This window comes from Gobius niger, assembly GCF_951799975.1.
Source record: "Gobius niger genome assembly, chromosome: 12".
NCBI lineage: Eukaryota > Metazoa > Chordata > Actinopteri > Gobiiformes > Gobiidae > Gobius > Gobius niger.
In genome coordinates, this window is record NC_136863.1 from 2,955,266 (window position 1) to 3,099,444 (window position 144,179).

A 144,179-nucleotide genomic window follows, 5' to 3' on the forward strand; every position below is an offset into this window, starting at 1 on the left:
ACAACAAATGTTTATGACCCTCCAGGGTTTTAATAAAGTCTCCATCGCGTCTTCAAAGCACGTCCAGCTGCTCCGTGTGCAGGTCAGTCCCACGCCTCAAAATAACTCCTCCCATCAGCGAGAGCGTCTCGTCTTCTCTCGGGTCAGTCTCATGATCGATCACAAACACAAACGCTCCGTCTAAACTCGCCTTTTACACAAGATAACAACAAATAATCCGGTCCAGTAAAATTAAACAGAAACCTGCAGTGACACTGATGTCAAAGCTCCGCTAACAGCAACGAAAACACTTCCTGTTGTCCCGACAAAATAAAAGGCGTCAATGTTCCAGCCGCCGGGAGAGGGTTTGAAATGTTAATTAATAAATTAACCTAATATTTTAGGTGCAAATGGACACAAATCTCGTTTTTCTTCATTTTCCTGGTCGTCCGTTTTGCTCAAATAGAAATAAAGGCTTGTCTCTAATTGTGGCCTGGTTCCAATAAAGGCCTGGTCCTCGATGCCCTTGAGTAAATAAAGGCCCCGGCCTATATTAGAGCATTTACGGTATGTGTTTTTGAGAGAGCGGTGTGTGCTGCTCTGATGTGAAGCAATGACAAATGTGTTCAATAGTTTTAAATCTGAGATGTTGAGCTGAATGTGTGAGTCCTGTAGTTCATGTGAAGGGTGAGACCTGTCCGTTGTGGCCCAGGGCGTCTTGGAGTTTGTGGATCTGGGACGTCTTTGAGTCCAGTTCCTTTTGGAGCAGCTCCAGCCGAGTCCTGAAGTCCTGCTCCCTCTGAACCAGGTCCAGCTCCAACTGCTGCACCCGCGACCTGCCGCACAGATCCACATCAGGACGAGCTTTACTTCAGGGAAACCTTTCTAAACTCACTGAGCTGATCCACAGACACACGTCAGAGATCTGTTACTCAGTGAGAACATGGCTGATGCAGAGTGAGCGCTCACTTTATCCACAAACAATCTGTGATCTGGAGTTTAGCAGCAACAGCAGTAACTTCAGGCCAGGGGCGGGACTGGGACTGAAAAACAGCCCTGGACTCAGGTCAGCCTGGCCCAAAAGAGCGTAAATGTGACACTTACCCCCCGCCTTAACGGAGCGCAATTTCTCCAGTTTGGCTTTACCCAAATCTAAAAGCTTCTCGACTGGAGAGCAACAATGCAACGCCTCATTCGAAAGCTGAGACCTACAAGAGTGATTGTAACTTTTTGTCAAGTCGCCACAATTATTATCCTCTTTTTTGTTTGTTTTTTCATTACTTTTTTGTGTTTTTTTGTTGTGTTTTTGTCACGTTTTTGTTGTGTTTTTGTCACGTTTTTTCTTGTGCTTTTGTCACATTTTTTCTATCACTTTTTGTCGTGTTTTTGTCGTGTTTTTGTCATGTTTTTTCTATCATTTTTTGTCATGTTTTTGTCATGTTTTTTCTATCATTTTTTGTCGTGTTTTTGTCGTGTTTTTGTCATGTTTTTTCTATCATTTTTTGTCGTGTTTTTGTCGTGTTTTTTCTATCATTTTTTGTTGTGATTTTGTGGCCTTTTCGTTGCTTTGTTGTCGTGTTTTTGTCGACTTTTCGTCACATTTTTCGTCACTTTTTGTGTTGCTTTTCCGGCACATTTTTGTTTTCTTTTCATCCTCTTTTTGTCGCTAATTTGATACTTTCCTTTTTAGCTTTTAGATTTGGGTAAAGCTCGGTTGCCCCTGCTTCAGGCTCTGTGAGGCTAAAGCTAAAGGTAAAGCTTTTCTCTGTGTCTCAGAGTCTAGTTTCTTATTCAGTCCTGGTTTAGTCCTGGCTCTGCCGTCTCTGATAATGACTCAAGTGTTAGTAAGTTTTGCTTCGCTTTAAAGAGGGGGTATTCTGCTTTTTTCAGTCCCACAGCACCAGTTTATATCACACTACAATGATGACAAACCTTCTGTTGGTCTGTAAATGCAGTAAATTAGAATAACTGCCTTGTATAAAATGTCTCTCTCAAAATGGCTGTAGTGAATGTCTTGAAATAGGCCTCTGTCTCTTTAAGAACCTCTGACCCTTTCCGACACGCCCCCTCCACACCCATTAAAGGGGGGGTGTTATGCAAAATTGACTTTTTCAAGCTTCACATCATGTTATTCTGTCACTCCCTCATTAAAAACATGGCTGAAGTGTTGCCTTGGCACATTCACGTATTTCTGAGTCATCTGTAAAAACTCTGATGGCGGCCATTTTAGGGATAGGTTTGCCTGAGTCCTCCTAGGAACGCCCCCACCTCCTGGAGACGCCTCCGAGCTTTGGTCACCAGCCGAGTAACCAACCACTGCTCCTCAGCAGAACCCCCTCCCCACTGATGCCACAGACAGCGTGTGGAGGGGGCGTGTCTAAAGGCTCAGAGGTTCTTAAAGAGACAGAGGCCGATTTCAAGACATTCACTACAGCCATTTTGAGAGAGACATTTTATACAAGGCAGTTATTCTAATTTACTGCATTTACAGAAGGTTTGGTCATCATTGTAGTCTATCTATCTATCTATCTATCTATCTATCTATCTATCTATCTATCTATCTATCTATCTATCTATCTATCTATCTATCTATCTATCTATCTATCTATCTATCTATCTATCTATCTATCTATCTCGTCTTGCCTGTTTGAAATAAACGACAGCTCGGACTGACCTCTGATCCTGGGTCTTGGGGTCTTCGTTTCTCGGGGCTTTGATCGATCCGTTCCCCATGGTCCGGAGTCCAGGGGCCACCATGGACCTGCTCCACCTCAGACCAAACCGAGACTCGAACACTGGAGCACCAATCCAACGGAGGAATGGAAACGGAGGAGCTGGAGGAGAGGACTGAGCCGAGACCGAGGCAGGTCCAACAAAGCCCTCCCCACAAGAGCAGCTCATTTCCATCACATTAACATGAGAGAGAGCTGAGGCTGTGGCGCCCCCTGCTGGACTCCACACACACACTCAGAGAAACAGCAGCAAAACGACAGGGCTGGGATACGTATTTGTCGTCCAGAACCAGAGAAAACAGAATAATGTTTTAAAACTTCTGCACGTTTACACGATCAGGTTCATCTCCAGTGTCAAGACATGTGTGGACCAGGTCACTTTCTTTAACCTCTTAACCTCTTACCTCCCGCCTAAACCGAATGCCTTCTGTCCTCTTTGGATATTATATAGGCCTGTGTAGCGCCTCATTTGAATTTTTTTTTTTTTTTCAATTTTTGTCACATTTTTGTTGAGTTTTTGTCACTTTTTTGTTGAGTTTTTGTAATTTTTTTGTTGAGTTTTTGTCACATTTTTGTTGAATTTTTGTCACTTTTTTGTTGAGTTTTTGTCACTTTTTTGTTGAGTTTTTGTCACTTTTTTGTTGAGTTTTTGTCACTTTTTTGTTGAGTTTTTGTCACTTTTTTGTTGAGTTTTTGTCACTTTTTTGTTGAGTTTTTGTAATTTTTTTGTTGAGTTTTTGTCACATTTTTGTTGAGTTTTTGTCACATTTTTGTTGAGTTTTTGTCACTTTTTTGTTGAGTTTTTGTCACTTTTTTGTTGAGTTTTTGTCACTTTTTTGTTGAGTTTTTGTAATTTTTTTGTTGAGTTTTTGTCACATTTTTGTTGAGTTTTTGTCACTTTTTGGTTGAGTTTTTGTAAATTTTTTGTTGAATTTTTGTCACATTTTTGTTCAGTTTTTGTCACATTTTTGTTGAGTTTTTGTCACATTTTTGTTGAATTTTTGTCACTTTTTTGTTGAGTTTTTATAATTTTTTTATTGAGTTTTTGTCATATTTTTGTTGAATTTTTGTCACTTTTTTGTTGAGTTTTTGTCACATTTTTGTTGCGTTTTTGTCACATTTTTGTTGAATTTTTGTCACATTTTTTTTGAGTTTTTGTCACATTTTTGTTGAGTTTTTGTCACATTTTTGTTGAGTTTTTGTCACTTTTTTGTTGAGTTTTTGTCACATTTTTGTTGAGTTTTTGTCACTTTTTTGTTGAGTTTTTGTCACATTTTTGTTGAGTTTTTGTCACTTTTTTGTTGAGTTTTTGTCACATTTTTGTTGAGTTTTTGTCACATTTTTGTTGAGTTTTTGTCACATTTTTGTTGAGTTTTTGTCACTTTTTTGTTGAGTTTTTGTCACATTTTTGTTGAATTTTTGTCACTTTTTTGTTGCGTTTACATCCTTGTTTTCTTCTCATTTTTTGTGGCTGTTTTGGTGTTATTTCCCAAGAAGCTTTTTGATTTGGGTAAAGCTGAACTGGAGAAAATGGAATCCGTTCAGGCGGGAGTTAAGAGGTTAACGGCGCCCAGTCTTAACCCATCACTTGGAAATGTCCATATCTTCACAATAACGGGTTTAAACATCGCTCTGAATCGTGTTACTCCGTATATTGATCTGGAAATGTCATTTAAAACGCCATATTCTCTCGTTAACATCACCTACAGACACTAAACTCACCATCCAGGAATCGTTAAAGCAGAACTAAGTAACTCCTGCCCCTAGAGGCTGTAAGCGCCACTGCAGGTGTCGTACATGTTGTGTTTTTTTACTCATTAACCCCTTTACTCCCACCTGAACCGAGCACATTTTCTCCAGTTTGGCTTTACCCCAATCCAAAAGCTTCTGGAAAAAAAAGGTGAGAAAATAGCGACAAAACTGAGACAAAAACAATGATGGAAATGTGTCAAAAAAGTGAGAAAACTTAGACAAAAATTTGACAAAAAATCACGAAAAAGTGGCAAAAAATTGACAAAAAATGACCTTTTTTCCCCCCCAAAAAATGACAAAAAATGACCAAAAAAAATGAAAGAAAGTGACAAAAAAGTGAAGAAAAAGTGAAGAAAAAGTGAAGAAAAATTGACAAAAAATAAAAAATGACAAAAAGTTGACAAAAAAATGACGAAAAAGGACAATAAAATGACAGAAAGTGACAAAAAAATGAAGAAAAATTGACAAAAAATTGACAAAAAAATGACAAAAAATTGATGAAAAAGTGGCAAAAAATTGATAAAAATTTGACAAAAAAAGGACAAATGTGACATAAAGTGACACAAAATTTACAAAAATGTTACAAAAATGATGGAAAAAAATCTGATGACGTGAGGAAAAAGATCCATTCAGATGAGTTTGGTAGATCTTAGCTTTCAAATGAGGCGTTACACTGGAAAATGCTCTCGGTTCAGGCGGGAGTTAAGAGGTTAATTGTCCGTGAGAGTAAATCCTACGCTGTAAATACTGGTGAAGTAGCGCTAGCCGCAGTTAGCTTTACCCGCTAGCCTGTTAGCTTCTTCTTCGTGATCCCATTAGTGTGCTTTGGCGAGTTTTCATACTAAATAATCTATTCCCCCCGTCTTTAGCCGCCGCTGTCTCCCACAAAAGGAAATGACCATATTAGGATTACGGCGTCATCTCGGTCACAGCCTTTCCTGCTACACGTGGATACCAAACGTGTCCGTGTTTGTGAATGAATAAGCGATTTGACCAAAGACAACGGGGAGAACAGTGAAGGACCCAAGATGTGTCCCTGGGGTACGCCTACTTTCAGAGACAAGAGAAAAGAGGAGAAATCGACTTCATTTTCAGGAGTTCTTTATTGAGAATCAGGCACATTTCTGTAATAATAATAATAATAATAATAATAATAATAATATATTCATAACAATGGTAATAACAGTCTCTGATTCTGGTTTTGGCGACAGCTGCCTTCGTGGATTATAAAAAGTTCATAAAAACTCTGGGAAACTTTACACCTGGGTCAGAATCCAAACGAATGTACAGTCCTTATCAATAACCTCAAATACACAGAATATATGCTTTTCATAATAATAATAATAAAGATAATGATAGTAAGAGCATGCAGCGCAGGATAATGCCCCAAAACAGATTTAAATATATGCGTTAAAAAAGATAAAAACAGCAGGAAGTCGACGGTGAAAACACGTGGAGGATCTGAGGCCGAACACAAGAACATCTGCGTTTGGAGACGGTTTATGGATCAGTTTCTCTGTAAAGCCCAACTGGAGAAAATGTGCTCGGTTCAGGTTGGGGTGAAGGACCTGGAGACTAGAGGGAGGCTCCGAGACGTCCCCTGGAGATAAGTCTGCAGGAAGTCTTGGTGAAAACAAACAGGTTTCAGCAAAGTCTCTGCGTGGTCTCCGAGAGGTCTCCCAGAGGTCTCCGAGAGGGATCCGAGAGGTCCCTGAGGACGGGGCCTTTCTGTGTGGAGCATGTTCTCCCCGTGTCTGCGTAGGTTTCCCCCGGGTACTCTGGTTTCCCCTACCACTAAAAACATGTACAATAGGCCCGGATGAATGAGAGTGTGGGGGAAAGGCCAAACGATTTCACCGAGCACAAAGACAACAGCGAGAACAGTGAAGAACCCAAGATGTCTTTGTAGAAGGTTCATACTGTCTTCTTAGGTTAAGGCTATTACAGTTTTGTTTCTTATAGTAAGACAGAAGGTTTAGTTTACCTGCTTGACTAGTTTCGATCACTTCCTGTAGGGAGAGCTTACGCCCCCTACTGACTGGCGCCTTCTCCAGGACGGCGTCCCAAGTGTGGGATAAGGTGTACGCTCCCTCGTCCCGGTTCATAGATGTTGATGCACGTTTCCTGATCTCGATGGCTTCTCTGATCCAGCGGTGGTACTTGTTACTTTCGGCACGGATGACCCTGGCATTGTCCCAGTTCATGATGTGGTTTTCCGTCTTGCAGTGGTCTGATATGGCTGATATGAGATTTGAGCCATCGAGATCAGGAAACGTGCATCAACATCTATGAACCGGGACGAGGGAGCGTACACCTTATCCCACACTTGGGACGCCGTCCTGGAGACGGCGCCAGTCAGTAGGGGGCGTAAGCTCTCCCTACTGACTGGAACATCCATGTAAGCTGCCTACGACACGACACCTCCACCACCAGGTGTGGCTTCTGAGGAAGATCACAGGAAGTGATCGAAACTAGTCAAGCAGGTAAACTAAACCTTCTGTCCTACTATAAGAAACAAAACTATAATAGACCCAAGATGTGTCCCTGGGGTACGCCTACTTTCAGAGACAAGTTTATTTTTTTTTCGAAAGGACTAGAATTGTATAGAAGCGGAAAAAAGGAGAAAAGAGAAGAAACAATCCAGTGTGGCTCGTTTACATGCGTGAGACCCATGTACGTTCATTAACTGTCCCGACCAAATACACCAATAAATAAATAAAATAACTAACAGGTCTCACTCTGTTCTGAGCGGACCATTTAACTCCGCCCCTTTCCCTCGAGTCTCCATGGAGACGGTTGTCAATCACAGCAGAGGCATGAAGACGATAAAAGAGACGAGTCCACGTGGAGTCTGGACAGTTTTTCATGTGTCCACACACAGTCTCCAACTAGTCTCCTACTAGTCTCCAACTAGTCTCCAACTAGTCTCCAACTAGTCTCCAACTAGTCTCCAGGCCGGTGAGGTCGGCCCCAAAAATATAGTGTAATAAATATACTAATGATTCATTCAGGAGTGTGAGGGGAGAGTCTCACTAAGTTTCAGATCCTCTTTTTCGATGGGGTCCTGGAACAGTGGGACCCTATTGTAGATGTTTTTAGTGGTTGGGAAACACCAGAGAACAGAACCTGTCCGGGATGTCGTCTCCTCTTTTGGACGGTCATGTGACTCGTCTGTGCTGAGGGAGAAGACGCTGGACTTCGGGTCAGTTTTTGCTCCATGTGGAAAAGTCCAGCTGTTCCGGAGACTTTGACCATAAACCACCATTTTGTATCACAGGCCAGATGTTCCTGTTTCGCCCCAGAGTCCGGACGAGACGCCGACACTGCGGAGTCTGGACTCACTTCCAACAAACAAAAGCCTAAGAACAATAAGAACAATAAAAACAATAAAAACAATAATAATAATAATGCGTTGGTGTGACGTCATCTGCATAACCAGCTCCACAGTGTCCGACCAATGCCCTTCGCTCAGTTCTGGTGCGTCACGGTTAAAGCCGAGCTCGGGAACTTTAAAGGGAAGAGTCGTAACTGAAACACCTCATAAAAGACACTGGACCCTTCAACATTCTTACTTTCTTCACAGCAAATTGGTTTGTAATGAGTTAATTTACTCATTTACATTTCCTTAAGTTAAGTAGGCGACACATTCAAGAGCAGTTATATTAGAATTGTGCTGATGCCATTTATTTATTTATTTTATTTTCAATATAATCTTTAATTTTTATGTCTCTGTCCATCATAGACAGAAAAGCCCATGTCCTAAAGCTCCCAATGCCTGAGCTTTATTCATTTATGTATTTATATTTAACAATAGTATTTAGATGTTTCTTAAATGGTCTCTTTTCGTCTTTACTTCAGCTCCTGTAGATTTTCTCGTGTGTTTGTAGTAACTTAGCGAGTAGCTACAGCGTTTTCATTGTTCTGCTGCAGCTCATTTTCCCTCAATATAAACATGCTGTATGTCTTTCATTTGGATTTTCTGAGGACTTTTTAGTCGCTGGGTTAGTTTTTCAGATGAATAAACCCCTGGGCATAAAACGGCGTCAGAATGGCCCAAACTGTTAGCCGCGAGTTAGCATCGTTAGCCTGTATGTTGTAAACACTGCAGACGCTGCAGCGCGAACAACATTTAGCTCTGGTTAAATCCAGCTCAGACTCTGGTTTAGAGAGCGCAGTCTGTAATAAAGTCAGCTCTATGTGAGACTCGACAGGTCTCACTCTCGCTGCTAAAATCCAACCTGTTGTTTTCACCGAGACTAACCAGAGACTCGCCTTAACTCCAGGAGACGTCTCCGTGACCGGCGGCAACTTGAGTCTCCACCTAGTCTCCAGTCCAGGCCGGTGAGACTGGCCCTTAAAGGAACAGGCCACCGTGTTTACATACTGAGATATGTTCTTACCTGCACTACAAAAAGTAAATATCAAGCATTGGCTTAAATGACTTGAATTGAGGAAATGTATCTTGTTTTGAGCGGTTTTCACTCATTTAGACACTTTTCCTGATCGGACCAAGTTTACTTTGCTTGTTTGAGGACATTTCAGACCAGTTCTAGGGTAAATCTCGCTTGAAATAAGAAAGTAAAATTGCCAATGAGACAAGACCAATTTTCTTTCCCCATTGGCAAAGAAAATGACCTGAAATAAGGACGAAATGTATCGAAACGAGTCAGAAACATCTCAGAACAAGTGAAATAATCTGGGACAAATGCCCAAGAACTTCTTAACCAGTCAAAACAACTAAAATTTTGATTATTATGCTCAAATTGAGATGTTAATGCTGATCTAGTTAAATGCTTTTTGCAGTGTGAGCTTTGACGAGTTCTTTAGGACCTGTCTGATCTTCAGTCACGTAAACACAGCGCAGACGGCGTTAGCATTTAGCCTCTCCCTCTCTCCACTATAGCTCCAAAACAGGTCAAGATAGAAGCTACCAAGCTCTTCCACGTTTTCCCTATTTAAATATGGTTACGTGAAGTGTTCCACTACAAAGTATAATTACACAAAATTAAACAATGTGGATTTTCTAAGCGGATAAAAGGGGAACTATATTGTAAGGCGTAATAATACCAGGAGTAGTTCGAAATCCGCGCAGTAATCTTCACTTTACTGTGCGGATGCCAAACTACTCCTGGTATTATTACGCCTTACAATATAGTTCCCCCTTTTATCCGCTTAGAAAATCCACATTGTTTAATTTTGTGTAATTATACTTTGTAGTGGAACACTTCACGTAACCATATTTAAATAGGGAAAACGTGGAAGAGCTTGGTAGCTTCTATCTTGACCTGTTTTGGAGCTATAGAGGAGAGAGGGAGAGGCTAAATGCTAACGCCGTCTGCGCTGTGTTTACGTGACTGAAGACCAGACAGGTCCTAAAGAACTCGTCAAAGCTCAGGTAAGAACATATCTCAGTGTGGAAAAACGGTGGCCTGTTCCTTTAAGGATATAAGTGAACTTTCCCCCCGAGGTCGGTGTAATCCAGTGTGAGCAGAGTCTAGAAGTTCCCGAGCTGGGCCTGAACGTGACGGGATGAAAAGCGTTTGTTTCTGTAGCTGCGAAAACGGATCAAATCTTCTAAATAAGTAACAAATAAAAACATCTCAAATACGTTCAAACAGAAAAGCAAAAAACCAGCTTCACAATAAAATGTTTTTTGTGCAAAAAGAGAAAAATCTGAAAACTGCCGCCTGCAGCCGAGGCGCCCCCCGCTGGCTCCGCCCCTTCGTTACACGCAGACTTCGGTAAAAAACGGGGCCGGGGGAACGTCCTCGCCGCCGGCGTCAGGTGCAAAATCAGAGCACAAAGTCACAATCGCTGGAGACGAGAAAAGAAAAACAAACTCACGCCGCGAAAACGTCTGAAATGAAAGGTTCGAGAGCGGGAATGATTCTGTCCGAGAAACGGGAATAACAACAACTGTGGATTCAACGGAAAATTCACTGGATTCATCAAAGACAATCACAAAAGTCTGTCAGCGCCCCCTGCTGGACATTAACCCCTGCGCACTGCGGATGTTTCGGTTTCTAAGAAGTAAAACCCTGACCCGCACGTGAGCTGGTGAAGACCTGGAGCTCCCTCTGGTGGCAGCCGTGGGAATTACTGTGTCAAAAACATACTTTCAGTTTGGATTTACGCTGTGGTTTACAGCTTCAGCTCAGAACTCGGATTTTAACTCTTAAAGGGGCGAGATGCAAGTTAGCCATTTTATATTTCACATCATTTTTTCATTTTATTTATTTGTTTCATTCAAAAGTTTTGCAATCACAATAAAACCGCCAGCACAGTGTGAAGGAAACGGAGCAGAAGAGAAGAACAAGTCTTATAATATCTGCCCCTTTTGTTACTTCACACTGTTGTCCTTTGGAAACTGGTATGTATTTATGTCTACATACATATATTTACAGTCTTATGTATATATATATATATTTACAGTATTAACAGATGTTTTTGTTTCTATATTCAGTGTTTCAATATATAAAATACAGAACCTTTGAGGACTTTCTTATGCATGTATCTTTAAAATAGTATAATCTGTTCTTCTAGCTGGACGTGTGAGAACAACTGTATGGTTTATAAAGTTAGACCCCAGGTATTTGACCTCCTGTTGACCTAAGTTGGCCTTTTTCCTGCTGACCTGAGTGACCATGAAATAAAGTTAGACTGCAGTTGTCCACTTCTTGTATGCATGGCATCTGTTTAAGGACATCGATGTTTGTGTCCTGGTTAGTATGTTCTGTTTTAGACCAAATAAGGCAGCTTTGTGTGGTATATAAGCTAGCTGCTTTGTTAAACCTACAGACTCTCCTGCGACTGTCTCCATGCTGTCCTCGTGTGCTAATAAAAGCTCTAAGAACTACTTCGCGTTCTAGCATTTTTCCTTAGCACTTTTGTTAGCCACAACATCGACACCTTCGTATTCTTGAATGTTTACAAATGGTCAAAAAGAAACAAACCGTCGTATTCATGTTTGTTCAAATCAAATATTCCACATTATTCACGTCCAAGTACTTCATACTTTCTTAACATTGTAGCTTTTATGTGTATTTTTAAGCTCCAGGAGAGTTTCTGACTTTTTCACTTCTTTTTGGAGTTTATTCCATAAACTGATTCCTGTTACTGCAACAGTTCGTTCCTTTGCTTTAGAATTGATCCTGGGTTTGTTAAAGCAGTCTTAAGAAACGTGTTTACCTTAATAAACCCTCCCCGTCGTCCCTGTGGGGGTGATACAAGTGTTTATGGGAGGATTGGAGGGTCTTTCATCGCCCCCTGGTGTCTCTGGCCAGAAAACCATGTTTGCAACTTGACTGCCACCGGTGCGGAGCCACCAACACACACTAATGGAATCACGAAGAAGAAGCTAACATGCTAACGGGCAAAGCTAACTGCGGGCTAACGTCACTTTAAAGTATTTTAAGTATTTTAAGTATTTACAGCCAAGTTTGAGTGAAAAAAAATATTTCCATTGTATAATTGGATGCACAGTAACTCTCTCTCCCTTCGCCTTTCCTGTCAGCGTAGTATTTACTCTCCAAGACAATTAATAAGTTAAAAAATCGTAACTTGCTACGACACCTGCAGTTGCGCTTATGGCCTCCAGAGGGAAGAGTTACTTAGTACTGCTTTAAAGACGTCTGTTCCTTTCAGATTATAGTGACTTTCTCTTTTCTCAAACATTTCTTGGATGTTCACTGGCAATATTTTTCTATTTGCTTTATACAAAACCTGGAGGATATTATAGTCGACTGTATCCTCAAATTTTAGTAACTTACATTTAATAAAGAGTGGATTCGATGGATCTATATCTAACTTTATGTATTGTTTTCAGAGCCCGTTTTTGTAGAATGAACAGCGGCTGTTTATAAGTTTTACAGGTTGAGCTCCAAATTTCCACACAGTAAGTTAAATATGGTATAATCATTGTGTTGTATAAAGTGAGTAAAGCAGATTGATTTAGAGCAGGGGTGTCCAAAGTGCGGCCTGAGGGCCAAATCCGGCCCTCAGACCAATTTATGGTGGCCCTCGGCCTCTTGCTGTATCGGGACACATCACCAGAGATGGACCTTTTTATCTGAAATGTAATAATTCTACACAATTCTAGTCGAACAACTAACATTTTATTGTGAGGCAGAGCTGGCATGAAGGTTCTAAGCTTAAATAGAGGTGTGGGGCACAATTTAAACCTCTGCTAGTCGAAGGTTTTGCGGCACTAACTACTGATCTACGGCCCTTCACCCCTGATTTAGAGAGTATTTGACTATTTTTCCTCTTGTGTCGTTTATATGTGACGTCCACTTGAGGTCTTCTACACATTAGGACATGGAGGAACATGGAGGGGGAGGAAAATACTTAATTTTCACATATTTAAACTCTGTGTAGTCCCTTTAAAGCAGAACTAAGTAACTCCTGCCCCTAGAGGCCATAAGCGCCACTGCAGCTGTCGTACATGTTGTGTTTTTTTACTCATTAATCGTCCGTGAGAGTAAACACTGACAGAAAACACAAAGGGACAGAGGGATGTTGTTCGTTGTGCCACAACTAAATTAAACTTTACATTTTTTTTCAAACAAACTTGGCTGTAAATACTGCTTAAGTGGCATTAGCCCGAGGTTAGCTTTGCCTGTTAGCTAGAGCTGAGATCGGGCCCAAAAATCTCGAAGGCCGACCCGACCCAAACCGTCATGCTCGGGCTCGGGCCTAAAATCGTACCTCTACTGTTAGCCTGTTAGCTTCTTCTTTGTGATTCTACTAGTGTGTATTGGTGACTCCGGTTCGGTGCAGGGAGAGTTGCAAGGGTAAAGAAGTCACTTAGTTCTGTTGGTCAGGGATAATGCCTAATTTTGAAAGCTAAGACCTGCAAAACTGATCTGAGATTTTTCATCACTTTTTGTCGCCTGCATTTACATTTTGTTTTTGTCACGATTTTGATGCTTCTTTTTTTTCAGGAAACTTTAAGATTTGGATCAAACTGGAGAAACTGTGCTCGATAAAGGCAGGGATTAAAAGGAGAGGAGCCGACAGCAGCCCGGGCCAAAACCGGGCCAAAACCGGGCCGAGTCCGGGCAAAAAACGGGCCGAATCAGGGCCAAAACCGGGCCAAAAAACGGGCTGAATCCGGGCCACATACGGATCAAATACAGGCCAAATCAGGGCCAAAACCAGGCCAAAACCGGGCCAAATCCGGGCCATAGACGGGCCGAATCCGGGCCAAAAACGCGCCGAATCCGGGCCACATCCGGACCAAAACCAGGCCAAATCAGGGCCAAAACCAGGCCAAAACCGGGCCACATCCGGGCATAAAACGGGCCGAATCCGGGCAAAAACCGGGCCAAATCCGGGCCATAGATGGGCCTAATCCGGGCCAAAAACGCGCCGAATCCGGGCCACATCCGGACCAAAACCAGGCCAAATCAGGGCCAAAACCGGGCCACATCCGGGCAGAATGCAGGAGTTAATGTCCAGCTTTCGACATGGTGATAAAAGTACCTTCAGTTTGTACACTTTACTGACCACAAAAATACCTCAAATACTGAAGTACTGACCACGCAAATATATAAAATACTGCTGCACTGACCACATAAATACTTCAAATACTTCAAATACTTCAAATACGTGTTACTGAAGGGACACATTCTGCCCCAAAAAAACTAAACAGAAGATAATTTACAAAACAAAGTTCAGGTCAAAGTGAAAACACAGGGAAGGTTTTCGTCCAGATTATTGTCAGATATTTCTACATCTTCAGCTTCAGCTTCTTTATTTACACATAAATAACATCCTCGGTATAAACGGCAGAACATCGGAAAAACTCCAGACTCAAATCTTCTGAAGAATTTTGGTTTCCGGGACGATTCTTAAACGACTTCACTCGGAGCCTGAGCCGCTGAAGCAGGGTTGCCAGGTTTGTGGAAATCAGAGCCAAAATGTCCACGAGGGTTAACAGTGACCCAGGGAAAACCGAAACAGAGGAGATTTTAACATTTAAATTAAGTTAAAATCGGTCCCAGGGCGACTGAGAAACATCCTGTTAAAGTCTTCAATCCAGAACCAGGATGTTTAAATGCACACGTGAGAGGAGAGGAGAGAGAGAGAAGAGAAAAGAGGAGGGGAGAGAGGAGGAGGAAAGAGAGGAGAGAGAGGAGAGAGAAGAGAGAAGAGAGAGGAGAGGAGGAGAGAGAGGAGAGGAGAGAGAGGAGAGAGAAGAGGAAAGAGGAGGGGAGAGAGGACGAGAGAGAAGAGGAGAGAGAGAGAAGAGAGAGAAGAGAGAGAAGAGGAGAGAGAGGAGAAGGAGAGGAGAAGAGAGAGGAGAGAGAGGAGAGGAGAGAGAGTAGAGAAGAGAAGAGGAGAGAGAGAAAGAGGAGAGAATGAGGAGAGAGAGTAGAGAAGAGAAGAGGAGAGAGAGAAAGAGGAGGAGAGAGAGGAGAGAGAGTAGAGAGAGGAGAGAGAGAAAGAGGAGAGAGAGAAAGAGGAGGAGAGAGAGGAGAGAGAGTAGAGAGAGGAGAGAGAGAAAGAGGAGAGAATGAGGAGAGAGAGAAAGAGGAGGAGAGAGAGATGAGGAGGAGGAGTTAACAGAAAGGACAGTGTTTCATAAAACATTGTTTTCTCTGAATCTAGAAAAAAACAGTGATTTCGATCCAAACTAGCCTCTGTTTAGCTTAGGATTTCTCAGGAACCGATACACGTAGAATTAAACTGTTTTCACCTACAGAGAGCGGAGAGTCTCAGCTTTCAAATGAGCCACAGTCCGTGTCCACAGCTGTGACACAGAATACGCTGCGGTGCTACAAACATCCAGAAAAGCGGTCTGGATTGTTGGCCCGTATGAGCTAAACACTAACGTCTATAAGAAAAAGAGTAAATAAAGACCACGGAGGGTTTTGTGAGACTTTTGCACTGAAACCTGGCAACCCCGGAGCTAAAACTACAGCCAAAGCTACGGCCAGAGCGTGAGATATTTACACGGGATCGATACGAAAAATAAAGTCTGTCACTAAACGTGGTCTGTACAGGATCTATTTACACGCGGAGAGTCGGTCTGTGGAGCTCTGTTCAGCTTCATCATCAGCTTCATCACCAGGGCAGTCACAGGGAGGAGGAGCTGCCCCGCCCTCGGCCCCAAGCGGCAGACCCGGCCCCGGACCAGGGCTCCAAACTCAAGAGTCGCACCCAGGAGCGGCGCGTCGATCCCGGGGAGGGAGTCGGCTACTTCCGGGCCAGCTGGAACGGATGCTGGCCCTGAGGGGGGGGGAGGGGGGGAGAGGGAGAGAGAGGGGGGGAGAGAGGGAGTGAGGGAGGGAGAGAGGGAGTGAGGGAGGGGGGGAGAGAGGGGGGAGAGAGGGAGGGGGGGAGAGAGGGAGGGGGGGGGGGGGGGGAAGAGGGGGGAGGGGGAGTGAGGGGGGAGAGGGGGAGGGGAGGGAGAAAGGGGGAGTGAGGGAGGAAAAACGGAGGAGAGAGATGAGAGAGTGAGGCAACAGGAGAGTTAGAAGAAAAGAAAAGTGCAAACAAAATGTTTCTTCTGTGATTTTCCTGAATAAGAACAATCTGTGTCTGACACAAACGTGCTCCCACTAAAGACGGATCATCGTTCCTGGCGACCATTTTCAAAAAGAACAAAGTCTTTTCTGTCAGTACGAGTCTCGCCGTCTGAGGAGGTTTAGGAATTTGAATCTAAAAGTCAGAAAAAGTCTGGTAGGGACCAAAAACCAACGAGAACTGTCATAAAGTAGACTGACCTGTGTCTCAGACTGACCTGGTCTCAGACTGACCTGGTCTCAGACTGACCTGTGTCTCAGACTGACCTGGTCTCAGACTGACCTGGTCCCAGACTGACCTGGTCTCAGACTGACCTGGTCCCAGACTGACCTGGTCCCAGACTGACCTGGTCTCAGACTGACCCGGTCCCAGACTGACCTGGTCTCAGACTGACCCGGTCCCAGACTGACCTGGTCTCAGACTGACCCGGTCCCAGACTGACCCGGTCTCAGACTGACCTGGTCTCAGACTGACCCGGTCTCAGACTGACCCGGTCTCAGACTGACCCGGTCTCAGACTGACCTGGTCTCAGACTGACCTGGTCTCAGACTGACCTGGTCTCAGACTGACCCGGTCTCAGACTGACCCGGTCTCAGACTGACCTGGTCTCAGACTGACCTGGTCTCAGACTGACCCGGTCTCAGACTGACCTGGTCTCAGACTGACCCGGTCTCAGACTGACCTGGTCTCAGACTGACCCGGTCCCAGACTGACCTGGTCTCAGACTGACCCGGTCCCAGACTGACCTGGTCTCAGACTGACCCGGTCTCAGACTGACCCGGACCCAGACTGACCCGGTCTCAGACTGACCCGGTCTCAGACTGACCCGGACCCAGACTGACCCGGTCTCAGACTGACCTGGTCTCAGACTGACCTGGTCTCAGACTGACCTGGTCTCAGACTGACCTGGTCCCAGACTGACCCGGTCCCAGACAGACCTGGTCCCAGACTGACCTCTCTCAGTATAAGAACATACAGAGGGAGGTCAGTCTGGTCTGGCGACCAAGTCATGAGGTCAAGTCAAACTTCTGGTTAAAAATATGCAAATGTTCCAGAGCTTTTTGAATTTTTGGACTTTTGAAAATGTAGGTTAAAATCAAACTTAAATATAAATATTCGAGTCACATGACTCGAGTCATGTGACTTGGAGGAAATGGTCGCCAAAAAAGAGGATTCAGCCTGAAAAACGTTTCTGCAAAAGGACAAATAATGGAGACATTGTGAGCGATGAGGTTTTTAATAAAAGTCAGAACAGCACACGACACAGCTCCAGTATGACATTAATAAAACATTAATAAAACATTAATAAAACAATATAACATTAATATAACATTAATAAAACATTAATATAACATTAATAAAACATTAATCCGTTAATACAGGTCAGTAACAGCAGCACAAACACAACAATAATCTGCCACAACAACCACGGGTCAAACCAGACATACATTAGCCACATTAGCTCGTTAGCTTGTGGTTAGCTGGTTTCCCATTAGCCTCAGGGCGCTAACGTTTGTAGCTTAAACGCAGGCAGCAGCAGCGGGACGCGGCGTGACCGTACGTCTGGGTAAAGCGTGACGAGTCTTAAAGAGCCGCTCATATCTGGGAACAGGATAGTAAATGTGCAGAAGTACGGTCGCCCCGCGGCGGGACGACTCTGGAGGCGGCGGGACGACTCTGGAGGCGCCGGAGGGTTCACCGGGTCAGATTCTAAAGTCAGACTTCACGGACTGGAGTGATCGTCGTAAACCAGCTGTGGTTTTGGCCAATGGGGTCCGAGGTTTTCCTTCTTTCCGTACTTTCTTCACTTAAACAACGTTTCGAACGACGGACGTTTGTCTCACACACTGGACCGGCAGAAATAATGAGCCCGGGACTTTTGGGTCAAGACCGGCCCGTGAACTAAGTAAGAAATAACGCTGGTCATTATCGGGACTATAAGAACCTTCAGGGCGAACCTCGTCCTGAAGGTTCTAAACATTATCCAACTGAACACACACACATGAACTTCACACACTTTTATGAAGGCTTCGCACCGTTTGGCTAGGCTAGCAGCAGCAACGCTAGTAGCTAGCCTAGCTGCTTAGCTGAAGGTGCAGTGGGAGGTGGTGAATCTCTGGGTAAGTTGAAAGTCGGACTCCCGTTAACTTCACGAGCGATTCCCCCAAACGTGTCTCACAGGGACAGAGTGTCCTCGACCACTGGGCTGATATAAATAATATATATATACCTGTGTCACAAGCACAGACTCTGGTCATTCTTTTCTCAGAGGTCAATTATCAGAAAATAATGACTGGGAGAACGTTGGAAAATCCCATTCAAGTCATTGAAGCTTCTACTGGCATGAAGAGCCGTATAATGAATATCGTACTATTGCGGCACGGTGGCACAGCAGTTAGTTCCTCCGCTTCACAGCTAGAAGGTCCCGGGTTCGATTCCCATCTGGACGGGGCCTTTCTGTGTGGAGCATGTTCTCCCCATGTCTGTGTAACCTGGTTCACACCAGACTGCTGTGCGAATCATTTGGAACTGCACAGCAGCCTGGGGACCATGGCCCAAATGTTCGCATGGATTTGGGACCAATCACAGAACGAGGAGGGACGGCGCGATGATGACGAGCTCTTCGATATACGGAAGCTTGTAGTTTATTTACGGATCCAAAATGAGCAGCAGCAGACGCGACGCTATTTTTCGATCAAGCTTTAGACCTTGTTCTAAATAGTTTAGCTCAAAAGTTTACAGCGGGTACGTCATACGTGATCAGATACGATGATACGATTGGCTGTGGCTCGTGCAGACGCATGAGAGACATTCAGCACAATAAACGACTATGGACGATCGTAAACCACACCTCTCCTACCAGAAAATGAATTGGTTTCCCCAGACTAAATATCACTTGTGATTTTAGTCTGTCGTTAGCCAGGCTAGCGTCTGCGTAGGTTTCCTCCGGGTACTCCGGTTTCCTCCGGGTACTCCGGTTTCCCCTAGCACTAAAAACATGTACAATAGGTGAATCCTCCAGCCAGGTGATTCTGACCATCAGCCTGGCTCCACATCATGGAGACGGGTCCCCGAGCGCGGCTCTGCTGTCGACCACTGCTCCTCACGGGTCGCCCCAGCGGCATCGAAGGACGGGTCAAATGCAGAGGACACATTCCTTACAGGGACAATAAATGAAACAAACTAAATATGTCCTACATTTGTGGCTGATGTGAGCATGTGTGAGACAGACGTCTGTCCCGGGTCTCAGCACTTTTTAAGGCTAATGCACATGTGACGCGTCGGTGACGCTGTAAATAAATAAGTTTCTGCCTCAGCCCGTCCTCTTCCTCTTCTCGATCTGCTGAAGAGCGCCTGATGTTTACTCTCCGACGACAGTGACCCACAGGGCATCTGCCTCTCCTTTATCGTCACCTCATCTGTACTTGGGAAAGTGACGGAGATGTTCCTCACTGTGCTGGAGTTGTAGCTCTCTGGACGCTGTTAGCTCGTTAGCCATAAACATTTGCTACATTCGACTCCGATCTTTGTGGCAATAAAAGGAAAGAAACTCGATCTTTTTTCTTAAACTGAACCAGAACGAACTCCAGAGTCGTCCAAAAAAAACAAACCAGCATCGAAATTCCATTCGGCCCAAAAGCGGCTTCTGTTTCCTTCAAAAACGCTAAATTAAGACAAAGGTTTCTGAGGCAGACAGTATTTACACAGGACAGACACTAGAGGTCGCTGTGGAACGCAACAGTTCTCACAATAAAAATAAAAACATTTAGGATTCAAAACTTCATCTGGAATTCTGGGACGGGACGTTTTTCAAAGTGGACACTTTAGATCAGGCCGAGTCTGGACAGGCTGCGCTCACCACGGCCACCAGAGAGTCTGAGACCGACAGACCGAGAGACCGAGAGACAGAGAGACCGAGAGACCGAGAGAGACCGAGAGACCGAGAGAGACCGAGAGACCGAGAGAGACCGAGCTGAGACCGAGAGACAAGTCTGAGACCGAGAGAGACCGAGAGACCGAGAGACCGAGAGAGACCGAGAGAGACCGAGCTGAGACCGAGAGAGACCGAGAGACCGAGAGACCGAGAGAGACCGAGAGACCGAGAGAGACCGAGAGAGACCGAGAGAGACTGAGAGACCGAGAGACCGAGAGACCGAGAGAGACCGAGAGAGACCGAGAGAGACCGAGCTGAGACCGAGAGACCGAGAGACGACAAGTCTGAGACCGAGAGAGACCGAGAGAGACCGAGAGACCGAGAGAGACCGAGAGAGACCGAGAGACGACAAGTCTGAGACCGAGATGACAAGTCTGAAACCGAGAGACCGAGCTGAGACCGAGAGAGACCGAGCTGAGACCGAGAGACCGAGAGAGACCGAGAGACGACAAGTCTGAGACCGAGATGACAAGTCTGAAACCGAGAGACCGAGCTGAGACCGAGAGAGACCGAGAGAGACCGAGCTGAGACCGAGAGACCGAGAGAGACCGAGAGACAAGTCTGAGACCGAGAGACCGAGAGAGACCGAGAGAGACCGAGAGAGACCGAGAGAGACCGAGAGACCAAGAGACCAAGAGAGACCGAGAGACCGAGAGAGACCGAGCTGAGACCGAGAGAGACCGAGAGAGACCGAGAGAGACCGAGAGAGACCGAGAGACCGAGAGACCAAGAGACCAAGAGAGACCGAGAGACCGAGAGAGACCGAGCTGAGACCGAGAGAGACCGAGAGACCGAGAGACCGAGAGAGACCGAGAGACCGAGAGAGACCAAGAGAGACCGAGAGACCGAGAGACCGAGAGAGACCGAGAGACCGAGAGAGACCAAGAGAGACCGAGAGACCGAGAGACCGAGAGAGACCGAGAGACCGAGAGAGACCAAGAGAGACCGAGAGACCGAGCTGAGACCGAGAGAGACCGAGAGACAAGTCTGAGACCGAGAGACCGAGAGAGACCGAGAGAGACCGAGCTGAGACCGAGAGAGACCGAGAGACGACAAGTCTGAGACCGAGAGACGACAAGTCTGAGACCGAGAGACGACAAGTCTGAGACCGAGAGAGACCGAGGAGCTTTCTCACCACCTCTGGGACTTCAGCCCCGGTGATGGACGAGCCCACCTCCGAGTCCCCAGCCTCTGCTTCCCCATCGGAAGACGTGACGGTGGGATTGAGAGGCTGAGTAAAGGTACAAACTAAAACCTTCGACTAAAAACGCAGACTATAGCGTAACATTTATCACTAAGGAGGAGCGTTTGCACTTTGTGCATTTGTTTTGTTTCGCGTTCACGGCCAGCGGGTCGATCGGCGTCACAGCGGACGCTGTAGCTCTGTGTCTCTCGAGTCGTGAACATGGTTCAGCTCACGATGGGTAAATAAAGTTCTTAGTTTGTGAAAGCCAAAGGCAGTGCCGTGTGAACGAGGACATGATGGCGCTCCATCATTGTCACCTCCTCTCGTGACCCCGCCCACACAGCGCTTAGCTCCGCCCCTCATATACTTGGAGCCTGCGCCCTCTGTGCAGCACAAGATCTGGCCCTTCGAGTTTCCGTCGACTAAAACCTGTTTGAGTCCGTGTTAATTTTGACGAACATTTTATTTAATTTTAGTTGAGAAGAAAAATCTTCAATTTTAGTCTAGTTTTAGTAAAGTAAATTTAGTCGACTTTGCATTTATAATATTCATTATAATCATCCTGAGACTCTTTCAGACGTCAATAGAAGTTTGGATGATTTTAGTCTCTTCATTTATATTTAGTCTTATTTTAGTCGAGAAAAATATCACTTTGACTAATATTAAGACTAAATATTTTAGTTGATGAATTAACACTGCTTTGAGTTTACGTTGAGTAAATCCTTTTTGAGTTCTGTCGTCTAAAGCTGGAGCTACACTTTCATATTTAATGAGTCTGTTCATCCATAACCAGAGTGAGGAACCTCTGAGCTTCTCCACAAACATCTCCCTGACGCCGCGTGAGCACAGCCTGTCCAAGGTAAAAAAGGTGATGCAGATACAAAATAACGACTTATTCCCTTAACGTGACGACGGGTCACAATGAAAGCTGCCAGCAGCCGTTTCAGGCCCGCGGACCCGTCTGAGGTCGCTCAGTGCAAACAAACACACGTGTGGAGGAGACGGATTTACTCCAGTCAAACTCGGGAGGGATTTTCACTCAAATTAAATATTAAACATTCCTCGTCCACTTTGAGAAGATCCCGAGCTTCCAGATCTTTCCAGAACTTTCCAGCCCCACGTCTCAGTGCAGCATGGTCCATAATAATCTCCAGTAAAATAAGTTAATAAGGATTCCACTCGGCTGTAGCTGCATAGATATGACTCAATACACTTCATAGATATTAAAATAGACTGTACAAATCTGCCATATACTCATATAAGCTTTGGACTGAATACTTTTGGTGGATATCTGAAGTACAAAAATAAATATCCTATGTACACGACCACACAAGCCATTCGGGAGTTAGCGTCAAAGGTCACTGCAACGACAAGAGCAGAGCGGGTTAGGCACCAGGGGGCGCTAGGGGGCGCTGTGGGGCGGCGCTGCGCAGTGGCACACTTACTTTGTTCCAACAGCCGGGCACCGGTAAACCGTCGTCGCCCTGGAAACAAACAAACAGGAAGTGCGTGAGAAGCGAAAGGACGAGAGCGAGAGCGAGAGGTTCACGTTCAGCGTGTGCTCAGTTTGTCTGAAGGATCAGGCTGTGGGCGAAACGCCGCGAAACGCCGCGAAACGCCGCGAAACGCCGCGAAACGCAGGGAAACGAGATTGGATTCACTTTTATGTGTTAGAGTGTGTGTTACCGTTTGTTACCGTGTGTTAGCGTGTGTGTGTTAGCATATGTGCTAGTGTGTGTTAGCATGCGTGCTAGCGTGTGTGTTAGCATATGTGCTAGTGTGTGTTAGCATATGTGCTAGTGTGTGTTAGCATGCGTGCTAGCGTGTGTGTTAGCGTGTGTGTGCTAGCGTGTGTGTGCTAGCGTGTGTGTTAGCATGCGTGCTAGCGTGTGTGCTAGCGTGTGTGTTAGCATGTGTGTGTTGGCATGTGTGTGTTAGCGTGTGTGTTAGCATGTGTGTTAGCATGCGTGCTAGCGTGTGTGTGTTAGCGTGTGTGTTAGCGTGTGTGTGTTAGCATGTGTGTGTTAGCGTGCGTGTGCTAGCGTGTGTGTTAGCATGTGTGTGTTAGCATGCGTGTGCTAGCGTGTGTGTTAGCGTGTGTGTGTTGGCATGTGTGTGTTAGCGTGCGTGTGCTAGCGTGTGTGTTAGCGTGTGTGCTAGCGTATGTGTTAGCATGTGTGCTAGCGTGTGTGTTAGCGTGTGTGTGTTAGCCATTCATGAAGCTGTGTTGCAGATCAAATTCACTTTATTTATCCGTTAGGAACTTCATTTGCAGGAGAAGTGCCAGTACGGGCCCGATAAAAGATGTCGACTCTTTATAACTGCATCAGAAATTAACTTCACTTTTTGCTGTATTTATATTTCTACTGTAGTAAAGTTGTATGAGTGGAGAGAGGGGGCGGAGTTAACTGAATCCAAGTGTTTTGTCTTCCAGGTTTGAAAAATGAGTACTCCATAGTGGTAATGGTACAGTATATCAGTATCTCACATAAGTGCCTGTGCTTTACTTTGGGACGGCCAAACTCACAGATCCAGATCCTTTAAGACCAGGACCGGGTCTGGGTCTGGGTCTGGGTCTGGGTCTGGTCTGGTCTGGTCTGGTCTGGTCTGGTCTGGGTCTGGGTCTGGGTCTGGTCTTGGTCTGGTCTGGGTCTGGTCTCTTTGGCCCGTGCTGTTGTTTAGAATCAGCCACAGACTCTCCTTCAGACAAACACAAAACCAACAGTCTTGTCCTCAAACACCTGGACTCACGACTTACCTGGAATAAGTGGAGTTCGTATCATGTTCAAAGTAAAGTGGGTCAGTCCATCTCAGATCACCCAAAAAACAGCATTTTCAAACCTCACCCTCTCCAATTTTTGTGAAATTTACTATATATGTAATTCATGGGCAGAAAAGCCAGAATTTCATATTTTAAACTAATCAGACCGTTTTCATTTTTTCACTTTTTCCCGAAAAAGGGCGTGGCCGCCTACTTTCAAATCGCTGTAACTCAGCCACCACTGGTCCGATTTTCAAAAAACAGGTTTGTCTGTGAAGGGGAGACCACGAGGAATATAAATGTGTTCGTGTATTTGGGTATTTTAGGTTTAGTGGGACTAAACCAGGACTAAACCAGGACTAAACCAGGAGTAAACTGGGCTGAAGTGGGACTAAAAAGGGGCTGAAGTGGGACTAAACCAGGACTAAACCAGGACTAAAGTGGGACTAAAACGGGGCTGAAGTGGGACTAAACCAGGGCTAAACCAGTAGTAAACCTGGGCTAAAGCGGGACTAAAGTGGGACTAAAGTGGGACTAAAAAGGGGCTGAAGTGAGACTAAACCAGGACTAAACCAGGACTAAACCAGGACTAAACCAGGACTAAACCAGGACTAAAGCGGGACTAAAGTGGGACTAAAGTGGGACTAAAAAGGGGCTGAAGTGAGACTAAACCAGGACTAAACCAGGACTAAACCAGGACTAAACCAGGACTAAACCAGGACTAAACCAGGACTAAACCAGGACTAAAGCGGGACTAAAGTGGGACTAAAAAGGGGCTGAAGTGGGACTAAACCAGGGCTAAACCAGGACTAAAGTGGGACTAAAAAGGGGCTGAAGTGGGACTAAACCAGGGCTAAACCAGGACTAAAGTGGGACTAAAAAGGGGCTGAAGTGGGACTAAACCAGGGCTAAACCAGGACTAAAGTGGGACTAAAAAGGGGCTGAAGTGGGACTAAACCAGGGCTAAACCAGAAGTAAACCTGGGCTGAAGTGGGACTAAACCAGGGCTAAACCAGGACTAAAGTGGGACTAAAAAGGGGCTGAAGTGGGACTAAACCAGGGCTAAACCAGAAGTAAACCTGGGCTGAAGTGGGACTAAACCAGGGCTAAACCAGGACTAAAGTGGGACTAAAAAGGGGCTGAAGTGGGACTAAACCAGGGCCAAACCAGGACTATAGTGGGACTAAACAGGGGCTAAACCAGGGCTAAACCAGGAGTAAAGTGGGACTAAAAATGGGCGGAAGTGGGACTAAACCAGGGCTAAACCAGGAGTAAACCGTGTATTTGGGTATTTTTTAGGTGGATGACCTTTGTATCTATATTTTGACCTTGAAATTGACCCTGAGGGACACGCCCAAACTCAATTGGAGAGGGTTAGGTTTAACTCATCGGGTGAACTGAGCTGGACTGACCCAAGCGTGTTTCGTTTAAACTGTGTGGTTCAAACTCTGACCGTGTGACTGAGCGGGTGAGTAAATGTGGGACAGTTTGGTGAGCGGGTGAGTAAATGTGGGACAGTTTGGTGAGTGGGTGAGTAAATGTGGGACAGTTTGGTGAGCAGGTGAGTAAATGTGGGACAGTTTGGTGAGCGGGTGAGTAAATGTGGGACAGTTTGGTGAGCGGGTGAGTAAATGTGGGACAGTTTGGTGAACAGGTGAGTAAATGTGGGACAGTTTGGTGAGCGGGTGAGTAAATGTGGGACAGTTTGGTGAGTAAATGTGGGACAGTTTGGTGAGTAAATGTGGGTCAGTTTGGTGAGAACAGGCTCGGACAGCGAGGGGTTATTTATCATCATGTGGTAGAAATGACCTTCACAAACTCAGGCTTCAGAGATATTAGTTTGAAAATCTGTGAGTCTCGTCTTGTTTCTGCAGATTTCTGTGATTTCTGTGATTTCTGCAGGTTTCTGACGGTCCATATTTGGGGCTGGGCACCGTTATATTTTTTCTATACTTGTACTAACACTTGGTTTACGATTTTTTTTCCCCAATACCTAAACTATAATATTTATCATCTCGAATAAAAAAATATTGTCAGCTTAGTCCATAAAATTGTATTATTTATTTGAGCTGAAAACCAAGTCACTTCTACTTAATCCTGTCCCTGGACCAACAGCATCAAAACTTTACTTTAGTACAAATATAAACTTCTTTTTTCTTTCTGTGTCACATTTTCAGCCTGAAAAACTCACGACATAAACGTGAGAGATGGAAATACGTGACTTTCTGTTGCACTTTTGGCAAAGCTGGTTTTCATTTGCATTCTGAGGCGAGGGAGGTGATGAATGTAACTAATAACGTAACTTGTAATCTTACTTAGTTACTTTACTGATTACTTGACTTCAAAAGTAATGGAGTATTCAGGAATCTGATTACAATTTCAAATCTGTGGCAACACTGGCCATCGTTTAACGGTTCTCAGCCCTAAATATGGACCTGGACCTGGTCCTGGACCTGGACCTGGTCCTGGTCCTGGACCTGGACCTGGACCTGGACCTGGTCCTGGACCTGGACCTGGACCTGGACCTGGACCTGGACCTGGACCTGGACCTGGTCCTGGACCTGGACCTGGTCCTGGTCCTGGACCTGGTCCTGGACCTGGACCTGGACCTGGGCCGAGTGGAACAAAGACGACGACGTCATAAACATTTCACTCGTGCCGTGTTTGGAGCTCGTGTCATAAAGTGAAACGGATCAAAACGTTCATGCACAGTTTGGTTCTAATGCTGTGGTGTTGGACAGGTGCATGCTGGGAGGTGTAGTGTTGGACAGGTGCATGCTGGGAGTTGGATAAGTGCATGCTGGGAGGTGTAGTGTTGGACAGGTGCATGCTGGGAGTTGGACAAGTGCATGCTGGGAGGTGTAGTGTTGGACAGGTGCATGCTGGGAGGTGTAGTGTTGTTCAGGTGCATGCTGGGAGGTGTAGTGTTGGACAGGTGCATGCTGGGAGCTGTAGTGTTGGACAGGTGCATGTTGGGAGGTGTAGTGTTGGACAGGTGCATGCTGGGAGGTGTAGTGTTGGACAGGTGCATGCTGGGAGGTGTAGTGTTGGACAGGTGCATGTTGGGAGGTGTAGTGTTGTTCAGGTGCATGTTGGGAGGTGTAGTGTTGGACAGGTGCATGCTGGGAGCTGTAGTGTTGTTCAGGTGCATGCTGGGAGCTGTGGTGTTGGACAGGTGCATGCTGGGAGGTGTAGTGCGTACCACGGCGCAGGGGGCGTCGAGCCCGTCCAGGCCTGGCAGACCCGGCTCTCCCTTCTCTCCTTTAAATCCTCTGAACCCCTGAAACACCACCAGAGTCTGAGCCACTGTGAGGCGCTCTGACCTCCTCACTGTGAGGCGCTCTGACCTCCACACTGTGAGGCGCTCTGACCTCCACAGGGGCCTCCTCACTGTGAGGCGCTCTGACCTCCTCACTGTGAGGCGCTCTGACCTCCACAGGGGCCTCCTCACTGTGAGGCGTCTCCAGAACGAAGCAGTTCAGACTAAACATGCAGCTGAACCGGGACTGACAGGAACCGAGTCTCTGCAGAGCCAGCAGCGGCAGACTGAACCCAGACTAAACCAGGACTAAACCAGGACTAAACCAGGACTAAACTGGGACTAAACTGGGACTAAACCAGGAGTAAACCAGGACTAAACTGGGACTAAACCAGGAGTAAACCAGGACTAAACTGGGACTAAACCAGGAGTAAACCAGGACTAAAGTGGGACTAAACCAGGACTAAAGTGGGACTAAAAAGGGGCTGAAGTGGGACTAAAAAGGGGCAGAAGTGGGACTAAACCAGGGCTAAACCAGGACTAAAGCGGGACTAAAAAGGGACTAAAGTGGGACTAAAAAGGGGCGGAAGTACGACTAAACCAGGGCTAAACCTGGGCTAAAACATGCTTTTATTGTGGTGCTTGTGCCATTGTCTTCACTGTGATTCTTGATATAGTGTTGAAACGTGTGAGGGATCTGACTGTGGCGGACAAAGGATCTGTTTAAAAACCTGGCCAGCGCTCACAGACGTCAGGTAAACTACATGCTCCGTGACTAAAGCCCGGCCATCCCGCGGTGAGTGTCCCTCAGCTCCGTGACTAAAGCCCGGCCCCCCCGCGGTGAGTGTCCCTCAGCTCCGTGACGAAAGCCCGGCCCCCCCCGCGGTGAGTGTCCCTCAGCTCCGTGACTAAAGCCCGGCCCCCCCGCGGTGAGTGTCCCTCTGCTGCTGTGACTAAAGCCCGGCCCCCCCCGCGGTGAGCGTCCCTCTGCTGCTGTGACTAAAGCCCGGCCCTCCCGCGGTGAGTGTCCCTCAGCTCCGTGACGAAAGCCCGGCCCCCCCGCGGTGAGTGTCCCTCTGCTGCTGTGTCCCAGAGGTGCTCGGTTCTCGTCAGTCTCTGTCCTGAAAGAGAAAAGTCTCGGAGCTCCGGCCTCAAGTCTGTCTTAGTCCCAGAATTGTAAAACAGTGTGTTTGGAAAGAGCAGAAGAACTGACTCTGACTCTCCAGTTTGGCTTTACCCCAATCCAAAAGCTTCTGGGGAAAAAGGTGGGAAAATAGCGACAGAACTGAGACGACAAAATGACAAAAATGTGACAAAAAAGTGAGAAAACTTTGACAAAAAATGACAAAAATGGACAAAAAATAACAGAAAAACAAAAAAAAATACAAAAAATGACAAAAAATGACAAAAAATGACAAAAAAAATTGACAAAAATGACAAAAAAATGACAAAAAAATGACACAAAATGTGACAAAAAATGTGACAAAAAATGTGACAAAAAATTACAAAAAAATGTCAAAAAATGTGACAAAAAATAACAGAAAAACAACAACAAAAAATACAAAAAATTACAAAAAATTACAAAAAAATTACTAAAATTTGACAAAAAAATTACAAAAAAATGTCAAAAAATGTGACAAAAAATAACAGAAAAACAAAAAAAAAAAACCTAAAATTACAAAAAAATGACAAAAAAATGGACAAAAATGTGACAAAAAAATGACCAAAAATTAAAAAAAAAATACTAAAATTTGACTAAGAAATTACTAAAAAAATGACAAAAAAGTTACAAAATGAGTTGAATACCCTCCAAAAAAAAGATGGAAAAAAATGTGATGACTTGAGGAAAAAGATCCATTTAGATGAGTTTTGTAGATCTTAGCTTTCAAATGAGGCGTTACACTGGCCTACAGGATTTAGGTGAAGCTGAACTGGAGAACTGGCTCTCGGTTCAGGCGGGAGTTAAGAGGTTAACATCTTTATAATCTCCTGGACTTGATCAGACTTGGACCAGACCCTCCTGACTGGTGTTAAAGCCGGCTGGAGGCACGGGGAGCGTCGATGCCGTAACGATGGGGTTTGACATCCGTGTTTCCCGGCGTGTGCTCCCCGTGCCTCCGCGCTCCCCCCCCCTCACATACCAACGGGCAGGGTGCGTCCAGGCCTGGCGCTCCTTGGTCTCCCTTCTCCCCTTTCGCCCCCCTGTTGCCCTTCTTCCCTCTCTCTCCCTGCAACAACAGCCAGCAACAGCTTTTAGTCCTCCTCCGCCAACGCTCCTCCGCTTTTTATATTCAACAAAAGATCACGGTTCATTCAGTGAAGTCAGTACGAGTGTGTTAAGGGGAAGGTTCAGCCAGTGCGAGTGGAGAGTGAGATCAAACCTGGCGCTCTTCTTTGTTTGTTGGTTCGGTTGTTTGACATGAATCTATGACTCACTGTCCACTCTTCAGAAAACATTATTATTGAAAAACTTCTGAGCTAATCTCCACAGGGAACGAATTAGGACAGGACGTACTGGCTTCAGGTCAGCTGGTCAGGTAAGGGGAGACACTACAGGCAAAACTAAATTTTTTCAGTTTTCAGGTTTTGGGCCAAATCTGTCTCTGAACATATAAGCTTTCACCCGGAAACAGAAAATATGCCTGATCTTCACAATAACATGTTTAAATATTGCACTGATTCAATGTTCCCCCATAGACTTATATGGGAGAATGCAATTTCAAGGGCCTTTTTCTCAAAACACATTTTTCTGTCATTGTGGCGACTCTATGTCCACGTCAGTCGGACCTAAAGACTTCACATTTTCCAGCCTTGGACTGAACAATATTTGGAAGATTTTTTCAGAGGGATTTTTTGTTATCTCATCCCTTAAGCCCCGTTTATTGAGTTTTGAATGTCAAAAAATGAGGCGAAAATTAAATTTTTACACATTTTTCCACTAAAAAACAACTTATTTTAAAACTAAACAAGAAATCCTAAACCCCCTCTGAGAAAGTCTTGGTAACTCATTCATCAATAAAATGAAACAATAAGTTTGAATGTAGCTCTATCCGTTATTCAGATTTCGTCGCCAAAAAGATGTGAAATTTGGGGCATTTTTAGGCATAAAACACCTTGTTCTTATATGAAAAGATAAAATGACAGAAAACTTGCCATGTGTTTTTTTCTCACATTTATGCCAGTGATCGACAGCAAAAGTTTCAAATTGATATCTGTAAATATACATCTTTTCACCTGCAGTGTCTCGCCTTAAGTGATGAAAAGTGTTTGACAGGCCGTCCGAAAAGGGGCAAGACTGAAGCCGAAATGAGATTCCTTTGCAGGGCTGGCTGAGCAGGTCTGGAGACTCTGAGCTCTGCAGACTTTGGTTTGATCAATGAGTCTGGACTTTCGGTCCTCGGCCTCCTTTCAGTCAGGACCCAGATCTCATGACCGCAGGTGAGGGCGGGAACGTAGATGGACTCAGCTCCCTCTTCACCACGACAGAGCGATGCAGCGACCGCATCACTGCTGACGCCGCCCCGATCCGTCCGCCCGCCTCACGCTCCATCTTGAGGCAGATCGTGAGACAAGATGGCGGATACAAGCGGCCGGAATGAGTTTCCTTCGCAGGGCGGCTGGCGCACCCTTCGAGATCGGGTGAGGAGCTCAGTTACCCGGGAGGAGCTCGGAGTAGAGTCGCTGCTCCTTCACGTCGAAAGGAGCAGCTGAGGTGGCTCGGGCATCTGGTCCTCGTGGAAGGCCCAGGACACGCTGGTGGGACTATGGGCCTTTCCGAAACCATTCCCTCCTCCCTTCCCCTTCACCAGGGGGGCCCAAACTTTTTGTCTCCGAGGCCAAAATGAAAAAGCGCCTAAAGGTCGCGGGTCAATCACGGCGATGTCAGCGTGAGACACATAACTGCAAATAATAATAATTATTATTATTTTATTTTCTGGTTTACATTTGCATTTAAGTCTATCTATGCAAACAACACCACCTGTACCTGCACGACCCACAGTGACTTTACCTCATTCACTTCTTTAAGTCAAAGAAAATGCCACATTAGACCCATTTGAAAGTGTCAGTTCAGTATAAATTCTTTTATAAGTCATAGATGTCAACGACCTTTGCAATAAAATGTGGAAAAAGTTGGGAAGTTGATGCTACGACGTTCTATGACTGATAAATACCAAGACACCAGAACAGTGTTTACTTAACTTTGCGAAAGGAGTGAAACAGCGCCCCCAAATTGACGCTGGTGGCCAAAAAACTGCATCTATATTTGCCATTGAGAATGAATGGGAGAGAGCGAGTATTAACCAGATGCTGCGCAAAAGTAGGTCACTCTCTGGCGGGCCAACAGAATAGTTCCGGCCCGCGAGCCCCACTTTGGGCACCCCTGGCCTACACCCTCCCACTCAGGCCTCAGTGAGGGACCTCCAGAGGTTCACTCAACAGAGGAGTTTGAGCTGTGACTCTCACTCCCCCCCCCCCCCCGTCCTCACAGCCCATAATGTGGAAAAAAGTTCAACTGATCACACTTTTAAATAAACAAAAGGTTCTTATGAGTTTACAAAGTAATTCTGATTCAAATATGTCGTATTTACATGATATAATTTAGCTTCTTCAAACTCACAAGGGAGAACTTTTCCTCCCCCAATAAAATCATATCAAGTCTCACTGTCGCTTTCTGTTTCATTAATAAACGTCTATATCAGTGGTTCTCAACCTTTTGGAGCCACGACCCCCATTATAACAGTTAAGGCGAGACACGGCAGGTGAAAGTATTGATTTTTACATCTTTACATCTTAGTTTTCATGTCAGATATAAAAATGATGATGTTTATTTGATGATGTTTTGTCTGCGAGGTGGGGGCGACCCGGAAGTAGAAAGGCCGTCTTTCCCGCGGGTTTTCATTCATAAATATTGACAGATTTGACATCCACGTGTCCTGCTAAGGGGCCCCGTGATGACGCTTTCGCCCAAATATGGTGTTTTTCCTCCTACGAGACGCTGGAGCGGAAAAGTGGAAGAACGGGCCGAGCATGCGCACTCGCTACAAAACTTCAGGGCTGGTTTTCTCTGAATGAGAGAAGCCGCACTCGGGCAGAGCCTGAGCCCTTATAGAAGCTCCCACAGACTCCAAACTTTACAGGCTGAGACACAACAACATTTTGAAGGTTTTTTCAGAGGGACTTTTTAATATCTAATTCGTAGCCTGATTTATTCAGCTTTGAAACAAAAAAAAACAGGCGGAATTTGAGTTTTTACAGATTTTTTCACTGATGATTAGTTTATGGAAAAACTAAACAAAATATCCAAAATCCCCTCTGAAAAAATCTTAGTTACTAATATGTCAATAAAATATAACCATAACATTTTAATCTGGCTCAATTCATTATTTTGATTTCGTTGCCCAAAATTTAGGCAATTTTGGCCATTTTAATGCTCAAAATGCCTTATTTTTTTGTGAAAACATAAAATGACAGAAAAAATGCAACACATTTTTTTTCAAATTGACATCTCTACATTTATTTTTTTCATTTTTTCCCCTATTCACCTGCAGTGTCTCGCCTTAAAGGGGTTCGTGACCCCCCGACCTGGTCACACCGTGAGAAATAGGCACATAATTCTTAAAAAACAAAGAAAAAAAACAAATGGCTAACGTTAAAATTCATCAAATTACGTTCAAGTAATGTCACTCTGGTAAAATAGCACTCACATGCTACAATAAAATATTAGATTATATGCTAATAAAAATATGTATATTTTATCTATAGATTCTGGTGACCCCCAGGTTGAGAACCACTGGTCTATAAGACGAGAGAGTTGTTAAAATGAACCCTTAGGTCCTGAGTAAACGCGGAACTGTAGTTGTTTGGTGTGTTGCTCGTGGGACGGCTCTCAGTGTAACACACACCTGTTAAGTGTGGTGTCGATGCAGAAGGAGCGCAGACTGAGTGTTAGGGGGGAGGGAGGAGGGAGCGGTTTCGGAAAGGCCCCTGTGAGCTGGCCTGGTGTGGCCTCGGGGTCAGAACAGCTGGAGGAGGTGTGGCCTCGGGGTCAGAACAGCTGGAGGAGGTGTGGCCTCGGGGTCAGAACAGCTGGAGGAGGTGTGGCCTCGGGGTCAGAACAGCTGGAGCAGGTGTGTGTGGATCAGGCCCCGGACACAGAAGAAGAAAATGGATGGATGATGCAAGTCTGACGGTTCACACACGTCTTTAAAGCCCCTCCTGCACTTTGTCCAGTTGTGTCTCTTGTTCTTGTTCTGAGCAGAGCAGCCGCTGGATCGGTCGTCCAGGCTCTGCTGCCGCCCGTGGACCTGAAGCCCAACAGAGTCTGAAATGAATCACTGTTTTTGTTTCCCTCCAGTCCAGAAGTGCAGGGAAACAACCAGACTCTGGCGATCGCTCTGGTTCCTTCATTCAAAGCGACCTGAGGACTCGGACCTGCCGGGATCGAGAACATTCCGGAACGATACCTGCGTGTGACGCGTCTGAGCGGAGAGCACTGGCTGAAAGGTTTAGGATGGTGTAAGGAGGAAGGAGATTATGGGAGAGTTTAGTTGAGGAGGAGGACTACAGATTACAGCAGGCAGTGAGAGGGACAGAGGGCAACCCCCGGCAAGGAGAGGAGACAAGGAGAGAGGAGAGGAAACGAGGAGAGGCCGGGCCCGAGCAGAGGGAGGGGGGAGGGGAGAGGAGGAGACCTGCGGAAACAAAGGAACAGAGTCAAACCAAGACACGTCAGAGCTGCCAACTCCCAGACGAGGAGTCAAAGTCCCCACAGGCGCGAGGCGAGGCGGACATCGCTCGTGAAGACGGGACGATCCCAACACCACAACGGGACAACGGGACGATCCAACACCACAACGGGACAACGGGACGAGCTGAAGCTACAGCCCTTAAAACACATCGACAGCAGTGACCCTGTGTGAATATCAAAGCAGAACGACATCACACGTATGTTCGGCTCCAGACTCAGTCGCTGACACAGCCGTGAGTCCAGGAGTCGCCAACGTCACATAATACGACCATATAAGTCCATATTAGTCCAGTGCTCCGGCCTCTGCACTGGCTTCAGGCGCTCAGAGAATACAATTTAAAATCTTTCATGGTTTAGCATAACAAGTCCAGACACGTTAGAGCCGCATGAACCGTCTCAGGGCAGGATCGAAACACGCTGAGGCTAAATCTAGTCTCATGAGGATGTGAGACAGTGAACGACTTCTCTCGGGTCAGTCTCATGATCGATCACAAACACAAACGCTCCGTCTAAACTCGCCTTTTACACAAGATAACAACAAATAATCCGGTCCGCGGTAAAAACGAAACAGAAACCTGCAGTGACACTGATGTCAAAGCTCCGCTAACAGCAACGAAACACTTCCTGTTGTCCCGACAAAATAAAAGGCATCAATGTTCCAGCCGCTGAGAGAGGGTTTGAAATGTTCATTAATAAATGAACCTAATATTTTAGGTGCAAATGGACACAAATCTCGTTTCTCTTCATTTTCCTGGTCGTCCATTTTTCTCAAATAGAAATAAAGGCCTGTCTCTAATTGTGGCCTGGTTCCAATAAAGGCCTGGTACTGATGCCCTCGAGTAAATAAAGGCCCCGGCCTATATTAGAGCATTTACGGTATATATATATTTTAAACCAACAAACTAACGTTAGCTTATGAGAGGCTAACAACACATTTAAATGATCAGCTCAGCTAAGCACTAATCAACGATAAAAGATCGTTTTTATTTGACGACTTCAAAATCCCCACTTTCCCATAAAAACCACACGAACACAAACTGGGGACGATGACGTCACATCTCAGGAAAACGAGCTCCACATGAACGTAAGCCTTTAGTTTGATCATCCTGGAGCCACATGGAGACTCAAGGGGAAGAGAGAAGACGCGGCAAACTTGTTTTAGCAAAGAAAACTCCATCGTGCACAACAGAAACACAGAAACGCCTTTGTGAAGCTGCAGAGCACGTTAGAAAGTCTCTGGTTCCACTGTCATTTTCAAAAACTGTCCCCACGGAGCTGAACCGTCAGCACGGCTTCCGTCAGGCGGACACGAGTTTACATTTAGCCAGTTTCCACATCGTCTGTTTTTAAAAGCATGAATTCATTGAATTCGATTCATCTCTAAGCCCGACTTCAGTCATTATTTAGGCTTCATCCTTTATAATCTGTCTCAGGACAAACTATAACCTTAACACTGCAAAAAGTAAATATCAAGCATTGGCTTAAATGACTTGAATTCAGGAAATGTTTCCTGTTTTTGTCGGTTTTGACTCATTTAGACACTTTTCCTGATCGGACCGAGTTTACTTTGCTTGTTTGAGGACATTTCAGACCAGTTCTAAGGTAAATCTCGCTTGAAATAAGAAAGTAAAATCGCCAATGAGATAAGACCAATGTTCTTTCCCCATTGGCAAAGTAAATGACCTGAAATAAGGACGAAATGTATTGAAACGAGTCAGAAACATCTCAGAACAAGTGAAATAAACTAGGACAAATGCCCAAGAACTTCTTAACCTCTTACCACCCGCCTAAAGCAAATGCATTCTCTCCTCTTTGGCTTTTACATAGGCCTGTGTAACGCCTCATTTTGGTCACATTTTTGTTGAATTTTTGTCATTTTTTTGTTGAATTTTTGTCATTTTTTGGTTGAATTTTTGTTGAATTTTTGTCACTTTTTGGTTGAATTTTTGTCACATTTTGGTTGAATTTTTGTCATTTTTTGGTTGAATTTTTGTTGAATTTTTGTCACATTTTTGTTGAATTTTTGTCACATTTTTGTTGCGTTTACATCCTTGTTTTCTTTTCATATTTTGTCGCTGTTTTGGTGCTTTTTTCCGGAGAAGCTTTTTGATTAGGGTAAAGCCAAACTGGATAAAATGGGTTCCGTTCAGGCGGGAGTTAAGAGGTTAACTCGTCAAAACAACAAACATTTGGATTATTATGCTCAAATCGAGATGTTTATACTGATCCAGTTCATTACTTTTTGCAGCGTGTTCCCACCGTGAGTTAAACACTGTCCATGTCCCGAGAGGAAGACAACATATCGATGATGCTGAAGAGCGTGGCAGAAACTGAAGCCTCGAGACCAGGCCCAGGATGAACTGGAATCACCGAAGAACCAACAACAAACCCGACTCGGACAATCCCGGCTCGTAAAACCAGACGAAGGAGAATCGACTGGAGCCTAAACCGGACACGAACCGCGGGCGGAGTTGGCAGCACTGACAGGAAATGGGTCTGATTCCAGCACGTCCGTCACATGACCTGCCGCCAGCCAATCACAGAGCAGCCTGTTTGTTTTGTGGGTGTGTGTCGGGCGAGGCTTGGACGTGCTGGAGACAGGAGAAGGTGAATGCAGAGATGGAGTTACTCAGAGGTTAGGGTGAGCCGGAGGAGGAGGAGGAGAAGATCACTCAGAACAAAACACATGTGCGTTTGGAAACTCCGGGTTTCGCAGCAACATCTCAGCTCAGACAGGAGAGTCTCGGGTTCAGCTCGCGAGAGGGAACGAACGCATGGATCAACGCCGCAGACCACACACGCCAAAGGTGTATCCACGGAAACGGAGTCGGTGCGGCTTCAGTGGTAACCATAGTGACCATGGTAAATGCAAAAAATGTCGATTTATGGTTTATGTCTCGGTAATGGCCCCTTTCTCTCTCAGCCCCAGTGTTGGGAAAGTGACTTTAAAATTGTAACATGTTCTATATTCACTCTTTTCGAAATGTAGCTGAGTTACTTTGAGTTACTTTGAGTTACTTTTGGCAAAATATAATCAGTCAAAGTCTTCCTCTCTCTGTTAACAACACGTAACTGCAGATCTTATTCACCAGTGTCTAACTGGATCTGAGTTTCCTGTTCGTCCATCAATACAAACCATTTAAATGCAATTTACTTACATTGTAACGACTAATATGTTCCCGTATTTTGTTATGGAAAAAAGTCATTTCTGTAACTTGTTTCTTTTATAATACGTCACAGCCTACGCCGCTCAGCACAAATGAACTGAGGTCACCCCTGCTGGATGTTGGTCGGATGAAAGGACTGATGGTGTCAGGTTTGTGAATCCAGCCTTTTATGGCCAAACATTGAGGACATGAGGATAACATGGCTGGTGTCATTAAAACATTATGTAGAAATGAGCCAGACTTTGGAAAGTAATAAACATGTGTGAACATGTTTCCTGTAGAAGAGGCCGGTGTGAACTTCACACTCTCACTCGTTCATCACACGCTGGTTTGAAAATGCCCTCAGACTCCAGAGAGGCTGAAACTCTCAGAGAGGCTGAAACTCTCAGAGAGACTGAAACTCTCAGAGCGAGACTGAAACTCTCAGAGAGACTGAAACTCTCAGAGCGAGACTGAAACTCTCAGAGAGACTGAAACTCTCAGAGCGAGACTGAAACTCTCAGAGAGACTGAAACTCTCAGAGCGAGACTGAAACTCTCAGAGAGACTGAAACTCTCAGAGCGAGACTGAAACTCTCAGAGCGGCTGAAACTCTCAGAGCGAGACTGAAACTCTCAGAGAGACTGAAACTCTCAGAGCGAGACTGAAACTCTCAGAGAGACTGAAACTCTCAGAGCGAGACTGAAACTCTCAGAGAGACTGAAACTCTCAGTGCGAGGCTGAAATCACTGAGAAAATCAGAGGAAGATGTTGCTGCGAAACTCCAGGTGGACTGATTAAGTTTGTGAAGATTAAAGGAGAGGCACTCACCCGGTTCCCCTTGAGGCCCTGTGGTCCGACTAAACCCTGCAGGAGCAGACCACACGTTTATACTTCACATGTTCAGGGAGACTTTTACTACAACTACTGCCATCATGGACAGAAGCTAAAGTACTGGGAATTCAGTTCCCTCATTTGTTCTAATATTTCTCAGAATTTCCCCCCAATTTATTTTCCCTATAAATAAATATATATCAAATACAACACTATATATAAATGTTTTTTACCATTATTTTTGGTAATTTTGAATTACTCATATTTTAACTATTTTCACACATTTTTTCCTCAATTTTTCCCCCAATTTCTTTGCTTATTCTTGCATTGACGATATTGTAAATGTGCAGATCTACCAGACATAATTGTTCTGTTTTCTGGTTCGAGACGACTAATATTTCAGTATCGAAAACCAAGTATCATTAAAGGGGCGAGACGTTGTTATTTTATACTCACTACTGCCGCCTCAGGCCTTATGCGTAACTGCAGGTTCTATATTAAAGGGATATTTCAGGATTTTTGACATAGGGCCTCATTTCCTCATTATCCAGAGTGTTGCTGATTTCTGGACATATTTTTTTTTGTAGTTCATGCAGTTCTTATGTCTGAAGAGTTTTGTGGCGCTAGGCTAGTGCTAGGCTAGTGCATGTCTATGGTATCAGCGAGCCTGCATTAAAAACAGTGTGACCCGCTCCACAGAGCACCTGAGGCAAATCACTTATAACACCAGACTAACCATATACATGTCTGTCCATAGAATCATGTTTGGAATATACCTGACCTGCATCACATGAATGATGCATTTTGAGGGACTATTTTCTAGCAGATCACTCCGCCGCCGCGTAGCTTATACAACCACGAAGCTGATGCTGCTCAAATATAAGGTATTTTAAATGATTCTATAGACACAGACATTTATATGGTTAGTCTCTGGATAACTAGGAAATGAGGCCCTATGTCAAAAATCCTGAAATATCCCTTTAAGCTCGTGCATGACGGCACTTCAGACCCGAAGTAACACGTTTCTGAGTGACAGTGCAGGATTTTAGAGGCAGTTGTGGTGAGCAGGTCATTAGGACATGGAGGAACATGTGGGGGGAGGAAAGTACTTAATCTCAACATTCTAAACTCTGTGTAGTCCCTTTAACCCCTTAACTCCCACCTGAACCGAGCACATTTTCTCCAGTTTGGCTTTACCCCAATCCAAAAGCTTCTGGGAAAAAACTGTGAAAAAAGCAACAAAACTGAGACGAAAACAATGATGGAAATGTGACAAAAAAACGAGAAAAAATGACCAAAAAAAATGACAAAAAAATGGATAAAAAATCAACAAAAAAATAACAAAAATGTGACAAAAAATGACAAAAACGTGACAAAAAAATGACGAAAAAATGACGAAAAAATGACGAAAAAATGATGAAAAAATAACAAAAATGTGACAAAAAAATGACAAAAATGTGACAAAAAAATGACGAAAAAATGACAAAATGTGACAAAAATTGATAAAAAATTGATAAAAAATTAACGAAAAAATGACGAAAAATGTGACAAAAAATGACCAAAAAAATGACTAAAGTGTCATAAAAAATGGATGAAAAAATGGACGAAAAAATTACAAAAAAAATAACAAAAAAGTTACAAAAATGAGCTGAACACCCAACAAAAAAATGATGACGTGAGGAAAAAGATCCTCTCGGTTCAGGCGGGAGTTAAGAGGTTAAAGTACTGGTACGGTACCCGGCTCTACTTATGACGAGTAACCAATCAGAGGCCGAGCGACAGACTCAAACATGGTCCAACGCAAGAACAAACTCTACAGAATGAGTCTGAAGCCCCTCCCACCACCACCACGCCCACATCCTGTGACCGCGTAAGCGCTGATGTGGCTGAGGTGTGCTCTGCAGGGCGGGCTCTTACAGGGATGCCTTGAGGCCCGGTTGGTCCTGGTAAACCAGTGTCTCCCTTTTCTCCCTGAAACAGAACAGACCCGTGTTACGATCAGACACCAGGGGGCAGCAACGAGCCTGTGCACTCCAGACACTCACCCGCTCTCCCTTTGGTCCCGCGGGTCCTGAGCTCCCCGCCGGCCCCATCAGCCCCTTGAGGACAAAAGAAACAACACGGGACAGTCAGACGCGCTCAACACGGCGCCCCCGCCTGGACACAATGCACCGTGACAGGCTCAAACGCAGCCTCCGCAAACCCAGGTCTGAGAGAGGCCTTAAGGCGGGGCTCTGGTCTGAGAGAGACCTTAAGGCGGGACTCTGGTCTGAGAGAGGCCTTAAGGGCGGGGCTCTGGTCTGAGAGAGGCCTTAAGGGCGGGACTCTGGTCTTAGAGAGGCCTTAAGGCGGGACTCTGGTCTGAGAGAGGCCTGAAGGCGGGACTCTGGTCTGAGAGAGGCCTTAAGGGCGGGACTCTGGTCTGAGAGAGGCCTTAAGGGCGGGACTCTGGTCTGAGAGAGGCCTTAAGGGCGGGACTCTGGTCTGAGAGAGGCCTTAAGGGCGGGACTCTGGTCTGAGAGAGGCCTTAAGGCGGGGCTCTGGTCTGAGAGAGGCCTTAAGGGCGGGACTCTGGTCTGAGAGAGGCCTTAAGGCGGGACTCTGGTCTGAGAGAGGCCTTAAGGGCGGGACTCTGGTCTGAGAGAGGCCTTAAGGGCGGGACTCTGGTCTGAGAGAGGCCTTAAGGGCGGGACTCTGGTCTGAGAGAGGCCTTAAGGCGGGACTCTGGTCTGAGAGAGGCCTTAAGGGCGGGACTCTGGTCTGAGAGAGGCCTTAGGGCGGGACTCAGAGAGAGGCCTTAAGGCGGGACTCTGGTCTGAGAGAGGCCTTAAGGCGGGACTCTGGTCTGAGAGAGGCCTTAAGGGCGGGACTCTGGTCTGAGAGAGGCCTTAAGGCGGGGCTCTGGTCTGAGAGAGGCCTTTAGGGCGGGACTCTGGTCTGAGAGAGGCCTTAAGGGCGGGACTCTGGTCTGAGAGAGGCCTTAAGGGCGGGACTCTGGTCTGAGAGAGGCCTTAAGGGCGGGGCTCTGGTCTGAGAGAGGCCTTAAGGGCGGGACTCTGGTCTGTGAGAGGCCTTAAGGCGGGACTCTGGTCTGAGAGAGGCCTTAAGGCGGGACTCTGGTCTGAGAGAGGCCTTAAGGGCGGGACTCTGGTCTGAGAGAGGCCTTAAGGGCGGGACTCTGGTCTGAGAGAGGCCTTAAGGGCGGGACTCTGGTCTGAGAGAGGCCTTAAGGGCGGGACTCTGGTCTGAGAGAGGGCGGGACTCTGGTCTGAGAGAGGCCTTAAGGCGGGACTCTGGTCTGAGAGAGGCCTTAAGGGCGGGACTCTGGTCTGAGAGAGGCCTTAAGGGCGGGACTCTGGTCTGAGAGAGGCCTTAAGGGCGGGACTCTGGTCTGAGAGAGGCTTTAAGGGCGGGACTCTGGTCTGAGAGAGGCCTTAAGGCGGGACTCTGGTCTGAGAGAGGCCTTAAGGCGGGACTCTGGTCTGAGAGAGGCCTTAAGGCGGGACTCTGGTCTGAGAGAGGCCTTAAGGTGGGACTCTGGTCTGAGAGAGGCCTTAAGGCGGGACTCTGGTCTGAGAGAGGCCTTAAGGCGGGGCTCTGGTCTGAGAGAGGCCTTAAGGGCGGGGCTCTGGTCTGAGAGAGGCCTTAAGGGCGGGACTCTGGTCTGAGAGAGGCCTTAAGGCGGGACTCTGGTCTGAGAGAGGCCTTAAGGGCGGGGCTCTGGTCTGAGAGAGGCCTTAAGGGCGGGACTCTGGTCTGAGAGAGGCCTTAAGGGCGGGACTCTGGTCTGAGAGAGGGCGGGACTCTGGTCTGAGAGAGGCCTTAAGGGCGGGACTCTGGTCTGAGAGAGGCCTTAAGGGCGGGGCTCTGGTCTGAGAGAGGCCTTAAGGCGGGACTCTGGTCTGAGAGAGGCCTTAAGGGCGGGGCTCTGGTCTGAGAGAGGCCTTAAGGCGGGACTCTGGTCTGAGAGAGGCCTTAAGGGCGGGACTCTGGTCTGAGAGAGGCCTTAAGGCGGGACTCTGGTCTGAGAGAGGCCTTAAGGGCGGGACTCTGGTCTGAGAGAGGCCTTAAGGCGGGACTCTGGTCTGAGAGAGGCCTTTAGGGCGGGACTCTGGTCTGAGAGAGGCCTTAAGGGGCGGGACTCTGGTCTGAGAGAGGGCGGGACTCTGGTCTGAGAGAGGCCTTAAGGGCGGGGCTCTGGTCTGGGCCTGGCTTTGGGGAGGGCTTTGGAAAGAGTCAACATGCGACGGACTGAGCATGCTCCGTGTGGAAGAGACGGCAGCTTCAGCGCCACCTACTGGACACAAGGAGAAGAGGTGAGGCAGGACTGGGCCAGAGGAGAACCTGAGCATGTCCATTTGACTTCTACTACTACAATTACTGCTACTATAACTACTACTATTACTGCTATTCGTTACACATAGTTTGTTAGGGCTAGAGCTGTTGCTATTACTCAAGGCTGGGTCACAAACAATGTGTGAGGAAGGCCCTTCTCTTTGGTCCTCATGGAGCTGACATTGCTGTAATACCAGAAGAAACAGGATTGTAACCTGCACGAGGACGTAAACTTTCCACCTCGATATTCTACTTTGTGTTGCCTTCGCGGGTCATTTTGACCCACTGTCATGTTCCGGGCATTTGGATGCAGGTGACACAAGGGGGCGCCTTCCAACCTTCTCAGTGTAAATGTGAGTTGACTTTCTTCAGAGTGAGACTTTAGGTCAGACATGAGTGACAGTAACATGAGGCTAAACACAGTGAGCTCTTTGTTTCCAGTAAAAAGGCTGAGGCCTCATTGCTCTTCAGTCACAGACTGAGAAGTGAAGAAGGAAGTCATGGAGCTTCTGCTTTAGACAGAACTTCAGACTTCTGCTGCAGGTAAGAGTCATATCATATTCTCAAACTCAAATATGTAGTAAAAACATAATATATGGAAAATTATCATTACAAAAAGAAAAATCTCCACTTTGAACGATCACAAACCGTAGTCCTGCTGTTCATTATTGTTATGTTGATTTTAAATGTGCCTGTGTTTTTATGGAAGTGTGTGTGCATGTTTGAGCCTGTCAAAGACGAATTTCTGTCGCCTTTGGGGACAGACAATAAAGTTCTTCTTATCTTATCTTATCTTAAAATATTTGAAAATCCTGTATCTAATCCAATTTTTTTATTTTATTTTATTTTATTTACTCTCATTCTAAAAAACAAAAAACAAACCCAGGCCATTTGTTCATGTGTATCTGCTGTAGAGTCATGTTTGTCCCAGTTCCTCTGAGTCGTGGTGCAGCAGGACTGATGTGGACAGATGTTACAGAAGAAGCTCGTGAGGTTCATTTCTTCAACAGTTACTATAGTAACTATTTTCTCCAAAGTAAAAGTAGATCTACCACAGTCCTGTCCACATCTGTCACGGTCCACCAGGACCCACCACGAGTCAGAGGAACTGGGACAAACATGACTTTACAGCAGATACAAATGGTTAGGGTTTGTTTTTGTTTTTTTTTAGAATGAGAGTAAATACAAATAAAAATAAAAATTTTGATTAGAAACATGATTTTCAAATAATTTTCCATATATTATGTTTTTACTACATATTTGAGTTTGAGAATATGATATGACTCTTACCTGCAGCAGAAGTCTGAAGTTCTGTCTAAAGCAGAAGCTCCATGACTTCCTTCTTCACTTCTCAGTCTGTGACTGAAGAACAATGAGGCCTCAGCCTTTTTACTGCAAACAAAGAGCTCACTGTGTTTAGCCTCATGTTACTGTCACTCATGTCTGACCTAAAGTCAACTCACATTTACACTGAGAAGGTTGGAAGAGCGCCCCCTTGTGTCACCTGCATCCAAATGCCCGGAGCATGACAGTGGGTCAAAATGACCCGCGAAGGCGACACAAGGGTAATAATCTGTTGTAATTCTCATACTATTTTTATTTATTTGTATTTCCTTATTGTTATAATTCTGCCCTTTAAGATTTGTGCTTATACTTATTGTGCACTCATTTAGCTCTGCTGGTCGAGCGCCCGGCACATCAGCACAAGTTCGTGAGATCGAGTCTGACCCACTGGGAAAATCACAAATCTGCGCTGCTGATTGTGCATAAGACACCGTTTTAACTGTTTTCACATTTCCTGTTTGTTTTGCACATCCTGAGTGATCTAAACGGCGAATGGAACAAGTGAATTTCTCCGTTGTGAGATCAATGAAGGATTGTCTTATCTTTAGCTTTGGGCCAGATCTGGGTCACAGCCCTTCTCTGCTTTGACCCATGTGACAGGGCCGGGCTGGTTCACATTCATAACCACTGTTTATTATTCATTAGTAATAAAAAGTGGACTGAGGCTCTGGAGCTCTGTGGAGGCTCAGAGCCGGACCTTCCTAAACAACGTGTAGAGATCCTTGTTAAATGTTTTTCTATTAGTTATTTGATAGATTTAACTGATCATTGATCTCAAAATGGAGAAAAGATGAACATTCAATGCACCAACATTCATAATATCGCCAATACTCAAACCAGTGTTAACTTTGACGACATTTTTTAATTTAATCTTAGTCTTTTGAGGAAAATGTAATTCGATTTTAGTCTAGTTTTAGTCGACTAAATTTGCAAGTAAATTTAGTTGACTTTGCATTGATAATATTAATTATATTTAATCTTGAAAAAGCTCAGAGCTGATCCTTTGGCAGTGGATTTACATCTGAGGCTCTTTCAGACGCTCAATAGAAGTTTGGATGATTTTAGTCTCTCCTTTTCATTTTTATTTAGTCTTATTTTAGTCGACTAAAATATCTGGACATTTTAGTCATAGTTTTAGTCTCATGAGAAACTTTTAATTTAGTTTTAGTCCAATTTTAGTCGGAAAAAATATCCCTTTGACTAAAATTAAGACTAAATATTTTAGTCGACGAAACTACAATGGGCGCTGGCTGCTCTGCTTTATGACCACGACACTGGGGGCCGCCATTGCTGTAGCACCTCCATATCGCCGCTAGTCTCCCATTGAAAAGCATTGGAGTTTAGACGCCTTAAAAACAACTTTAACGCCTGGTTTCTATTTTTTCAACACTAGACTAGGCTCGATCTTCCTCCTGAGATAACGCTGGGTTAGTCACAGTTTATGAAGCCAGGCTCGAATTTTAGAAACCTCGTACTTAATGAGGGTCGGACTGTTAGCATTGGAGCAGCGCGAGCTACACGTCACGCAAGGGCGGAGTCTACGGAGAAGATCCCGCCCTTATGCCCTTTTTAGGAACATGCTTCATCAGAGCTGGGGAGGGAGAGTCTACAGTCTATGCTCAAACCCCATGGTCGGTATCAGAAGCAAAACCACTGGATCCGGTTTGGCCTAAAATGGACCTTCTCCTGTTCTGGATTCTCCTCTGCCCTCAGTCCCAGAGGCACCAGGACACAGACAGGCACATGGCAGGAGCGTGTGGGCAGACGTGTCTCAGAGAAATCCATTTTAAACTTTCGCTGAACATTACTGACATTAATATGAGGAAAAAATGTGTTGCAAGTTTTCTGTCATTTTAGGGATTCATATAAATATAAGACATTTTACGCATAAAAGGCCAAAATTGCAGATATTTCCAGTGACGAAAACTTTGCATTGATCACATTTCTGTGACACATCTGCCCTCACGGATGGAGCAGAGCCGGATCAGAGCCGGAGCAGAGCCGGATCAGAGCCGGATCAGAGCCGGATCAGAGCCGGATCAGAGCCGGATCAGAGCCCGATCAGAGCCGGATCAGAGCCGGATCAGAGCCGGAGCAGAGCCGGATCAGAGCCGGAGCTGAACCGGATCAGAGCCGGATCAGAGCCGGATCAGAGCCGGATCAGAGCCGGATCAGAGCCGGATCAGAGCCGGATCAGAGCCGGAGCAGAGCCGGATCAGAGCCGGATCAGAGCCGGATCAGAGCCGGATCAGAGCCGGATCAGAGCCGGAGCAGAGCCGGATCAGAGCCGGATCAGAGCCGGAGCAGAGCCGGATCAGAGCCGGATCAGAGCCGGAGCAGAGCCGGATCAGAGCCGGAGCAGACGGGGCGGATGCGTTTCAGGCTTTGGGGGGGGGTGGAGCATACACATGACGAGGGGAGGGGGGACACTCACCACTGGACCGGGGCGGCCGTCTAACCCGTGCGCCCCCTGGTGGACAGCGTTAGAACAACATGGAGAGGTGAGGGGTGAGTGAAGCCGTGACACAGTGAACAATGGACACATGAACGTGGACAGTGACACAGTGAACGACGCTGTAACTCCTCCCAAACACAAAGCTGACGCCGTTTGTTCACACTTTGATTCAGAAATAAAGAAATGATAAAATGTGTGTGTTTTTAACCGCTTAACTCCCGCCTGAACCGAGGGGATCTTTTTCCGCACGTCATCAGATTTTTTTTCCATAATTTTTTTGTTGGGTATTCAACTAATTTTTGTAACTTTTTTGTCATTTTTTGTCACATTTTTGTAATGTTTTCGTCAATTTTAAAAATCACATTATTGTCACATTTTTTGTAATTTTTTTGTCAATTTTTTGTAATTTTTTTGTCAAATTTTGTCAATTTTTTGTAATTTTTTCGTCAATTTTTTGTAATTTTTTTGTCAAATTTGTATCATATTGTTGTAATTTTTCTGTCACATTTTGTCACATTTCTGTCATTTTTTTGTCAATTTTTCATCCATTTTTGTAATTTTTTTGTCATATTTTTGTAATTTTTTCGTAAATTTTTTATCACATTTTTTGTCATTTTTTTGTCAATTTTTTAATTTTTTTTGTCAAATTTTTATCATATTTTTGTCATTTTTCGTCCATTTTTTATTACTTTTTTGTCATTTTTTCATCCATTTTTTGTAATTTTTTACTACATTTTGGTCATTTTTTTGTCATATTTTTGTCATTTTTTCGGCAATTTTGTATCAATTTTTTGTCATTTTTTGCTACATTTTGGTCATTTTTTGTCATATTTTTGTGATTTTTTGTCACATTTTGTCTCATTTTTGTAATTTTTTCCTCAATTTTTTTATCACATTTTTTTTGAATTTCTTGAATTTTTTTTGTCAAATTTTTATCACATTTTTGTCATTTTTTTGTCATTTTTTGCTACATTTTTCTACGTTTCTCCATTGTATTTTTGTTTAAATTTGATTTTGACGTAAAGTTTATTATGCCTTGTTTGTATTTGTATTCGTAGTTTTTATCATCTGTTTGTGTTGTGAAGCACTTTGGGCAGCCGTGGTTGTTGTATATGTGCTATAGAAATAAACTTGACCTTGACCTACATTTTGGTCATTTTTTTGTCTCATTTTTGTCATTTTTTCCGTCAATTTCTTGTGACATTTTTGTGACATTTTTGCCACTTTTTCATCAATCTTTCGTCACTTTTTTTTCGTCACTTTTTTGTCACATTTCCATCATTGTTTTCGTCTCAGTTCTGTTGCTATTTTCACAGCTTTTTTCCAGAAGCTTTTGGATTGGGGTAAAGCCAAACTGGAGAAAATGTGCTCGGTTCAGGTGGGAGTTAAGGGGTTGAAGAAGCCAAATGTGGGCCTAAGAGCGTGGAGGAGTTACTGCGGATTTATCTGACATGAGCCACTCCGATGAAAAGGTTTACGGTGAGTGTTTTCATCAGAGCGGCCGTCGTTCGGGATAAACAGTTTGAGGCGGTGCTGCTGCAGACACAGAGACAACGGTTCGAAATGATTCAAACATGCACAACTTTATAAACTGTTTCTGCACAACTTCACAAACGGCACTGCCTGACCAAAAAGAAAGTCACCCGCTTTGATATGTGGTTACTCCATCTTGAATCGCTCCCATCTTCACCGATCGGAACAAAACCAAACTTGGTTCGGGCAGATCTTAATTACAAACGTGACAAAAACACTTCTCCCTGAACGATTCCAGTCTGGCTCTTGCTGCTCACTGTTAGCTTTAACTACAGCTCATTCGCTAGCCTGATAAACCACACCCACTTCTTTCTGAGCGATAGAAGGTGGGTGTGGCCATACACGGTAAACAAGTTGCTGATTGGCGGCTAAGGCCAAACCAATCACGACCGACAAGGTGATGTCACTCGCTGTGTTGTTAGTTACATTAGCATTAGCATTAACATTAGCATTCGCATTCGCATTAACATTAGCATTTGCATTAACATTAGCATTAACATTAACATTAACATTAGCATTCGCATTAACATTAACATTAGCATTCGCATTAACATTAGCATTAGCATTAACATTCGCATTGACATTAGCATTAGCATTAGCATTAACATTCGCATTCGCATTAACATTAGCATTTGCATTAACATTAGCATTCGCGCTAACATTAGCATTAGCATTAACATTAGCATTAACATTAGCATTAGCATTAGCACTAACATTAGCATTCACATTAGCATTAACATTCGCATTAACATTAGCATTAGCATCAACATTAGCATTCGCATTAACATTTTCATTAACATTAGCATTCGCATTAACATTAGCATTAACATTAGCATTCGCATTAACATTAGCATTAACATTCGCATTAGCATTAACATTCGCATTAGCATTAACATTAGCATTAACATTAGCATTCGCATTAACATTAGCATTCGCACTAACATTAGCATTAGCATTAACATTAGCATTCGCATTAACGTTAGCACTAGCACTAACATAAGCATTAACATTAGCATTCGCATAAACATTAGCATTAGCATTAACATTAGCATTAACGTTAGCACTAGCATTAACATAAGCACTAACATTAGCATTAGCATTAACATTAGCATTCGCATTAGCATTAACGTAAGCATTAACATTAGCATTCGCATTAACATTATCATTAGCATTAACATTAGCATTAGCACTAGCATAAACATTAACATTAGCATTAACATTAGCATTAGCACTAGCATAAACATTAACATTAGCATTAGCATTCGCATTAACATTAGCATTCACATTCACATTAACATTAGCACTAGCATTCGCATTAACAATAACATTAGCATGAACATTAGCATTAGCACTAGCATAAACATTAAAATTAGCATTTGCATTAACATTAGCATTCGCATTAACAATAACAATAACATTAGAATAAACATTAGCATTAGCATTAGCATTAGCATTAGCATTAACATTAGACAAAACTAATCATGGATGAAGTGGTCGAGGATTTTGCCTCCGTGAGTTAATATTCAGTTGATATTTTGTGAGTTGGGCACCGCTGTCGTCACGTCAGCTCGTTGCTGATTTGGTTTCTGAGCCGAGACCTGATCAGATCAGTTTCCTCCATCTGAAGGACACTTTCCTTTGGTCAGGCAGTGCATTTCTGTACATTTACATAAAGTATTTCTGTCCTGCAGATGTACAAAAGTTTCACAGAGAGTTGATCGTGATGTTTGGCAAAGTGAAGGTGTGAACGTTAATATTGTTTGTTTTTTGTTAAGTGAAGCAAACAAACTCTGGGACCTGTGGCGATGGGATCACAGCAGGAGGTGCTTCACACGGTTTTTAGTGTGATGTGAAAGTGTGATGGTTTGGTGCAGGTTTAGAGATGTTGTGGTGTGACGGTCATGTGATGGTCATGTCTCTCCTGACTCTCCTGACTCCCCTCTCTCTCCTGACTCCCCTCTCTCCCCTGACTCCCCTCCCTCTCCTGACTCCCCTGACTCCCCTCTCTCTCCTGACTCCCCTCTCTCTCCTGACTCTCCTCTCTCTCCTGACTCTCCTGACTCCCCTCTCTCTCCCGACTCATCTCTCTTCCTGACTCCCCTCCCTCCCCCCTCTCCCCTCTCTCTCCTGACTCCCCTCTCTCTCCGGACTCTCCTCTCTCTCCTGACTCCCCTCTCTCTCCTGACTCCCCTCTCTCTCCTGACTCCCCTCTCTCTCCTGACTCCCCTCTCTCTCCTGCCGCCCCTCTTTCTCCTGACTCCCCTCTCTCTCCTGACTCCCCTCTCTCTCCTGACTCCCCTCTCTCTCCTGACTCCCCTCTCTCTCCTGACTCTCCTGACTCCCCTCTCTCTCCTGACTCCCCTCTCTCTCCTGACTCCCCTCTCTCTCCTGCCTCCCCTCTCTCTCCTGACTCCCCTCTCTCTCCTGACTCCCCTCTCTCTCCTGACTCCCCTCTCTCTCCTGACTCCCCTCTCTCTCCTGACTCCCCTCCCTCTCCTGACTCCCCTCCCTCTCCTGACTCCCCTCTCTCTCCTGACTCCCCTCTCTCTCCTGACTCCCCTCCCTCTCCTGACTCCCCTCTCTCTCCTGACTCCCCTCTCTCTCCTGACTCCCCTCCCTCTCCTGACTCCCCTCTCTCTCCTGACTCCTCTCTCTCCCCTCTCTCTCCTGACTCTCCTGACTCCCCTCTCTCTCCGGACTCCCCTCTCTCTCCTGACTCCCCTCCCTCTCCTCTCTCTCTGGACTCCCCTCCTTCTCCTGACTCCCCTCTCTCTCCTGACTCCCCTCTCTCTCCTGACTCCCCTCTCTCTCCGGACTCTCCTGACTCTCCTCTCTCTCCGGACTCTCCTCTCTCTCCTGACTCCCCTCTCTCTCCTGACTCTCCTCTCTCTCCTGACTCCCCTCTCTCTCCTGACTCCCCTCCCTCTCCTGACTCCTCTCCCTCTCCTGACTCCCCTCTCTCTCCTGACTCCCCTCTCTCTCCTGACTCCCCTCTCTCTCCTGACTCCCCTCTCTCTCCTGACTCCCCTCCCTCTCCTGACTCCCCTCCCTCTCCTGACTCCCCTCTCTCTCCTGACTCTCCTCTCTCTCCTGACTCCCCTCTCTCTCCGGACTCTCCTCTCTCTCCTGACTCCCCTCTCTCTCCTGACTCCCCTCTCTCTCCTGACTCCCCTCTCTCTCCTGACTCCCCTCTCTCTCCTGCCTCCCCTCTCTCTCCTGACTCCCCTCTCTCTCCTGACTCCCCTCTCTCTCCTGACTCCCCTCTCTCTCCTGACTCCCCTCTCTCTCCTGACTCTCCTGACTCCCCTCTCTCTCCTGACTCCCCTCTCTCTCCTGACTCCCCTCTCTCTCCTGCCTCCCCTCTCTCTCCTGACTCCCCTCTCTCTCCTGACTCCCCTCTCTCTCCTGACTCTCCTGACTCCCCTCCCTCTCCTGACTCCCCTCCCTCTCCTGACTCCCCTCTCTCTCCTGACTCCCCTCTCTCTCCTGACTCCCCTCCCTCTCCTGACTCCCCTCTCTCTCCTGACTCCCCTCTCTCTCCTGACTCCCCTCCCTCTCCTGACTCCCCTCTCTCTCCTGCCTCCCCTCTCTCTCCTGACTCCCCTCTCTCTCCTGACTCCCCTCTCTCTCCTGACTCTCCTGACTCCCCTCCCTCTCCTGACTCCCCTCCCTCTCCTGACTCCCCTCTCTCTCCTGACTCCCCTCTCTCTCCTGACTCCCCTCCCTCTCCTGACTCCCCTCTCTCTCCTGACTCCCCTCTCTCTCCTGACTCCTCTCTCTCCCCTCTCTCTCCTGACTCTCCTGACTCCCCTCTCTCTCCGGACTCCCCTCTCTCTCCTGACTCCCCTCCCTCTCCTCTCTCTCTGGACTCCCCTCCTTCTCCTGACTCCCCTCTCTCTCCTGACTCCCCTCTCTCTCCTGACTCCCCTCTCTCTCCGGACTCTCCTGACTCTCCTCTCTCTCCGGACTCTCCTCTCTCTCCTGACTCCCCTCTCTCTCCTGACTCTCCTCTCTCTCCTGACTCCCCTCTCTCTCCTGACTCCCCTCCCTCTCCTGACTCCTCTCCCTCTCCTGACTCCCCTCTCTCTCCTGACTCCCCTCTCTCTCCTGACTCCCCTCTCTCTCCTGACTCCCCTCTCTCTCCTGACTCCCCTCCCTCTCCTGACTCCCCTCCCTCTCCTGACTCCCCTCTCTCTCCTGACTCTCCTCTCTCTCCTGACTCCCCTCTCTCTCCGGACTCTCCTCTCTCTCCTGACTCCCCTCTCTCTCCTGACTCCCCTCTCTCTCCTGACTCTCCTCTCTCTCCTGACTCCCTTCTCTCTCCTGACTCTCCTCTCTCTCCTGACTCTCCTCTCTCTCCTGACTCCCCTCCCTCTCCTGACTCCCCTCTCTCTCCGGACTCTCCTGACTCCCCTCTCTCTCCTGACTCCCCTCTCTCCCCTGACTCCTCTCTCTCTCCTGACTCTCCTCTCTCTCCTGACTCCCCTCTCTCCCCTCTCTCTCCTTACTCCCCTCTCTCTCCTGACTCCTGACTCCCCTCTCTCCCCTGACTCCCCTCTCTCTCCTGACTCCCCTCTCTCTCCGGACTCTCCTCTCTCTCCTGACTCTCCTCTCTCTCCTGACTCCCCTCTCTCCCCTGACTCCCCTCTCTCTCCTGACTCCCCTCTCTCTCCTGACTCCCCTCTCTCTCCTGACTCCCCTCTCTCCCCTGACTCCCCTCTCTCTCCTGACTCCCCTCTCTCTCCTGACTCCCCTCTCTCTCCTGACTCCCCTCTCTCTCCTGACACCCCTCTCTCTCCTGACTCCCCTCTCTCCCCTGACTCCCCTCTCTCTCCTGACTCCCCTCTCTCTCCTGACTCCCCTCTCTCTCCTGACTCTCCTCTCTCTCCTGACTCCCCTCTCTCTCCTGACTCTCCTCTCTCTCCTGACTCCCCTCTCTCTCCTGACTCCCCTCTCTCTCCTGACTCCCCTCTCTCTCCTGACTCTCCTCTCTCTCCTGACTCCCCTCTCTCTCCTGACTCTCCTCTCTCTCCTGACTCCCCTCTCTCTCCTGACTCTCCTCTCTCTCCTGACTCCCCTCTCTCTCCTGACTCCCCTCTCTCTCCTGACTCCCCTCTCTCTCCTGACTCCCCTCTCTCTCCGGACTCTCCTGACTCTCCTCTCTCTCCTGACTCTCCTCTCTCTCCTGACTCTCCCCTCTCTCCTGACTCTCCTCTCTCTCCGGACTCTCCTCTCTCTCCGGACTCTCCTCTCTCTCCGGACTCTCCTGACTCTCCTCTCTCTCCTGACTCTCCTCTCTCTCCTGACTCTCCCCTCTCTCCTGACTCTCCTCTCTCTCCGGACTCTCCTCTCTCTCCGGACTCTTCTGACTCTCCTCTCTCTCCGGACTCTCCTCTCTCTCCTGACTCTCCTCTCTCTCCGGACTCTTCTGACTCTCCTCTCTCTCCGGACTCTCCTCTCTCTCCGGACTCTCCTGACTCTCCTCTCTCTCCTGACTCTCCTCTCTCTCCTGACTCTCCCCTCTCTCCTGACTCTCCTCTCTCTCCGGACTCTCCTCTCTCTCCGGACTCTCCTGACTCCCCTCTCTCTCCTGACTCCCCTCTCTCTCCTGACTCCCCTCTCTCTCCTGACTCCCCTCTCTCTCCTGACTCCCCTCTCTCCCCTCACTCTCCTCTCTCTCCTTACTCCCCTCACTCTCCTGACTCCCCTCTCTCCCCTGACTCCCCTCTCTCTCCTGACTCCCCTCTCTCTCCTGACTCCCCTCTCTCTCCTGACTCCCCTCCCTCTCCTCACTCCCCTCTCTCTCCTGACTCCCGTCTCTCCCCTGACTCCCCTCACTCTCCTGACTCCCCTCTCTCTCCTCACTCCCCTCTCTCTCCTCACTCTCCTCTCTCTCCTGACTCCCCTCTCTCTCCTGACTCTCCTCTCTCTCCTGACTCTCCTGACTCCCCTCTCTCTCCTGACTCTCCTGACTCTCCTCTCTCTCCTGACTCTCCTGACTCCCCTCCCTCCCCTCCCTCTCCTGACGCCCCTCTCTCTCCTGACTCTCCTGACTCCCCTCTCTGCCCCCCCCCCCCCCCCCCCCCCCCCCCCTCTGATGGTCATGTGGGGCTGTGGAGATGTGACGGTGGAGATGTTCATGTGATGTTTCAGCGTCACTCACAGGCAGGCCCAGGTGTCCTCTGTCGCCCTTGTCTCCCTTCTGTCCCGTGGCGCCCTTCTCTCCTCGCACCCCCATGCCCGGCTCGCCCTGAAACACAAACCACAAGAACATGCAGTAAAGAACCACAAAACATCTGCAAACTGAAACCACCCCAGGATCACCATAAAACATCTCCAAACATGTCCTGTCCATCTCTGACTCTGGACACTCACGCCACACAAACATACATCCCAAACATCTCCACCCTCCAGTCATCTCCAGAACATCCCCACACATCTGCAAACATCTCCACCCTCCAGTCATCTCCAGAACATCCCCACACATCTGCAAACATCTCCACCCTCCAGTCATCTCCAGAACATCCCCACACATCTGCAAACATCTCCACCCTCCAGTCATCTCCAGAACATCCCCACACATCTGCAAACATCTCCACCCTCCAGTCATCTCCAGAACATCCCCACACATCTGCAAACATCTGCCCTCATGACCCTCCTCACCTTGGGTCCTGAAGGTCCTGATAAGCCCTGGAGACAAAGACATGGTTTATTACAGACGGCAGATCAGTGTGATTCCTGTGTTAATGCAGAGACTTACAGCAGGTCCCACAGGGCCGGGGGGTCCTGGGGGCCCCGGGGGGCCATATACCTGAGACACACAAACACAGACAGATCAGAGCTTTGACCAGAACTTTAGAATCACAATAACAGAAAACTGCGCTCAGCGTCCTGCAGGGATCGGAGACGAAAACAACATTCTGGCTTTGGGGCAGAGTCTCCTCACTCTCCCATCTCTCTTCACTCTCCTGACTCCCCTCTCTCTCCTGACTCCCCTCACTCTCCTGACTCTCCTGACCCCCCCTCTCTCTCCTCTCTCTCCTCACTCAACTGACTCCCCTCTCTCTCCTGACTCTCCTGACTCCCCTCTCTCTCCTGACTCCCCTCACTCTCCTGACTCCCCTCTCTCTCCTCTCTCTCCTCACTCAACTGACTCCCCTCTCTCTCCCATCTCTCCTCACTCTCCTGACTCCCCTCTCTCTCCTGACTCCCCTCACTCTCCTGACTCCCCTCTCTCTCCTCTCTCCCCTCTCTCTCCTGACTCTCCTGACTCTCCTCTCTCTCCTCACTCAACTGACTCTCCTCTCTCTCCTGACTCCCCTCTCTCTCCCGACTCTTCTCTCTCCTGACTCCCCTCTCTCTCCTGACTCCCCTCTCTCCCCTGACTCCCCTCTCTCCCCTGACTCCCCTCTCTCTCCTGACTCTTCTCTCCCCTGACTCTCCTCTCTCTCCTGACTCCCCTCTCTCTCCCGACTCTTCTCTCTCCTGACTCCCCTCTCCCTCCTGACTCCCCTCTCTCTCCTGACTCTCCTCTCTCTCCTGACTCCCCTCTCTCTCCTGACTCCCCTCTCTCTCCTGACTCTCCTCTCTCTCCTGACTCCCCTCTCTCTCCTGACTCTCCTCTCTCCCCTGACTCCCCTCTCTCTCCTGACTCCCCTCTCTCTCCTGACTCTCCTGACTCCCCTCTCTCTCCTGACTCCCCTCTCTCTCCTGACTCCCCTCTCTCTCCTGACTCTCCTGACTCCCCTCTCTCTCCTGACTCCCCTCTCTCTCCTGACTCTCCTCTCTCTCCTGACTCCTGACTCTCCTCTCTCTCCTGACTCCTGACTCCCCTCTCTCTCCTGACTCTCCTCTCTCTCCTGACTCCTGACTCCCCTCTCTCTCCTGACTCCCCTCTCTCTCCTCTCTCTCCTCTCTCTCCTGACTCCTGACTCTCCTCTCTCTCCTGACTCCTGACTCCCCTCTCTCTCCTGACTCCTGACTCCCCTCTCTCTCCTGACTCCTGACTCCCCTCTCTCTCCTGACTCCTGACTCCCCTCTCTCTCCTGACTCTCCTCTCTCTCCTGACTCCTGACTCTCCTCTCTCTCCTGACTCCCCTCCCTCTCCTGACTCCCCTCTCTCTCCTGACTCCTGACTCCCCTCTCTCTCCTGACTCCTGACTCCCCTCTCTCTCCTGACTCTCCTCTCTCTCCTGACTCCTGACTCTCCTCTCTCTCCTGACTCCCCTCTCTCTCCTGACTCCCCTCACTCTCATGGGACAAAGAGGGCAGGGTCTCACCACGTCCGAGCGGCCCTCGCCGGCGTCGCCTTTGGGCCCCTGAAACACAAACAGGTTCATTTTCCAGCTCTCACTGACGTTAGAGACATGATGGAGAGTCCAGCCCTGAGTGAGGCCCGAGCCGGGTCTGAACAGGGGTGTGTGTGTGCCTACCATGGGCCCGGGTAATCCTACGGGCCCCTGAGCGCCGGGGGCCCCCTTCTCTCCTGTGGGGCCGTCTAAACCCTAAAACACACCGACAGGGATCAGTCTTCTCTGTAACAGCTGAGGTTAGGGCCACACAGGGTCAGGACCGGGTTTGGACCGGGTTAGGACCGGGTTAGGACCGGGTTAGGACCGAGTTAGCACCGAGTTAGGACCGAGTTGGACCGAGTTACTACCGAGTTAGGACCGAGGTAGGACCGAGTTAGGACCGAGTTAGAACCGGGTTAGGACCGAGTTAGCACCGAGTTAGGACCGAGTTAGCACCGAGTTAGCACCGAGTTAGAACCGGGTTAGGACCGAGGTAGGACCGAGTTAGAACCGAGTTAAGACCGAGTTAGCACCAAGTTAGCACCGAGTTAGAACCGGGTTAGGACCGAGTTAGCACCAAGTTAGCACCGAGTTAGAACCGGGTTAGGACCGAGGTAGGACCGAGTTAGAACCGAGTTAGGACCGAGTTAGCACCGAGTTAGCACCGAGTTAGCACCGAGTTAGGACCGAGTTAGAACCGGGTTAGGACCGAGGTAGGACCGAGTTAGCACCAAGTTAGCACCGAGTTAGGACCGAGTTAGCACCGAGTTAGGACCGAGTTAGCACCGAGTTAGCACCGAGTTAGAACCGGGTTAGGACCGAGTTAGCACCGAGTTAGGACCGAGTTAGCACCGAGTTAGCACCGAGTTAGGACCGAGTTAGGACCGAGTTAGGACCGGGTTAGCACTGAGTTAGGACCGAGTTAGGATCGAGTTAGCACCGGGTTAGGACCGAGTTAGGACCGGGTTAGCACCGGGTTAGGGCCGGATAGGTCCGGTTAGGGCCGGGCCACGCTGAGTCCAGTCAGAGCCACAGACTCTGGGTTAGGGACAGCTCCAAACCGTGTTAAACTTAGTCCGAGTTAGTCAAACCAGGCGCAGGTCACATGACACCCTCACAGTGATGTTAGTCGGGTCACGTGTTGTCCTGCATTTGACCATCAGTGTCTCTGGGTCAAACCTGTGACAAACCTATTGTTTACTTTAGTTTAGTTTACTTTAGTTTAGTTTAGTTTAGTTTAGTGTCATTGTAAGATACAACAAAATCTCAGGGCACAGGTAAAAGTGGTCACTAAAAAAACTAAACACATTACAAGCACTGCATTAAAAGTAAAAACTGATGATGCTCAGCAGTGTTCATTTTGGCAAGTATAAAAAAAATAAGAAAAATAATTATGCTTGAGACTTAGACTTACTCATACTATATAATATAATACAGGTAATTGATGTAGTTTAAGCTAAATTAATATATAAAATAAAGAAATAAAAATAAAGTAAAAATCATGTAATCAACTGGAGTTTCAAACTTAAACCTTGACAAAATAATAACAATCTATGTGCAGATATAACGTACCCGTGTTGTATAAAACAAAAAATAGTGGGAATGTGTATATATATGTGTAGAAACTTATATGTGTGTAATATCTGCTTATACAAGAGGTTGCAAAATTCACACTGCTGACATAAATTAAGAATTGTATTATCTTATTATTATTTTATTTTATTTATTTATTTATTTCTGTTTTACACTATCGATTTAACTATTTATTTGTTTTGCCGCTGTTTTACTCCTTCATTGTGACTGTTTTTTCTGTTTATTGTTATCAATTAAAAAAAAATGAAAATAAATAAGTAAATCAGTAGGCTATAAAAAACTTTAAAAAACTTTTTTTTTTAAACTGTGTATGCTGCTTCACAAAAAAATACTGTACATGTTTTGCATAAACTGGGCCTTTTCACAGAACATATACTTTAATGTCTAGTTATAAAAAACAGCATTAATGGCAAAATCAAAGGGTTCAACTTGTGATAGTAACTTGTTTTTTTTTCCACATACAGTCAAATTGTATTAAATGGAATTAAATGAAAGGGTCTGATGGTGGACATGATGAGGAATGTTACTCCAGTGATAGTTTTGTGTCACCTCATAAAGAATGACTATAATCCTTTTCCATTTGTTATGTATTGGGGTGTGATGTATTGGGGTGTTATGTATTGGGGTGTGATGTATTGGGGTGTTATGTATTGGGGTGTGATGTATTGGGGTGTTATGTATTGGGGTGTTATGTATTGGGGTGTGATGTATTGGGGTGTGATGTATTGGGGTGTGATGTATTGGGGTGTTATGTATTGGGGTGTGATGTATTGGGGTGTGATGTATTGGGGTGTTATGTATTGGGGTGTGATGTATTGGGGTGTGATGTATTGGGGTGTTATGTATTGGGGTGTTATGTATTGGGGTGTGATGTACTGGGGTGTGATGTATTGGGGTGTTATGTATTGGGGTGTTATGTATTGGGGTGTTATGTATTGGGGTGTGATGTATTGGGGTGTTATGTATTGGGGTGTTATGTATTGGGGTGTTATGTATTGGGGTGTTATGTATTGGGGTGTGATGTATTAGGGTGTGATGTACTGGGGTGTGATGTATTGGGGTGTGATGTATTGGGGTGTTATGTATTGGGGTGTTATGTATTGGGGTGTTATGTATTGGGGTGTGATGTATTAGGGTGTGATGTATTGGGGTGTGATGTATTGGGGTGTTATGTATTGGGGTGTGATGTATTAGGGTGTTATGTATTGGGGTGTGATGTATTGGGTGTTATGTACAGGGGTGTGTTGTATTGGGGTGTGATGTATTGGGGTGTCATGTATTGGGGTGTGATGTATTGGGTTGTAATGTATTGGGGTGTGATGTATTGGGGTGTGATGTATTGGGGTGTGATGTATTGGGTGTTATGTACAGGGGTGTGTTGTATTGGGGTGTGATGTATTGGGGTGTTATGTATTGGGGTGTGATGTATTAGGGTGTGATGTATTGGGGTGTGATGTATTGGGGTGTTATGTATTGGGGTGTGATGTATTAGGGTGTGATGTATTGGGGTGTGATGTATTGGGGTGTTATGTATTGGGGTGTGATGTATTAGGGTGTTATGTATTGGGGTGTGATGTATTGGGTGTTATGTACAGGGGTGTGTTGTATTGGGGTGTGATGTATTGGGGTGTCATGTATTGGGGTGTGATGTATTGGGTTGTAATGTATTGGGGTGTGATGTATTGGGGTGTTATGTATTGGGGTGTGATGTATTGGGTGTTATGTACAGGGGTGTGATGTATTGGGGTGTTATGTATTGGGGTGTCATGTATTGGGGTGTGATGTATTGGGTTGTAATGTATTGGGGTGTTATGTATTGGGGTGTTATGTACAGGGGTGTGTTGTATTGGGGTGTGATGTATTGGGGTGTGATGTATTGGGTTGTAATGTATTGGGGTGTGATGTATTGGGGTGTTATGTATTGGGGTGTGATGTATTGGGGTGTTATGTATTGGGGTGTGATGTATTGGGTGTTATGTACAGGGGTGTGTTGTATTGGGGTGTGATGTATTGGGGTGTGATGTATTGGGGTGTGATGTATTGGGTTGTAATGTATTGGGGTGTGATGTATTGGGGTGTGATGTATTGGAGTGTGATGTATTGGGGTGTTATGTACAGGGTTGTAATGTATTGGGGTGTGATGTATTGGGTTGTAATGTATTGGGGTGTGATGTATTGGGGTGTTATGTATTGGGGTGTGATGTATTGGGGTGTCATGTATTGGGGTGTTATGTATTGGGGTGTGATGTATTGGGGTGTTATGTACAGGGGTGTGATGTATTGGGGTGTGATGTATTGGGGTGTGATGTATTGGGGTGTGATGTATTGGGGTGTTATGTATTGGGGTGTCATGTATTGGGTTGTAATGTATTGGGGTGTGATGTATTGGGGTGTGATGTATTGGGTGTTATGTACAGGGGTGTGTTGTATTGGGGTGTGATGTATTGGGGTGTGATGTATTGGGTTGTAATGTATTGGGGTGTGATGTATTGGGTTGTAATGTATTGGGGTGTGATGTATTGGGGTGTGATGTATTGGAGTGTGATGTATTGGGGTGTTATGTATTGGAGTGTGATGTATTGGGGTGTGATGTATTGGGGTGTGATGTATTGGGGTGTGATGTATTGGGGTGTTATGTATTGGGGTGTCATGTATTGGGGTGATATGTATTGGGGTGTGATGTACTGGGCTGTGATGTATTGGGGTGTTATGTATTGGGGTGTGATGTATTGGGGGTGTTATGTATTGGGGTGTAATGTATTGGGGTGTGATGTATTGGGGTGTCATGTATTGGGGTGTCATGTATTGGGGTGATATGTATTGGGGTGTAATGTATTGGGGTGTGATGTATTGGGGTGTGATGTATTGGGGTGTCATGTATTGGGGTGTGATGTATTGGGGTGTCATGTATTGGGGTGTTATGTATTGGGGTGTTATGTATTGGGGTGTGATGTATTGGGGTGTTATGTATTTGGGTGTGATGTATTGGGGTGTAATGTATTGGGGTGTGATGTATTGGGGTGTTATGTATTGGGGTGTGATGTATTGGGGTGTTATGTATTGGGGTGTTATGTATTGGGTGTGATGTATTGGGGTGTCATGTATTGGGGTGTGATGTATTGGGGTGTGATGTATTGAGGTGTTATGTATTGGGGTGTAATGTATTGGGGTGTGATGTATTGGGATGTTATGTATTGGGGTGTTATGTATTGGGGTGTGATGTATTGGGGTGTTATGTATTGGGGTGTGATGTATTGGGGTGTGATGTATTGGGGTGTGATGTATTGGGGTGTTATGTATTGGGGTGTTATGTATTGGAGTGTGATGTATCGGGGTGTTATGTATTGGGGTGTGATGTATTGGGGTGTGATGTATTGGAGTGTGATGTATTGGGGTGTTATGTATTGGGGTGTGATGTATTGGGGTGTTTTGTATTGGGGTGTGATGTATTGGGGTGTTATGTATTGGGGTGTAATGTATTGGGGTGTCATGTACTGGGGTGTGATGTATTGGGGTGTTATGTATTGGGGTGTGATGTATGACCCAGGGCAGACTCACGGGAGCTCCAGCGGGGCCCGTGTCTCCCTTGTCTCCTCGAGGTCCTGGGTGACCCGTCAGACCTCCTTCTCCTCTGGGACCTTCAGGACCAGCTGGACCCGCCGGACCAGGCTCTCCGGGTTTACCTCGGGGTCCCTGCAAGGGTCAGACCAGGACTGAGACCGGGGCTAAACCAGGACATGTTTAGACCTCTGTGAAGTTGGCCCACAATTAAACTCAAACTGTGTCAATATGAATGATTCTTCTCTGGGTCGGCTCCAAAACAGACACAATCGTTTGTGTTTCAAAGGTTCGTCTTTACTTTCTTAATCCTCATCATTAAAACACAAAACCAGCACAAACACGGAACAAACGAGTGTCTTTATAAATCTGCGTTCGATGGGGCCAACGTCACAGAGGTCTCGTCTGAAGTCAAACGTTTACACAAACCTTTTCTCCGTCGATGCCTGGAGGTCCGGGCAGACCCACCTCCCCCTGAAGAGAAACACAGTCATGAGCACCTCCTTCTCCCCAGACGCCTCACCTCTCCTCCTCACCTTGAGTCCGGGGAGGCCGGGGGTCCCTGGAGGGCCGGGCAGACCTGGGGGGCCGGTCAGAGGGATGTTCCTGATGTCCTGTGGAGACGACACGTGTCAAAGTGACGCTTATGTGTTTCAGTGATAATATGAAATAATAAACAAACGTTTTCGTTCTGGATCTCGGCTCGGCCGGGCTCTCCGCTGGGACCTGGGGGGCCCTGACAGACAGAGACAGTTAAGCGTGTGCTAAACACATGGGAGAGGGTTAAACATGTAAAGAGTCTTACTGTGGGACCCGCGGGACCCTGGGCTCCAGCCTCTCCCTGAAACACACAGGGAACGGTTCAAAACGCTTACTTTGATTGATTGATTTATATTGATTTATGTTTATTTATGTTTAATTAAGTAATTGAATTTATTATTTTTATAATTATTATTATTATTATTATTATTATTTTTTTTTATGTTTTTTTATTTTTTATTTAACTGTTTAATTAATTCATTTAACTGCTTAATTTTATTTATTAATTTACTTTATCTATTATATTTATTTATATTAAAATTTATCATATTTATTTAATTTAATTTATTATATTTATTTATTTTATTTTATTTATTTAATTAAGCAATATATTAGAGGTGGGCATAGATTAATTTTTTTAATCTAGATTAATCTAGATTAATTTTGAAATTAATCTAGATTAAAATGTCTCGCTTGAATTCTGCTGAAGCCATTCAGAATATGTTGCTGCCCAAATAATGACTAAAAGTAAGTCTTTGAGAACGAGTTTCTCAGGTCAGGCGGTGCATTAGACCAGGGGCTCATCTCCTGTTTCCAAAATGCATCACAAACTGCTTGAGAACGTTCTACTATGATAATTGGTGATGAAAATAATTCATGTTCAAGAAGATGCACTTGTGTTTACTAACTGTTTATTCAGTTAAACATTAATCTTGAACTGTAGGCCGACATTAGAGGTCCTGATGAACTGTTTACAGTCAGTAGCTTTGTGACAAACTAAATCTCCTCTTCTGCAACTATGACCTGCTAAAGAACATGGGACAGCTGTGGCAGGAGTCCCCAAGTATTTATTTACGGGTAATGTGGGCCATTTTACCAGATCAGAACATATAGGCCTCTGTTTGTGAGCGTGGGAAACATGTGCGCGTCTCCTGATTGGTCAACAGTGTCACGTGATCACTCTCACAACAACACAGTTCATGCAGCTGCTGCTACTACGAGCTTCAACCTGGCCATAGTTCTGTCAAAATGGAGATAAACGTCGACAACATGAAGATGCCGGACGTATTTGTTTGGATTTGATCAGAAAAGGAAACGGGCGGAGCGGAGAAAGAGAAGCTAACGGACTCGGAGAAAAGGAGCAGGAAAGTTCGTCTCCAAACTCCGTAAGTGCTGCGGTTAAACTGTAGCTGGAAAAGGCTCTGGTGAACTTTTGGTGATAAAGTTGCGCTGTTTCGTGAAATGAGTTGTTTATGTCGCTGTTTTGAAAGAGGGAGGCGCTGCGGTGTTTTTCACTCTGTCATTGGCCGCTGCTTCTGTGTGTCTTCGCTTTGGAGACGCCATATTCACTCACGTTTCTCCTGTGCGTCCAGAATTGGACATAAAATTTGTGTAATGTGTGCTGACCATAAAATATCACGGTGAAAGTCGTCATAGCAGAGAATAGACCCAGCTCCCAACCCAGCTTTGAGAATAGATTAACGGCGATATTTTTTTTATCGCCCGATAAGAGTCTCGCGTTAACGCAGCACGTTAACGCCGATAACGGCCCACCTCTAATATATATGTATATGTATTATTATTTTTAACACTTTTTGCACCCTTCAAGTTTTTGATGGTCATTGTATATAAGACGCCTCTATTTGCTGTAACTGTCCTGCACACACAGTGTTTGAGTTTGAGTTCAATTATCTTATTTTGAAAAACTGAATCTGTGAATCTCGATGTTTAATCCATCACAGATTCAGAGCTTCATGAATCATTCAGTCCGAGTGTCCCTCGTAGTTTGTGATTTATCTGTAACTCCGCTCTAAAGTTTCTGTAAATGTCGTGTTTCCCGTGTTTGTTTTTGATCATCTGAATCGTCCAGTGTTTCCTGACCTTTGGCCCTGGAGCTCCTGGTTCTCCTTTGGCGGACGCTGCTCCCGAGTCGCCTTTTTCTCCCTGAAAAGGTCAATGAAATGGTTTAAAACAGATTAAAACAACACGAATACAAACTCTGAGAATTGTTTGAAGAAGCACAAACGGGGGCAGAGGTTCAAACCATCACAGGATCAAGCTTGGATTTCAGAGTCACAGCTGCTCAGGACGAACCCAAGGCACATCGGCACATTGGGATGCACTGCACTTTAGACACGTTAAAAACAACTATTTATAATCTTGGTTTCTCATTTTTATGAACTTTCTACGGCTGATCTTCCTCCTGAGATCACGATGGGTTCGGCACAAAAACAGAAACCAGGCTGGTTTTCATGAGAGCATTTTTATAAATCTGGTACTAATGAGGGTCGGACTGTTAGCATTGGAGCTGCGCGAGCTACACGTCACACGAGGGCGGAGTCTACAGTGAAGACCCCGCCCTTATGCCCTTTTTAGGAACATGCTTCGTCAGAGCTGGGGAGGAGGAGTCTGTAAATCCACCATGAGCGAGGTCATGATGGTAAACGGGGGGGAGGGAGGACTCACGGTGTATTGATAATATGTCTATGGACAACAACATCTTACAAATGTAAATATGTCAGATTAAACATATATATACCATATATATATATATATATATATATATATATATATATATATATATATATATATATATATATAGCCTGCTGGTGTTACACAAGTTAGTAAAACACACAGACACTATAGACAGACTGTGCAGAGAGACGAGAACAGCAACAAAGGACAAAATAGAAAACAGTAACGACTGAATTGCACAAAGCCCGATATTGCACATGCCCTGACTGTCCTGATATTGCACATCCCGTGTTGCACTGATAACTGTCCCTTTCAGCTCACAAACATTAAAACAGCATCGCTCTCTCATTTCTATCAAACTCCTTTGACCCTAGTTTGGTGTTTAAAGGAATAGGCCACCGTTTTTACATACTAAGATATGCTCTTACCTAACTTTAGCCGAGTTAATATATCCCCGTCTGGTCTTTGTCCGTGCGCTCTGTCACGCAAACGGAGCACATACGCAGCCTCTCCCACATGTCATATAGCTCCAAAAAAGCTCACGATAGAAGCTACCAAGCTCTTCCACGTGTTCCCTATTTAAATAAAGTTACGTGAAGTGTTTTCATGCGAAGTATATTTACACAGAAATGTAACATGTCGATTTTATAAGCAAATAAAAAGGGGGACTATATTGTGAGGCGTAATGATACAGGAGCACAGCGTCCGCGCAGTAACTCCTAAAGACTTCCCCGCTCACTTCCGTCAATAACCTTTACAATAACCTCACAATATAGTCCCCCTTTTTATTTGCTTATAAAATCGACATGCTACATTTCTGTGTAAATATACTTTGCATGAAAACACTTCACGTAACTTTATTTAAATAGGGAACACGTGGAAGAGCTTGGTAGCTTCTATCGTGAGCTTTTTTGGAGCTATGTGACATGTGGGAGAGGCTGCGTATGTGTGAGCGCACGGACAAAGACCAGACGGGGATATATTAACACGTCTAAAGTGAGGTAAGAGCATATCTCAGTATGTAAAAACGGTGGCCTATTCCTTTAACCCTGTTTTTCACACGTGTGTGATGTTCCTGATCTGAGTTTCTCTGAGTGGCCTGGGTCTCTGTCTTGGACGTCTCTGATGGCCTGGGTGCTTCTCCCACAGCCTCATGTTTCCATAGTGATGAAGGTCGAGGTCTGGCCTCACAGTGAGTGAGGAACACAGAGTTATTTATATTTAGTTTCTCTCCTGAAGGAAACTGAGCTTCACCAGAGACGTCTCACATCCAGGAAACATCTTCACATCTTCATGATCACAGTTTTAGGAATTTTCCAGTAATTGTGGATCATTTGTATCTGGTCGTCTCGTGATGCTTTTCTTTCATTTTATCAGACATGACACAGTTTCATATAAAAGACTCACATGTGTCATGTATGTCAAGTAGAGATACATTTTAATGAAGTTCTTTTTATCGGGTGGATTATCTCGCGTAAAAATCACCAGCGTTAGTGACGGTGTTATGGATTTGAGGATCTGTTCATGCAGGAGCCCGAGGCGCCGCAGGAGCCCGTGGCGAGACGTCTTAAATAATTGTATTCTTAAATGAAATAATTTGTAGGAATATGTTTTTGACTGTGATAAAGGAATAATAATTTTCTGATTGATCTTGACTGTGATAAAATGGTAAAGCTGCTGATTTAGTGTTTCTGGAATGGCCCAGCGTTTCCCCGGCAGCGCCTCGCCTTCAGTCTAAAGGCCGCGGTCATGTGACTCGGTCATGTGACTCGGTCATGTGACTCGGTCATGTGACTCGCTCAGACACTCGGGCGTTTACCCTGTATCCCCGCTTGCCAGGGATCCCCGGGGAGCCAGGCACGCCCACCTGGCCCTGCCGAGAGGGACACAGTTAGTCCTGAGACAATGTGCGGGACACGGGGGGGGCGGGGTTAAAGACTTTACCTTCAGGCCTGGAGCGCCGGGAAAACCGAGCTCTCCCTGAACGCAGCGCCAGGAGACGGGACGGAGGAGGGAGGAGTCAGAAACAGAGAAGAAGAGGAAGAAGAAGAAGAGTGTTGGTGGCAGAGTGGTTAGCCTCCTGCCACTCGGAGGAAAGGTACAGATAAAACATGGGAATTACAGCAAAGTGTGTCCAGCATGTTTCAGCTGCAGGTTCTGTGGATTCATTCTAGATTCAAATGTTCAACATTGAATTCACTGCCGGATCAAAAATACTAATAAACACAGGCTCTAATGTTAAAGCTGGATCAGTGAATTAACCTCTTCACTCCCGCCTGAACCGAGAGGATCTTTTTCCTCACGTCAACAGTCCATCATTTTTTTTGTTGGGTATTCAACTCATTCAACCTAACCCTAACATTTTTGTCATTTTTTCTTCAATTTTTTTTATCAATTTTTTGTAATTTTTGTCATTTTTTGTCACATTTTCTTCAATTTTTTTGTATCATTTTTTTGACCATTTTTTGTCATTTTTTGTCAAATTTTCTTAAATTTTTTGTCAAATTTTTATACATTTTTTGTCATTTTTTCTTCAATTTTTTTTAATGATTTTTTTGTCATTTTTTGTCGCATTTTTGTCATTTTTTGTCACATTTTCTTCAATTTTTTTAAATAAATTTTTTGTCCATTTTTTTCATTTTTTTGTCATTTTTTTAAATCATTTTTTGTCACATTTTGTAATTTTTTCTTCAATTTTGTTCATCAAATTTTTGTCATTTTTGGTCAAATTTTTATACATTTTTTGTCATATATTTGTCATTTTTTTGTCACATTTTCTTCAATTTTTTTAATCAATTTTTTGTCATTTTTTGTCAAATTTTCTTAAATTTTTTGTCAAATTTTCTTAAATTTTTTTTATAATTTTTTGTCATTTTTTGTCGCATTTTTGTCATTTTTTGTCACATTTTCTTCAATTTTTTAAAATAAATTTTTTGTCCATTTTTTTCATTTTTTTGTCACATTTTTGTCATTTTTTTAATCATTTTTTTCACATTTTGTAATTTTTTCTTCAATTTTGTTTATCATATTTTTGTCATTTTTTGTCACATTTTCTTTAAAAAAATTATCAATTTTTTTTCCAATTTTTATCAAATTTTTGTCATATTTTTGTAATTTTTTTGCCACATTTTTGTTGTTTTTTCGTCAATTTTTTGTCCATTTCTTGTGACATTTTTGCCACTTTTTCATCAATTTTTCGTCACTTTTTTGTCAATGTTTTCTCACTTTTTTGTCACATTTCCATCATTGTTTTCGTCTCAGTTTTGTTGCTATTTTCACACCTTTTTTCCAGAAGCTTTTGGATTGGGGTAAAGCCAAACTGGAGAAACTGTGCTCGGTTCAGGCGGGAGTTAAGGGGTTAAACTACATCCATGAGAAAACCCTGTGTGTTGTAAAGCAGAGTTTTCAGCAGGACCGTGAGGAGTTCAGTGGATCTGAGTTCGTACCTTTGTCCCTGCGTCGCCTTTCACGCCCTGAGAAACACAAACAAACCTCATGAGTGTCGTGATACTGAGCGCGTCCAGCAGGGGGCGACAGGAGACCGCACTGTTACACCAGACTGATCATGAAACTACCACTTCTTTATCAGTTTCCTTTGATACCGAGAACCAGGAAACCAGAAACCGAGTTCACAGTTACAGGTTCATCTCCAATGTCAACAAATGTGTGGAAAATGAGGAATATCTGGGAGAGACTGTGGCAAAACAAAGGAAAAATGTGTAAAAAAAAATGGGAGAAAATTAGCAATAATAAATTGGGGGGAAATAAGGATAATATCAGTATTAAATATGAGCAAAAATTAGGGAAAAAAATCTGGAAAGTGAGAAACAACTGTGGCCCGATCGCGTCAGACCTGAGAGGCTCAGGACGGGCCTGGGCGGAGGGGCCGAAGGCGCAGACTGGTGGCCTCGCTTCTGTCAATCTACCCCAGGGCAGCTGTGGCTTCAATAGCCGCTTACCACCACCAAGTATGAAGTGAATGAATAATGCCATGTAAAGCATGTATTATTACTATTATTAATGATTATATTATTGATTGACTGTGGAATTCTTCCGCAGTCAATTATTGGTTTTCATGTTCTTTATTATTATTCCTCTTCCATCTTTTTCCCGATTTTCTCCAGCTTTCAGCACCTTCATGCTTTGTGCAATTTATGCAAGTTATGCATCAAAACGTTCCGCATGTTGAGGAGAAGGTGCTATTACTTTTGGGACTTCTGCAACTTACGGTTTTTCCACAATCGGCCAAAATGTTGGAGATTTTTCCCATTGACTTATAATGGGGCTGCCGCAAATCCATGCTTTTCTGCACTTTTTTCTGCATTTTATGCAATTTCTGCACTTTGTGCATGTTCAGCTTATGCAACTTGTGGGTTTTGAGAAAAAATTGTCCTTCTGCAGGTTTCCAGTTTTATTATACGAGAGTTTGAAATGTTTGCATTGGTGTGTATGGGGGAATCCAGCCAATGGGGAAACTCCAGGACTTTCAGCCATTTGTGCTTCTGCCAATCAAGCACTTTCAACAGTTTGACCAGTTTATGGAATATAACCAGTTAATGCATTTTAAAGCGTTTATGCAACTTAAGAGTTTATGCCATTTAGGATTTATTAATTTTAAAGAGTTTATGCAATTTACATAATTTATGCAAATTAACTCATTCATGCATTTTACCAGTTTATGCAGTTTATACAGTTTATGCAAATTAAGCAATTTGTGCAATTTGAACAGTTTATGCAATTGCTGCATTTGCTTCCCGCAATTCCGCAGTCAATCGCAATGGCGCAGCCATTGCATTTCTAGTTATTATTATTATTAATATTACTATTTTTATTATTATTAATTAATATTATTATTATTATTATTAATTATTATTATTATTATTATTATTATTATTTATTATTATTATTATTATATTATTATTACTATTACTATAAATTATTATTATTATTATTATTATTATTATTACTATTATTCATTATTATTATATTATTATTATTATTATTAATTAATATTATTATTATTATTATTATTAATTATTATTCATTATTATTATTATTATTATTACTATTAATTGTGGGGGGTTTTTTAAATGGGGAAAAATATGGACAAAAATTGGAAAAATGTGGGATAAATTGGTGAAAATATCAGAAATTAAAAAAGTAGCAAAAATAAGGAACATTTTTGTTAAATAAATGGGGCAAAAAAAAACAAACAGGGGAAATGACGGTATAGGGACAATATTAGTAATAACAAAAAATAGGGACGAAAATAAGAAAAAAAATGGGGAAACGATTCATTTTGTATTGACCTTTATTTAACCAGGATTGCTCCACTGAGATTAAGAATCTCCTTTTTAGGGGAGCCCTGGCCCCAGAGGGAAATCTATTGTACATGTTTTTAGTGTTAGGGGACAATGTAGTGAACACTGGGCAACAACGTGGGAAAAATAGGGGCAAAAATGATGAAATCGGGATAATATTTGTAATAAAAATGAGCAGAACATGAGGAGCACCCAGCCCGAGGTGGGAGGGCATCTGACTCACCTGTGGACCTGCAGCTCCCGCCTCTCCTCTGTCGCCCTGAAAACAAACCGTGAAGAGTGGGTTAAGAAGAAGATGTTCTGAAGGATGTGAGGCTCACCTTCGGTCCAGGAGCTCCAGGAGCGCCGGCCTCGCCCTGAGCAGGAAACAAAAACAACATGAACGTTTCAGTTTCTCACGGAAAAAAACACAACAGATTCAAGACGGTTAATCACGGGTGACGGGCGTGTGCAAATTCTGTACCTTCAGTCCGGCCAGGAGCTGCGAGAGGAGCACGAGGGGGGAGAGAGAGGAGAGAGGGAGGAGAGGGGGGAGAGGGGGAGAGAGGAGAGAGAGAGGAGAGAGAGGAGAGAGAGGGGGGAGAGGGGGGGGGGGGGAGAGGGGGAGAGGGGAGAGAGAGGGGGAGAGGGGAGAGAGAGGAGAGAGGGGGAGAGAGAGGGGAGAGGGGAGAGAGGGGAGAGAGAGGAGAGAGGGAGAGAGGGGGAGAGAGAGGGAGAGGGGAGAGGGAGGAGAGGGGAGAGAGGGGAGAGAGAGGAGAGAGAGGGGGAGAGGGGAGAGAGAGGGGGGAGAGAGGAGAGAGAGGAGAGAGAGGAGGGAGGGGGAGAGAGAGGGGAGAGGGGAGAGGGGAGAGGGAGGAGAGGGGAGAGAGGGGAGAGAGAGGAGAGAGGGAGAGAGAGAGGAGAGAGGGGGAGAGGGGAGAGAGAGGGGGGAGAGAGGAGAGAGGGGGAGAGAGAGGGGGGAGAGGAGAGAGGGGGGGAGAGGAGAGGGGGGGAGAGGAGAGGGGAGAGAGAGGAGAGAGGAGAGAGGAGAGAGGAGAGAGGGGGAGAGAGAGGGGGGAGAGGAGAGGGGAGAGAGAGGAGAGAGGAGAGAGGGGGGAGAGGGGGGGAGGAGAGAGAGGAGAGGGGAGAGAGAGGGGAGAGAGAGGGGAGAGAGAGGGGAGAGAGGAGAGAGAGGAGAGGGGAGAGAGAGGGGAGAGAGGAGAGAGAGGAGAGGGGAGAGAGAGGGGAGAGAGAGGGGAGAGGGGGGAGAGAGGAGAGACAGAAAGAAAAGGGGGAGAGAGGAGTAAATGAGAGGAGGAGAAAACAGAAAAGGGGAGAGAAGAGAAAGAAAGGGGGAGAGGGGGAGAGGGGAAGGAGGAAACAGAGGGGGAGGGAGAGGAGGAAATAAAAGAGGAGGAGGAAACAGATATGTGGGAGAGAAGAAAGAAAGAAGTAGGGGGAGGGGGGAGGAACAGAGGGGGAGGGAGGAGAGAGGGGGAGAGAAAGAAAGGAGGGAGGAGAGAGGGGGAGAGAAAGAAAGGAGGGAGGAGAGAGGGGGAGAGAAAGAAAGGAGGGAGGAGAGAGGGGGAGGAAACAGATGGGGAGAGACAGGAGAGAAATAAAGGAGGAAGGAGGAGGAAATGAAAGAGGAGGAGGAAACAGATATGTGGGAGAGAGGAGAAAGAAAGAAGGAGGGGGGAGAGAGGGGGGAGAGAAATGTCAGAGCAAGGATTTGCATATACCAGTGGCATGCTGGGTAATCGGGAGAGTTGGGAGAGTTAATGCGTTCTGGATCAAACGGGAACCATGTAAAGGCCCACTCTTTGTTTCTACTCGTGATACGGAATCGAGTGGTTGATGTGACTCCAGTAACCTCTGAACTCTCCCGACCCCACAGACGCCGGCGCTCGGGCAGAAGGTGAAGCTGGTGAACATGTTCTCACCTTCAGGTCTTTGCCTGGTTTCCCGGACTCTCCAGGCTTCCCCTGAAACACAACACACTTCAGACCAGAGCAAACACCGGCCCGGGGGCCGAACGCGGACACACCCGTGAAAACCAGCTTCACGGATGTGTCACACATGACAACAACAGCGCCCCCTGTGGAGGCCTGAACCATCAGCCTTTACAGTGGGAAACAGTGTTAGATCTGACAGACGTGTCCTGGTCTCACTTGTTTATGTGTCACATTATTTAACCTCTTAACTCCCGCCTGAACCCAGAGCATTTTCTCCAGTTCAGCTTTACCCAAATCCTGTAGGCCAGTGTAACGCCTCATTTGAAAGCTAAGACCTACAAAACTCATCTAAATGGATCTTTTTCCTCACGTCATCAGATTTTTTTCCATCTTTTTTTTTTTTTTCAACTCATTTTGTAACTTTTTTGTAATTTTTTAAAATATTTTTTTTGTCATTTTTTGGTCACATTTTTGTCACATTTTTTGTCTTTTTTTAATCAATTTTTTTGTCATTTTTGTCACATTTTTGTCAAAGTTTTCTCACTTTTTTGTCACATCTTCATCATTGCTATTTTCACAGCTTTTTTCCAGAAGCTTTTGGATTGGGGTAAAGCCAAACTGTAGAAAATGTGCTCGGTTCAGGCGGGAGTTAAGGGGTTAAAGATGTTCATACAATAAACAGATCAGGTTATTTCAGGAGACCATCACCGACCCAGGCGTGGCTCCGCTGCCTGACCCAGCCTGACCCAGCCCGACCCAGCCTGACCCAGCCTGACCCAGCCCGACCCAGCCTGACCCAGCCTGACCCAGCCTGACCCAGCACCGAGCCGTACGCCAGAATCAGGCAGTACAACCATTACTGGACCTGAAGTGACACAATAATCACACCTGGCGCCACGACATACTTGTCGTTCTGTAGTTTGTTATTGTTGATCGAACGTATAAAGTGGAAAAAGAGAATTCCTCTGTGTTCAAGTGCAAGTGTGGAAATCCATAAAAACCCCTGTCATGTGTATCTGCTGTAGGTCATGTGTGTCCCAGTTCCTCTGAGGTGCAGCAGGCCTGATGTGGACAGATGTTACAGAAGAGGCTCATGAGGTTCATTTCTTTGACACCAGTTACTATAGTAGCTAATTACTCCAAGCTTTTTGGGAAGCAGTACAGCAAATGTTCAGGGATATGAATATAGGATCTCAATTCGATCTGCCTTAACCTAATTATTCTTTTAGGTAAGAAATGTATTTTCAAAGGAAAAAAACAAGGCTTCCTTAACCCCTTAACTCCCACCTGAACCGAGCACATTTTCTCCAGCTTTACCCCAATCCAAAAGCTTCTGGGAAAAAGGTGTGAAAATAGCAACAAAACTGAGACGAAAACAAGGATGAAAGTGTGAAAAAAGTGAGTAAAAATGGACGAAAAATGTACAAAAATTTGACAAAAAAGTGAGAAAAATTTGAGGAAAAATTAAGAAAAAATGGACGAAAAAGTGATAAGAATTTGACAAAAAAAATGTGAATAATTTAACAAAAAAGTGACAAAAAAAGGACAAAAATAATCAAAAAAATTGGCGAAAAAGTGACAAAAAAGTCATGAACATTTGACAAAAATGAGACGACTGCCCAACAAAAAAAGTGATGAAAAAAAAATCTGATGATGTGAGGAAAAAGATCAATTTAGTTTTGTAGGTCTTTCACACACCGGCTCCAGAACAGTCACGTCGTATCATAAAACAACCTGATATTTCATTATTATGAAATAACGTGATTCGTATATTATTATATTTATATATTACAACACGTACACAAGTGAGACCGAGACGCTTCCGGATAATGTGATATAAACTGAAGTGACTAAAGTCTGTGCTTCTTTAAAACTGAAATAACATTTGAAAAACTGCTCATTTTTTCCTGCCAAATCAAAGAGTCGTGAAATAACTCAAAATAGATAAAAACAGTGTGAAGGAAATACGTGATGTTTCCCTTTGGATCACATCACACTGTTAGACAGGCCAGTCACAAGATGGCCGCCAGCGCATGTTACTGTGGCCATGTTAATAATAATATCTTTGCTTCTCTGTCTCTGAGGGGCTCCCCCTGCTGGACGCTCAGACCCCGTGTTCCTGCTGTAATGTGGGTGTGTCGGGGTCTTACTGGGGGCCCGATGGCGCCCGTGGGCCCGGCGTTGCCCGTCGGTCCGGGGGGTCCAGGGGGTCCGGGGGGGCCCTGAGCTCCGGGTTCGCCCTGCTGAAGGAGAGAGAGTTACAACCTCGTCATGGCACAGGGGTTAGACAGCGGCGTCCACACAGCGGAGAGGGGGGGGGGGGCGGGGTTAGGGGGGGGGGGGGGGGGTGAACAGGGCGGAGCAGTGATGAAAGCGGCGTCCGAGCAGCGACAGGTTCAGGAGAAACTCTGGGTTAAAACCTCAAAACCTGATGAGCAGTTCGTCTGATGAGGCGAAAATTAGAAAAATCAGGACAATGAGAAAAAATAAATCAATACATTTAGGAAAAACATGTGCAAAATAAAAAAAAAGAATAAGATTTGGAAAAAAATAGAAAAATGGGGAACAATGTGAAAATAAATTTAGGAGAAAATGTGGAAAAATTCGGAAAATTTGAGGGGGAAAAAATTGGAAAACATTTTGACCCAAAAAAAAGTGTTAAAATGCAGAACAAGAAAAATGTGAATATGTGCAAAGAGAGAGACGACTCTAAACTTAGCGACAGTTTTTGTTTTACACAGATCGGTCCAGCTGTTACAGAGATATTAACCATAAACCGAGTCCAAGATTCGGCATTGTGACGGTTACCATAGTTACCACAACAGGATTCTCAGCTGTACCGACTCCATTTGAGTCTATGGGCTATTTAACCTCGTAACTCCCGCCTGAACCGAGAGGATCTTTTTCCTCACGTCATCAGATTTTTGTTTTTTCATCATTTTTTTGTTGGGTATTCAACTCATTATTGTAACTTTTTTGTCTTTTTTTTTTGGTCATTTTTTGTCAACTTTTTGTCATTTTTTCATCATTTTTTTTATCACATTTTGGTCAAATTTTTGTCTTTTTTTCGTCATTTTTTGTCACATTTTTGTCATTTTTTTAATCAAAATGTTGTCATTTTTTGTTAATTTTTAGTCATTTTTTGGTCATTTTTTCTTCTTTTTTTAAATCAATTTTTTGTCATTTTTTTGTCTTTTTTTTGTCTTTTTTTCGTCATTTTTTTCACATTTTTGTCACATTTTTGTCATTTTTTTAAATCAAAATTTTTTCAATTTTTTGTCAAATTTTTGTCTTTTTTCGTCATTTTTTGTCACATTTTTGTCACATTTTTGTCATTTTTTTATCAAAATTTTGTCATTTTTTTGTCACATTTTCGTCTTTTTTTGTCATTTTTTTATCACATTTTTGTCATTTTTTAAATCAAATTTTTGACATTTTTTGTCACATTTTTGTCTTTTTTTCGTCATTTTTTGTCACATTTTTGTCACATTTTTGTCAATTTTTTGTCACATTTTTGCCACTTTTTCATCAATTTTTCGTCACTTTTTTCTCACATTTCCATCATTGTTTTCGTCTCAGTTTTGTCGCTATTTTCACAGCTTTTTCCCAGAAGCTTTTGGACTGGGGTAAAGCCAAACTGGAGAAAATGTGCTCGGTTCAGGTGGGAGTTAAGGGGTTAAAAAAGTCTCTCTGCACATTCGGACACAGAACGTCTGATTCTGACTTTCAAATCCAGAGCTTCCTCCTGAAGCGTCGCTGCCCGTCACCCGCTGGGCGAAGCAGCAGCACTGGATGAAGCAGCACTGGATGAAGCAGCATGGTGTAGTTCTGCCTCCAAGTAGCCGTAGCAGTACTAGATGCAGCAGCAGCAGCAGCAGCAGCAGTAAAAGTAGCATTAGCAGTAGCATTAGCATTAGCATTGGCAGCGGTAAAAGCAGCGTTAGCATTAGCAGCAGTAGTTGCGGACTGCTGTAGTACCTTGAGCCGCCTGAGAATGAGGGGGCTTATGGGAGGCATGTTGCGCACGGCGATGGGCAACATCTACCGCAGCAGGGGGCGCCACAGAGCACGGCCCGCGAAGGGGGGGGAAAGGTCACCGGAGCCACGGAGGAAACAGGAAACAGGAAGAGAGGTGAGAGAGGACCGTGGACGTGCGACCGGCGCTAACGTGGAGCAAACACCCGATCCAGGCTCTGGCGCCGCACCCACGGGAGCCACAGGAAACAGGAAAGAACCAGGGAGGCACCGATACCACTTTCTCTAAAACCGATACCAGTACTCGGATTTAAGTACTCACCGATACCGATACGAGTACAAGGCATTTTCTTCAACATTCTTACTTTTTTCACAGCAGATTGGTTTGTAATTAGTAAATTTACTCATGTACATTTCCATAAGTAAAGTAGGTAAAGTAAAGTAGTATTTATTTATTTATTTTTATTCAATATAATTTATTTTTATGTCTCTGTCCATCATAGACAGAAAAGTCCATGTCCTAAAGCTCCCAATGCCTGAGCTTTATTCATTTATGTATTTTTATTTAACAATAGTATTGAGATGTTACTTAAATGGTCTCTTTTCGTCTTTACTTCAGCTCCTGTAGATTTTCTCGTGTGTTTGTAGTAACTTAGCGAGAAGCTACAGCGTTTTCATTGTTCTGCTGCAGCTCATTTTCCCTCAATATAAACATGCTGTATGTCTTTAATGTGGATTTTCTGAGGTCTTTTTAGTCGCTGGGTTAGTTTTTCAGATGAATAAACCCCTGGGCATAAAACGGCGTCAGAATGGCCAAAACTGTTAGCCGCGAGTTAGCATCGTTAGCCTGTATGTTGTAAACACTGCAGACGCTGCAGCGCTAACAACATTAAGCTCTGGTTAAATCCAGCTCAGACTCTGGTTTAGAGAGCGCAGTCTGTAATAAAGTCAGCTCTATGTGGATTATTGTGTTTACACTAAACTATTCTCCAGTTTGTTGCTTCTTCTCTCCTCAGCTGAGAGCTGCGCCTCGTAGCTGCGCCTCGTAGCTGCGCCTCGTAGCTGCGCTGGCCACATGTCTAATGGTATCGGTTTCTGGTATCGGGACCTCATGAATGAGTACGAGTATGAGCACAAGCATGTGGTATCGGCCCGATACCCGATACTGGTGTCGGTATCGGTGCATCCCTAGAAAGAACCAAAGAAAGCACGAAGGAGACATTCAGCAGCAGGAGAGTTTGCAGTAGTTCGTCGTAGTACTCCAGATTACTGCGTACTACGGCGGGAACTTACTGTGGTTAATCGTCCGACGCACGGCTGCACGATCCTCCGCTTCTGTCGACCCAACACCACATCGCGTTACTTTAATCTACCCTACGTTAATACTTCCGTCCTCCAGCGAGAGGCGCCGTTTCACACGTTTCACACGCCGCCGCTCTGTGATCGGCTAACGAGCTCTCGGTTTCGCCCGCGGCTCGGTGGCGCCCCCTGCTGCGCGGCGGTGACACACACACACAAACCTTCAGAGTCAGAGCTGCACTCGAACGCAGCGCGGCCAGAGTTTTCACGCCGCCGCGGTTCACGAACAGCCCCTGAAGGCACCACAGGACACGTCACATGAGCGGCGCCAGGAGGTCACGGGACCAACCTCAGAACCTCAATAACCCACTTCTTAGGAAACATTTCAATGGGATTTCCCAACGTTCTACCGGTCATTATTTTCTGATAAAGGACCTCTGACATAAATAATGACGCTGCCAATGGCAACGGAGTTGGTGCTTTCATATCACTCCGCGCGTACGTAGTAACAACACTATCTTTTCCCGATAATGACCATCGTTCTATACATTATCCCTTACTTAAATACAACGCTACGGACAATGCTAACTAGGAATCCAACGTTAGCTTCATGCTACATATGCTACTGTTAGCAACGAGTGCCGTTTTTCGCTTCCACTGAACAAACTGCCGTGAAAACACATCCATAATGACCCGATTTAGACTTGATTTGTGTGATGAATGAGTTCATGAAACACTGTGATTCCTGTGGGAGGTTCTCTCCTCTCGGCCCCCCCCCCCCTCTATGACTGACCTCACTCCCCTGGGGTTTATACACTGTTCATATTTCTGCATAACGGACAGAGTTTATGATTTAAGTCAGGGGTGTCCAAAGTGCGGCCCGGGGCCCAAATGCGGCCCTCAGACCAATTATTGGTGTCCCTCTGCCTTCTTGCTGAATCGGGACACATCATCAGAGATAGTCCTTTTTATTTGAAATGTAATAATTCTACACAATTCTAACCTAAGAACTAACCTTTTACTGTGAGACAGAGCTGGCATGAAGGTTTTGAGAATAAATAAAGGTGTGGGCGCAATTTAAACCTCTGCTAGTCAAAGGTTTTGCGGCACTAACCACCGATCTATGGCCCTTCACCCTGTGTACGCTTCAGTATGCGGCCCCCCATGAAAAAAGTTTGGACACCCCTGATTTAGGTGAATGAGGTGGTTCTGATCCCGGCGCTCGTGTTCCAGAATATTTGTATAGTTAGAAAACATCCTAAAAGTGTTTCTGGTTCCATTACACCACACACAGTAACCCCCAGAGCAGAGCGTGCCTCAGTCTGCCCCCCCTCGCCTCACTCTGCCCCCCCTCGCCTCACTCTGCCCCCCCCCCCGCCTCACTCTGCCCTCTGGGATCTGACATGTGTTAGCGATTAGCCGCACTTAGCTCCTCTCAATTACCTCCATTAAACGTCTGTTATTCCTGCTGCCGCTCTCACAGTTTCTCCAAATCACCACATCCTTGAAACAAGACTCACTCTGCACCAGACCCCGCCCCTCCTCTGCTTCAGACCCCGCCCCCCTCTACGTCAGACCCCGCCCCTCCTCTGCTTCAGACCCCGCCCCTCCTCTACGTCAGACCCCGCCCTCCTCTACGTCAGACCCCGCCCCCCCTGCACCTCACAGTCTAGAGTAAGTAGAGAGTAGCGCGTCCTTACCCGGTGAGGATAGTCTCCGCACACGCCCTGAAACGACACATGAAAAACTCGTTACAAACTCTTCTACAGACTCTGACAGACAAACTGTGAAGAAAACCACGGCCACATGTCCCCGAGGGCCCCCACGGAGCCACAACCGGCCCTGTATCAGAGTCACACTCACCTTCTCTCCTTTGGGGCCCGGCTCCCCCTGCAGGAAAGAGAGGAACATTACAGATACATTACATGGAAATACTTCAAATGGAAAAAAGTCTCGCTTTGAATAGATTTCTCAATATAGTATATTCAGAGCCTCTCGTGAGTATTCATACACCTTGAACTTTTGCACATATTGTCATGTTTACAGCCCTAAACATAAAGATTTTATTTCGATTTTTTACTGAACGTTCACACACAAGTAACAGACAACTGTGAAGTGAAAGCAAAATGATACATGATTCTGTTATTTTTCAAAAAATAGAAAAGTGAAAAGTGGGGTGTGCATAAGTATCATACAGCATGAATGAATACTTTGTGGAACCTCCTTTTACTGCAATAACAGCAGAAAGTCTTTTGAGGTTTGGCTCTACAAGATTTGCTCATGTAGAGACTGACATTTTAGCCCATTCATCTTAAAAAACAACTCCAGCTCTGTCACATTAGAAGGAGAGCGTTTGTGAACAGCAGTTTTCACATTATTCCACAGATTTTCAATAGGATTTAGGTCAGGACTTTGACTGGGCCATTCTAACACATTAATGTGTTTTTATTGAACCATTCCATTGTAGATTTATCTTTGTGCTCCGGGTCATTGTCCTGCTGAAGGTGAATCTCCGCCCCAGCCTCAGTTCTCTTTCTGACTCCAGCAGGTTTTCCTCCAAAATGTCTCTGTATTTGGCTCCATCCGTCTTCCCAACTATTCTTACAATCTCCCCAGTCCCTGCTGAGGAAAAGCAGCCCCACAGCATGATGCTGATGATGAATCTTTATGTTTAGGGTTGTAAACATGACAAAATGCGCAAAAGTCCAAGGTGTATGAATACTTTCGAGAGGCACTGTACATAAAAAGTAGGTTTACAGAGAGACTCAGAGAGACTCAGGGGTTACTCACCGGGACGCCTTTAGGCCCTCGTTGACCCTGTAAATACAAGGACACATTTTGGTCAAATGAAGCTAATCCTGAACTGAGCCAGCGTGAGGCGCTAGTGAGTCACAGAAACACAGTGGACAAACACAAAGTCTGATGAAACTCTGTCCTCGCTGTGTCCAGCAGAGGGCGGTGACACGTTCAGGACCATGAAGACACAGACTGAGGTCATTATGTTCCACCTCTGCTCAGCGGGGCCCCTCAGCAAAGGTTTGCTTAGGGCCCCAGAAAGACCAGCGCCGGCTCTGACAGCCGGTCCCCTCTGGGCCGGTCTCTGACAGGTCTGTGTGCTTTCCCGCGGAGCTCGAGTTTGGTCTAAAAACAGTCCGAGTCAGAGCTGCTGTCAGAGCGACCACACAGGCTCCCGGAGAAACTCTATTCTCCATTTTAAATCTGAAATCACCGACATTCTGACCTGGAGAAACTCTATTCTCCATTTTAAATCTGAAATCAGTCACATTCTGACCTGGAGAAACTCTATTCTCCATTTTAAATCTGAAATCAGTCACATTCTGACCTGGAGAAACTCTATTCTGTATTATAAATCTGAAATAATAAAACATTCTGATCTGGAGAAACTCTATTCTCCATTTTAAATCTGAAATCAATGACCTGGAGAAACTCTATTCTCCATTTTAAATCTTAAATCACCGACACTCTGACCTGGAGAAACTCTATTCTTTATTTTAAATCTGAAATAATAAAACATTCTGACCTGGAGAAACTCTATTCTCTACTTTAAATCTGAAATCAGTCACATTCTGACCTGGAGAAACTCTATTCTCCATTTTAAATCTGAAATAATAAAACATTCTGACCTGGAGAAACTCTATTCTCCATTTTAAATCTGAAATCAATGACATTCTGACCTGGAGAAACTCTATTCTCTATTTTAAATCTGAAATCAATGTCCTGGAGAAACTCTATTCTCTGTTTTAAATCTGAAATCAGTCACATTCTGACCCGGAGAAACTCTATTCTCCATTTTAAATCTGAAATCAGTGACATTCTGACCTGGAGAAACTCTATTCTCCATTTTAAATCTGAAATAATAAAACATTCTGACCTGGAGAAACTCTATTCTCTGTTTTAAATCTGAAATAATAAAACATTCTGACCTGGAGAAACTCTATTCTCTATTTTAAATCTGAAATCACTGACCTGGAGAAACTCTATTCTCTATTTTAAATCTGAAATCAGTCACATTCTGACCTGGAGAAACTCTATTCTCTATTTTAAATCTGAAATAATAAAACTTTCTGACCTGGAGAAACTCTATTCTCCATTTTAAATCTGAAATCACTGACCTGGAGAAACTCTATTCTCTATTTTAAATCTGAAATCAGTGACATTCTGACCTGGAGAAACTCTATTCTCTATTTTAAATCTGAAATCAATGACCTGGAGAAACTCTATTCTGTATTTTAAATCTGAAATCAGTCACATTCTGACCTGGAGAAACTCTATTCTGTATTATAAATCTGAAATAATAAAACATTCTGATCTGGAGAAACTCTATTCTCCATTTTAAATCTGAAATCAATGACCTGGAGAAACTCTATTCTCCATTTTAAATCTTAAATCACCGACACTCTGACCTGGAGAAACTCTATTCTTTATTTTAAATCTGAAATAATAAAACATTCTGACCTGGAGAAACTCTATTCTCTACTTTAAATCTGAAATCAGTCACATTCTGACCTGGAGAAACTCTATTCTCCATTTTAAATCTGAAATAATAAAACATTCTGACCTGGAGAAACTCTATTCTCCATTTTAAATCTGAAATCAATGACATTCTGACCTGGAGAAACTCTATTCTCTATTTTAAATCTGAAATCAATGTCCTGGAGAAACTCTATTCTCTGTTTTAAATCTGAAATCAGTCACATTCTGACCCGGAGAAACTCTATTCTCCATTTTAAATCTGAAATCAGTGACATTCTGACCTGGAGAAACTCTATTCTCCATTTTAAATCTGAAATCAGTCACATTCTGACCTGGAGAAACTCTATTCTGTATTATAAATCTGAAATAATAAAACATTCTGATCTGGAGAAACTCTATTCTCCATTTTAAATCTGAAATCAATGACCTGGAGAAACTCTATTCTCCATTTTAAATCTTAAATCACCGACACTCTGACCTGGAGAAACTCTATTCTTTATTTTAAATCTGAAATAATAAAACATTCTGACCTGGAGAAACTCTATTCTCTACTTTAAATCTGAAATCAGTCACATTCTGACCTGGAGAAACTCTATTCTCCATTTTAAATCTGAAATAATAAAACATTCTGACCTGGAGAAACTCTATTCTCCATTTTAAATCTGAAATCAATGACATTCTGACCTGGAGAAACTCTATTCTCTATTTTAAATCTGAAATCAATGTCCTGGAGAAACTCTATTCTCTGTTTTAAATCTGAAATCAGTCACATTCTGACCCGGAGAAACTCTATTCTCCATTTTAAATCTGAAATCAGTGACATTCTGACCTGGAGAAACTCTATTCTCCATTTTAAATCTGAAATAATAAAACATTCTGACCTGGAGAAACTCTATTCTCTGTTTTAAATCTGAAATAATAAAACATTCTGACCTGGAGAAACTCTATTCTCTATTTTAAATCTGAAATCACTGACCTGGAGAAACTCTATTCTCTATTTTAAATCTGAAATCAGTCACATTCTGACCTGGAGAAACTCTATTCTCTATTTTAAATCTGAAATAATAAAACTTTCTGACCTGGAGAAACTCTATTCTCCATTTTAAATCTGAAATCACTGACCTGGAGAAACTCTATTCTCTATTTTAAATCTGAAATCAGTGACATTCTGACCTGGAGAAACTCTATTCTCTATTTTAAATCTGAAATCAATGACCTGGAGAAACTCTATTCTGTATTTTAAATCTGAAACCAGTGACATTCTGACCTGGAGAAACTCTATTCTCTATTTTAAATCTGAAATCAATGACATTCTGACCTGGAGAAACTCTATTCTCTATTTTAAATCTGAAATCAATGACATTCTGACCTGGAGAAACTCTATTCTCTATTTTAAATCTGAAATCAGTCACATTCTGACCTGGAGAAACTCTATTCTCCATTTTAAATCTAAAATCAGTGACATTCTGACCTGGAGAAACTCTATTCTCTATTTTAAATCTGAAATCAGTCACATTCTGACCTGGAGAAACTCTATTCTCTATTTTAAATCTGAAATCAGTCACATTCTGACCCGGAGAAACTCTATTCTCTATTTTAAATCTGAAATCAATGACATTCTGACCTGGAGAAACTCTATTCTCTATTTTAAATCTGAAATCACTGACCTGGAGAAACTCTATTCTGTATTCTAAATCTGAAATCAGTCACATTCTGACCTGGAGAAACTCTATTCTCCATTTTAAATCTGAAATCAGTGACATTCGGACCTGGAGAAACTCTATTCTGTATTTTAAATCTGAAATCAGTCACATTCTGACCTGGAGAAACTCTATTCTCCATTTTAAATCTGAAATCAGTAACATTCTGACCTGGAGAAACTCTATTCTCCATTTTAAATCTGAAATCAGTCACATTCTGACCCGGAGAAACGCTATTCTCCATTTTAAATCTGAAATCAGTGACATTCTGACCCGGAGAAACGCTATTCTCCATTTTAAATCTGAAATCAGTCACATTCTGACCTGGAGAAACTCTATTCTCCATTTTAAATCTGAAATCAGTCACATTCTGACCTGGAGAAACTCTATTCTCTACTTTAAATCTGAAATACTATCATAGGAGCTGCAGGTGAAGTTACCAGGTCGCCTTTGGTTCCGCTTTGACCCTGCACAAAAACACTCAGATGAAAATCATGAAGAATCTGAAACGTCTGATCCAGTGAAAGGTTTAAATTCTCACCGGTTTCCCGTCCAGACCGATCGGGCCCTGGAAAACAAACAAACATCAACTTCAATCCTGATTATCTGTGTTGTAAACAGAGCCGGGAATCGAACTCGTGACCCTCTGGGACTCACCGGGAAGCCTGGGAACCCTCTGGTCCCGGGTTGGCCCTGGAGACAAACACAGGTCACACATTTTAGCGTCAAACAAACAAAACTTTGATCTGGTTTTGGTCCACATTTGGTGCTGATTTTTCAAGTACTTTGATTTAAGTACTCGCCGATACCGAATACTGGTACGAGTACAAGGCATTTTCTTCAACAGACGGACTTTTTCACAGCAGAATCGTTTGTAATGAGTTCATTTACATTAAAGTAAAATAGGCGACACTTTTAAGAGAAGTTACATCAGAATTGACAAAACATTTATGTATTTGTGTTTAACAATAGTATTGAGATGTTACTTTTCTCCTTTACTTCAGCTCCGTGTGGATTTTCTCCTGTGTTTATAGAAACTTATCCAGGAGCTTCAGCGTTTTGGCTCAACATAAACCTGCTGTATCTCTTTATTTGGGATTTTCTGACCACTTTCTAGTCGCTGGGTTAGTTTTAAAACAGAGTAAGAATCACCAGAACTGTTAGCCGCGAGTTAGTGGCTAGTTAGCAACATTAGCATCATTAGCCTGTATGTCAGGGGTAGGCAACTTCAGGCCCGGGGGCCAAATCCGGCCCTCCAGCACACAGCCTCTCACAGATCAAATACCTGTTAAAGTAAGTCTACAAATGTGAGAAATAGTGTCCGTATTTCAAAGTCCTGTCAGAACATCCTGCTTAGTCGTATATAATGTTAAACAGTGATTCTCAACTGGGGGGTCGGGGCCCAAAAGTGGGTCACGGAACCATTTTCAGTGGGTCGCGAGTCTATAGGGAACTTTAATTCAATAATTTCCATCTGAAACTGCATGGAAACACTAACTGTGTTAAAATGAATGTTATTGGGTTGTTTTGATCATAATTTCAGTCTTTATGGGAAATCTGATGTTCAACAAAAACTTAATATACAATATTTTATAGGATATATGACAAATGACAAATGTGGGTCCTCGGCTCCTCATCCGAGGGTGATGGTGGATCCCAAAGCCCTGACACCTGAGAACTGATGTAAAACATTGGCTGAAAACTTTAGGCGACAATGTTGAGGTTTGACCTTTGGGTGTTTTGGGAATGATGAAAACTTGCCCCCCCTGCTGTATGTTGTAAACACTGCAGACGCTGCAGCACTAACATTAAGCTCTGGTTAAATCAGACTCTGGTTTAGGGAGTGTCGTCTGTAATAAAGTCAGCTCTATGTGGATTATTGAGTTTGTTTGTTGTTCTTTTCTCTCCTCAGTGAAGCTGCTCTACCGGACACACGTCGTGGTATCGGTTTCTGGTATCGGGACCTCATGAATGAGTATGTGGTATCGGCCCGATACCTGATACTGGTATCGGTGCATCCCTATAAGAATTACTGTATCACATATCGGATCGTGACAAAGGTGGATCGTCTCGGTCATAATAGATATTTTGCTCAGAGGAATTTCGGAATTTCTCAAAGTGAGAAAATCTGCAAAAATAAAGATTTGTTTTCCGTGTTTTCTGTGTTTTCTGTGTTTTCTGTGTTTTCTGTGTTTTCCATGTTTTCTCTGGGACGATGTTGAATAAATCAGGCAGTAATTCTTTTTTTTTTAATCCCACAAAACTGTGCATGTGCTCCAAAGCTTTGTGGGGCTTTCACATCACTTCAGCCGCTCCAGACTCTTCTGGGGGGGTTCGTTACAAATACTTATATCTGCTCTGAGGAAATCAGATTAAACCCGGCTCACGATTCAGACTTGAGGAAAAACTAAAAAGACCGAACGCTCCTGAACAAACGAGTCTGTGATCTGGTCTTAAACATCTGCATTTGCAGCTGTTGTTGGAGGCTGTGGCCCCTGTCAGAGAGAGAGTGATGAGTTTATTTAACGGGCACTCACTGGGGGCCCCCGGGGGCCGATGATGGACAGACCGGGCTCTCCTGGCGCCCCCTGTGGACACACAAACAAACTGCGCTCAGACAAAACAGAAACTCACACAATCCAGTACGTTAGTGACGGGCGGGGAGGGCATCTGACACGGGGGGGTGGGCACACGGTGACGACACGGGGGGGGGGGGGGGAGGGGGAGGGGGGACGACACGGGGGGGGGGGGGGGGGGGGGGGGTGACGACACGTGGGGGGGCCCAGAGCAGATGCATTAAAACCACACACTGTTAATGTCAATGTTCATTAATACACAAGTGCCTCTTTGACCTTTACTTTCCGTCAGTCTCTGAGAAGCTCCAGGATCAGGTTTGCTCCACTGAAGGAGCCGCTCAGCAGAAAACCTACAAAACAGCTGCTCCTGGAGTTTGTAGAGACTGTGATGGAAAGTAGAGGCTGACACTCATACAGACGCTCGGTCACTACAAGGTCAAATACAAACAAATATCAACCTTCTTTTCTCGAATAGCATAAAGCATTTATGTATAATGTGAATAATATAATACCCATAATGCAGTTCTCTGTGTCAGTTTCCCTCAGAGCAGAAGCTGAGGTTCTTTAGGTCATAATGAGTCACAATAACTGGTTTAACTATAGAAACATAATCTGTGGAGCCGTGAGTAAAAAGTCTGTGATCATTATAAGTTACATCAGGGAACCAGGACTCACTAATAAACAGCGCCACGGAGCGTCAGTGGAGACATGGTGTCATTGCAGCTCCTAAATCTTAGTAAGACTGAGTATCAAGCGTTTGATTCCAGTTTATAAAAAAATGGGTCCGTTCACGCCTCTGTCTCTCATAAATATGTTTCTCTGAAGGACGACGGTTCACACGAAACTCAGGAACGCAGCAGAGTTTGAATAAAACCTCACATTAGGCCAGGGGGGGCCAAGAGACCAGTGATCCTGTGAAGAGCCACAGAGGCACCGACCATTAGCGAGATCCCGGGGCGGGACTTTATTGTGATTAAATAGAATGTGACCGTTTTATTTAATCACAATAAACTATAACTTTATGCATGGCCTTTTTCTTTTGTTCAATAATTGTGTTAGATTTAATGGTTTTACTCCTCACCAAGATTGAAATACATGTATATTAACTGAAATTTTGTGTTTCCTGCTCTGACTGAGACAGAATTAGATTTTTTTTGTTTTAATGCTGGGGTGTGTTTGTATGGGGGGCCCTGCCCACTGAGCCCCCTCCTCTGATCCGCCCCTGGCCTGTGGCTCAGTGCAGCTTCGTCCTGACCGGACTGTGCAGAGAGAACGCACTCTCGGCTGCACAAAGTTCATGAACTTTAATCAGGAGCCTCTGGACGTCTGAGAGTCTGTTTTAAGTTGCATTTGTTACAGTTTCAGTCACATGTGAAAGAAAAGTCATGACTTTACGTGTTTCCGCGTTACGATGTCGAGCTTCGCATCATGCGCTTCAAAAGAGCTCCGCTTTTTTCCATTTCCTAATTTGATCTTTTTCTGTGAATATGAGGCCAAATTACATCAAATAAAGAGTACCATTGCAGGATTTCATCAAGCCAAAGTCTGTTAGTGGGATGTGCACCAGGGCATCAGCTCGAGGAGACTGTGAGGCTCCACAGGAGAACCTCCTTTGGACAGACTGTGCTCTCTGTAAAAGGCACCAAGTACTGGAATAGTCTCCCTTCATCAGTCAGACAGACTCCAACTCTGGCCACTTTTAAAGCACGTTTTAAAATGTGGCTAAAGGAAAACCAGGCCTCTGAACACTTTTAATTGTTGCTGCATTTATTGTTATCACATTATGTAATTGTAAATTGTAAATTGTGTATGAGCTGCCTGCCTAGGGACTACAGATGGAAACTAGCATCTTTGCTATAATCTGGCATATTTACAGTGCTCATGTGCAACTGTTCATTAATATGCATTGTCCCTATCAAATAAATAAATAAATAAAAAATAAATAAATGATCAGAAACCTGAAAAGCACAGGAGCTGATCCCAGAGCCACGACCTGCCTGCCTGTTGTTCAACCTACATCCTGCTGTGAGTGAGGCTGTACGGGCTCCTTTTACACGCCGCCTCGAAAAGGAGGGAGGTACAGACTCTCATACATGCGTGTAAGGAGGAAACAGGGTCTGTAGGACTATGGTTGGATTTCTGGTCAAAGACTGTTACAGTTTATGGGAAATATTTACCAATTATTTTGGAAAGAGCCGCATTGTATTAAACATATCCAGTCATGCAAAGAGCCGCACTCTGATTGGCCAAGAGCCGCGTGTTGGCCACCCCTGGTTTAGGCGATAAAAGAAGAAACGGCTGATTTCTGCGTCAGGTGCAGAAGTCGAGTTCCAGCTGTTTTTCCAGAGTGTTTTTGTGCTTTAGTCGATTGTTTTGCTCATGGACGCCCAGACTATTGCAACACAATCCTGACGTTTGTCCGGCTCCTTCACTCGTCACAGTTTGAGCGGTTCTGAAACCACAGATTAGTGTTTGTTTCCCTCAGTCACAGCTCAGGCTCAGGTCGTGTTTTCGGGTCAGAAATGACGACAACACAAACATGCCACATCCAAAAACAGCGAGCAGAAAACACACAGAAGTTACCGGAAACCCCGTTCTCCCCGGAGGTCCCTGAAAGCAGCAGGAGAGAAAGGCTCAGAAAACACAGAAAAACACACAGAAATATCACAGAACCGTCAGGACGGGCTTTAAATCCGGCTGGACTGAGTCACTGTGAGGGACGAGGGTGGAAACAGGAGACATGGATTTAGTTTGTGCCTGATGTGAACGCTGTCAAAGTGAGACCGGGCTAAAAGTGAGACCAGGGCTGTGTCTGAAACCATCACATTACATCCTCTAAGCTCTAACACTAACAACTAACTTTGGCGCAGTGGCTTATGGGACGGCACATAGCTCCTAATCACCGGTTAGTTAGCATCAGAGGTCCTTATGCTAAAGTGGCTAAGATTTTTAGCCTAAGAGCTCTCACTAATCTGCTCGTTTCGGACGCAGCCCAAGCTCAAAGTGAACTTCTTGAGACTCCGGAGCAGAGGAGAATAATAATATCTGTAATCCAGCTGCAGCAGGATTCAGCTTCACTGCTCGGACTAAAACCTTTCTCACAGTTTAACACGTCGCACAGTCGGTGTTTAAGTTAGCCAGCTACCGCGGCTAGCATTTAACCTAAACGCAGTAAACATAAGTGCGGCTCACGTCTACAAACGCAGATGTGTCGTAACAGGGCAACAGTTGGGACCGACTGTAATATCACGTATTATACTGGAAATACTTGTAGCTACAGTAAAATACTGTAATTCTGGGAAATAGTTCAGTGATACAGTAAGTTATTGTAAAAGATTCAGTAGCAAGTTTAGTTACTGTGAATTTTACAGTTTCACAGGGAAACTGTTCCATTTACTGTAGTCACATGACAGCACTGAGGGCATTACAGTATTACCGTTAATGCTCTAATACAGGCCGGGGCCTTTATTTACTCAAGGGCATCGAGGACCAGGCCTTTATTGGAACCAGGCCACAATTAGAGACAGGCCTTTATTTCTATTTGAGCAAAACGGACGACCAGGAAAATGAAGAAAAACGAGATTTGTGTCCATTTGCACCTAAAATATGAGGTTTATTTATTAATGAACGTTTCAAACCCTCTCCCAGCGGCTGGAACATTGACGCCTTTTATTTTGTCGGGACAACAGGAAGTGTTTCGTTGCTGTTAGCGGAGCTTTGACATCAATGTCACTGCAGGTTTCTGTTTCGTTTTTACCGCGGACCGGATTATTTGTTGTTATCTTGTGTAAAAGGCCAGTTTAGACGGAGCGTTTGTGTTTGTGATCGATCATGAGACTGACCCGAGAGAAGACGAGACGCTCGCGCTGATGGGAGGAGTTATTTTGAGGCGTGGGACTGACCTGCACACGGAGCAGCTGGACGTGCTTTGAAGACGCGATGGAGACTTTATTAAAACCCTGGAGGGTCACACAACTCTCCCCCTGTTTCCAAATACAGTCACAGGAGGTTTGAAAAGTGGCTAAATCTGTGTCAAAGTTACGCTCGGATCAGCTCCTCCGCAGCGTCCCCCTCGGCCCGGGTTCCTGTTTGTTACTTCCTGCACGTGAGTTTTCATTTACATCAGTATGAGACAAATTCCTAACATGGGGAATATTTCTACCGCTATAGTTTCTAATAAAAGCCTCGGCCTGTTTTAGAGACCGGCTTTAATTTGCCTCCGCCAGCCGCGAACCCGGCCTCTGTCAGAGACCCGGCCCCTGTCGGAGACCTGGTGGGTCGGGTGGCGGAGGCAGCGCCTGATCCACGCACACCTCCTCCAGATGTTCTGACCCCGACCTTCCCTGAGCTCCTCATGCCCAGACACCCTGTGAGGAAGCTCATTTCGGCCGCTTGTATCTCGTCCATTCGGTCATTAAGACCTCCTGACCACAGGTGAGGAACGTAGATGGACTCAGCTCCGACACAGCGACTGAATCTGAATCTTCACTGCATTTTTCTGGGTGCTTTTCCATCTCTCTTTAGTCGTGTTTTTGTTGCTTTTTTCTTGTGATATTGTTGCTTTTTTTCTTGTGTTTTTGTTGCTTTTTTCTTGTGTTTTTGTTGCTCTTTTTCTTGCGTTATTGTTGCTCTTTTTCCTACATTTCTGCCTTCAGATTCAGAGATAATGCGCTCGGTTCAGGAGGACGTTTGTCGCCAGAACTAAGAAAAGTCGGCCCAAACAAAGCGGTGCTTTTGTGAGTGTAAAGATGAGGTCGTCTGGTCGCCCGGCCTTATATGGGCAGTGGGTGAACAGGAACAGCCTTGTATGAGCACAGGGCTAATCCTCTAAAGAAGGACTTCCTGTCTCCGCGTTCATAAAGGAAAGACAAACAGATGAAAGTGTGTCTGAAGGAGGCTCTCGAGGACGAGGCTCTCCAGGACGAGGCTCTTCAGGACGAGGCTCTTCAGGACGAGGCTCTCGAGGACGAGCCTCTTCAGGACGAGGCTCTTCAGGACGAGGCTCTCCAGGAGGAGCCTCTTCAGGAGGAGCTGAAGGAAGTGGAGCTAATTGGATGAAAACAGGAAGGCTTTTCTGTTTGCGCGGCAGATTTCAGGAGACACTCGGAGAACTGTGGTTACACAAAGTAACCGACACAATGGGCCTCGGTCTGAGGATCTGAGAGGATCTGGAAATGTTGACTTTATCCCTCACATACAACTCTATTTGGTTCTTTTTATTCATTGTTTACTGCACTGATCAATCATTTTCTTTGCTCCGAACACACTGAGCGCCAACAATCCAGAGCATTTTTCATGATATTTGTAGCACCACAGAGTATTCCAGGTTATAGCTATGGACACATGATGTGGCTCGTTTGAAAGACGAGACTCTGAGCTCTCCGTAGGTGAAAACAGTTTAAATCTGCATGCCTCCGGTTCTGAGAAATCTAAGCTAAACCGTTGCTAGCTTTGATCAAAATCACTGATTTGGAGATATTGTGTGTTTTATGAAAGTCTCTCCTTTCTGATTAACTCCTCTCTCCTCTGACACTAACGTTATGTGAAGAGGAAAACGCCTAAATGTTTCCGTTTCAAGTCCATTTTCAGCGACCTCTTTGTTGACATGTTTTGAAACACGCGTGATCTCGATCTCTTTTTACGGCGTGTGCATTTAAACAGCCTTGTTCTCAGATTGATCCAGATCGTGAGTTTTGCGTTAGAAAAACACTTCCGGTGTAAGTAACACATACTTTTTGGGAGCTATATAGTTGTGCCGACACTTTTTTTTTCAGATTGTGACTTTTCACAGGTTTTTGATGGTCATTTATTTCTCTTCTGTTCATCACAGAGCTACAAAACCACACATAAGGTGTATCAGAGGGTCTAGTTTTCGTTTTGGGCACTCAATGTGTTTTTAAACCTTTGCTCTGACAACGGCAAAAAAATAATACTTGATTCAAGTTATTTTTTTATATTATCTGTCAATGGAATAAGGCATTTTGCATTTGAGGCGAGACGCTGCAGGAGAATATGGGAAAATACGATTTAGAGACGTCTATTTAAACTATCTGTAACAGCAGGTTGATCACAGTGCTTTGTGTGACCACTTTCTAAATGTACAACAGGTCATTATGTCCCAAATGTGGGGATGCTTTGGTGATTTTAATGATATTTAAGTGCTGATAATGATAATGAAGTAATAGCCTAAATGTAATTGTTAAAGGAACAGGCCACCGTTTTTACACACTGAGATATGTTCTTACCTTAGCTTTGACGAGTTCTTTAGGACCTGTCTGATCAAAATCCGCGCAGTAATCTTCACTTTACTGTGCGGATGCCAAACTACTCCTGGTATTATTACGCCTTACAAACAAAATGCTAGCTTATCAGCTAAACCCATTTGAGATCTACAAACATCTTCTTCTGAGACACTGAACAGTGAAGAGGCACCAAGAGCCCCCACACCTGCAGCACAGAGGAGGCATCACAAGAGGAGCTACAGGAAACAACAAAAGGGACCAACGAGGAGATGGTGATAGACTGTGGAGGGAGCTGTGCAGGAGGAAGAGGAAGGACGAGGTGGAGCTGACCAGTGCAGGACACCACGCTCTGAGACGGGGACAAGCCCAGGAGGCAGTGCACCGTTTCAGATGATCAGAGGAGACGGGGCAGCTACAGTTTCTCCATCCTCCAAGGTCATGCGGGTGGAGTGGCTGAAGGACAACGAGATCATCGACCCGGCCGAGGACAGGAACTTCTACATCACCGTGGACCACAACCTGATCATCAAGCAGGCGCGTCTGTCCGACACGGCCAACTACACCTGTGTGGCCAAGAACATCGTGGCCAAGCGCAAGAGCTCCACCGCCGTGGTCATCGTCTACGGATTTCCCATCAACCATTGCTCCTCCTGTGACCAAAACAGTGAAGATGGCGGCCGCGACACAACCATCTTTCACCAAAGAAAAAAAGAGTGGAAAAAGAGTGGTGCGCACTGAATGGGTGCTGCTGCCGGATGCTCTCTCATCGAATGCAATTTCTCCATCTGTGAGATCAATAAAGTGTCATCTTATCTTAATATAGTTCCCCCCTTTTATCCGCTTAGAAAATCCACATTGTTTAATTTTGTGTAATTATACTTTGTAGTGGAACACTTCACGTAACCATATTTAAATAGGGAAAACGTGGAAGAGCTTGGTAGCTTCTATCTTGACCTGGTTTGGAGCTATAGAGGAGAGAGGGAGAGGCTAAATGCTAACGCCGTCTGCGCTGTGTTTACGTGACTGAAGATCAGACAGGTCCTAAAGAACTCGTCAAAGCTCAGGTAAGAACATATATCAGTATGGAAAAACGGGGGACTATTCCTTTAAACTGGTTTAGACTATAGTTTAAGCTTAAACTTGTTTTAATGGCGTTGTGTCTGTAGTATCTGGCACGGATGAAATGGGCTTTTCGCTTGCAGCCGTCTGACTCCGATCAGTGCAGTAGCTCCTGATCCTCGGCACAAAGATGTGAGGTGGTCTGTGAGGCGACGCTCTTAAAAACGAGGTCTTGAGTGGGCATGTGCGGGATCAACAATAACATTCAACGTGCGTATAGGATTATTACTCGTCTCATTGCAGAGAGAGAAGCGTAGCTATGATTTAAGTTGATCAGAACATCAGGCTCCAGACGGGTTTATCGAGCGGGTTTATTTCTGCAGAGAAGTGCAGGGGAAGTCCTGTAACATGCGGAGTCGCTCAGGCCTCTGTTGTTCTGACTCTGGCACAGCGCGGTGTTGACGAGACACTGACAGATCCTCATCCCAGAGAGAGGAGGCTCCACGGTTCTATTTTAAATCTTTGTCCCCGTCTCACTGACCTACGATCTGAGACTTTCCCCTCGACCAGGGACGGAGCTAATCGTGCAGTGTGTTCACTCAGAGGAACCGCTTTATTCCTTTAACCCCTGAACTCCCACCTGAACCGAGCACATTTTCTCCAGTTTGGCTTTACCCCAATCCAAAAGCTTCTGGGAAAAAGCTGTGAAAATAGCAACAAAACTGAAAACAATGATGGAAATGTGATTAAAAAAGTGAGGAAAAATAGATTAAAAAGTGGCAAAAATGTGACCAAAAAACGACAAAAAATGTGATAAAAATTTGACGGAAAAATGAAAAAAAAAAGTGACAAAAAATGACCCAAAAAAATGAAAAAAATTGATAAAAAATTACAAAAATGTGACAAAAAATTACAAAAAAATTACAAAAAAAAGTTACATAAATGAGTTGAATACCCAACAAAAAAATGATGGAAAAAGTGTGGAAAAAGATCCTCTCGTAAATTATTTGTCACTTTTTGTCCTTTTTTTTGGCCATTTTTTGTGACATTTTTGCCACTTTTTTATAATTTTTTCGTCTTTTTTTTGTCAATTTTTTTGTCAATTTTTTTGTCAATTTTTTTGTCCATTTTTTTGTCCATTTTTTGTCCATTTTCTAGTCCAATTTTTCTCATTTTTTGTCTGTTTTTGTGACATTTTTGCCACTTTTTCATCATTTTTTTCGTCATTTTTTTGTAAATTTTTCGTCATTTTTCGTAAATTTTTTGTCATTTTTTGTCAATTTTTTTGTAATTTTTTTGTCAATTTTTTGTCATTTTTCGTAATTTTTTGTCACATTTCTGTCTTTTTTTGTCATTTTTTTTGTCATTTTTTCATCTTTTTTTGTCTCAGTTTTCTCTATCTTTTCTCACTTTTTTGTCACATCATCATTGTTTTCGTCTCAGTTCTGTCGCTATTTTCTCTCCTTTTTTCAGAAGCTTTTGGATTGGGGTAAAGCCAAACTAGAGAAAATGTGCTCGGTTCTGGTGGGAGTTAAGGGGTTAAAGCAGATGTTTTCACTTTACATGAAATAAGAAATTCCACTTATTCCAGACGTTTTTACTCAGTCATGAAGGAGAAATAATATTGTTTTTGCTCGGAGCGAAGGCGGGTTTTCCTGAGCTTTCCGGACGCTGAGCCGTGTGAGTGCAGTGCAGTGTCCGCAGCAGCAGGGGGCGGTACTTACAGGAGGACCTGCAACACAAAACACAAGAACAACACAGGGTTAGAACTTCACTGAACATCCTCTGCAAAAGAGCTGGTTCATATTTCCCATAAACTGTAACGGTCTTTCAGAATCTTGAGCAATGATCCATCGTCCTACAGACCCTGTTTCCATCTCCACACATGACCACGACACTGGGGGCCGCCATTGCTGTAGTACCTCCATATCGCCACTAGTCTCCCATTGAAAAGCATTGGAGTTTAGACGCCTTAAAAACAACTGTAACGCCTGGTTTCAATACAATTTCAATAGCTACACGTCACGCAAGGGCGGAGCCTACAGTGAAGATCCCGCCCTTATGCCCTTTTTAGGAACAGGCTTGGTCAGAGCTGGGGAGGAGGAGTCTGTAAATCCGCCATGACTTCCCCCTCGACCGCAGTCATGATGGTAAACGGGGAAACGGGGAGGAGGGAGCAGGAGGCGTCCAATGTGTCAATAATCTTGCACCCGAACCACTCAGTTCATTTATACAGAGACAAAACAGTAATAGAGTCACCAGATATTTGATATACATTATAATCAGCAAAAACAATGTCCATAAACAGTGCATTGCTTCTCTTGCGCTGTAACAGATCCATCATTTTATAAAACCGAGTTAGCGGCCTGTCTGCATCAGCTGTTGCCGACCATTCACCAAAACATCCGGCGAAAATTGCGGAGGTAAACAATAACAGCGATCGCTCGTGTCAAAAAGATTCTTGGGAAAAAAAGCACCAAAACAGCCACAAAAAATGAGAAGAAAACAAGGATGTAAACGCGACAAAAATGTGGCAAAAATTCTACAAAAATGTCACACACAAAAAAAAAAAGAAAGAAAGAAAAAATACATACACAACACAGCAACAACCCGAGGAAAAAGATCAGTTTTGTGGGTCTTAGCTTTCAAATGAGGTGTTACACAGGCCTATATAACAGCCAAAGAGGACAGAAGGCATTCGCTTCAGGCGGGGGGTAAGAGGTTAAACAACAGTCGGGCAGATCGTGGCTCTGGGATCAGCTTCTCTTTATGTGATGATGTGGCTGATTACCATAATGTAAACACAGATGCGCCGCTTTTACGCAATGAATCCTGATCTTTCGACAGTTTCACTCAAATAAATAATAACTATAAAGTCACAGCGAGTCATTGAGAGGGCTTTTCCACCAAGGTGTTGGTTCAGAGCTGGTTCTGGTGCCGGGTTGGTTCCAGACTGACTTGGTTTTCCACCAAAATGAGAGCTGTGCCTTTTGTCATAGCAACGCTTTGGGAAGTCAACATCAAAAATGGATATTAACATCTTACTACAGCCACTTCTGGTTATAAAATACAGAAAAATAAGTTTATGTTTCAGTCACAGCAGCCGTTAACATTTTGATTTCTTCTTTCTAACTCTTGTTTTAGCGTAGCGCAGCGGTTAGTGCTCTCGCTTCACAGCTAGAAGGTCTGGGTTCGATTCCCACCAGGGACGGGGCCTTTCTGTGTGGAGTTTGCATGTTCTCCCCGTGTCTGCGTAGGTTTCCTCCGGGTACTCCGGTTTCCCCTACCACTAAAAACATGCACAATAGGCCAGGATGAAAGATGTGTGTGAGTGAATGTATGGTGGTGTCAGAGGGTCCGTTGGCGCAGACGTGTGTAGTCGTGAAAGCGCTTCTGACAGTCTCCCCCAGGGGAAACTGAAGCTACAAACATAGCTTTCCACCACCGAGTATGGAGTGAATGTTCAACTGTCTCATGTAAAGCGCTTTGTGACTATATGTCTGTGAAAGGCGCTATATAAATAAAGATCTTCTTCTTCTTCTTCTTCTTCTAAAGAGGATAAAGCAAAACAACAGTTTCCTCCACAGAGACTGTTTTAGCTTCTCCAGGAAGTTCTAAGCACAAACTAACTAATATAGATTGTTTGTTGGAGGATTAAGCCACGCCCCCAGCCGCTGACATCACTGGTGCTCGATTCTTGGTCCAGCTTTTAACTGGTTCCCGACCGGCACCAGATTTTGGAACCAAGAGCCAGCGTTTTTTCAGTGGAAAACGAAAGAACCGGTTCTGAAACTGGAACTGGCCCAGAACCAGCACCGGCACCAGCCTGGTGGGAAAGGGCTGGGAGAGTCTTTGGCCTCAAGTCCAAGTGAAGTCTCGAGTCACAAACAGCAAGTCCCAAGTCAAGTCTTTTGGCAGCTTTGGTCAAGTAAGTCTCAAGTCCCGAAAATTGCAACTCGGGTCTGATTCGAGTCAGGTCATGTGACTGGAGTCTCCCACCTCTGGTAAAAGGTTTGCAAACACATCTGGTCATGGAGACACTGAGACTCTGGTTTGTGTGGTCATCGGCCGTAGCCCTGGATATAACATCACACAGCCCGACCCTCCCTCTCTCTGCGGAGACGTCTGTGAAGCTCATCAGCTCCGTCAGTGATGGACGTCTGACTCTGAAGGAGCTTCAAACAGAAGCTTCATGACTTTAGCAGCAGCTCCTCCGCCTCAGAGTCACGTCACAGAAAACACTCTTCTCCGGGAGACCTTATCAAACCTTTACGGCGCCCGAACATCGGCTCATCAGGGCTTTTACGAGGACACAGACCTTCAGGCAGAAGGTTTATGTGGACCATCTAAAGAGGACCGGTCCATTATCAGAGTCTGTGAAACACGACACAAAGAAAGCACTAATACTGTTAGTCAAGTACTTTCTCTGTCAGCTTTTACTTTACGGCTTCAAAATATCCAAACTGTCTTCAATCAACCAACGGTCCTTTATACGACGCACAGGGCGACCAGAGCTTCACCACAAACAGGAACAAATACAAAAGCATTAAAACAACAGAAGAAATGAAACTGTTCAGTAAAGTGTCCCTGCGCTCGGGCTTCAGTCGACTCGGGTAAAACCAATCAACAACTCAGGACCTTCTGCAAAACATCATCAGTTTAGAATAATTCAAGTGCAAAACATTTACTGTTTAATGAAGTCAGTTTGGACTGTATTTCATGTAACAATGTCCCTTAAAAATCCTCTTGTGACCCCCCAGAGGTCAGGGTTCGGGTCTCGGACTAGTTTGAACATTAACGTCGAGGCGGAACATTTGTCTGTGTTTCAGTGGGAAAATAAACAATGTTATAAACAAGCGGCGAGGTGTACATTAAGCTCCTGAGCAAAGATGCCTGTACCAGAGCCCTGTGGCCCTGTGGCCCTGTGGCCCTGTGGCCCTGTGGCCCTGTAGCCCTGTAGCCCTGTAGCCCTGTAGCCCTGTAGCCCTGTAGTCCGGTAGTCCTGTAGACCTGTAGTCCTGTAGTCCTGTAGCCCTGTAGCCCTGTAGCCCTGTAGTCCTGTAGCCCTGTAGCCCTGTAGCCCTGTAGCCCTGTAGTCCTGTAGTCCGGTAGTCCTGTAGACCTGTAGTCCTGTAGTCCTGTAGCCCTGTAGCCCTGTAGTCCGGTAGTCCTGTAGACCTGTAGTCCTGTAGCCCTGTAGCCCTGTAGCCCTGTAGCCCTGTAGCTCTGTAGCCCTGTAGCCCTGTAGCCCTGTAGCCCTGTAGCCCTGTAGTCCTGTAGCCCTGTAGCCCTGTAGACCTGTAGCCCTGTAGTCCTGTAGCCCTGTAGTCCTGTAGCCCTGTAGCCCTGTAGTCCTGTAGACCTGTAGCCCTGTAGTCCTGTAGCCCTGTAGCCCTGTAGCCCTGTAGACCTGTAGCCCTGTAGTCCTGTAGCCCTGTAGTCCTGTGGCCCTGTAGACCTGTGGCCCTGTCGTCCTGTGGCCCTGTGGCCCTGTGGCCCTGCGGCCCTGCAGCCCTGTAGCCCTGTAGCCCTGTAGTCCTGTAGTCCTGTAGTCCTGTAGCCCTGTAGTCCTGTAGACCTGTGGCCCTGTGGCCCTGTGGCCCTGTGGCCCTGCGGCCCTGCAGCCCTGAAGCCCTGTAGCCCTGTAGCCCTGTAGCCCTGTAGCCCTGTAGACCTGTAGCCCTGTAGACCTGTAGCCCTGTAGACCTGTAGCCCTGTAGACCTGTAGCCCTGTAGCCCTGTGGCCCTGTAGCCCTGTAGACCTGTAGCCCTGTAGACCTGTAGCCCTGTAGACCTGTAGACCTGTAGCCCTGTAGACCTGTAGCCCTGTGGCCCTGTAGCCCTGTAGACCTGTAGCCCTGTGGCCCTGTAGCCCTGTAGACCTGTAGACCTGTGGCCCTGTAGCCCTGTAATGATCCTCATATAGTTTGTCCCGTGTCTTTCCTCCGTCTCCACAGCCGTCGCTCACACAGGTTTAACTTTTCTCTCACACAGACTCATTCACATGGAATCAACTACAGCACAGAGGACACAGAGGAGAGAGGACACAGAGGAGAGAGGACACAGAGGAGAGAGGACGTGGATCTGTGAGTGATTCTGGAGGAGCAGGTAACACTGAGCACTGACCAAAAATGAAGTTTAAAGGAATAGGCCACCGTTTTTACATACTGAGATATGTTCTTACCTGAGCTTTGACGAGTTCTTTAGGACCTGTCTGGTCTTCGGTCACGTAAACACAGCGCAGACGGCGTTAGCATTTAGCCTCTCCCTCTCTCCTCTATAGCTCCAAAACAGGTCAAGATAGAAGCTACCAAGCTCTTCCACGTTTTCCCGATTTAAATATGGTTACGTGAAGTGTTACACCGAATTTACACCAGGAGCTATTACTGAATGTGACGTACGCGGTGCGTGATTCGTGCGCATTTTCAAAAGCGCAAATTTCCACATACGGCGTCAGAGCAGCTAAAGCTACGTGTGTGTCTCTGCTCTTCCCCAAAACACTTGGGATCATTTTGCCTGTAACATGGGTGAGTGATAACATTTCTCATGCCTGCATATTCTTCACGTTGTCTTTGTAAAATTTGTGTTGAGCATCGTAAAGTGTGCTGTACTTCTCCACTTCTCAACTTTTCGTCGTCCATCACAAACACAAGGATGCCGCGTGTTGTGAACTTCGAAAAATCAACAGAAAACGTATTTTGACAGGGTGTCGGAAGTTTACTTTGAAAGACTGTACCATTTTCCCGCGAATTTGCCGCGTATACGCGTCCGAATTAGAACTCCATTCTAATTTAGGCGCAGCCTCGCGTCAACACGTCCGCCCGACACGCGTATAACAATGCTAGTGTAAATATCATGATAGCTTAGAGTGGAAAAAAGTGACGCGCGTGTGCTGCGCTACAACGCTTACGCGCTGTAATTCCTCTGGTGTAAATTCGGCATTACACTACAAAGTATAATTACACAACAATGTGGATTTTCTAAGTGGATAAAAGGGGGAACTATATTGTAAGGCGTAATAATACCAGGAGTAATTTGGCATCCGCGCAGTAAAGTGAAGATTACTGCGCGGATTTCGAACTACTCCTGGTATTATTACGCCTTACAATATAGTTCCCCCTTTTATCCGCTTAGAAAATCCACATTGTTTAATTGTGTGTAATTATACTTTGTAGTGGAACACTTCACGTAACCATATTTAAATAGGGAAAACGTGGAAGAGCTTGGTAGCTTCTATCTTGACCTGTTTTGGAGCTATAGAGGAGAGAGGGAGAGGCTAAATGCTAACGCCGTCTGCGCTGTGTGTACGTGACTGAAGATCAGACAGGTCCTAAAGAACTCGTCAAAGCTCAGGTAAGAACATATCTCAGTGTGGAAGAACGGTGGCCTGTTCCTTTAAACCCAGGAAACGTAAACAAGCCACAATATTGTATTTTAACTCAACATCAGCTGCAGCACATGCGAGTCCACATTAGGACATGATGGACTTAATGAGCTCCATGTAAACACGACGCCATCACACGACTCGTTTCCCATTGACGTAACACGGTCGCCGCGGTCGCCTTCATCTCCGTCACTCCGGAGCCTTTAGAGAAACGTGACGGATGTTCTCGGTAAACTCTCCTCCAGGACCCTCTGTCTGACAAACCCAGATGCCCTTCCCTGTTATAAGAACTGAGCACTTCCTGGACCGACAGCTGAGTGGGGTCTAATCCTGGAGCGCCTCAGTTTCAGTCCAGCCTTTGATCCGAGTCCAGCGGTAATCCTGCCCCCCGTGCACGCCCCTGGGCCCCCGTGCACGCCCCTGGGCCCCCGTGCACGCCCCTGGGCCCCCGTGCACGCCCGCAGGACTATATTTACATATTTACTCCGGGAAACAACGACGACTGGAGCAGGACCGTCTGGAACCAGGGTCAAACGTAACGCTCTTTAAAGGGGGGTATTAAGCAAAATGGACTTTTTCAAGCTTTACATCATGTTATTGTGTCATTCCCTCATTAAAAACATGCCTGAAGTGTTGCCTTGGCACATTCACGTATTTCTGAGTAATCTGTAAAAACTCTGAGGGCGGCCATTTTAGGGAGTTTACTCTTTAACACTGTGACACGTGACTGAGCTGTGATGACGACAACATGGATTTGATCACTTTTATTAAATTTGGCTTGTGCAGAATTTTTTTTATTATTATTATTAACCCCTTAACTCCCACCTGAACCGAGCACATTTTCTCCAGTTTGGCTTTACCCCAATCCAAAAGCTTCTGGTAAGAAGGTGTGAAAATAGCGACAAAACTGAGACGAAAAAGAATGATGAACATGTGAGAAAGAAAGTGACCAAAATTTGACTAAAAAAAGGCCAAAAAATGACAAAAATGTGACAAAAAATGGCAAAAAAATAACAAAAAAATGACAAAAAAACACACAAAAAATGACCGAAAATGTGACAAAAAATGACCAAAATTTGACAAAAAAAATACAAAAAAGGCCAAAAAATTGACAAAAAATAACAAAAAAAATACCCCAAAAAATTACCAAAAAAGGGACAAAAATATTACAAAAATTTGACCAAAAAAAGACAAAAAATGGACAAAAATTTGACAAAAAAATTACAAAAAAATCAACAACAAAAAAGACAAAAAATTTGACAAAAATTTTACCAAAAAATTTGACCAAAAAATTACTAAAAAATCAACAACAAAAAAGACAAAAAATGTGACAAAAAATGACAATACAAATGACAAAAGAGTTACAAAATGAGTTAAATAACCCCCCCCAAAAAAAAGATGGAAAAAAAATCTGATGACGTGAGGAAAAAGATCCATCTAGATGAGTTTTGTAGATCTTTCAAATGAGGCGTTACACTGGCCTACAGGATTTGGGTAAAGCTGAACTGGAGAAAATGCTCTCGGTTCAGGCGGGAGTTAAGAGGTTAAATGAGCTCCTGTCGATAAACAGTGGTTGCTCATGAATCACTGAGGGTGGGGCCGAGGGGGGAGTGGCTTATGGGATGGCACATGGCTCCTAATCACTGGTTCGTTTCCCCTAGAGGTCCTTATGCTAACGTGGCTATGATAGTTAGCATTGAGGCTCCTTTCCCTAACTCCTTCCTCACTGACAGCCCGATGTGCAGATGAATATTTCGGTCTCGGTGTCGGGACTCCGTGAGGTTCCTCATCAGGAGCAGAGGCAGAGAGTGGGAGGGCATCAGGAGCAGCAGGAGGGACAGTAAATCTGCAGTGATCCGTCTGAAGGAAAAGGGCTTGTCTGGAAAATCCATCCCGGTCTGTCCCAGGACCGACATAAACCCGGAATGTGGACCCGCCCCAGACCGGCTCCGGGGCCGCCTTCGGGTCCCGGCGAAATGACAGTAAATACGACACAATACTGGAGAAGTTTAGCTCAAGAGACGATCAGCTGGGTCTGTTTGAATGAAGACAGAGACGATGATTTCAGATGATTCTTCCAGGCTTACATCTGTGTTTGCATTAAGGGCAGATGTTCGCTTCTCCACTGCTTTATCCAACATCTCCAGAACAAAGTGTTGGAGACTTTTTTTAACCCTAACCCTGCCCTGGGGTGGACTGACTGAAGTAAGACTGCTAATCTGTGCCATCAGCCCCTCGACCATACTCATACTCGTACTCATTCATGAGGTCCCGATACCATTTGACGTGCGGCCAGTGCACCTACGAGGCGCAGCTACGAGGCGCAGCTACGAGGCGCAGCTACGAGGCGCAGCTACGAGGCGCAGCTACGAGGCGCAGCTACGAGGCGCAGCTACGAGGCGCAGCTACGAGGCGCAGCTACGAGGCGCAGCTCTCAGCTGAGGAGAGAAGAAGCAACAAACTGGAGAATAGTTTAGTGTAAACACAATAATCCACATAGAGCTGACTTTATTACAGACTGCGCTCTCTAAACCAGAGTCTGAGCTGGATTTAACCAGAGCTAAACGTTGTTAGCGCTGCAGCGTCTGCAGTGTTTACAACATACAGGCTAACGATGCTAACTCGCGGCTAGCAGTTTTGGCCATTCTGACGCCGTTTTATGCCCAGAGGTTTATTCATCTGAAAAACTAACCCAGTAGGGTTGTGTAGGGTTGTGCCGATGGACGATGTAGAGCCACCATCATGATGCCACGCCCCCTCCTGTCAGAAACAGGCACTGATCTTCTGTAGGCCTGGTAAACCTACAAACTTTGCAGGGATTGCACTGTACATTAAATCACGGATGTAACTAATATGCAAATAATAAGGTCCGGTCTACATTTGTATTAGTGTGGTAAGAGCACTGGTATTGAAGAATTCACGCTCTGAATAAGTCTCCTCCTCTCAGACTTTACGCACGAGTTTTAACACATTTCTGTTGCAAAAGTCGTGTCCGTGACTCTGTTCAGATCATGTTTAGTTTAGATCCATTTATCTGCAATCTCACATTTTCCTAACATACATAGTAATATGCAGCTTCTATATAAGCTATGGAAATGTCTTTAAAAAAATGCTTATAATGAGAAATAGACGATATCATCGTCCATCACGATGGTTCACTGTAAACATCGTCAACGGCCAATTAAGGGACATCGCCCAACCCTATAACCCAGCGACTAAAAAGTCCTCAGAAAATCCAGATTAAAGACAAACAGCATGTTTATATTGAGGGAAATGAGCTGCAGCAGAACAATGAAAACGCTGTAGCTTCTCGCTAAGTTACTACAAACACACGAGAAAATCCACAGGAGCTGAAGTAAAGACGAAAAGAGACCATTTAAGAAACATCTCAATACTATTGTTAAATAAAAACACATAAATGAATAAAGCTCAGACATTGGGAGCTTTAGGACATGGACTTTTCTGTCTGTGATGGACAGAGACATAAAAATAAAAAATTATATTGAATGAAAATAAATAAATAAATGGCATCAGCACAATTCTAATATAACTGCTCTTAAATGTGTCGCCGACTTTACTTAAGGAAATGTACACGAGTAAATTAAATAATTACAAACCAATCTGCTGTGAAAAAGTAAGAATGTTGAAGAAAATGCCTTGTACTCGTATCGGTATTCGGTATCGGCGAGTACTTAAATCCAAGTACTCGTATCGGTTTTAGAAAAAGTGGTATCGGTGCCTCCCTAACCACCAACAACCACTCACTACATTCAGGCTCCGCCCATCCAAGCCCCACCCAGGCCCTCCAGGAGCTGCTGGTCCTTCCGGTCTCACCGGTGGCGTCAGGAGACTCAGGTTTGGTCACAGTGAACCGTGGGCGGCAGAAGCTTCTGTGAGGGTTCGTGTTCATCAGGAGGAATCACACAGGAGGAGTTATTAATGAGGAATGAGCAGCAGGAGGCGACTGTGCAAAGTTCATCCTGACCCACAGAGTTCAGGACCGCTAAGCATCATGGGATCGAAAATTATAAACTAATGGAGATTTTAAAGTTAAAATACTGGAGTTCTTGTTCACATTTAACCCCTTAACTCCCGCCTGAACAGAGAGGATCTTTTTCCTCACGTCATCACATTTTTTTCCATCATTTTTTTGTTTGGTGTTCAACTCATTTTTGTAACTTTTTTGTCATTTTTCTGTCCATTTTTTAAATCATATTTTTGTCAAATTTTTGTTGTTTTTTGTAAAATTTTTGCCACATTTTCGTCAATTTCTTGTGACATTTTTGCCACTTTTTCGTCCCTTTTTTGTCAATGTTTTCTCACTTTTTTGTCACATTTTTGTTATTTTTTTGTCAAATTTTTGTCATTTTTTGTCAAATTTTTATCACATTTTTGTCAATTTCTTGTGACATTTTTGTGACATTTTTGTCACTGTTTCGTCACTTTTTTGTCAATGTTTTCGTCCCTTTTTTGTCACATTGTTGTTCACAAAGAATTGGAAATGTTTTTACGTTTAAAGGAATGAATGAACTGACCGAATAAACTACTACTACTACTACTACATTTCCATCATTGTTTTCGTCTCAGTTTTGTTGCTTTCTTCCAGAAGCTTTTGAATTGGGGTAAAGCCAAACTGAAGAAAAGGGGTCAAAGGGGGGAGTTAAGGGGTTAAACTCTCGGACACCACACTGAGTTAGACCAGGGGTTCCCAAACTTTTTTGTCTGGGACCCAAATAATTAACACGTAAACAACTCGGGACCCCCATGGTATAAAGTTATTGCGGGAGTTAAGAGGTTAATAAATAGGATTTATGCACAGAAAAAGTATTTTGGGGGTCAATTTTGTCCCTCAGCGCCCCCTAACTAAAACATCTTCCCACGGCTCTGGCTGTATCTGTACCAAAGGCACATCCCGTTAGTATCTGGAGCACTTTATATTTACATATGTGTGAGGTTTTATCTTTGTATAATGTGTTTTAATGTGTTGACTGGTTCTCAGAATTGCAAAACGAATTTACCCACGGGTACAAATAAACTAACCTAACCTAACCTAACCTAACCTAACCTAACCTAACCTAACCTAACCTGTTCCATAAAGTGGTCAGACTTGGCCTCCAGCTCGTCCTCCTCCAGAATCGACGGCTCCGTTTCCGTTCAAAAACACTCCCGTTTCATGGAGCGAAGCGAAAACGAGCGACTCAGCGCTTTGTGCTCGTTTTCTCACGTGAATTCACATGTTCAGAGCTCGACATGTTTCACAGCACGCTCACGACGTCCAACGAACTGGAAACAATCATCTTTCCCACGGCCCTCGAAGGCAGCGTTCCCCCTCAGCGACTGCAGGAGGTACTTTACTTTGAAACATAAATATCGCTCTTTATACTTTCTGTCAAGGAAAAGCTGGCATTTACTTCGTCCTGTTTTAACCCCTTAACTCCCACCTGAACCGAGCACATTTTCTCCAGTTTGGCTTTACCCCAATCCAAAAGCTTCTGGAAAAAAGATGTGAAAATAGCGACAAAACTGAGACGAAAACAAGGATGAAAAAGTGACGAAAAATTTGACAAAAAAGTGATGAAAAAGAGGCAAAAATGTCACAAAAATGTCACAAGAAATTGACAAAAAATTGAAGAAAATATGACAAAAATGTGACAAAAAATGACAAAAAAATTACAAAAAATTGATTAAAAAATACACAAAAAATAACAAAAATGTGATGAAAAAAATTTACAAAAATGTGCTATAATTTTTACAAAAAGAATACAAAAATTTGACAAAAAAGTGACGAAAAACTGGTGAAAAAGTGGCAAAAATGTCACAAAAATGTCATAAGAAATTGACAAAAAATGGAAGAAAATATAACAAAAATGTGACAAAAAAAATTACAAAAATGTGACAAAAATGTTATAAAAATGTGACAAAAAAATGACAAAAATTTGATTAAAAAAATTGACAAAAAATCATAAAAATGTGATTAAAAAAAATACAAAAATTTTACCAAAAAGTTACAAAAATGAGTTGAATACCCAACAAAAAAATGATGGAAAAAAATGTGATGACGTGAGGAGAAAGACCCTCTCGGTTCAGGCGGGAGTTAAGAGGTTAAGCCTTTAAATGTGCACCCCGGAACAGCAGGTGGCGCTGTGCAGGTGTGGAGGGAAGAAGAAGGTTTTTGTGAGGCCTCCAGAGCTGCATCTAAACCATATTATTGAAGACGTTTCAAAGCAACAGAAACAAACCCTAAAGTCTGGTCTTTGTGGAAGAGTGCGGTCGCTTCTGACTCCGCCACGTTTGGAGCCATAGGAATACACTGGGAGAGGCCGAATGCCAACAACATCTTTGGTCTTTTCCCCGTGGCGTTCACCTGCCATTTGACCTCTGAACTCCCGCCTGAACCGAGAGCATTTTCTCCAGTTCAGCTTTACCCAAATCCTGTAGGCCAGTGTAACACCTCATCTGAAAGCTAAGGTCTACAAAACTAAATTGATCTTTTTACTCACATCATCAGATTTTTAGATTTTTTTTGGTCCATTTTTTTGTCACTTTTTGGTCAAAGTATTCGCATTTTTTCGTCAAATTCATATCACGTTTTTGTCAATTTTTTCTAAATTTTTGGTCCATTTTTCGTCCGTTTTTTCTCACTTTTTTCACATTTTCGTCTCAGTTTTGTTGCTATTCTCTCACCTTTTCTCCAGAAGCTTTTGGATTGGGGTAAAGCTGGAGAAAAAGCGCTCGGTTCAGGTGGGAGTTAAGGGGTTAAGCAGGAAAGTGCCCAGAGAGAAGCCGATTGGTTCCACCCGCCTCGCCACACAGGGGACCCTATGCCAGTGGTTCTCAACCTGGGGGTTAGCATATATTATAATTATTGTCGCATGAGTCTGCTGTTTTACCAGAGGGACGATGTGTGTTCGTAATTTGATGAATTTTATTTGAGCCATTTGTTATTGTTTTGTAAGAATGATGTAATGTTGCTAGAATGATGCTAATGCTCCGATGTCTCACGGTGTGACGCGGGCGGGGGGTCACGAACCCCTTTACCTGTTACACTACAAAAAGTCAATATCAAGCATTGTCTTAACCTCTTAACTCCCACCTGCACGGATCCCATTCTCTCTTTTACTTAAGCAAAACGATTTTGGGGAAAAAAGCACCAAAAAGCAACAAAAATGTGACAAAAATTCAACAAAAAAATGACAAAAATTCAACAAAAATTAAACAAAAAAATTAAACAAAAATTCAACAAAATTCAACAAAAATTCAACAAAAATTCAACAAAAATTCAACAAAAATTCAACAAAAATGTGACAAAAAGAAAAAAAACATACAAAAGGTGACACAACACAGCAACAACGGGAGGAAAAAGGTCAGTTTTGTGGGTCTTAGCTTTCAAATGAAGTGCTACACAGCCAAAAGAGGACAGAGTGCATGTGGTTTAGGCGGGTGGTCAGAGGTTGAATGATTTGAATTGAGGAAATGTTTCTTGTTTTGAGCGGTTTTCACTCATTTAGACACTTTTTCTGATCGGACCAAGTTTACTTTGCTTGTTTGAGGACAGTTCAGACCAGTTCTAGGGTAAATCTCGCTTGAAATAAGAAAGTGAAACTGCCAATGGGACAAGACCATTTTTCTTACCCCAGTGGCAGAGAAATGTACTTGAAATAACGGGGAAATGTATTGAAACGAGTCAGAAACATCTCAGAACAAGTGAAATCATTGAGGTCAAATGCCCAACTACATCTTAACCAGTGAGAACAACTACAGTTTGGATTATTATGCTCACATTGAGATGTTTAAACTAATCTAGTAAATGACTTTTTGCAGTGTATAATGGGGGTCGCGGCTCCAAAAGGTTGAGAACCACAGGCCAGGTCCGTTCGACTGAAGAACAGCTCCATTCACCCGGCCATCAGGAAGCTGAACTCCCTCCCTTCCCTGTGCTCCCCCCCCCCCCCCCCCCCCACCCCCCACCCCGCTCCACAACAAGTGAGAACGAACTATTTCGATTCACTGTGAAATGACCCGGTGCCGGGAGGAAACTAGGGCATCATCTAGGGCTGCACAATATATGGCGAAAAATATCGTATCGCGATATTAGCTGATGCAATATCCGTATCGCGAGAAGCCACAATATATCGCAACATCACCATAGCCTTCATCTGACTGAGATCGACCCATTTTTTTTGCAAACTCTAACTCATGCATTGAAGTCATGTGGAAAAGTTCAGTTTTAGCCTAACATTTACTAGCTTGGTTAAATTCTTCCCTTGTTTTGGTCCTGATGGGGTGTTTTTTTAAGTCTTCTTTTGACACAATTTGCTGAAAAAAAATGGAACATATCCTGTTTGGTGAAATATCGCAATAATATTGTTATCGCGACATTGCAAAGCCATATCGCATATCGCAAGTCACTTCAATATCGTGCAGCCCTAGTATCATCCATCATGGACGATGATATTTATTAAATACATCCAAACTACATCGTGATGAGCAACATCACGATGTAGAGCCACCATCGTGAAGCCACGCCCCCTCCTGTCAGAAACACGCACTGATCTTCTGTGGGCCTTGTAAACCTACAAACTTTGCAGGGATTGCACTGTACATTAAATTACGGATGTAACTAATATGCTAGTTTCAGTACCTGCCAGATGCCCTGATATGTTAGCCTCTCTCTCTCTCTGCAGCTCGGAGTTTAACAGCGCGTGGTTTTGCTTTGCTTTGCTTCGTACGGAAACTTAAACCGTTTTAAAATGACGAGATGGAAGTCACATCGGAGCTAGCTGAGCGCGCATGGGTCTGGATTATTCTCACGAAGGACCGAGAGAGGAGAGAGAGGCGGTGCAGGAGGTACGAGGTTACGAGCTCACGGACCGGGCGGCGCCTGGAGCGGCTTCAAAAATGTAGGCTACGACGCAAACTTGTACATATTGTCCTGTTCACCCACTGTTTCTTAAACATTACGTTAAAACTAAGCAAATGCAAATAATAAGCTCTGATTTACATTTGTATTAGTGTGATAAGAGTCTTGGTATTGAGGAGTTGACTCTGAATAAGTCGTTCTCCTCAGACTTTACGCACGAGTTTTAACACATTTCTGTTGCAGAAGTCGTGTTCCGTCGACTCTGTTCAGATCATGTTTAGTTTAGATCATTTATCTGCAATCTCACATTTTCCTAACATACATAGTAATATGCAGCTTCTATATAGGCTATGGAAATGTCTTTAAAAATGCTTATAATGAAAAACATCACGATGGTTCACTGTAAACATCGTCAACGGCCAATTAAGGGACATCGCCCGACCCTAACGGAAACCGACGCAGACTCCACAGAAAAGCCCCGTCCAGGTGGGAATCGAACCCGGGACCTTCTAGCTGTGAAGCACGAGCACTAACCGCTGTGCCACCGTGCTGCCATAACATCAGGTTCATCCAATGTCAACACGTGAGAAAATGAGCAGAAATTAGGGAAACAAATTGTACAAACTGGAAAAAAGTTAGGCAAAAAATGAATAAAAGTAAGGGGGAAAATGGGAGGAATCATGTGAGCTGAAACGATGGGATGAAAACTGGATCTACAGACTTGGGTTTTCTGGACCTGCTTTTATTTTTTTTTCACGACACTTTAAAGACAAAGTAGTTTCGTGTCATTTTTGCTCTTTTTGATTCTGCGAGACCCAGAAAACGCTTCATCCGTCGCCGAAAGGGCTTCAGCTTCACGAACCCATTGGTCCTTTCAGCGCCTCGAGCCGTGAGGACAATATTTACTCTGTACTCTGAGTACTCGAGTACTGCGCCCCCCTCGAGGACATCAGTTACTCTGTACTCTGAGTACTCGAGTACTCCGCTCCCCTCGAGGACATCAGTTACTCTGTACTCTGAGTACTCGAGTACTCCGCTCCCCTCGAGGACATCATTTACTCTGTACTCTGAGTACTCGAGTACTCCGCTCCCCTCGAGGACATCATTTACTCTGTACTCTGAATACTCGAGTACTCCGCCCCCCTCGAGGACGTCAGTTACTCTGTACTCTGAGTACTCGAGTACTCCGCCTCCTCCTCTGGGCTGGGAGTCATCTGGAGCCGTGTGCGTAAAGAGGGAGAGTCGATGGATTGAACAGAAGCACATTCCTGAGAACTCTGAGAAACCACTTAGAGTCCGGGTCAGACACGGGACACGTGCACGCTCACACACACACACGTGCACACACACACACACACGTGCACACACACACACACGTGCACGCACACACACACACACAGGACGGACACGTGCACGCGGGGCAGTGACTCACTTAAACCACCGATGAAGATGTAAAAAAAGAAAGGACTTTACGAAGCTGGAGAGGAGGTTTTGAAGGAAACGATCTCAAACTTTATCACTGGCTTTTACACTTTGGTTTGTTATAAAACACGATATCCACCGAAAACAGAGGAAAGTGATCGTCGTGTGAAAACGTGAGCTGGAGCCGATGCGACAGTTTAAGAAGATGTTTTCCCTGATCGTTATGTGGAGGCGACAGGAGACAAAATACATCAGGAAAAGAAACAGAGAAAAATCAAACTAAAATCATATTAAAGAAGAGCTCAGTGTTCAGGCTGCTTCAGTCAGAACTCCCACAGCACAGGGACAAAAGACTTAAGTTATTTTAATTCAATAAAAATAACGTGTATTAAAAGTATAATTCAGGAAAAAGACAGAAAACAGCACAACAGAAGCTCCACAGGTAAAAGAGAGAAAGGACGTGATTCCCTCCTGAGCTGCAGAGTCAGATCCACATCAGGACACGCTTTCTTTCAGATCAACTTTTAAACTCACTGCACTTTGACGAAGCGAAAGCTCCAAACGTCAAAGATCCTCACATGGTGTGAGCCTCACTCTGACACTCAACTCACTCTGACACTCAACTCACTCTGACACTCAACTCACTCTGACACTCAACTCACTCTGACACTCAACTCACTCTGACACTCAACTCACTCTGTCACTCAACTCACTCTGTCACTCAACTCACTCTGTCACTCAACTCACTCTGACACTCAACTCACTCTGACACTCAACTCACTCTGACACTCAACTCACTCTGACACTCAACTCACTCTGACACTCAACTCACTCTGACACTCAACTCACTCTGACACTCAACTCACTCTGACACTCAACTCACTCTGACACTGATCATTCACCAAAACTGTACCAACAATGTCTGACACAGAGTGAGCCTCACTTTTCTATAAACCAGCCTGGATATTCCCGTCTCTGCAGCTGCTGTAAAGTGTAAACAACAGCACGTAAGCTCCGCCCAACAGCACGTAAGCTCCGCCCAACAGCATGAAAGCTCCGCCTCCTCCTGTCACTAAAGGTAAACACGTCTTTTTTGTTGTCACTGCTTGGTTTTGCTTTTCAATTTGCCTAAAAACTAAAGTTTCTTTTTCAGTCCTGGTTTAGTCCTGGTTTAGTTTAGCTCTGGGTTTTCTGACCGGAGTAAGTCCTGGCTCAGTCCTGGTTTAGTCCTGGTTTAGTCCTGGTTTAGACCTGGTTTAGTCCTGGTTTAGTTCAGCTCTGGGTTTTACGACCGGAGTAAGTCCTGGTTTAGACCTGGCTCAGTCCTGACGCAGACCGCGTCTCTGCCGTCTCTATTACAGAAGTTTAGTTGTAGCTTGGCTTTAAGGCCAGTTCTTACTCCAGTTCTTACTCCAGTTCTCGCGTCTGAGTCTGAAGAGCCTGTGTGAGTTAGAGCTTTAAGTTAGAGCTTTACGGTGAATTAGAGCTTTAAGGTGAGTTAGAGCTATGAGGTGTAGCTTTTCTTCGCTCCATTTGTGCTGAAGCGGCTCATTATCTGAAAGAACCGAAAACTGGCACCGAAAGAATTTTATTTTTTCGACACCTCCCCCGACCGGAGCTTTTTCAGTCGGTTCAAGTAGGCCCCGTTTAACGCTGCCCATCCCTAGGCGAGGTGGGGGGGGGGGGATTTGGTGCAGTGGCTTATGGGACGGCATAGAGCTCCTAATCACCGGTCAGTTAGCATCAGAGGTCCCTATGCTACAGTGGCTATGATAGCTAGCATTGAGGCTCCTCCCCCTAACTCCTTCCTCACTGACAGACCTGGTCAGTGTCCTCTCCTTGTTCAGCTCACTCACAGGTCTCACAGGTCTCCCCATAAAGGACAATGTGGATTTCTGCATTATATGTAAGTGCAAACCCTGGAGAGACAGGGCGTTTTCATCCTCATGTTTTTGATGACTTTTTTGGGGTCAAAAGGTTTGGGAACCGCGGATCTACAACGGCAACATATGAAGCTAAATCTCCCTGTGCTTTAATACATCCCCGTAACAGTAACACGCGTGAACCTCCCCCTAACGGAGCCAGTGCATCTGCTTTAATCGACTACACGGACGTCCAGCGAACGTCCAAACCCGAGTTTAGTCTGAAATCCTCCGGAAAAACACAGAGTGATGGATTTTAGAAACAAACGCGGTCTGGCCTCGGAGCGCGAGAGCGATGGCGGATGGTGAGCGGCAGGAAGACCTGACCAGAACGTGTCAAACAGACGGTAACTTCAGCCCGGACCCCTCGGCTCGGCACCGCAAAGAACTACAGGAACTACAAACACAGAAGAAGAGCGAGAAACCGGAGCAGGAGACGGAGCCGGGTCCAGGAGAGACAGCGAGGAGTCTGGCTTTAATCCTCTCACTTTTTAAATATAACGCTGAGCTGGTTCAATTACAACGGCAGCTGTTTCCGGCCGGGCACTCGATTCCAGAAACCAACCATGCATCTTTTACTGGAAACATTCAGAATTTATTATTGTAGTTTGTTTACGGATTAAAAAGCAGACGCGACGCCATCTTTGGGTCAAGCGTTCGACGTGTTCTCGACAGTTTAGCTCCAGAGTTTACAGCGGGTTCTTCATCCGTGATCTGATACGACTGGACATGGCCACGTGCAGACACACAGGAGAGACATTCAGCACAATAAACGACTAAACCTCCACGACCAGAACATGAACTCGTGTCTCCGAGCCCGGCGAGGAAAATCCCACAGTTCATGATTAAAAGTAGATATACCATGGTCTGGGTGAATACTGGATTCTGATTGGCTGGTGCATTATTTTGGTGTAACCGCACACGTAGTCCGGTAGTTAAATCACTGGGATGTCACTCCGCTGTGGCGTCGCCATAGCAACGCATGACACAGCTGAATCAGATAAAGGCGTAATTAGTGACTGACAGGAACGTATGAGATGGATTTAGTGTTTGCTAAATGTTTGTAGAGGAGAGTGAGCAGCTAGGTTAGCTACTGTTAATAACATATGAGCTTTACATTTCTATTGGAAACGGTTAAGGCTATTCATCATTTTCAGGCGTACATAAAATGATCCTGCATTGAAGCATATTTGTCTGGATTAGTAAAGTCAAACATAAAAGTTTGAGTTGGGGGGGCCCAGGTGTGAGCGACTCCACCGCAGCTGTTTCCATAAACAGTTGAGCTGGTTGAGCTAGCTAGCTTTAGCTTCAGGTTAAACCTTGTAAAAGGTAAATAACTTCTGCCCACGAGTGCCGCATATCGGTGTTTCCTTCCAGGGAAAAGTGTTTCCGGGTTAGTCCTGTTGTGTTGTGATTCTGTGCTGATGTTGTGTCGTTGAGCCTGACTGAGATCCTCGTAATAGAGTTCGGGAAATTCCACAGTTACCATGGAGATCGGCCATCTTTGCAGCTGTTAGCATACATTTCCATTGACTGTAACAAGTGAATTTCTCCTTTGTGAGATCAATAAAGGTTTATCTTATCTTATCTTAAGATTAGCTAAAAACAGATTAGAAAGTGGAGAAAATAGCCGTGGAACAGCTCCGTTAGCTCCCGAGTCACTGCTGGTAAAAACAAAACAAAACAAGTGAACAATAACTCTAACTTTTAAAATCTCCATTAGTTTACAGTTGCTGCTCATCCCATAATGCTTAGCGATATGACGTCACATTCCCGAACTCTATAGCTGCGGAGAATGACTCGCTCTGAGACCAGCCTTCAGTGACCGGCTAATAACCCACACAAAATAGTCCCGTAGTCTGGCAGATTTAGTGAGTTTAGTCAATGAAAAACACATTTATTATAAATGTTAGGTTTGTGGGACCCTGGTATAAGCGGATTAAACAACGAGGAGCCGCGTTAGACGTTATAATGCAGGAGGAACAACACTGTGTCGGGCGTTAGAACCGTCTAACGCGGCTCCGAGTTGTTTAATCCTTACATAATTCCCGCACACTGTCAACTTTGTTCCTGAGACCTTCAGAGCCGCTGTATCCAATGGGGGCCGGAGCCTCTTAAGGCGGGCCTGTCTTCATGAAGCTGAAACGTTGATTTTCTTTGACCCTTCAGCCTGTGTGATGCTTCAGAATCTATTTCATTTCCGACGTTGTTTAGGGTTTCTTGTAGGTTTTCTGAATGGAATGCACACGTAACCATGGAGACGGTTCAATCAGCAGTGAAAACATACCAGAAACCTAAAAACAACGGTAAGATGGTCTCATTGGTCATGTCCTGGTCTGTGATCGGAGCGAAGCCTTTCCAGATTTGATGGACTGTCGGCTCCAGGTCCTGCGTGACGATCTCGGCCCCTCAGCTCACGCGACTGATCCAATAAAAGATACCGGATCAATAAAAGATACCGGATCAATAAAAGATACCGGATCAATAAAAGATACCGGATCAATAAAGGGATTATGATTTATTATTATTTAGACGGGCAAAAGCTGACGCTGTTCCCGACTTTCCAAACACATTTCCAACAATCAATACTTCACTTTCCAAACTCAAAACAAACCCCTCCACAAACCGAGCACGAGCCTTTAAACTCATTAAAGCAGGAGGAGGAGGGGGGGGGGGGGTTTGGGGGTGTCCTCGTGCCCTTGGGCAGGACACTCTCCTCCACGTCAGACTAAACCCGGACTGAGCAGGTTTCGGGTCTGAGTCCTGTTAAATCCATCACATTCCTGCGGCTCCACAGAGAGGCTCAGGTTCAACCACGAAAACACGAAAAACAGCCCGGGACCAACAACAGAGTGAGAGACTGCGATCACTGTACTACTACTGCACTCACTGTACTACTACTGCACTCACTACTGCACTCACTACTGCACTCACTACTGCACTCGCTACTGCACTCACTACTGCACTCACTACTGCACTACTGCACTCACTACTGCACTCACTACTGCACTCACTACTGCACTCACTGCTGCACTCGCTACTGCACTCACTACTGCACTCACTACTGCACTACTGCACTCACTACTGTACTCACTACTGCACTCACTACTGCACTCACTACTGCACTCACTACTGCACTCACTACTGCACTCACTACTGCACTCACTACTGCACTCACTACTGCACTCACTACTGCACTCACTACTGCACTCACTACTGCACTCACTGTACTACTACTGCACTCACTACTGCACTCACTACCACTGCCGCTGCTCCCTGTTCTGCTCCCGTGCCGCTGAAGTCTGTTTTCTCTGTCGTCGTCTCGTCTGTTCCTCTGATGGATGTTTGAGGATTTCCTTCTCCGCTGGAACCGTCATCAGAGGAGCCTCGTGTGTTTGTTCTTTATGATTAAATCCCTTTGCCGACCGAGCACCGCCGGTTTACACGGCGAGGAAGCTCAGAGAAGACCCAGTGATCAGATATGGAGTGTAGATCTCCATGGAAACAGGCCTTCAGCACAAAACCTGCCCCTGTATTATGCAAAATGGACTTTTTCGAGCTTTCCATCATGTTATTCTGTCACTCCCTCATTAAAAACATGCCTGAAGTGTTGCCTTGGCACATTCACGTATTTTTGAGTAATCTGTAAAAACTCTGATGGCGGCCATTTTAGGGATAGGTTTGCCTGAGTCCTCCTAGGAACGCCCCCACCTCCTGGAGACGCCTCCGAGCTTTCGTCACCAGCCGAGTAACCAACCACTGCTCCTCAGCAGAACCCCCTCCCCACTGATGCCACAGACAGCGTGTGGAGGGGGCGTGTCTAAAGGCTCAGAGGTTCTTAAAGAGACAGAGGCCTATTTCAAGACATTCACTACAGCCATTTTGAGAGAGACATTTTATACAAGGCAGTTATTGTAATTTACTGCATTTACAGACCAACAGAAGGTTTGTCATCGTTGTAGTGGGATATAGACTGGTGCTGTGGGACTGAAAAAAGCAGAATACCCCCTCTATAACAATATTTTGAAGGTTTGTTCAGAGGGATTTTTTAATATCTAATTCCTAGCCTGATTTATTCAGCTTTGAACCCAAAAAACAAGGCGGAAATTGAGTTTTCACACTTTTTTTCACTTATGATTAGTTTATTGAAAAACTAAACAATGTATCCAAAATCCCCTCTGAAAAAATCTTAGTTGCTAATATGTCAATAAAATAAAACCATACATTTTAATCTGTCTCAACTCATTATTTTGATTTCGTGTGAGAAAACTTTGACAAAAAAAGACCAAAAAAATGACAAAAATGTGACAAAAATGTGACAAAAAATTACCAAACAAATTTTTTTTTTTTTTAAATGACAAAGTGAGTTGAAAAAAATGAGTTGAATACCCCCAAAAAAGGATGGAAAAAAGTCTGCTGACTGGAGGAAAAAGATCCATTTAGATGAGCTTTGTAGATCTTGAGGCGTTACACTGTCCCACAGGATTTGGGTAAAGCTGAACTGGAGAAAAAACACGCCTCTAACCCCTCACCACCCGGACTCTCCCCTGACCCCTCACCGGACACGCCCCTAACCCCTCACCGGACACGCCCCTAACCCCTCACCGGACACGCCCCTAACCCCTCACCACCCGGACTCTCCCCTGACCCCTCACCAGACACGCCCCTGACCCCTCACCGGACACGCCCTTGACCCCTCACCGGACACGCCCTTGACCCCTCACCGCACACGCCCCTGGCTCCAGCCCTGACCCTGCTCTTCAGGAGTGCACAGTAATAACAAACACGGCAGATTAATGTCCACTCACTTCCTGTGTTCGACCGGCCACTTCCTGCGCCTGCACTCGCCGCCGCCGCCGCCATCATGGATCACAGCAGGTCCCCCCCGGCCCCTCTGCCCCCCCTTTGTGTCTTACTACCTTACTACCTTTTACTCCTGCATTTCTATAAAGGCTCCAAAGTACATTCACCCCGACACACAAACAGATACACCCTGAATACTTCATGTACTGTACGTGTACTTTTACTCGGGTGATGAAGTAAGTATTTGGGCCGACCCTGTCCCGGCCCCGGGTCCCAGACGGAGCCAGATAATCAAATCATACTGTATCTAAAAAATAATCCCATAACGAGCAGAACCAACGAGACTGAGCCGAGAACCTGAGCCATACAGACAGAACTCCCCCAGGCCCAGCCCCCCCCCCGGGACCAGCCCGTCAGGAGAGCACATGGGGGGGGGGGGGGTCAGATGGTTCCTCTGGTTCTGTGGAGCGAAGTGTCTGGACGTGGGAGTGAAACACAAACCCGGCTACTGTTCTCTAAGTGTCTCCAGACCCGGGGCAGAGGAGGGGGGGTGACGGGGGGGGGGACACATGGAGGTGGTTTGGAGGTGATTCGAATGCGTGATCAGGAAAGGGTAACCACAGTCTGGGGGGGGGGGGGGGGGGCGGGTCTGAGTCTGGAGCTCAGATTTGGACAAACAGAACCAGAATGACCCACAGTCGTTTTTACCCTCACTCGACTCTGCGGTCGCTATGGAGACGGTTCTGTTTACCCCATGTTAAAGCGGCTCATTCCTCTTCATCATAAACTTTGGGTCATTTTGATATTTTCTTTTTTTCATTATGTTTAACCCCTTAACTCCCGCCTGAACCGAGCACATTTTCTCCAGTTTGGCTTTACCCCAATCCAAAAGCTTCTGGAAAAAAGGTGAGAAAATAGCGACAAAACTGAGACGAAAACAATGATGGAAATGTGACAAAAAAATCGACAAAAAAGGGACGAAAAATTGCTGAAAAAGTGGAAAAAATGTCAGAAGAAATTGACAAAAAATCGACAAAAAATGACAAAAATTTGATTAAAAAATGACGAAAAATTGATACAAAATGATTTTTAAAAATGACAAAAATGTGACAAAAAATGCCAAAAAATTGACACAAAAAAATTGACACAAAAAAAATGACACAAAAAAAATTGACACAAAAAAAATTGACACAAAAAAAATTGACAAAAAAGGACGAAAAATTGCTGAAAAAGTGGAAAAAATGTCACAAGAAATTGATAAAAAATGAAAAAAAATTGATTAAAAATGACGAAAAAATGACAAAAAAAATAATACAAATTGACAAAAAAATTACAAAAATGTGGCAAAAAAATGAAAAACATTTGATAAAAAATTGACGAAAAAATGAAAAAAATGTGACAAAAAAAAATAACAAAAATTTGACAAAAAATGACAAAAAAGTTACAAAAATGAGTTGAATATCCAAAAAAGATCCTCTCGGTTCAGGCGGGAGTTAAGAGGTTAAAAAAGAGCAAACTCAGCTGTTTCACCATAAATGGCTTCACAAAACCACCAACTATGAGTTTTGTTTTATCTTTCATTTTCATAATAGTCAAAACATTCTGCCAGCGGATGAGTAGGGCTGTCACGATAAATACTGTATCGATTTATCGTTCAATGAAAAATCGATAAACGATACATAATCGAGTTTCATAATATCTCCTGTTTGTGGTGTTTTATGATGATGCACTTTTAGAACAAAGGTTTTTATGCCTGTTTTTTATGACTGAAACTCGTATCGTTTCAGTCGATAACATCGTTTATGGCGATACTTTCCAGCCTCGATATATCGAACTTAAATCTGTGATCAGGCCAAGATCTGAGCACAAACATGAACAAGAGGAACCGAGGGCGGAGACAAAAACAAACAAGTTTCCTCTAGTTTCAAAGTCTGAAATGACAGCAGAAAGCAGAAAAGCAGAAAGAGTCCTGATTTAGTCCCGGGTTAGTCCTAGTTTAGTTCCGGGTTAGTCCTAGTTTAGTCCCAGGTTAGTCCTGGTTTAGTCCTGGTTTAGTCCTGGTTTAGTCCTTGTCTAGTCCTTGTCTGGAGCAGCTGAAGTGTAAACTAATCTCGACGGTGAAAGAGAATCTCTTCCTGTCAGCGCTCGTCAAGGTCAGCGCCGCGCGCCGCAAATAACTCCCGCCCCCCCACACCCCGCCCCCCACACACCCCGCCCCCCCCCACACACACCCCCATCCCCCCCCCCCCCCCCCCCCACACACTCACACATAACTCCCCCCTCACCCCCTGGACTGGCTCACCCCGTCGCCCTCATACTCCTCATACTTCCAATAACCATCATTCAAGACTCTTCCACACAGGCAGGAGTCCAGTATGAAGAGCTGTTGCTCTTTCTTCCTTACAAAAGTCCTCCAGAACTGAGAGATTCCAGGGCTCTGTTGGAGACGGTGAAGAATCTCCTGAGGATCATGATCCGTTTGTAGAACCATCAGCTTTTTCAGACGGTATTAAGTTTTCTTTCAGAATTTGTTGGAAGTTAATTGAATCCATTCTTCGTTCCCTGTGACACTGGCTGCAAAACAAACCCAGACTCTGTGCACCTTCTAATAAACTAAACTGTCCCACAAACACACAGTGAACCACGACGATCACCATGAACCCGGGACAACATGTGCCTGAGGACGAGAAGAACAAATGTGGAGCCCTGACATTTAAAAAGGAGATCAGCGCTGACAACACAGAGAAGCTAACAGGCTAAAGCTAACTACCCACCGGCTAGTTAGCTTCAGCGCTGATAACACAGAGAAGCTAACAGGCTAAAGCTAACTAGCCACCGGCTGCTGCAGATTCATTCAGGATTAGCTTGTTTACGTCACTTTATATTATGTTTTGCATTAACGGGAGAGCAAGTAACACACAGTAGCTAAGGCTTACAGCACACAGTAGCTAAAGCTAACAGCACATAGTAGCTAACAGCACACAGTAGCTAACAGCACACAGTAGCTAACAGCACACAGTAGCTAAAGCTAACAGCACACAGTAGCTAAAGCTAACAGCACACAGTAGCTAACAGCACACAGTAGCTAAAGCTAACAGCACACAGTAGCTAAAGCTAACAGCACACAGTAGCTAACAGCACACAGTAGCTAAAGCTAACAGCACACAGTAGCTAAAGCTAACAGCACACAGTAGCTAACAGCACACAGTAGCTAAACCTAACAGCACACAGTAGCTAAAGCTAACAGCACACAGTAGCTAACAGCACACAGTAGCTAACAGCACACAGTAGCTAAAGCTAACAGCACACAGTAGCTAAAGCTAACAGCACACAGTAGCTAACAGCACACAGTAGCTAAAGCTAACAGCACACAGTAGCTAAAGCTAACAGCACACAGTAGCTAACAGCACACAGTAGCTAAAGCTAACAGCACACAGTAGCTAAACCTAACAGCACACAGTAGCTAAAGCTAACAGCACACAGTAGCTAACAGCACACAGTAGCTAACAGCACACAGTAGCTAAAGCTAACAGCACACAGTAGCTAAAGCTAACAGCACACAGTAGCTAACAGCACACAGTAGCTAAAGCTAACAGCACACAGTAGCTAACAGCACACAGTAGCTAAACCTAACAGCACACAGTAGCTAAAGCTAACAGCACACAGTAGCTAAAGCTAACAGCACACAGTAGCTACCAGCACACAGTAGCTAAACCTAACAGCACACAGTAGCTAAACCTAACAGCACACAGTAGCTAAAGCTAACAGCACACAGTAGCTAAACCTAACAGCACACAGTAGCTAAAGCTAACAGCACACAGTAGCTAAAGCTAACAGCACACAGTAGCTAAAGCTAGCAGCACACAGTAGCTAAAGCTAACAGCACACAGTAGCTAACAGCACACAGTAGCTAAAGCTAACAGCACACAGTAGCTAAAGCTAACAGCACACAGTAGCTAACAGCACACAGTAGCTAAACCTAACAGCACACAGTAGCTAAAGCTAACAGCACACAGTAGCTAACAGCACACAGTAGCTAACAGCACACAGTAGCTAAAGCTAACAGCACACAGTAGCTAAAGCTAACAGCACACAGTAGCTAACAGCACACAGTAGCTAAAGCTAACAGCACACAGTAGCTAAAGCTAACAGCACACAGTAGCTAACAGCACACAGTAGCTAAAGCTAACAGCACACAGTAGCTAAACCTAACAGCACACAGTAGCTAAAGCTAACAGCACACAGTAGCTAACAGCACACAGTAGCTAACAGCACACAGTAGCTAAAGCTAACAGCACACAGTAGCTAAAGCTAACAGCACACAGTAGCTAAAGCTAACAGCACACAGTAGCTAACAGCACACAGTAGCTAAAGCTAACAGCACACAGTAGCTAAAGCTAACAGCACACAGTAGCTAACAGCACACAGTAGCTAAACCTAACAGCACACAGTAGCTAAAGCTAACAGCACACAGTAGCTAAAGCTAACAGCACACAGTAGCTACCAGCACACAGTAGCTAAACCTAACAGCACACAGTAGCTAAACCTAACAGCACACAGTAGCTAAAGCTAACAGCACACAGTAGCTAAAGCTAACAGCACACAGTAGCTAAAGCTAACAGCACACAGTAGCTAACAGCACACAGTAGCTAAACCTAACAGCACACAGTAGCTAAAGCTAACAGCACACAGTAGCTAAAGCTAACAGCACACAGTAGCTAAATCTAACAGCACACAGTAGCTAAAGCTAACAGCACACAGTATAGAGTTCGGGAATGTGACGTCATATCGCTAAGCATTATGGGATGAGCAGCAATTGTAAACTAATGGAGATTTTAAAAGTTAAAATACTGGAGTTATTGTTCACATTAAAACACTCGGGCACCACAGTGAGTTAGATGTTTTTACCAGCAGGAACTCGGCAGCTAACGGAGCTGTTCCACGGCTATTTTCTCCACTTTTTATTCTGTTTTAGCTAATGTTAGAAAATGTTATAAAATCTGCAGAATTTAATCACATGTGGATCAGTGTCATGGCGGCGCCATAAACCGCAGGATTTGACTCTGGAAGTAAAAACACCGCTAGCATCCGTTAGCATCTGTTAGCATGCGGCCCATTGCTCCGGCTAAACACACACCGTCTGTATCCTGATACTGATAAACACTGGTCGTGGCCACAATTCTCTCTCTGAACCGTTCACACTGGAGACAGAGCAGCTCACGATTTTACAAACCCCACGTGTTATGTGACATCTGAAATCTGATTGGACAAAAAGAAACCGCTGTGAACACCAGCTCTAAGAAGCTAACAAGCTAACAAGCTAACAACCGCAGCAGCAGCAGCTAATAACCAACTGTTAATGAGTACAAGTACAAGCGTGTGGTATCGGCCCGATACCCGATACTGGTATCGGTGCATCCCTTATTCAGAGTATTCAGAATACTCTGATTGGACAAAGTAACAGAATATGTTACAAAATACATTTAAAGGCAAGTATATTTAGCAACTAAATTCAAAGTATCAAAGTTCTCCTCAACACTGTTGGCAATTGGCATTACCCAAATCTAAAAGAAGAAAACACAACAAAAAGCAACGACAAAAAGCAATGAAAGCATAACAAAAACTTCACAAAAAAAGAGATGAAAACACAACAAAGCAATGAAAAAACAACAAAAACACAATGCAAAAGTGACACAAAAGCAACAAAACTACAACGAAAACACGACAAAGTAACGGTAAAAATCAAATAAAAAAACCCACAAAGTGACAAAAAATGCAACAAAAATTTGACAAAAATGCGGCGACAACGTGACAAAAACCTTAGCTTTCAAATCAGGAGAAAGAGGAGACGCTGGACTTTGGGACAGTTTTTTTTTCATGTGGGCGGGTCCAGCCGTTACCGAGACAACCACCACAAACAAAGCTAGGCGCCGGAAAAACTCTGGGAACTTTTCACACTGGACTGGGACTTCTTCCACATGTATTTAAGCGTATTTGTACTTTCTACTTCCTGTACTGCAAATACTTCAGCACCAGAGGGGGGGGGGGGGGGGGGGAGGAGGCATGTGCTGCCGCTGTTTACAAGGACACGCCAGAGAGAGACACATGAGCGGCATTTCACACATGACTCCCAGACTTTAGAGACGCCTCCAAAACAGATCCCCCTGTCCACGCCACAACGACAGTCACCTCCAGGGGGCGCCGCTCCAGACACTATCAACGTAAACAAGAGGACACAGACACTACAGTCGCCTCCAGGGGGCGCCGCTCCAGACGCTACTGCAGATTATCACTGAAACAAGAGGACACAGACACTACAGTCACCTCCAGGGGGCGCCGCAACAGACGCTACTGCAGATTATCAACGTAAACAAGAGGACACAGACACTACAGTCACCTCCAGGGGGCGCCACTACAGACGCTACTGCAGGTTATCAACGTAAACAAGAGGACACAGAGACTACAGTCACCTCCAGGGGGCGCCACTACAGACGCTACTGCAGGTTATCAACGTAAACAAGAGGACACAGAGACTACAGTCACCTCCAGGGGGCGCCACTCCAGACACTATCAACGTAAACAAGAGGACGCAGACACTACAGTCGCCTCCAGGGGGCGCCGCTGCAGACGCTACTGCAGATTATCAACGTAAACAAGAGGACGCAGACACTACAGTCACCTCCAGGGGGCGCCGCTGCAGACGCTACTGCAGATTATCAACATAAACAAGAGGACACAGAGACTACAGTCACCTCCAGGGGGCGCCACTCCAGACACTATCAACGTAAACAAGAGGACACAGAGACTACAGTCACCTCCAGGGGGCGCCACTACAGACGCTACTGCAGGTTATCAACGTAAACAAGAGGACACAGAGACTACAGTCACCTCCAGGGGGCGCCACTCCAGACACTATCAACGTAAACAAGAGGACGCAGACACTACAGTCGCCTCCAGGGGGCGCCGCTGCAGACGCTACTGCAGATTATCAACGTAAACAAGAGGACGCAGACACTACAGTCACCTCCAGGGGGCGCCGCTGCAGACGCTACTGCAGATTATCAACATAAACAAGAGGACACAGAGACTACAGTCACCTCCAGGGGGCGCCGCTGCAGACGCTACTGCAGATTATCAACGTAAACAAGAGGACACAGAGACTACAGTCACCTCCAGGGGGCGCCGCTCCAGACGCTACTGCAGATTATCAACGTAAACAAGAGGACACAGACACTACAGTCACCTCCAGGGGGCGCCGCTACAGACGCTACTGCAGATTATCAACGTAAACAAGAGGACACAGACACTACAGTCACCTCCAGGGGGCGCCGCTCCAGACGCTACTGCAGATTATCAACGTAAACAAGAGGACACAGAGACTACAGTCGCCTCCAGGGGGCGCCGCTGCAGACGCTACTGCAGATTATCACTGAAACAAGAGGACACAGACACTACAGTCACCTCCAGGGGGCGCCGCTCCAGACGCTACTGCAGATTATCAACGTAAACAAGAGGACACAGACACTACAGTCACCTCCAGGGGGCGCCGCTCCAGACGCTACTGCAGATTATCAACGTAAACAAGAGGGCACAGACACTACAGTCACCTCCAGGGGGCGCCGATCCAGACGCTACAGCAGATTATCAACGTAAACAAGAGGACACAGACACTACAGTCACCTCCAGGGGGCGCCGCTGCAGACGCTACTGCAGGTTATCAACGTAAACAAGAGGACACAGACACTACAGTCACCTCCAGGGGGCGCCGCTACAGACGCTACTGCAGGTTATCAACGTAAACAAGAGGACACAGACACTACAGTCACCTCCAGGGGGCGCCGCTACAGACGCTACTGCAGATTATCAACGTAAACAAGAGGAAACAGAGACTACAGTCACCTCCAGGGGGCGCCACTGCAGACGCTACTGCAGATTATCAACGTAAACAAGAGGAAACAGAGACTACAGTCACCTCCAGGGGGCGCCGCTCCAGACGCTACTGCAGATTATCAACGTAAACAAGAGGACACAGAGACTACAGTCACCTCCAGGGGGCGCCGCTCCAGACGCTACTGCAGATCATCAACGTAAACAAGAGGACACAGACACTACAGTCACCTCCAGGGGGCGCCACTCCAGACGCTACTGCAGATTATCAACGTAAACAAGAGGACACAGACACTACAGTCACCTCCAGGGGGCGCCGCTCCAGACGCTACTGCAGGTTATCAACGTAAACAAGAGGACACAGAGACTACAGTCACCTCCAGGGGGCGCCGCTCCAGACGCTACTGCAGATTATCAACGTAAACAAGAGGACACAGACACTACAGTCACCTCCAGGGGGCGCCGCTCCAGACGCTACTGCAGGTTATCAACGTAAACAAGAGGACACAGACACTACAGTCGCCTCCAGGGGGCGCCGCTGCAGACGCTACTGCAGGTTATCAACGTAAACAAGAGGACACAGACACTACAGTCACCTCCAGGGGGCGCCGCTCCAGATGCTACTGCAGATTATCAACGTAAACAAGAGGACACAGAGACTACAGTCACCTCCAGGGGGCGCCACTCCAGACGCTACTGCAGATTATCAACGTAAACAAGAGGACACAGACACTACAGTCACTTCCAGGGGGCGCCACTACAGACGCTACTGCAGATTATCAACGTAAACAAGAGGACACAGAGACTACAGTCACCTCCAGGGGGCGCCACTCCAGACGCTACTGCAGATTATCAACGTAAACAAGAGGACGCAGACACTACAGTCACCTCCAGGGGGCGCCGCTCCAGACGCTACTGCAGATTATCAACGTAAACAAGAGGACACAGACACTACAGTCACCTCCAGGGGGCGCCGCTGCAGACGCTACTGCAGATTATCAACGTAAACAAGAGGACACAGACACTACAGTCACCTCCAGGGGGCGCCGCTCCAGACGCTACTGCAGATTATCAACGTAAACAAGAGGACACACTGAGTCGTTTCAGAATGAGCTGTTTATTCGTGGAAAAAGCCTGTAAAGTTTCACGTCTGTTGGAGCCACGATGTCATTTCACAAATAAAACTTTCAATAATTGAATATTTAAAACGCTTTTGTGAAGAATATAGGTTTTGTTTCCAGGTGAAAGTTTATGTGTTAGAAACCAAATGTAGAGTCTCTCCTTAAAGGAACAGGCCAGTGTTTTCACAGACTGAGATCTGTTCTTACCAAAGCTTAGACGAGTTGATCCGTACCTGTCTGGTCTTTGTGCGTGCCCTCAGTCACGCAAAAAGACCAAAGATGTTGTTAGCATTTGGCCTCTCCCAGCATATTGCTATAGCTCCAAACGGGGGTGAAGTTAGAAGCGACCGAGCTCTTCCACAGGCACAAAGACCAGACAGGTACGGATGAACTCGTCTAAACTCAGGTAAGAACAGATCTCAGTCTGGAAACACTGTTCCTTTAAAGGAACAGGCCGCTGTTTTTACATACTGAGATATGTTCTTACCTGAGCTTTGACGAGTTCTTTAGGACCTGTCTGATCTTCCCCCGTGCCTTCAGTCATGTAAACACAGCACAGACGGCGTTAGCATTTAGCCTCTCCCTCTCTCCTCTATAGCTCCAAAACAGGTCACGATAGAAGCTACCAAGCTCTGCCACGTTTTCCCTATTTAAATATGGTTATGTGAAGTGTTCCACTACAAAGTATAATTACACAAAATTCAACAATGTGGATTTTCTAAGCGGATAAAAGGGGGAACTATATTGTAAGGCGTAATAATACCAGGAGTAATTTGGCATCCGCACAGTAAAGTGAAGATTACTGCGTGGATTTTGAACTACTCCTGGTATTATTACACCTTACAATATAGTTCCCCCTTTTATCCGCTTAGAAAATCCACATTGTTGAATTGTGTGTAATTATACTTTGTAGTGGAACACTTCACGTAACCATATTTAAATAGTGAAAACGTGGAAGAGCTTGGTAGCTTCTATCTTGACCTGTTTTGGAGCTATAGAGGAGAGAGGGAGAGGCTAAATGCTAACGCCGTCTGTGCTGTGTTTACGTGACTGAAGGCACGGGTGAAGATCAGACAGGTCCTAAAGAACTCGTCAAGGCTAAGGTAAGAATATCTCAGTATATATGTATAAACGGTGGCCTATTCCTTTAAACCAGGGGTAGGCAACGTCAGGCCCGGGGGCCAAATTCGGCCCTCCAGCACAGAAACTCTGGCCCTCAAGATGATTTTGAGAAACATTATGACACAAATCAGAAAGAACATGTGACAAAAAATTTACTATTTGACAAAAAAAAATCAAAAAAGTTACAAAAATGAGTTGAAAACCCCCCAAAAAATGATGGCAAAAAATCTGATGACGTGTGGAAAAAGATCCATCTAGATGAGTTTTGTAGGTCTTAGCTTTCAAATGAGGCGTTACACTGGCTTACAGGATTTGGGTAAAGCTGAACTGGAGAAAATGTTCTCGGTTCAGGCGGGAGTTAAGAGGTTAAGGTAAAAGTTTATTTGTCTGGTTTCAAAGTGGGTTTTATGCTCGTTCCATTGGCATCAGCATTTGTATCTTTATCTTTATTTTAGATTAGTCCAAACAGACTCAAATTCAACATAAAGAACCTTTTATTCAAGCAATTTTAAGTCATGTATCTAATTTAAGATGGCCATTTTTCCAGTGCAGTTCTTTACTTTGGCCTAAAATTGGCGGCTTCGGCCCTTGGTCTTTACACAATGAAAAACATTGGCCTCCGTTAAGAAAACTTGCCTAACCCAGCTTTAACCTCTTCACTTCCGCCTGAACCGAGAGGATCTTTTTCCTCACGTCATCACATTTTTTTTCCATCATTTTTTTGTTGGGTATTCAACTCATTTTGTAACTTTTTTCTTTTTTTTGGTCATTTTTTGTCACATTTTTGTAATTTTTTTGTCACATTTTTGTCACATTTGTCATTTTTTGTCATTTTTGTGTCATTTTTGTGTCATTTTTTGTCACATTTTTGTCACATTTGTCATTTTTTGGTCACATTTTTCACTGAGATGTTCCTCTGCTTCCCTGAGACTGTTGAGAGACTCATTTTAAACCTCTGAAGACCTGGTCCTCCTCCTGGTCCTCCTCCTGGTCCTCCTCCTGGTCCTCCTCCTGGTCCTCCTCCTGGTCCTCCTCCTGGTTCTGCAGCGTCTGAGACTCAGCTGCTGACGACTTTAGTTCCTCTCTCCGCCTCGTCTCCAGACCCTGTGTTGGTTTCCGTCCCGCTGCTTCAGTCTCGTGTCCAGACCCTGTGTTGGTTTCCGTCCCGTTGCTTCAGTCTCGTCTCCAGACCCTGTGTTGGTTTCCGTCCCGCTGCTTCAGTCTCGTCTCCAGACCCTGCGTTGGTTTCCGTCCCGCTGCTTCAGTCTCGTCTCCAGACCCTGTGTTGGTTTCCGTCCCGCTGCTTCCGCCTCGTCTCCAGACCCTGTGTTGGTTTCCGTCCCGCTGCTTCAGTCTCGTGTCCAGACCCTGTGTTGGTTTCCGTCCCGCTGCTTCAGTCTCGTGTCCAGACCCTGTGTTGGTTTCCGTCCCGCTGCTTCAGTCTCGTGTCCAGACCCTGTGTTGGTTTCCGTCCCGCTGCTTCAGTCTCGTCTCCAGACCCTGTGTTGGTTTCCGTCCCGTTGCTTCCGCCTCGTGTCCAGACCCTGTGTTGGTTTCCGTCCCGCTGCTTCAGTCTCGTGTCCAGACCCTGTGTTGGTTTCTGTCCAGCTGCTTCAGTCTCGTGTCCAGACCCTGTGTTGGTTTCCGTCCCGCTGCTTCAGTCTCGTGTCCAGACCCTGTGTTGGTTTCCGTCCCGCTGCTTCAGTCTCGTCTCCAGACCCTGTGTTGGTTTCCGTCCCGTTGGTTCAGTCTCATGTCCAGACCCTGTGTTGGTTTCCGTCCCGCTGCTTCAGTCTCGTCTCCAGACCCTGTGTCGGTTTCTGTCCCGCTGCTTCAGTCTCGTGTCCAGACCCTGTGTTGGTTTCTGTCCCGCTGCTTCAGTCTCGTCTCCAGACCCTGTGTTGGTTTCCGTCCCGCTGCTTCAGTCTCGTCTCCAGACCCTGTGTTGGTTTCCGTCCCGTTGCTTCAGTCTCGTCTCCAGACCCTGTGTTGGTTTCCGTCCCGCTGCTTCAGTCTCGTGTCCAGACCCTGTGTTGGTTTCCGTCCCGCTGCTTCAGTCTCGTGTCCAGACCCTGTGTTGGTTTCCGTCCCGTTGCTTCAGTCTCGTGTCCAGACCCTGTGTTGGTTTCTGTCCCGCTGCTTCAGTCTCGTCTCCAGACCCTGTGTTGGTTTCCGTCCCGCTGCTTCAGTCTCGTGTCCAGACCCTGTGTTGGTTTCCGTCCCGTTGCTTCAGCCTCGTGTCCAGACCCTGTGTTGGTTTCCGTCCCGTTGCTTCAGTCTCGTGTCCAGACCCTGTGTTGGTTTCCGTCCCGCTGCTTCAGTCTCGTGTCCAGACCCTGTGTTGGTTTCCGTCCCGCTGCTTCAGTCTCGTGTCCCTCAGAAGAATGTGGACCACGCGCCTGTCCTTCCTGTCCCTGAGACCGCGGCTATTTCCATCAGCAGCAGCTAAGCCTCTGTCCCCAAATAGACCCACCACAAGCCGGGCCGGACACCCGGACCTCAGCGGGACCAGAGACTGGAGATTGGAGACCAAAGACTATAGAGACCAAAGACTATAGACCAGAGGTTATAGACTATAGAGAGCAGAGACTATAGAGACCAGAGAGCAGAGACTAGAGGGACCAGAGACCAAAGACTATAGATCAGAGGTTATAGAGACCAGGTACTACAGAGACCAGAGACCAGGGACTATAGAGACCAGAGACTATAGAGACCAGAGAGCGGAGACTAGAGACCAGAGGTTATAGAGACCAAAGACTATAGAGACCAGAGACTATAGACTATAGACTATAGAGAGCAGAGACTAGAGGGACCAGAGACCAAAGACTATAGATCAGAGGTTATAGAGACCAGGGACCAGAGACTATAGAGACCAGGGACTATAGAGACCAGAGACCAGGTACTATAGAGACCAGAGACCAGAGACTATAGAGACCAGGGACTATAGAGACCAGAGACCAGGTACTATAGAGACCAGAGACTATAGAGACCAGAGACCAGAGACTATAGAGACCAGAGACTATAGAGACCAGAGACTATAGAGACCAGAAACCAGGGACCAGGTACTAGAGAGACCAGAGACCAGAGACTATAGAGACCAGAGAGCAGACCTCTGTGGACGCCCGTCTGTCCTAAAGCCTCCGCTTCAGGCGCTGTGAGGAACCAATGCCGTCTCAAAGATCTGATGATGATGTAATAAGTTGTTACATCACTGACCTGACGAGACCGTCTTAAATGAGATCAATGACTTAAACTCACGATAATGAAGGTTCTTTATGTTGAATTTAGTGTTTTTGTCTGATCTGAGATCAGCTCAAACCGACTCAAAGGAACGAGCAGTAATCCCACTTCAAAGTGAAGACACTGACCCATCTCCTCCTGCCTTTTCCCACTGGACTGATGAGACGAAACATAATGTAAACAAACATGTGCTGGATTTACATGGATCCTGTTCTTTCCACAGTTACACACAAATCAATCTGTGTATCTGTTTTAGACGATGAGACCTGTTGTACATGAAGCCTCTCTCTCCATAAGACTCCAGAAGCTCTTCACTAACTGCAGGGCCTTGACCCGTCACTGTGACCTGTATTCTCCAGTGGGACGGCTGTAACAACGTCCTGCAACGTTCTCTTCCTGGTTTTGTTCCGCTCTCTGGCTCAGAGATCCGCTTCAGAGTTCGTCTGAACCGGACCGAGAGCCACGCTTTCAGCCGGACCAGGGTTCGCTTCATCAGAGTCTGTCTGTGCGTTCACAGCACCTCAAACGAACCGGACTCTCCGAGCAAACGGGCCGGAGTCAGATCAAGAGGGGGCTGAGAGTGACCGTAATCTCACAGAGGAGCGTTCACTCAAGGGCTGCTCGATTATTGAAAAAACAAGGAAACTGAGCAGCGCGGCCTGATGACATCATCACACAGCGCCGTTTGTTTTTATGTCAGACAAAAGGATGAGCCATGGCACGTGAAATGTGAAGGGAAAACAATCCCAGCGCCGTGAAATAATGCAAGAAAAAAAAAATGGAAAAAAACAACAACTTTTTTTTCGACTACCGTAAATGCTATAATATAGGCCGGGGCCTTTATTTACTCAAGTGCATGGAGGACCAGGCCTTTATTTGTATTTGAGCAAAACGGACGACCAGGAAAATGAAGAAAAACGAGATTTGTGTCCATTTGCACCTAAAATATTAGGTTCATTTATTAATTAACATTTCAAACCCTCTCCCAGCGGCTGGAACATTGACGCCTTTAATTTTGTCGGGACAACAGGAAGTGTTTCGTTGCTGTTAGCGGAGCTTTGACATCAGTGTCACTGCAGGTTTCTGTTTCGTTTTTACCGGACCGGATTATTTGTTGTTATCTTGTGTAAAAGGCGAGTTTAGACGGAGCGTTTGTGTTTGTGATCGATCATGAGACTGACCCGAGAGAAGACGAGACGCTCGCGCTGATGGGAGGAGTTATTTTGAGGCGTGGGACTGACCTGCACACGGAGCAGCTGGACGTGCTTTGAAGACGCGATGGAGACTTTATTAAAACCCTGGAGGGTCACACAACATTTGTTGTTGGCCGGAGACCCGGCCCCTGTGGGAGACCCGGCCCCTGTCGGAGACCCGGCCCCTGTCGGAGACCCGGCCCCTGTCGGAGACCCGGCCCCTGTCGGAGACCCGGCCCCTGTCAGAGACCCGGCCTCTGTCAGACCCGGCCCCTGTCGGAGACCCGGCCCCTGTCGGAGACCCGGCCCCTGTCAGAGACCCGGCCTCTGTCAGACCCGGCCCCTGTCGGAGACCCGGCCGCTAATGGAATACAGGCCAGTATTGGAGAATTTACGGTGTGCTAGTTTTTTAATCGTTAAGTGTAATAATCGAAATCGTAATCCAATTCCGATTAATTGCACAGCCCTAGTTCACTCTTACTGTTTGTGTTTGAATCATTTGTTCCACTTGCTGCACAGAACTGGGAAAAGGGGCTTTTGTTCCCTCTGCTCCTTTAACCTGGAACATTCTGCAAAAAGACCGGAAAATAACTTTGAACACGTTTAAATCCAGACTGAGACACTTGAGATCAGTGTTGGTGTGACGCGTTTGCCACCGACACTTCAGTAACGTGATGCCGTTTATTTTTCGATCCGTTTTGCCGTTTTATTCCCCGTGGGCAGATGTGACCGGGACAGTCCGTCGTCTTCATCAACACAACAACACGGCAGAGTTTCCACCGAGCGCGTCTCACTGTGGATGGATTTACTTTGTTTTGGATTTACTGGAGAAAAGGTGGAGCTGGAGGCGGAGCTAAAGAGGAAAACCACCACGATGACCAGGACTAGAGAGACCAGAGACCAGAGACTATAGACCAGAGGTTATAAAGACCAGAGACCAAAGACCAGAGACCAGAGGTTATAGAGACCAGAGACTAGAGAGACCAAAGACCAAAGACTATAGACCAGAGACCAGAGACCAGAGACTATAGACCAGAGGTTATAAAGACCAGAGGTTATAGAGATCAAAGACCAGAGAGCAGAGACTATAGACCAAAGACCAAAGACCAAAGACCAAAGACCAGAGACCAGAGACCAAAGACTATAGACCAGAGGTTGTAGAGACCAGAGGTTATAGAGACCAAAGACCAGAGACTATAGACCAGAGACCAAAGACCAAAGACCAGAGGCCAAAGACTATAGAGACCAGGGACTATAGAGACCAGAGACCAAAGACCAAAGACCAGAGGCCAAAGACTACAGAGACCAGGGACTAGAGAGACCAGAGACCAAAGACCAAAGACCAGAGGCCAAAGACTATAGAGACCAGGGACTATAGAGACCAGAGACCAAAGACCAAAGACCAGAGGCCAAAGACTACAGAGACCAGGGACTAGAGAGACCAGAGACCAAAGACCAAAGACCAGAGGCCAAAGACTATAGAGACCAGGGACTATAGAGACCAGAGACTATAGAGACCAGGGACTAGAGAGACCAGAGACCAAAGACCAGAGACCAGAGACCAGAGACTATAAAGACCAGAGACCAAAGACCAGAGACCAGAGGTTATAGAGACCAGAGACTAGAGAGACCAAAGACCAAAGACTATAGACCAGAGACCAGAGACCAGAGACTATAGACCAGAGGTTATAAAGACCAGAGGTTATAGAGACCAAAGACCAGAGAGCAGAGACTATAGACCAAAGACCAAAGACCAAAGACCAAAGACCAGAGACCAGAGACCAAAGACTATAGACCAGAGGTTGTAGAGACCAGAGGTTATAGAGACCAAAGACCAGAGACTATAGACCAGAGACCAAAGACCAAAGACCAGAGGCCAAAGACTATAGAGACCAGGGACTATAGAGACCAGAGACCAAAGACCAGAGACCAGAGACCAAAGACCAAAGACCAGAGGCCAAAGACTATAGAGACCAGGGACTAGAGAGACCAGAGACCAAAGACCAAAGACCAGAGGCCAAAGACTATAGAGACCAGAGACTATAGAGACCAGGGACTATAGAGACCAGAGACTATAGAGACCAGGGACTATAGAGACCAGAGACTATAGAGACCAGAGACTATAGAGACCAGAGACTATAGAGACCAGGGACTAGAGAGACCAGAGACCAGAGACCAAAGACCAGAGACCAAAGACCAGAGACCAAAGACTATAGACCAGGGACTATAGAGACTAGAGAGCAGGGACTGGAAACCAGAGACTATAGAGACCAGAGACTATAGAGACCAGAGACTATAGAGACCAGAGACTATAGAGACCAGAGACTATTGACCAGAGACTATAGGGACCAGGGACCAGAGCTTCAAGTCACTCACTCATTATTGTGCCTTCGCTTCCTTTGTCTCATATGAAATAAAGCTCTGAAGTGAATGTGTTTTGCTGCTTTCTTGGCGACTCGGTTTGCGAAACGTTCCTCATCAGAAAACAACGATCATAAACGAAGGTCATATAGAGATGTTTATTCTGGGGAACGCACTCTAACGCGTTACCTTCAGAATAAAGTAACGCAGTAACGTAACGAGACGACAAACTGACGAGTTACTTCAGAACGAAGGCTCCTCTAAAGTCACTTCTGTTTCCCGCTGCTCCGCTGGCGAGTGTTTTCGGTGCTGAAAGAGGTGCTCGGCCACATTTTGTGCAGCTCTATCAGCGTGAATGATAGCAGGCCACGCCCCCTCCCCCCCAGGCCACGCCCCCTCCCTCTGTGAGCCGTTTCTGTGCGTCATTGTTTAAACTCCATCTTCTCTCATTTGAGGACGTTTACATCAGAACGTCACGGGATTTCAACACCTGCCCCCCCCCCCACACACACACACACACACACATGTAACCCCCCCCCCAACCCCAATAACCCCCCCCCTCCCACCCCCCGAACTCCCAAAACCTCCATAAACACAAAGCACCCGAGATTGTGCTCCCAAAAACATAAATAATGAGTTTCACTGAGAGACTTTCAACCTGAACTGAAGAAAACACTACGAGTACTTTTACTGCACTTTTACTACTACTACAACTACTACTACTACTACTACAACTGCTATTACTACTACCACTCCTCCTCCAGCTGCTCCCCCTGCACCTCACGTCCCTGTGATTAAAGGGCCACAAACGACCGAACAACCACCACATCTGGACTCGACAAACAGCTGTGAACCAGGACAGAGCCACAACAAAGCCTCCACGTTCACGAGCCTGTCCTCGAAGCGGCTGCACACGGTGAGTACACGGTGAGTACACGGTGAGTACACGGTGAGTACACGCTGATGTACACGGTGAGTACACGGTGAGTACACGCTGATGTACACGGTGAGTTCCAGCCGGTTAGAGCCGTGGTTTTGTCTCATTATCCGTCGTTCAGTTATATCTAAATACACAGAATTCCATTTAGTTTTACTATGGTCACGACTAGGGAGGCACCGATACCACTTTTTCTAAAACCGATACGAGTACTTGGATTTAAGTACTCGCCGATACCGAATACCGATACGAGTACAAGGCATTTTCTTCAACATTCTTACTTTTCTCACAGCAGATTTGTTTGTAATTAGTTAATTTACTCATGTACATTTCCTTAAGTAAAGTCGGCGACACATTTAAGAGCAGTTATATTATTAGTTTATTTTATTTTCATTCAATATAATTTATTTTTATGTCTCTGTCCATCACAGACAGAAAAGCCCATGTCCTAAAGCTCCCAATGCCTGAGCTTTATTCATTTATGTGTTTTTATTTAACAATAGTGTTTAGATGTGACTTAAATGGTCTCTTTTCGTCTTTACTTCAGCTCCTGTAGATTTTCTCGTGTGTTTGTAGTAACTTAGCGAGAAGCTACAGCGTTTTCATTGTTCTGCTGCAGCTCATTTTCCCTCAATATAAACATGCTGTGTGTCTTTAATCTGGATTTTCTGAGGACTTTTTAGTCGCTGGGTTAGTTTTTCAGATGAATAAACCCCTGGGCTTAAAACGGCGTCAGAATGGCCTAAACTGCTAGCCGCGAGTTAGCATCGTTAGCCTGTCTGTTGTAAACACTGCAGACGCTGCAGCGAGTTAGCAACGTTAGCCTGTATGTTGTAAACACTGCAGACGCTGCAGCACGAACAACATTAAGCTCTGGTTAAATCCAGCTCAGACTCTGGTTTAGAGAGCGCAGTCTGTAATAAAGTCAGCTCTATGTGGATTATTGTGTTTACACTAAACTATTCTCCAGTTTGTTGCTTCTTCTCTCCTCAGCTGAGAGCTGCACCTCGTAGCTGCGCCTCGGAGCTGCGCCTCGTAGGTGCGCTGGCCGCACGTCAAATGGTATCGGTTTCTGGTATCGGGACCTCATGAATGAGTACAAGCATGTGGTATCGGCCCGATACCCAATACTGGTATCGGTGCATCCCTAGTTTTAGCAATATGCCATAGAGTAATTATAACCATTTTGCATGTAAAATAACTTATATTTGAGCAGCATCATCTTCGTGGTTGTATAAGCTACGCAGCGGCGGAGTGATCTGCTAGAAAATAGTCCCTCAAAATGCATCATTCATGTGATGCTGGTCAGTTTTATTCCAAACATGATTCTATGGACACAGACATTTATATGGTTAGTCTGGAGTTATAAGTGATTTGCCTCAGGTTCTCTGTGGAGCGACTGTTTTTAATGCAGGCTAGCTGATACCATAGACATGCACTAGCCTTGCATTAGCCTAGCACCACGAAACTCTTCAAACAGAAGAACTGCATGAACTACAAAAAAAAATATCTCCAGAAATCAGCAACACTCTGGATAACGAGGAAATGAGGCCCTTTGTCAAAAATCCTGAAACATCCCTTTAAGTAATTCCAATTATTTGCACAGAGGTCTCATCAGGTCCAGGTTCTTATCTCCCTAATAAAGGTCAGGGGTCATTTAAACATGTGGACGACAGTTTTTAGCAATGACGTGAGTGTGATCAGGAAGTGCGGACCGAGGCGCTGACGCTGTAGAAGAAGAAACAGCTTCATCCAACAATTAACTGAAAACAGACAAATGTTCTCACACGTCCAACCCAGAAAATAACAACATTTAGGACCATTTCCATCCGAATTCCACAGCACAGTGTAGCAGAGTGTAATCCCAGCATTGGCCACAGGGGGCGCTCTCACCTGGAGGACAGAGGCAGCTGTAGGAGACGTCTCGTGCTTCTCTGATCTTCGGCAAACGCTCCGACAGTTTCTGCAGAAAAACAACAGCAGCAACACGTCAGAGTCCGGGTTAATCCAGGGAGATCTGGGACAAAGAGGTTTCAGACATTTTGACTTTGTGGAAAGAGTCACAGATCACTCAAAGATGCGCAAACGGCCGGAAACACCACTCCAGGTCTGTTCATAATTAAAACATGGTAAGATTTAAGTCTCAAAAATGTGAAAACCTGTGAGTGTTAACCCCTTAACTCCCACCTGAACCGAGCACATTTTCTCCAGTTTGGCTTTACCCCAATCCAAAAGCTTCTGGAAAAAAGCAACAAAACTGAGACGAAAACAATGACAAAAAAGTGACGAAAAATTTATGAAAAAGTGGCAAAAATGTCACAAGAAATTGACCAAAAAATGACCAAAAACATGACAAAAATGTTATAAAATGTGATAAAAAAATTACAAAAATGTGATAAAAATTTGACCAAAAAATGACCAAAATTTGATGAAAAATGGACGAAAAAATTACAAAAATGTGACAAAAAAAATGACAAAAATGTGATAAAAATTGACAAAAAATGACAAACATTTGACAAAAAATGACAAAAAATTGATGAAAAAATTGATGAAAAATTGACAAAAAAATTACAAAATGTGACAAAAAAATTACAAAAATATGACAAGAATGTGATAAAAATTTGATAAAAAATTGAAAAAAAAAGAGACAAAAAATGACCAAAATGTAACAAAAAAATGACAAAAAATTGATGAAAAATGGACGAAAAAATTACAAAAATGTGACAAAAAAATGACAAAAACTTGATGAAAAAATTTCAAAAAATTGACTAAAAAATTACAAAAATGTGATAAAAAAAAATTATGAAAAAATTACAAAAAATGTCTAAAAAAATGTCTAAAAAAATGACAAATAAAGTTACAATAATGAGTTGAACACCCAACAAAAAAGTGATGGAAAAAAAATGTGATGACGTGAGGAAAAAGCTCCTCTCGGTTCAGGCGGGAGTTAAGAGGTTAAAGTATAAAACGTAAACTCCTGGACCTGTAGACGTGTGGCTGTGGGGTCTGCAGATGACGTCCCAAAGTGAGTCTATATTAACGGGCTGTAACCGTCTGAAACCCCAGCTGTTGGTGGACGTGGCCTTGGTCTAAACCCGGTCCCGGCCCGAGGACTCTGTGGGGACTCCCATCAGCCCCGGGGGCGAGGGGTGAGGGGTCACGGAGCGGGTGGCTCCACGGAGCGCGCTCAGTTCAGTCGTTAAGAACAGGAAGTGCCACTCAGCGCTCAGGAGTCTGGAGCCTGTGCGGAGCAGAGGGGCGGGACCAGAGCGGGACCGGAGCCGGACCAGGCCGGGTCCATCGGCGATAAGAGGTTCTGAGCGCCGTGTAAATGTACTAAATGATACTAAATGTTTGTGGAGCGGGGGGGGGGGCTGGAGGATCACCTATTGTACATGTTTACACAGTCCTGATCAAAGCTTTAAGGCAGTTGAAAAATGTCCCAGAAATCACATGTTTCTTGGTTCATGAACTTCAATTTGCAACAAGAAGAAACGAGACAAACAAGACAGTAAAGTCTCTATTGAAAACAGATAAAGTGGAAGAGACATTAAAGATGCTCTTTCATCTTTTTTAAATCATTTGGAAAATATAAGAACCCTAAAACGGGAGGGAGAGGCTTCCTGCCGCTTGTTTCGCTGAGCTCGTGCTGCTCCCAGATTATATGTCTTTGAAATATCTCTGAAAAACATGTGGTTTGGCAGGACAGGTCAGTTCTTCTGTGTCCCACCTCAGCAGCGACGACGAGAGGAGATCACAGAACACGCTGTGGTGCTACAAGTATCATGAAAAACGGTCTGGACACATGAAACCGACGCAGACGGAAACGGGACCTGCTGTGCTGGAGAAGGATTTGTGCAGAGATCACACTCTCCCATCATCAATCCAAGATCATGCTGAGAACATGCTGAATCAAAGCTAAAGCGCAGATAATTAATTGACTGCGGAATTCTTCCGCAGTCAATTATTGGTTTTCATGTTCTTTATTATTATTCCTCTTCCATCTTTTTCCCGATTTTCTCCAGCTTTCAGCACCTTCATGCTTTGTGCAATTTATGCAAGTTATGCATCAAAACGTTCCGCATGTTGAGGAGAAGGTGCTATTACTTTTGGGATTTACGTTTTTTCCGCAATTGGCCAAAATGTCGGAGATTTTTCCCATTGACTTATAATGGGGCTGCCGCAAATCCATGCTTTTCTGCACTTTTTTCTGCATTTTATGCAATTTCTGCACTTTGTGCATGTTCAGCTTATGCAACTTGTGGGTTTTGAGAAAAAATTGTCCTTCTGCAGTTTTCCAGTTTTTTTATACGAGAGTTTGAAATGTTTGCATTGGTGTGTATGGGGGAATCCAGCCAATGGGGAGACTCCAGGCCTTTCAGCCATTTGTGCAGCTTCTGCCAATCAAGCACTGAGGCCATTTCAACAGTTTGACCAGTTTATGGAATATAAAAGTTGCAATATTAACAATTTATGCAAAGTAACCACTTTATGCATTTTAAACCGTTTATGCAACTTAAGAGTTTAGGCCATTTAGGATTTATGAATTTTAAAGAGTTTATGCAATTTACATAATTTATGCAAATTAACCCATTCATGCATTTGACCTCTTTATGCAGTTTATACAACATGACATTTTATGCATTTTACCAGTTTATGCAAATTAGATTATGCAATTTGAAGAGTTTATGCAATTTCTGCATTCACTTCCCGCATTTCTGCAGTCAATCGCAATGGCGCAGCCATTGCATTTCTAGTTATTATTATTATCTAGGGCTGAAACAACTAATCGATGAATCTACGACTAATCGATTATTGAAATAGTCGACAACTATTTTAGTAATCGATTAATCGTTTTCTGGTTCACACAGACTCAAATTGAGCAAAAACTACATGAAAATGTGATATTTTTGATGAAAACCTACTTTGTTTTGTTTTGTGTATGTCGTTCACTTTGTACATTGTAATTTTCATGAATATCTGTTTGTGTCTCGTCCGATCAGAAGCAGAAGCAGCACCAAGAGCCTCCAACAAACATTTACTTTACGTTTACTCAACACGTCCTCAAGCGGATCCACTTTAGCTTCATGTGATAAAAAAAATCCAAAAATACAATTTTCCTACACCAGTCACAGCCAAACGACTAATCGATTAATCGTAAAAACAGTCGATAGATGAATCGATTACAGAATAATGGTTAGTTGCAGCTCTAGTATTATCACATGTATATTTGTAAAAGGTGGATCTGAAGCCACAGTCCGGCCGCGGTCCTGCTGCGTGTGAAGCGGCCGAGGGGGGAGCGTCCAAAATAGTCCGGACTCGTGTTTCACTTCACAGACGCCGCGCTCCCACAAAGCTCCAGCCGTGAGCTCGGGCTACACTACATTTCCCATGAGGCCGAGCGGCAGCTGCCTCTCGCTCATTCACAAAGTCAGACTCACCGAGAAAGGAATCCCGGAATGAGTCGCCGAGCTGGAAATAACTCGCTGTGTCTTTGGTTCGAGGAAGTCATTTCAACAAAACAGCAAACGCAGGTTTATGAACCTCTGATCGCCCGCCTTAACCCAGTGCATTTCCTCCAGGTCGGCTTTACCCAAATCTGAAAGCTCAAAATAGCAACAAAAACGACACGTAAACAAAAATGCAAAAACATTACCAGAAAAGCAACAAAAAAGTGAAAAAAAGCTAATTTGTTAAAGTGCACCAACACGGCTTTAAAGTTTAAAGTGCTTCTGGTTCTAACAGGGAAACTAAAGCACCAGGGGCCAGATCTTGTGGCGGCGCACGGGGCGGCGCACGGGGCGGCGCAGGCTCTTGGCGGCGCACGGGGCGGTGCAGGCTCTTGGCGGCACTATATGTGCCGTTCGCCTCCGCCTCCTGTGAGGGGGCGTCACAAGAGGAGGTGACTGCACTGATGGAAACACGGCTGACATTCACTTCCTCGTTTACATTGCGCTGTCTTGCGTTCTTTCTTAAGCCTTAGGCTCTCACAGGTCAAACTAAAAACTTTATTTACCCCATCGTGAGCCAAACCATGTTCACGTCTCCAGAGAAAAAGAGCTACAGCGTCCGCTGTGGTGCGGATCGGCTGCGCTCGGCGTGAACGCGAAGCAAAACAAAAGCACATGTTCACCCCCCACTCCCACACACCCACTCTCCTGGACACGGAGTCGATCTGGTTGGAGGAAATGTGTGTCTCCACCCACTTAAATGTGCTAAGTCTGGAGTGAGAAGATCACAAAGTGCTGCTACTGAGGCAAAATGTCACGCTATCGTCTGCGTTTTGAGACACAAGATCAGGCCCCATGACTGTTACTGACAAGGGCTTGTCTTTGAGTCTAACACTGATGCTTCTGCAAAAGGTTCTTTTTAACCGTCTGTAATGTCCTCATGACCATTTTCACCAGTGTTTTACTGAGTGAGTTTTAAAGGGGGGTGTTATGCAAAATGGACTTTTTCAAGCTTTACATCATGTTATTCTGTCATTCCCTCATTAAAAACATGCCTGAAGTGTTGCCTTGGCACATTCACGTATTTCTGAGTAATCTGTAAAAACTCTGATGGCGGCCATTTTAGGGATAGGTTTGCCTGAGTCCTCCTAGGAACACCCCCACCTCCTGGAGACGCCCCCGAGCTTTCGTCACCAGCCGAGTAACCAACCACTGCTCCTCAGCAGAACCCCCTCCCCACTGATGCCACAGACAGCGTGTGGAGGGGGCGTGTCTAAAGGCTCAGAGGTTCTTAAAGAGACAGAGGCCTATTTCAAGACATTCACTACAGCCATTTTGAGAGAGACATTTTATACAAGGCAGTTATTCTAATTTACTGCATTTACAGACCAACAGAAGGTTTGTCATCATTGTAGTGTGATATAGACTGGAGCTATGGGACTGAAAAAAGCAGAATACCCCCTCTTTAAGGTTCAGTTTTGTGTCTTGGTTTTGTGCTCTTTCTGTAACAAAAACTGTCTAATGAAGTTGGTCAAAGTGGCAGTGAAATCATCAGACTGAGCTGCAGGACCTTCACAGCTGAAAGGTGAAGCCCAGCAGAGGCCGGAGCGTCCGGACACAGGCTGAGAAAGAACCTTAATGCACCCAAAGGCCCCGGGGCTTAAACTGAATTGTATTTTTTTTGCTTAGTGCAAACTTCAAAATAAGAGGAATAAAAAGTAATGTGGGCTAATCATTTTTGCCTTCTGAAAACTTATAACTATATATGAACTCAGTGTTATAATAAAGGTTTGTTCAAAATACTTTTCCCACAGAATTTTATGTTTAGAAAGAACTTAAAAATGTGAAGTTATGATGTCTTAAAGCAGTACTAAGTAACTCTTCCCCCTAGAGGCCATAAGCGCAACTGCAGGTGTAGTAGCAAGTTACGATTTTTTAACTTATTAATTGTCTTGGAGAGTAAATACTACGCTGACAGGAAAGGCGAAGGGAGAGAGGGTTACTGTGCATCCAATTATATGATGGAAATATTTTTTTTCACTCAAACTTGGCTGTAAATACTGTTTAAAGTGACGTTAGCCCGCAGTTAGCTTTGCCCGTTAGCATGTTAGCTTCTTCTTCGTGATTACATTAGTGTGTATTGCTTTCTCTGCACCGGTGGCAGTCAATTTGCCATCATGGTTTTCTGTCCAGAGACACCAGGGGGCGATGAAAGACCCTCCAATCATCCCATAAACACTTGTATTACCCCCACAGGGACTATGGAGAGTATTTATTAAGGTAAACACGTTACTTAGTGCTGCTTTAATGTAACATTTGAATGTGTTTCTTTAAAAATCAGTGGCTGTTTGAACACAAAGAAAGAAGAGAACTGATGGAGGAAAGTGGATTCAGTGAAATAATAAAAGGTTTTATTATTATTGTGTGGACAGAGCCGTGTTTTTATCACTCGTCTCTGTTTTACACAGCGCGGCGGGGGAGGCGGGGGGGGGAGGCGGGGGGGGAGGCGGCGGGAGAGGCGGCGGGGGAGGCGGTGGGGGAGGCGGCGCTCAGAGGTGCCACATCACCACTGTCACCTTTTCAACTTGTTACACTTTAAAAAGGTCAGTTTCTCTCAAAGTCGACTTTAAAGAGAATCTGCGGATTCTGTTCTGAGACAAACATCTGACTTTGTTCAAATAATCCTCTACAAGGAGACACGTCCGTCTCATTTACCACAAACATGTTCAGTCACTCTGAGCCTCAGACAAGTGTGAACGGCCAGAAGTGAGGACACGTTAAGGACAGGTTCAAAGTAGAAAAACACGGCCGAGTCAGTCTGTGTTTTTGGACCAGGGTTGCCAGATTCTCAAAACCAATACGAGCGATCGCGATGTCGTCACATCCGTTGGCCGTGGTCGGCATTTTACATTTTCATATTTGATAAACATTTTATTAAAATCCTATGATCAGCAAAAACAATGTCCATAAACAGGGCATTGCTTCTCTTGCGCTGTAACAGATCTATCATTTTATAAAACCGAGTTAGAGACCTGGATGCATCAGCTGCCTACTAGGGTTGTCACGGTAACCGGTGTAGTGGTAAACCCCGGTAAAAATGTTGACGGTGAAAATGACCGTCTTGTTTAGTGTTTTTATTATTATCTCGGTGAATAACCGCACCCGCGGTGTAGGCACGGTGAGCCTCACCAGCCACCGTCTCATCTGCTGCAGTTTCCGCGCATGCGCACTTTGTTGTTTGCCCAAACAAAACTTTCTCGAAGCTGGAATCATGTCCGACACGACAGCGCAGGATCTGTCAGCCTCAGAGCTCAGTTTGTGGAGCGTGCAGGAAAAAGTGTCTCTAAAGCAGCAAGACTTCGAACCTCTGGACTCTCCTGCGTGACCGTCACAGCTCTATAGCAGTAAGTTAACGTTAGCGCTTTAGCTGAAATGCTGATGTGGGACTTTGGGCTGAGGGAGAATGTAACGAGTCGCCTCGTAGTGCGGCTGCAGCGCCACCGCCAGTACATAAGCCATGTCCGGATACCTCCGCACGATGGCACAATGCGTTACGGGGCTCCCGGTGGCAGATTCCAATAGATTCACTTTCGCCGCACTATTATGAATGTAATAAAATGGCATTTTCCCAAATCTGCAAAGCGAAAGCTCACTAAAAGGACAACAACAGTTTTC

General features: G+C 45.1%; 2 protein-coding genes across 2 annotated transcripts in view; both read right to left on the minus strand.

The window, feature by feature from the left end:
• Positions 1-2,757, minus strand: part of LOC306971905 (cGMP-dependent protein kinase 2-like) — a 44,720-nt gene extending 41,963 nt beyond the window's left edge. Inside the window, exons 1-2 of the mRNA XM_079568345.1 lie at positions 2,654-2,757; positions 674-815 (exon numbers count right to left, since the gene is read on the minus strand). Of these exons, the coding sequence (XP_079424471.1) occupies positions 674-815; positions 2,654-2,736 (225 nt within the window). The 5' untranslated portion in view covers positions 2,737-2,757. The remainder of the gene's footprint in view (positions 1-673; positions 816-2,653) is intronic.
• A 12,905-nt stretch (positions 2,758-15,662) lies between these two features.
• Positions 15,663-89,908, minus strand: col13a1 (collagen, type XIII, alpha 1; the record flags this gene model as incomplete). The annotated part of the gene is made up of 34 exons (XM_079568346.1): positions 15,663-15,695; positions 22,558-22,596; positions 29,274-29,360; positions 37,857-37,892; positions 39,777-39,830; positions 39,905-39,958; positions 45,973-46,008; positions 53,690-53,776; positions 54,190-54,216; positions 54,287-54,337; positions 55,806-55,844; positions 55,959-56,030; positions 60,969-61,103; positions 61,398-61,442; positions 61,505-61,582; positions 61,651-61,704; positions 61,774-61,809; positions 63,609-63,671; positions 66,147-66,182; positions 69,747-69,782; positions 69,844-69,879; positions 69,987-70,004; positions 71,446-71,487; positions 73,608-73,700; positions 75,436-75,498; positions 76,953-77,024; positions 78,432-78,458; positions 78,595-78,621; positions 79,522-79,548; positions 83,366-83,392; positions 83,467-83,493; positions 83,583-83,618; positions 85,463-85,513; positions 89,834-89,908. The coding sequence occupies 34 exons, from the start codon at positions 89,906-89,908 to the stop codon at positions 15,663-15,665; spliced, it is 1,719 nt and encodes a 572-aa protein (XP_079424472.1).
• Between the last annotated feature and the right edge of the window lie 54,271 nt (positions 89,909-144,179).